Source organism: Delphinus delphis, chromosome 17 (genome assembly GCF_949987515.2).
Source record: "Delphinus delphis chromosome 17, mDelDel1.2, whole genome shotgun sequence".
NCBI lineage: Eukaryota > Metazoa > Chordata > Mammalia > Artiodactyla > Delphinidae > Delphinus > Delphinus delphis.
This window is the reverse complement of record NC_082699.1, coordinates 3,943,205-4,087,383: the sequence shown is the minus strand read 5'-3', so window position 1 is coordinate 4,087,383 and position 144,179 is coordinate 3,943,205. Positions and strand designations below refer to the sequence as shown.

Here is a 144,179-nt window from a genome sequence, read left to right as displayed (position 1 = left end):
TAAAATAACTGTCTAAAAGCCCTGGGAAACAACCAAAGTAGCCAGAAAAAGAGGGGATTTGACCTTGAAATCATGGCAAAAAAAAAGACCTTACCCTTGAAAGTGGGCAAAATCTAGATTAGCATGGCTTTTCCCCTGAAGTCATTTCCCAGTCTATAAGGCATAAAGAGGGTAGAACTCAAGGAGAAAGCCATAGAATAATCTGTTGAAGAGTGAGCAGATTGAATTTGGGACTGCCAGTGTAGCTGGAAATTGGGAGGGGAAGTCCTAGTAGGGTGGAAACAAAAAGGTGATTCCCAAATATGCATACAAATTCCAATCCAATTCTAGACCAAGCGCTGCACTATGCATGGCAGCTAAGACTCCAAGGAGCTTGGAGAGAAAACAACAGTCAGAAGCTGAAAGAAGAGTGGCAGTTGCAGCTGCTGCTGGCCACAGGGAGAGACTTTAGAGTCTGAGTCCCAGCAAGTGATAGGAGCCTGGTGAACACCTAGGGCTTTCCAGTGAATCCCTGAAAGTGCCATGCATTAGAAGTGAAGACGACATCTCTTTACTAGAGAGATTCTCCCGAGGCTAAGGATAAAACTGAGATATACCTGCCCAAACAAGGCACAAAAACAAACCTCTACAAGCTCAAGGTGATCCACCAGTAATTTAACAAAACTCACCATTCTTCAGAGGTATATAACACAATCCAGAGTCTCTACACTATTATCCTCAAGTTCTAGTATGCAATCAAAACTCAACAGACATGAAGAAACTGTAAAATGTGAGCCTAGTCAACAGAAAAATCAGTTAATAAAAACAGACCCACAAACAACCCAGAGGTTGAAATTAGGAGAAAAGAACTTTAAAACGGCTGTAATAAATGCACCAAAGAATCTACAGGAAAATGTAAACATAATGGGTAAAGAGATAGGAATTTTCAGGAGATAGCTGGAAATATGAAAAAAAAAAAAATGGAAATCTCAAGTCTAAAAAATGCAAATGAAATAAAAATTAATTGAATGGGATTAATAACGGTTTAGATACAAAAAAAGAATCAATAAAACTGAAGACAAATTAATAGAATTTATCCACACTGAAGTACACAATAGGAAAAAACTGAATAAAAACTTTTAACAAAGCCTCAGTCACCTGTGAGACACTATCAAGTAAAGTAGCATATATGTAACTGGAGTTCTGGAAGGAAAGGAGAGAGAATGGGACAGGGAAAATATTTAAAGAAATATTTATTAAAAATTTTCCAAATTTGATCAAAATCCCATAGATTCAGAAATCATAGTGCACCTCAAGCAAGATATACATAAAGAAGCAAATCATAGTCCAACTGATGAAAAGGAAAGAAAAATTCTTAAAAGCAGTTTAAAAAAAAGACTATATATAGGGCAAAAAAATAAGGGTGATGGCTAACTTCTCTTTAGAAATACAAAATACAATGGAACAATGTATTTAAATGTGTATAAATGGCTAAGTAAAATTAAAAGCTGTCAACCTAGAATTTTATATCTAGCAAAAATGAAGACATATGAATATATTTTCATTCAGACAAAAGCTAATAAGATTCATAGCCAGCCAATCTGTACTATAAGAAATGCAAAGGGAAATTCTCTGGGCTTAAGAGGAATGACATTAGATGAACATGTAAATTTACAGTAAGAAAGGAATAGCATGGAATTTGTAAATATGCAAAAAATATAAAAGATAATTTTTTCTATCTTATTAAATTTTATACAAATAAGTTGACTGTTTAAAGCAAATGTAACAATGTTTTGGGGGGTTTATAACATATATAGAAATAAGATATATGACAATAATTGTACAAAGAATGGAAGGGGCATAAATGAAATGGTACTTTTTTTTCTTCTTTTCTTTTCTTTTCTTCTTTTTTTTGGCTGCACCACATGGCTTGTGGGACCTTAGTTCCCTGACCAGGGATTGAACCTGTGCACTCGGCATGAAAGTGTGGAGTCCTAACCACTGGACCAGGAATCCCCTGGAATGGTACTTTTTAAAGCTTAGTATATGACATGTATATGTTAAGAACATATAATGCATACACAAACCATCAAAAAATAAAAAGAGGCAAGAGGCATAAGTAAAACACCAAAAGAGAAGATGAACTGAATAGTTAAAAATTTTGTTTAACTCCCAAAGAAGGTAGGAAAGAGGAATAAAGTAATACTTGCAAATCGTATATCTGACAAGATTGCAGTATCCAGAATATATTTAAAAATTGTTAAAATAACAATGAGGTGCAGCCACTGTGGAAAATTTGGCAGTTCCTCATGAATTTAAACAAACCATTACCATATGACTCAACACTCACTCATGATAAAAACTCTCAGAAAAATAGGAAGAGCATTTACAAAACAAAGAAACAAATCCTGCAGCTAATGCTATACTCAGTGGTAAAGACTGAACGCTTTTCCCCCAAGAAGGGAACACAGCAAGTGTTTTCTATGTTCTTCTACTATGTAGTGCCGAAAGTTCTAACCAGTGCAATAACTCAAGAAAAGGAAATAAAATGCATACAGATCCAAGCTCTTAGACGTGACTCAAACAATACAACCCATAAAAGAAAAAATGATAAGTTGGATTTCCTCAAAATTAAACATTTTGGCTCCGCAAAAACCCTTTTAAAAGATGAAATGGCAAGCTACAAACTGATGGAAAATATTTGCAAACCGCATATCTGACAGAGGACTCGTACCCACACACAATATTTAATGTTCAACCTTCAATACCCAGGACCTTAATGTCTTACAGAGTTGCCAATATCTATAAAGAATGACTGCAATAAGGAAATAAATGAGGACCTATAGATATAAACACATATATATATAAAACAAACTTCTCAAAACACATTAAAAAAACAAACACTTCAATTAGAAATGGGCAAATGATATGAAGAAACATTTTACCAAAGAGGATACATTAATGGCAAATAAGCACGTGAAAATATGTTTTGTATTAAGGAAATACAAATTAAGGACACAGTGAGATACCACTATACACTTACTAGGACAGCTAAAATAAAAATTAATGACAATACCAAATGCTTGCAAGGATGCAGAAAAACTGGATCTCATACATTTCATACGTTGCTGGTGGGAGTGTAAAATGGTAGTCAATCTAGAAAACAGTTTGGTACTTTCTTTAAAAAGCTAAACATACTGCCATACCACCTAGCAACTGCACCCCTGGCATTCACCCAGATGCATGAAAACTTATGTCCACACAAAGACCTGTACAAAATGGTCTAACATCTTTATTTATCAGAGTTCCAAACTGGTAACAACCAAAATGTCCCTCAATGAGTGAATATGGTATGTCCATACCACGGACCACAACTCAGCCATAAAAAGGAATAAACTATTACTACATGAAACCATTTGGATCGATCTCAGGGGCTTATAATAAATGAAAAAAAAAGCTAATCTCAAAATTCACATGCTGTATAATTCCAATGATGTAACATTCTCAAAACAACAAAATTATAGAGATTTAAAACAGAATAGTGTTGGCCGGGGATAGTGGTGGTGCATGAGTGGGCGTGGGGCTGTGACCCTGAATGGATAGCTCAAGGGCGATCTTTGGGGGGTGAAATAGCTCTATATCTTGTTTGAGGTGGTGGTTACATGAATCTATGCCCCTGATAGAATGACATGTAATGATACCTACCAATGTCAAAGTCTTGATTTGATACTGAACTGTAACTATGTTAAGATGAACCCATTGGAGGAAACTGGGTAGAGAGTATATCGGATCTCTACTATCTTTGCAACTTCCTGTGAATCTATAATTATTTAAAAATAAAAGTTTTTTTTTTTTTTAAACATGGACTTACCAGCATTTCGTTATGATCAGTAAGGCCATTGAGAGGTCTCATCTCCAAGGAGATGAGAGATTTTTGTTTGCATAGTTAGCTCTCATCTGGGCATCTAGCTAATTCACCATTTTAGAGCAGACTGTGACCCCCCCTTAAGTCGACTGTTAGGGGTGTCCAGGGCCAAGGCCATCCTTCTTTGCCTTGGTATAGCCTTGGTGTAATACCTACTTTTTCCTGGATTACTTAAATAACTCACAATTCTCTGTGTTTTTTTCTTTCCTTCCCACACACATAGAAATGACACCAGCCAAGCAGTAGGAAGGAAGCAGGACAGAGAGACAAGTCTCAGGCAGAGGACCAAGGGATCAATTTAGTGCTGAGTGCCACCCAGGTGACAGCACTGCGGTCACACTCTCTCACTCCTCCTGAGGGAAGCCCCACGCAGTGGGGAATGGTCCCAACTGACATCTGTTGTCTGGGCGTAATGATTAATGGAGCCCTTCTTCTCTCGCAAATGTGCCCTGGGTGGGATGGCCAATGTCACAGAGATCACTCTTGTATAGGTATCAGCCCCATTTCACAGACAAAGTAACTGACACTCAGAAAACCTGTGTCATCTGCCCCAGATTGAGACCAGGATTTGAGGCCAGACTCTGCTTCTCTGAGCTTCAGCTGTCTCCCTAATGAAAGGATCTGTCTCTCTCTGAAGCCCACATTTCCCCTTGAATACGGGTATTGGGATAAAGGCTAAGGCATTAAGGAAAGCTTGCTTGTTTTTTAAACTTATCTTAGCTCAGCCGTTCTCATCTAAAACTGGCTACAGGTTGTCAGTAAGCATTTTGGAAAGACACTTTCTCACTAAAGCCTGATAAGCACAAATATTTTGAAGCAGACACATTGTTACGATGGTACTTTCAAGATATTTGAATACATAATTAAAATAAGAAACAAAATACTCATATATTCAAGCTATCCATAAAGTAAATGTGTAGTTTTTAATTTTAATACATTTTCATCTATGGAGGATATAAACAATTTGCAAAATGTAGGAGAGATGGAAATTACTCATCATTTAAATTAAATTGCTAATGATTCATTTTTTCTAATTTCTTTCTTTTATATTCCAGGTAATAAAAACTATGCTATGCTGAAAGACATCAAAATTATCCAAAATCACGGTGGATAGGTTGAAAGATAAGATTTACACCATCGAATATTCTACTCTGTGGGTAATTTTTCCATTGCATTTTGCAGACTGTTTACATCTTTTATAGAAGTGAATTTATTAAAATTTCAAATGCACAGGGCTTTACAGGAATTCCATTTATTAACACTCCTTTATTTATTAAAATCAATAAATAATTAAACATATACTATTATATATACCCTTCTTTGTATTACAACTACATTTTGTACATTTCATATTCACTTTTCTCTTTTGAATGCAATTACCAATGCATGGCTTTTCACAGTCTCCACTTATTTCAATTAACTATTACGATTATCGTCATTATTACGAAGATAACACTTCCAGCTTAGCAAATGCAAACCCCTTTGAATTTCTCCTTCTGTGCTTCAGCACTGCCCTTGACATTTTTGAAGCTATTACTGATTCCGGACAACAACATGATATTCCAGACCAATTCTGTTTTTCCCACTGGGAGACATGGAATCAATTTCCCACCCAGGTATCCTGATTCTTTTTCGTGGTCTGCAACACTACGTACAAAACATGGGCACTAGGGACACATGAGAAGGGGGGGTGAAAGTGCTGCTGCTGTTGGGACAATTACTGGTGACAGATTGAAGAAATCTGCACCTTTTTAAGGTCATGAGTTTACACTAATTTTTCCAGTTTATCACATTAAGTTGCTTTCTCTACTTTTCGTAGTATATGAGAAGCCACCTATACTGATAGTCTGATGTTCACAACCAATATAAGGGATTATATTTGTACCTCTTTCTACAGATCAGAAGGCAGAGTTTTAGAAAGTACTGAATTGGCCATCATTGCCCAGAAAAGCAGAACATGGACTCAAACCCGTAAGTATGATAATTTCTTTCAGACAATATAAGCCCATTGAAATTGGTGTAAATGTGTTCATGTGAATTATTCATATGGTTTAGCAGGATCTTTTTTTTGTTTTTAACAAACACCTATTGGATTATCCTTAGCACTCCCAACAGCTGCCACTGTGTATCTGGACATGGGCCTCTTTCCACCAGCTGCGTGTAGAACTTGATGGGCCCTTTCGTTGATATGTGATAGTCTTTCTATAACTCTAGAAGTTGTGTTCCGCTCTATTTTTTATGGCTATCATTATAAATTTTTGTTTCTTTTTCCAAAACACCTTGATTTACTTTTTGTTCCCCACCCATGCCTTACTTTCTTTCTCTCTCTCTTTCTGTCCCGGGAGATCGTTTCTGGCATGTCCTACGTCGCTGATTCAATCTTGGCTCTGCTACTTCTCACTCCCAGACATAAGCATGAATTTCCATTCTGCTGTTGCCTTTTTGTTTCTGAGCCACTTCCAGCTTTACCCCTCGGCTTGCTACTTGTCTCAGGACACTCTCTCCTTATGGGTCCCCTTTACGGGGTCCTGGGGACCAAGGCTTCTTGCTCTCTGGTTAGGACACCGCTGCCCTAAGCTTGTCTGGGCCCCGCGGTGGTCTCACCTCTCCCCATCCTCACGCCCCCGCCCTGCCCCCTCTCTGTGATACACTGTAATAATATTGCTCCCCGAGTCCCTTCTGCCCCATCTCCAGGGCTTCGCTTATGAACACGCCACTTTACAAGTACACCCTGTCACCACCAGTTTCCTCCCACTTTGGGGTCCCTGGTATCTGAGATTGGAAGTATCTGCCTTGTTCTGAGATCCTGGCAGGAAGGGTCCTCCTGCTTGAAGAAAAAGCAGAGCAAATAGTAATCCGCCTCTCACAGTAGTTCCATGGGAAAAGGACAGGTGGCCGGCTTCTCCAGCAGGCGTGGGCCCGGAGGAGCTCAGAGGACCAGGCGGGGATGGTCCCAGCACACATCTCACCACCTTTCTTGAGGCAGGTGCCCTCCTTACATAAAGCTGAGCCCCACTTCCTGCCTCAGTGCCACTTAGATGTCCTTCTGCATCAAGACGGCTGTGGTTAGCCTTAGTTTTCCACGTTGAGATTTTCACCGTTACTCCATCTGCATGTGTTCATTGGGGGATCAATGCTGTTCTGAACAAAAAGTCTCAAGCTAAGCAAATCTGATGGATTTTTACAAAATAGCATTTCTTAGGGCTGGTGGAAGTTAGAGGACAGGAAATCTGTCAGGACAGGCCATCATTAGCATAAGGCTGATTTCAGACACAGTTTGCATCTTTGCAAATACACTGTTCATTGAATCCATCTCACAGTTGAGAAAAATGAGCTAAAGTAGCTAGTCCAAGGTTATATAGGAAGCACACAAACTCACAACACAGGCCTCCAGCACATTTGGTTCAAAACTGTCAGCCAAGTTTATTCTTAACCAAGGCAGCTGAAGACGACCTTGGTGTGAGCTCAGTGGTGTTGTTAACTTAGCCCATCTTTGCAGTGTTAAAAAGGATTGAGAGGTTTTTTTGTATGTTTTGGGGTTTTTCTTATTTTACAGACAAACTCTGGTTGTGAGCATTTAAGTTGGTCAAGTTTTTTTTTTTGTTTTTTGGGTTTTTTTGCGGTACGCGGGCCTCTCACTGTTGTGGCCTCTCCCGTTGCGGAGCACAGGCTACGGAGGCGCAGGCTCAGCGGCCATGGCTCACGGGCCCAGCCACTCCGCGGCACGTGGGATCTTCCCGGACCGGGGCACGAACCCGCGTCCCCTGCATCGGCAGGCGGACTCTCAACCACTGCGCCACCAGGGAAGCCCGGGTCAAGTTTTATAATAGGAAAAATAAGCTCTACTAGGAAATGTCACGTTTCCCCATTATGAAATGGCCTACATAGCTCTTTTCTGAAAATAAAATGAAATAGGCCATATATTAATTACGACTTTCTCTGTAAGTGGGATTTTGTAAAGCTACGAGCCAAGTCTAATAAATTAAAATGAAGAGCGCATATTATTTTTAAAGAAAAATGTTTTACTTTATGTCTGTGTGAACATCAGTAGAATTAACAGATAGAGTAATGAGGTGTTCTAGAGTCATTTAACAAAAATTATTTTGTGTATAAGTGAAGAAATTGTTTAGAAAATTAATTGTGACATAATTTCCTGTGTATTAAACATAGTTTTATTTTGCACACATAAAAACACACATTCTAGTCTCCACCAAGTCACCAAGCTGCTCTGTAGTTTTCAAATACCCCTGCCTTTACTCAGATCCCACTCTGTTCAGTCTCATTCTCTGCCATTCCCGCCACGCAAGCTCCTCACCAGCTCCCGAGGGCTGTGGGCCTTCCCCATTAATATCTTCCCTCCTACTAATCTCCCCACCCACAGTGTGTGCCCAGGCCTTTCCTCCACCTTTCCAGGCCCCAGACAAAGTTCCAGCCCAATTCCACCTCTTCCAAAACCATCCCCAAGACACCAACCCTAACCTGCATTGATGACCTTGGTCTTTGAATTCCCTCAGCTCTTAATTATTCATGCATTCTGTCACTCATGCAAAAACTTTTATTGAGAGCCATTAGATACCAGGCACCGTTCTAGGCACTGGGGAGAGATAGCAAGGAATCAGATAGACAGGGTACTTACTCTCCTGGCACATCCCTCCTAATGGGGTGAGAGAGAGAATAAACGAACATGGGAGAAAAGCAATGACGTGCTCAGTTCTCTACAGAGACTGAATGGGCTGTCATTCTACATGGGATGTCCAGGGAGGGCCTCTTGGAGGAGGTGACGTTTAGGCCGATGTCTGAATGACAAAAAGCTATTCAGCTGCTGGATATTAACGGAGAGAGCACTGCCAGCAGAGGGAACAGCTACCATAATCTTTGAAAAGCCCAAACATGGGAATGAGTTTGGTTGGTTCAAGTGTGCAGCAAAAAGAAGTTCCCTGGGCTGTTCGGCCAGGAGAAGCCAGAACGGGTGGAGGACAGCGAGGTGGACATGTAGCGTCCGTCAGGGATGGGATTGTAAGCAGGAGATAGCGTGACCTGGTTTATGTTTTTAAAAGATTCCCCTGACTGCTCTGCAAAAGAAGGATTGCAGGGCGGTAAAGTGAAAGCCGGGTGGGGGGACTAAAGAAGAGACTAGGGTGTGAATCCGCGTGACAGAACGTGGTGACCTTGACTCGGATGTTGGAAATGGACGCAGAGGGAAGAAGAAGGATTCCGCAGGTATTTGGAAGTACATCTACGCCACGTATTTTATCTGACTACACCCTCAATTTCTTGGGCTGAAATTCCACCTAATCTGCCTTATATTTCCAGGTTAGAAATTTTCCTCACTGAAGTCCTGTCAGAGTTCAGTAGTTCTACTTTTTCCCTGGCTTTCGTTCACATTCACCATTTCACATCCCTCATCCCTTCTTATTCGCTTTAAAGGACCACTAGCCTTTTCCACGTCTCCAGGTGCACAAAGCTTCACCTTACAGAGATCTTTTATGAAAGTTCCTGCTGTTTGTTTTTAATGTGGTCTTAATTTTGTCCCTATATGCATTTTAGAACATAGCTTTCAAAATTTTAGTTCATCAAAGAAATCTCTGTGTAATTACTTTATTATATAATTTCCCCCTTTCTCTTACTGGGATTGTTTATAATTAGAGAGTAAGGTTTTTATTTTCAAGAATCTACCTTTCCTTATAAGCCAAATCTCCCAAAGATTCACATTTACATCTGTGAAAGACAGAGTTGAGACCCAGTAGTCATGACAGAGCTGGCAGACAAGAGCTCTGTAACACCCAGATAGTGTTATGGTCACATTGGGATATATGAGTATGCTACAGGTTTATATTCAAGTTGTATTAAAATTCCTGAAGAAATAACATCACTAGAAGCAAAGGCAAAATGTTCACATCTAGACATAAGTTAATCCCCATTTTAAAAATTAGCTATAACTGAACCAAATATGAACTATCTTTCTGAAAATTATTAACATTTGCAAACAGAACTTCAAGGCAGGCATCTATTTTTAAAATTTACAATGTTAGACCTGGTCTTCTTCATTCTCTCTCTTTCTCTCTCTCTCTCTCTCTCTCTCTCTCTCTCTCTCTCACACACACACACACACACACACACACACAATTTTGTTGTCATAAAAGTGCTCCAAGAATTAAAGGGCTGAAAAGCAGTTTACAATGCTGTATAACCCATCTGTCTGAGCTACAAATGAACCACCCCAGACCATGAAGAAAATCCTAGACTTCCTTGGTAATCTACCTCAATATTCACATCGCATGTTAGGAATATTATTATCAAACTACATTGTCTGGAATATAGAAAATCAGTATTGGATGTACTCATAGGCTAGAATATTAAAACTGCACCTTTTCTTTGAGTTAGGGCAAATATTAACTAATGGTCACTATGTTATTACTTTATTTCATTTAATAAAAGTTCAAGAAGAGAGTTTCAAATTAATTTATTTTTAACAGCTTTAGTGAGATATAATTGATATGCAAAACTGTACATATTTAAGATACACAAGCTGATTAGCTACATATGCACATACCCATGAAACCACCACCAAAATCAAGGTAATAAACCTGTCACCTCCAAAATTTTCCTCACTCCCCTTTGAAGAAGAGAGGACTTTTAAAAATTTCTTTTATCGAATTATAGTTGGTTTACAATGTTGTGTTAGTTTCTGGTGTACAGCAAAGTGATTCAGTTATATATATATATATATATATATATATATATATATATATTCTTTTTCATATTCTTTTCCATTTTGGTTTATTACAGGATATTGAATATAGTCCCCTGTGCTATACAGTAGGACCTTGTTGTTTATCCATTATATATAATAGTTTGCATCTGCTAATCCCAAACTCCTAATTTATCCCTCCCCCACCTCCTTTCCCCTTTAGTAACATACATTTGTTTTTCTATGTCTGTAGGTCTATTTCTGTTTTGTAAATAAGTTCATTTATATCATATTTTTTAGATTCCACATATAAGTGATATCATATGATATTTGTCTTTCTCTGTCTGGCTTACTTAACTTAGTATGATAATCTCTAGGTCCATCCATGTTGCTGCAAATGGCACTACTTTGTTCTTTTTTATGGCTGAGTAATATTCCATTGTATACAATATACCACATCTTGAAGAAAGAATTTTAAAGCTTGGTTTTAACTGGAGAATTAGACAAGCATTCTAAGCCTTAAGAGTCATTCAACAAACATGTCACAAAGTATTTTGAAAGTAGTTCTTCCATAAACCACCTGCCTGACTTTTAAAAGAATAATTCAGTCACAAAGGATAGAAATCTGTGGTGGTGGAGCCAGAGGAGAGGAGAGCTGTGTGTGTCAGTCAGATCACCCAAACTGTGAAAGAAATGCTAGACCATATGCTGAGGCTCTTTTTAAGGCAGAATTTCTACTGTTTTCCATGGGCCCATGGGCGCTATCATTTTATGATCAATGGCCAACTTCTCCAAAAAGAGAGAGAAAAAAAATAGCTGAAGGACTTTTAGCAGCATCAAAAGTCAGCTTAACAAAGTCAAAATTCTACCAAACGAGAGAGTACTGAGTAACCAGCACACCTGAGAGAGAGCTCTGAAGACACAATAACCAGGACCCTTGCTACACGGGGCAAATTGGGAAACTAAACTCCATGTCTAGTGCCCTCCCACCGATATGCAGAGGCCCATTACAGGGCCTATCCACTGCAGAATTTGCTGGGTGAACTCTGAGAAAGTACACCAGGCTTTGTATGTTCTCATGATCACCGGTCACGCGCCTTGCTCTCGACGGTCAGAGAAACTACATCCACCCCGTCCGACCCAGTGCCTCATCTGAAACACCTCCAGGGACACAGCGGTGACTCTGAGAGACTTTGAGTTTTGCTTGTTTGGGTTCTGTTTAGTTTTCACTCTTGAGTCCTTCGTGGGCTCATTCCTTCCAGGCTGACGTCACTTTAAGGTTCTCTCCCTTCTTGTGCTCCGTGAGCATCTTGGAGGCTTTCGTAAGTCCATTCATTTTCAGAATTACAATAAGAATTTGGGGTTTTTCAGTCAGAACGAACCCAATCTCACAACAAAAACCAAGTCAAGATCCTAGATGTTTTTCTGGTGTCGTAACAACAGTGACGAGGCCAAGGCCTGAGGTTTGCTGAGAGAAGGAGAGTCGTGGCCAAACGCTTTCATGTTACTTCAAATCCTTGCAGCGACCCTGAGAGACACGTAATTCTCTCCATTTTGCAAAAGAGGAAAGGGAGCTTCAGAGAGGTTGTGTCATGTGCCCAAAGCCCCCTGGGCCCTAAGTTTCTGAGCAAGGACTTTAATTCAACATGACTGGATCCCATAGTGCAAGGCCTTTCCACCCCAGGGCACACAGAAACAGTCGTAAGATTTAACCCAGGAGGTGAACCCGGTCCGGTCCACGGAGGAAAACAAAACAAAACTGTAACGACAATCACAAATCGGTGTTTCACGCGTAAATCAAATAGTTTCTCCCTTCCCACCCCTTCCCGTCTACACAATCACCCTTGTGTAGACACAGCTGTGCTATCAAATGAATGTCATGTGTGAGTGTGTAGGCGTGACTGTACTGCGAGGACCAGCTCCCCAGTTTCGACAATATTCTCTAGGGAATTATGTAATATTTCGTTTGCAAGAGCAAACGCTTAAACAATATTAAGGCCGATTCAGTTAAAATGTCCTCTGCATCTGCTGAGTGGGGAAGGTTTCCATTTTGCTCTAAGTGTAAGCGGGCTGACAGCATCCGTCCACCATTCCCGGGCTCTGCGTGCAGAGGCCTGGCTTACGGGGCACCTCATTTCTATTCCCATTCGGGGCAAAGGTTAACCATTTCTGCAAATGCTGACACTACACTGAGGCACATTTAAATAGTAAAGCACAGGCATGACGACACACAGAACTGACTGAATTAGGGCAGCAGAAGCCTCCTGTCGGCTTGCTGGGGTGTTGAAGGCAGAGAAGGCTGCAGAGAAAAGGGTGCAGGGTACCACTGGGCGGATGCACCCCGGCGTGTCCGGGAGGGCTGTTCACGAAACTCAGACCCTCAAACAATGAGACAGCCCTCGGGTCTGGAGGTTGCTGTCAGTGAACGCAGTCTCTGAGTCTGGCTAAAGGAGAATGAAAAATATTTCACGGGAACCACGCAGATATTTGTTTGATGCCTCCTGTTAGTAGACTCGGGGCACTGCTAGAGACAATTTAGGAGTAACTAGAGTTCAGTGCCTAAGGCTTCGCTCTCATGCTTGAAACGTGACTCGCTTTCCTGGCCCGCAAGCCATCAAGTTGGACTGGGTTTCCCCTTAACACCCCCTCACCATTACCCACAAAATGATTCTCACAGAAAACAAGAGCTAAAACTACATTTTCACTGTGGCACAGAAGTGTTGACACCAATGAAATCTGGTGGCCAGATGGATTAGTAAGAATGAGTTACCACAGGCATTTAAGAAACTGAAATAACTATAGCTCGACTCTTTGGAGGATTATCGAGAATATCATCCCTACATCCCTTCCTTTCTAATTCAATAGAAAAATGCTAGATGGATGGATAGATAGATAGGTAGATATAAAAAAGAGAGGGAGGGAGGAAGAGAGAGAGAATTGGACTCATGTAAAAGAGTCTACAATCTACGTTTATGCTTGAGACAAAAATTAACACGTATTTATGAGACAAAGGAAAACACATGGAAGTGAAGACCTAATAACCTTATAGATGTTTCTAAGGTTGATTATTGAGAAGCCAGTCCCGAGGATGAGACTTTTTTTGTTTGCTTGTTTGTTTTCTAAATTTATTTATTTATTTATTTTTGGCTGCGTTGGGTCTTCATTGCTATGCGTGGGCTTCCTCTAGTTGTGGCGAGTGGGGGCTACTCTTCATTGCAGTGCGCAGGCTTCTCATTGCGGTGGCTTCTCTTGTTGCGGAGCTCAGGCTCTAGGCAAGTGGGCTTCAGTAGTTGCGGCACACGGGCTCAGTAGTTGTGGCACACGGGCTTAGTTGCTCCGAGGCCTGTGGGATCTTCCCAGACCAGGGCTCTAATCCGTGTCACCTGCATTGGCAGGCGGATTCTGCGCCACTAGGGAAGTCCTAATGAAATGTTTTGAACATTAATCTGTGTATTATCATATGATTGGAGCCAATATGTGCATTTTATAAGGGAACAAAAATCTTATAAATGTCCATATTTCTTGTGGTGTTGATGACTTCTGTAAGTTCCTCTCTTGGTCTCACTATCACACAGCTGTGCCACTCTGTAATTTACAGACCAGTTTTAGAGAACAGGATACAGACTGTTCCTAAAACTGACTCCACAAGTACTTTTTTCTATAAAATGCTTTGATTCGATTATGACTGAGCTCTGTTCCCAACCTCACTGGGTACCAGGAAGAGAGGAAGCACGTTGTCAGTGGGCAACCCATTTGGACTTATCTGTACAATCCTGGATTCCATGAAAACCATCAAGATCAAGCCCTAAACTGGAATCAGTTAAACCTGGAAACTTTAGGGTTCCCTACCACAACCTTTTTAATCTGTGGATTCCACCCATAAGGAATCTAAATTTTGAAATATGTGTTTATAAACTCACTAGCAGTCTCAGGTTTACCCACTTCACAGATATTTGAGGGCCTGTGTGTGGCAGGAGGTGATGCTGCGGGAAGGGCTGTGGAGAAACACAAAATGTTGACTTAAGTGCATCTAGGGTTCAAGGAATGTCATGTTTTATTATTAAAATTGCAAATAGCGCTGATGAGAATATGCTGAAGGTGGGTTTGGGGGTGATCCTGGCAGGGGGCCCTATAATAAGGACAAGTCTGGTTTAGGTGGAAGCAGCAACAATTACAAGGAAAGCTGCACAATGCATGTCACACACAACAAAATGGATGGACCCTCACATGACGTGCTTGTCAAAATGAGGGGCTTCTCCTGCTCTAAGCCTGGACTTACTTTGGCTCTTTCAAAATAAGCAAGGAGGAGGGCATCTCATGGTAGCAAGGGACCTAGAGACCATTCTGCAGGGTTTATTCTGCTATCTCTTCACCCTCTACACAAAACTACTTTTCACAGCATTCAAAGATGACCACTGTATGTCCCCTTAAATTCACATGTTGAAAACCTACCCCTCCAGTGTGATGGCACTGTGGGGACAGTGGGAAGTCATAAGGTCATGCGGGTGGAGGCCTCAGGAGTGGGATTAGTGCCCTTATAGGAGAGTCCCCAGAGAGTTCTCTTGTCCTCTTTGGGCCACGTGAAGATACAGTGGGAAGCTGGAAGCCAGCAACCTGGAAGAGGGCTCTCTCCAGAGCCCGGCCGTGCTGGCACCCTTGTCTCAGGCTTCAAGGCTTCAGAACCACGAGAAGTTAATTTCTATGGTTTATAAGCCACCCAGTCTGCGGAGCTTTGCTATAACAGCCCAAACGGACAAAGAGAACCACCCTGGATTTGGCTCTCCACATGTGTTCTGCATCCTTTTTTCCAATGCATTTGCACAGATTTGAACCTCTTATCATTGAGAGGGGCAGAAATAAAGATTTGGCCAGATAACAGGTCCTGCTTTAAAGCTGGGGAGGGGGTTGGTGCCACCTTCCACGCCCTTCTCTGTGGTGACACGCAGTGTGAATCTTCTATGTCATGTTGGGCGGGCCCTTCTTTCCTCTCCAGAAGCAACATAAAACAGTAACCAGGACAGCGTTTGAACAGGGATTCTCCACAGGAACTGTGCAAGCATTACATGGGTCATGTGTTGCAATAATGTGAAGTTTATCTCGCTGAGAAAGGAACACAGGGATCTTGGTGGGACTTACTTGGGAACAATAGTTAACAGTCAACTTATTTCCAACTGTTTTCCAACAGAAGGGAAAAAATAATTCAATATATGGTTAGTTTTAAGAGGCTCCATGCCTTTGAAGGGGATTTGAATATTCTCCGGGAACAACACTTGGACAATCAGATGTAATAATAATAATAATAAATAATGGCCAAAGGCAAAAGATAGAATCGCAGAGCTTTTAAAAATGTATTTAAAAAGTGATCAGCGACTAGCTGTAAGGGAACAATTGCCCCCAAACAGGACTAAGTATTTCAAATGTTCAGAAAACATCAAAAATCTTTATGCTGAGATCTAAATAATCACCTTAGTTTCCATCTCCTCTCACTGATTGCTTTATGGGAAGCAGAGCTCTCCAGCACGCAAGTGATTTTAAAATATTGCTTAGTATTTTTTATCCCAAGACAATTACCAGTTCATGCTGATGCCAAATATAAATTATGTTTATTTCTCTCCGAAAACCATGGCAGGGATTTTCATGGCATTCACTAGAGCATGTGATCAGACGCGTGCATTATTTTGAAAGGTTACTCATATATGAGCTCCAAACTCGCATGTACACTTTGTTGAGGATGGTGACAGTGTTCGCTGGTCTGAGCTTACATCAGTTTATTTCACTTTCAGATGAGCTCTTACATCGAACTCTCGGCAGTACTGACTTATTAAAATGCTAGCGTTTGCCAACTAGAACACTGTCAAGCGTGTTTCAGCACCCCCGTTCACGCTGCCATTCAGGGGAAAATGCTCTCACTCTCACACTGCATCACAAGTGACGGTCTTAATCCCACCTGAAGTAATAGAGCTGAAGTTGCTACTTAATTTCCAGCATCCCCCTAACGATGGCAAGTGTCCCTGCAAATGTCAGGCGTGCAGTTCTCAGTATCAAAGTAGATTTTGCACAGTTTGCTCTAGGAGAGAGTGCTGTTGTTTCTTCCCTTAGCAAAGTCACCAAACAAGATAGATTTTTATTTCTTTTACAGTACAATGGCTGTAAAAGAAACAGTCATCTTTATATACAGTCTGTCTTCCTGGCCTAAGGTTGAAATAAATACAGAGAATATGTTTGAATTTAAGGCTTTTCTGAACAACACAGTCACCAACTACTTACATACTGCATGAATCTGTCTTTTACATCTTTCAAATGCCAGCTGCAGACTGCATCTCTTCCCCTGAGTCCCTGTTGCTAATACTATCTGAGCAGGCTATTTTGATGTCCTGTGAGAATTAGGCTTCTTTTGGAAGCAGAAACATAACTCCCACTGGTCCTGATACAAGTTCTGCATGTTGCAGAATGAAGACAGACAAGGTATGAGAAAAATGAGCTGCTTACTTACGACGGCATAAGGTGTTAACCAGCTGTCCGTACTTCTAAACTTTAGAACTATCTCCAAGTTAATAAGAGCACATTCGATCTTGTATAGACCCACATTCTTTCCTGGGAAAGGCAGTGAAGGAAGCAAATGTCATTGCCCAGAGTTGAGAAATAAACACAGGAAGATGTGGGTAATGTCTTAAGTAACAAAGGTTGAAGGGCAGAGCGAAATCACTTGGATAAATTAAAAGCTATTCAAATATTTGCTAGAACTCAAGCTTTTAGCTTCCTGGAGAGCTCATATTCTTCATTAGCATTATAAAATGAGATTTATTCATTATTTATGCAATGGGACGGATCATATTGGCACAGAAAGAACTTGAAGCTTTGCTGGACTCTGTGAAGTTGATCTAGGTTGAATGGAGCGTGGCCATCAAGGGTCTCCTGGTAACACAACGACCAACTTTTCAGAGAGCTCAACAGATGTACGTCAACAACTGCGCACCAGACCCTTGTAAGAGTTTTAAGAAAGAAATGGTCAAAGAATGAATACAAATGAAAACTAAAGAATAGGAAAGAGAGCCTTGCTCCCAACTCCTCGATTCATTCAGAAGATTTATGGAAGCTGCAGGCATGATCTATAGTGACCAATCAGGTGTCTTAATCCGTGATATAATCAAGTGATCTCAGAAGATCAGGACTGTGACCCTCCCACAAGTTACGAACCTCAGTATTAAATCAAAGCCATCCAAAGCTTAGGCTGATGGCAAATCTGTGCAGGATGTGAGGGGATGCAGACATCTCCACCTTCACACTACTGACAGCCGAGGGACGCTGGACAAGACCTAGAAGCAAGGCCATCTCTGACCACTCACACCAGGCATCCTAAGACCACCTTGTGGACAGCTGTGCGGGGAGAGCAGCCTAGTTAATGGGATGGCGTAAACCTCCATGCACTTACTGAGGGATCGCCAAGTGGCAAACATTTCACTACTCCTGATTCTGGGACAAGAGAGAGCTTTATTGTACCTCAGTGAACTCTGCATCCCATAACCTCCTCTTCATTTGGTTGATGAGGAAATTTCATGGCTACGATGGTTATAACTGTTTTTAATTGAGGTATAACTGACACATAACATTATGAGTTTCAGGTGTACAACATTATGATTTGATATTTGTATATACTGCAAAATGATCAACACAATAAGTCTAGTTATTTGTCACCATACATAATTACAGATTTTTTCTTGTGTTGGAAAATTTTAAGATTTATTCCCTTAGCACCTTTGAAATATACAATACAGTATTATTAAGTAGAGTCTCCCTGCTGTACATCACATCCCTATGATTTAAAACATATCCAATACGTCATAATTTATACCCGTGCAGTCAAAGGAGTGAATGGATTAGTGATACGATGGCCCAGGCTGTGGCACATGTTAGAGAGGGAAGTCTCTAACCAGTAACTACTATGATTACTTCCGACTAAAAAGAGGAAAATATTATTCCCAGTTTAGAAGAGTTTTCTCTTTGAAGGATGAGTGATACCCCCTGCCCTGTTCTTTGAAATCTGTTAGAGTACCTCAGTCTCTAAACGTATGGACAACGTGACATAATGAAAGGCTGATATAGTTTGCATACCTCGACTCACAGAAGTCTGTGCCCGTTGCTCTTTTCAAGTGACCTGTTATTTTGTAGCCTGCATCCTAGCAGGTGGAGGACATTTAATTAAATGTCGCATGTAGAATACTCCACACAAACCTGGCCCTTTGCAGGTGGTCCATAAATATTAATTTTGATACTCTATCAGGCAAACAAGAATGAGACATCTCTACGATTGAGAACCTGCTTGTGTGGATTAGTTTTCTCTCAAAAGCCTCATTTTGTGGCAAATCAGACTTTAAAGACAAAGGTAACAAATTGATGTGTCCCAGTTTATTTTGGGTTCCACACAGCATTCGGTAACCTTAACAACAGTGTTGTCTGAGCACGAGAACTACTATCCATCTCCCCTTGAGATACTAAATGGTCTTCCTCATCCATTACTGGCAACAATTTTTTAAAAACAAGGAATGTTTTTAGTAGAAATACAGGAAAGGAAATGTAGGGGGAATACATGAGCCCTTCCTTAAGTATCTATGATGGCTCGTATTCCAACTACACCTTCAAAACTATTACCAAATGAAATGTAAGCCTGATTACATAAGTTATGAGCTCTTAGAGCACATATATTCACATACAGCAAGATGTAGAACTTTAGGAATTTTGTTCAGGAAACAAACATAGGGGTTAAAAAATGAGAACTGCGTTTGAAATTTTAAGCCTAAAAGCCAGAGCCGTACTGCTTGCCAAAGAGCAGTTATACTTCTTGGCTGGTACGTAACCAAGGAGATCTTGTAAAGAGAGATGGTTTTTAGTATTTTTTAATCAGCCAAACCTAAGGTAAATGTCTATGATTTTACATTGAGAAGATGTCCATCTTTAAGCTCCCCAGTTGATGCTATGTTAAGAAAAAAGAAACAAAACAAAGACAGTACATTCACTACCTTCTTCAACTTCTGTAGTAGATACAACCATTCTATACTAGAGCAGGGTGGTCTCCACTCAAAAGAATTAGTGTTTGCCTTTTAGCACTTAGCATATATCCTGGAGGCTGCCGGGAAACACGAGGTACCACAGGATCCATCATTCACAGTTTCAGGTACCCTATGTAATGGCTGGATTCTCTAACAGCCTAGAAATCATTGACCATGTTCATTTGCCTTCTGTGGCACCTGCAGACATGGAAAAAAATCTAGGAAAATGAAAGACATTTCCACTACACGAGCATGCACCTGGTGTCATTGCCAGAGAGGTCATAACTAATGTACTGACACAACACTGAGGGTCTGACCGGGTTTGACTGTATTTTCCAGTTGTATAAACTCAGCGGCTTTTTAAAACAAGTTCAATTAACTTGACACAGCTTCACACGGTATAACATACAATAGGTAAAGCCACTCAGCATAAGATGACTCAAGTCATGGGTATGAAAGAGGTCACTGGGGTTTTTTTTCTTGGTTTTCCTTTTTTCTTTGGACTTCATTTTTTCAGAGCAGTTTGAGGTTCACAGAAAATTGAGGGGGTGTACAGAGATTTTCCATATACCTGCTGCACCCACAAATGCAGAGCTTCCCCCATGATCAATACCTGCCACCAGATGGTACATTTATTGCAAATGGTGAACCTACGTTGGCTCATCACAGTCACCCGAAGTCCACCCTTTACCATTACGGCTCACGCTTCACGCTGCATATGCTGTGGGTCTGGACGAATGTATAACATTTATAATATAAATGTATAATATAAATGTAATATAAATGATACCATTATGGTATCACACAGAGGATTTTCACTGCCCTAAAATCCTTTGCCTATACAACCCTCCTCACCACCCAACCTCTGGCAACCACTGATTTCTTTTTTATTGTCTCCATAGTTTTGCCTTTTCTAGAATGTCATATAGGTGGAATGAAACAGAATCTGTAGGCTTTTCATATTTGCTTCTTTCACTCAGTGATATGCATTTAAGACTCTTCCATGTCTTTTCATGGCTTGAGAGCTCATTTCTTTTTAGTGCTGAATGATATTCCATTGTCTAGATGGACTGCCGTTTATTTATTCATTCACCTACTGAAGGGCATTTAGGTTGCTTCCAAGTTCTGGAAATTATGAATAGAGTTGCTATAAACATTTTTGTGCAAGTTTTTGTAGAAATATAAGTTTTCAACTCCTTTGGGTAAGTACCAAATAGTGAAAATTCTGGAGTGTACGGTAAGAGTACGTTTTGTTTTGTAAGAAACTGCCGGACCGTCTTCTAAAGTGGCTGCACCATTTCGTCTTCTCACCAGCAGTGAATAATTCCTGTTGCTCCACATCTTCACCAGCATTTGGTGTTGTCAGTGTTTCAAATTTGTCAAATTTGGGCCATTTTAGGGGCTTCCCTGGTGGCGCAGTGGTTGAGAGTCCGCCTGCTGAAGCAGGGGACACGGGTTCGTGCCCCGGTCCGGGAAGATCCCACATGCCGTGGAGCGGCTGGGCCCGTGAGCCATGGCCGCTGAGCCTGCGCGTCTGGAGCCTGTGCTCCGCAACGGGAGAGGCCACACCAGTGAGAGGCCCGTGTACCGCAAAAAAAAAAAAAAAAAAATTGGGGCCATTTTAATAGTGTAGTGGGATTTCATTATTTTAATTTGCATTTCTTTGATGACACATGATGAGGAGCATCTTTTCATATGCTTTTTTGTCATCTGTATGTCTTCTTTGGTGAAGTATCTGTGAAGGCCTTCTGCCTATTTTTAACCAGGTTGTTTGTCTTCCTATTTTTGAGTTTTAAGAGTTCTTTACATATTTTGAAGAAGAGTCCTCTATCAGATATGTTTCCTTTTGAAATATTTTCTCCCAGTCTTTGTCTTGTCTTCTCATTCTCTTGACAGTTTTCCACAGAGCACATGTTTTAAATTTTAATGAAGTCTAGTTGACCAATTATTTCTTTCACAGATTATGCCTCTGGTGTTGCATCTAAAAAAATCATCACCATACCCAAAGTCATCTAGGTTTTCTCCTATGTTATCTTCTAGGAGTTGTATATTTTTGTGTTTTACATTTAGAGCTATGATCTTTTTTTGAGTTCATTTTTGTGAAGGGTGTAAGGTGTGTGTCTGGATTCAATTTTTTGCATGTTGGATGTCAGCTGTTCCAGCACTATTTATTTAAAGTCTCTCTTTGCTCCACTGTATTTCCTTTGTCCAGGATCAGTTGACTGTACATTGTTCTATTTCTAGGCTTTCTATTCTGTTCCATTTGTCTATTTGTCTACTCTTCCACCATAGACATACCACATTGTCTTAATTACCATAGCTTTATAGTAAGTCTTGAAATCTGGTAGTGTTAGTTCTACAACTTTGTTCTTCTTTGATATTGTGTTGGCTATTCTGGGTTTTTTCCCCTCCCTATAAACTTTAGAATCAGTTTGTCAATACCTACAAAATAACTTTCTGGGATTTTTATTGGGATTGCACTGAACCTACAGATCGAGCTGGGAAGAACTGACATCTTGAAAATATTGAGTCTTTCTGTCCATGAACATGGAACATCTCTCCATTTATTTAGTTCTTTGATTTCATTCATCATTTTTGTAGTTTTCCTCATATAGTTCTTATACCTATTTTGTTAAATTTATATTTAAGTATTTCATTTGGGGGGTGCTAGTATAAATGGTGTTGTGTCAATTGACTTTGTATATTAAACTTGTTTCCTGTAACTTTGCTTTATCACTCATACATTAGTTCCAGGAGGTCTTTTTTTTTTTTTTTGGCTGATTATTACAAATTTTCTATATAAGCGATCATGTCATCTGTGAACAAAGACAGTTTTATTTCATCCTTTCCAATCAATATATCTTTTTTTCTTCTTGTTCTTGTTTTAATGCATTAGCTAGGACTTCTAGTATAATTTTGTAAAGCAGTGATGATAGGGGACATCCTTGTCTTGTACCTGATCTTAGTGGGAAAGTTTCAAGTTTCTCATCATTAAGTATGATGTCGGCTGTAGTTTTTGTAGCTATTCTTGATCAAGTTGAGGAGGTTCCCCTCTATTCCTAGTTCACTGAGAATTTTTATCATGAACACATGTTACATTTTGTGTGATGCTCTTTCTGGATCTGTTGCTATGGTCAAGTGACTTTTCCTTTTTAGTTTGTTGATGTGATGGGTCACATTCATTGGTTTTTGAATGTTGAACCAGCCTTGCATACCTGGGATAAATCTCACTTGGTTGTGGTGAATAATGATTTTATAGATTGTTAAATTCAATTGGCTAATATTTTGTTGAGGATTTTTTCATCTTTGTTCATCAGAGGTATTGATCTATAGTTTTCTTTTCTTGTGAAGTCCTTGCCTGGTTTTAGTATTAGGGTAGTGCTAGGAAATATTCCCTCTACTTCTATTCTTGAAAGAGATTGTGGAGAACTGGTATGTTTGATAGAATTCATCAGTGAACCTATCTGCACCTGGTGCTTTCTGTTTTGAAAAGGTATTAATTATTGATTAAATTTCTATAATAGATATAAGCAATTCAGATTGTCTATTTCTTTTTTGTGTTTGTGAGTTTTGGCAAATTGTGTCTTTCATTGAATTGGTCCATTTCATCTAGGTCCATCATTTAAAAAAAACTTTTGGGGCTTCCCTGGTGGCGCAGTGGCTGAGAGTCCGCCTGCCGATGCAGGGGACACGGGTTTGTGTCCCGGTCCGGGAAGATCCCACATGCCGCGGAGCGGCTGGGCCCGTGAGCCATGGCCGCTGAGTCTGCGCGTCGGAAGCCTGTGCTCCGCAAGGGGAGAGGCCACAACAGTGAGAGGCCCGCGTACCGCAAAAAAAAAAAAAAAAAAGGATAGATACCTAATCAAAGTGGTAGTCAGTTTCATACATGTTAATGGTTAAGAACTATGTAAGGACTACAATAGATGTTGCACTTTACCTTGAAAAAACATGAAATTTACTCGGGGAAGGTGTGTAGAAAGAAATGCAGCTTGTGAGTTATAGTCAAGCGGTGGAAGGAGTGTTATCAGAAATTGGAAGGAAATTTTTAACACCAGATATGGACAGATGTGACAGACAGTGAACTGAGATAGAGGTAGATGCCTGGGATGCGGGGGGGGTGGGGGGTGGGGGGGGTGGGGGGGGTGGTGGTGGTGGTGGTGGTGGTGTGTGTGTGTGTGTGTGTGTGTGTGTGTGTGTGTGTGTGTGTGTAGTTTCTATACTCCTTTGTGACCTGGTTCAGTTGGGTGGAGTTTTCTGTGTTTCTTGTGGATATCTTACACATAATTAGCACATGTGAAACTCTAGCTATGCTCAAATTGTTCCTTAATATATCAATCATGTTGGAACAAATTCACATTTTCAAAACAAGTGTTATAGCCTAACTAATTACACTTTATTTCCATCTTAACATTTGCCATTACATCTACTTCTTATCCTAATTTCTAGTCTCAATGCTTCTAACGAGGTGCCCTCCCCGTTTAGGAAACCTATTCTTCCAGCCCTGCTTTTGGTGGCAGTTAAATCAGTGGGTCGCTCTGTCCTTCAAGGGGTCTATAGCTCTAAGACTTGCAGCAGCTCTCTTCAGCAATTCGATGTAAAAAAATGTCTCTCCCCTGACACCTTGTCTTCCCACTGAAAAGCGGACAACCTCCTTTTTCTGTCAAAGTCCTACTCTGTACCCTGTCATGCCTCCGCCTAATCTCCTGATTCTCTTCAACTAATAAGCGTAAGGGGAAAGGCTCCACATCTATAGCCACCATCTCTCTTCACACCATGACAGACTCTTTACTTCCCTATCAGCTCTCTCGGTAATAGCCTCCTTGCTGGCAAATTCATCCTTTTTCTTTCCATTTTCATGCCCCATTCCTGTAAAGCACCTGGTTGCTGGTCACTGTTTTATTTTCCTGGGGCTGCCATAGCAAAGCACCACAGGCTGGGTGGCTAAAACAATAGAAATGTGTTCTCTCACCGTCGTGGAGGCTGGAAGTCTGAATCCAGTTGTCGGCAAGGCCGTGCTCCCTCTGAGACTCTGGACCGAGTCCTTCCTGCCTCTTTCTAGCTGCTGGTCATGGCCATCACCCTTGGCTCACGGCAGCCTTCTTCCAATCTCTGTCTCTGTCCTCACAGGCGTCTCCCTATGTGTCACTCTTCTCTCTTATTAGGACACCAGTTGTATTGGATCAAGGGCCTGCCTTATTTCCAGTATGACCTCTTGTTAATTTACATCTTAATCACATCTGCAAAGACCCTATTTCCAAATAAGGTCACATTCACAGATACCAAGTGTTAAGATGTCAACATCTTTTGGGCGGATACGCCCATAACAGTCACCTCTTCTTTCTTGAAACTCTCCTGTTCATTTGCTTTCCAAATGCAATAAAAATATTTTTAAATTTCTGAATGTTTACTCTGTGCCCCCGTCTGTGCTAAACATTTTACATCGGTTTTATATATTCCGCACAATCCTCACAACTCTTAGATAGGTGCAATTCTTTTTGCCCATTTTACAGAGGATAACATTTTAAATAGCTGCTCATAAATACAGAGCCGGTCAAGTGGCTCAAATGCGAATCTAGGAGATCTGATCCTGACACCCACACCTATCACAATCCTTTGACTAGCAACCCAGGATCACAACTACTGGGAAAATTAGTACTTCACTGCTGATCTTAGAAAACATGGCTGAACTAGAATGATGGGAGAAAATCCCAAACCGCAAAGATTTAGGAGAGAATGGGAAGAGAAAGAGACAAAGCAAGAAGGGTAGATTAGTATTTCAAAAGGTTTTGCAAAGAAGGGAAGGAGAACGGTCGGTCGTTTCAGAGCAGAACAAGGGTCATTTTGAGAACAGGGGAGCATAGCATGTTGGTAGAATGAAAGCAGAGGTTAACTAGAAGCATCCTGAAAAGGCAAGAAGAATAAGGTCGGCTGATGGAACACCATCCTGAAAGGCAGACGAGGATGTGATGAAGACCAGACATCGAGGTGCTGGTCATTGAAAAGGCACCATTTCACCAGGTCACCAGGGAGGGGTTAGAGAAAGACGTTTTTTTCTCTCGTGTCTCAGCTTTACCAAACATCTAACATCTATCTCAGAGCAGACTTCATTACACGCCCTTTTTCTCTTCTCCCCACAAAGGTTTTTGGCCTAATTAAGGAGAGGGTCGAGCCATTCTTTTTTGGCATTCCTCCAATAAATAAAACCTGATTACTATCTGCGGCCCATAATCTTTTTGTTTAATATGTAGCCATTAAATGAGAAAGTGTATTCCCTCTGAAAAGTGGTTACCTTCTTTTTGTAATTCATTCTGTGTTGGGATTTCGGTTTCTGAAGTTTTTTCTGCATTTAAGCAGAGCAACTCTACCAGCTTTTCTCGGTAACAGTTCACATGTGAAAATTTGGTGGTCGAGATGCAGATGTCATTCAAAAATACTTCAACTTCTGTGACTGAGGGAAAAACTCAAGGTAAATTGTCCCCAGGAGCTGACATCCACAGGAGAGTCAGTCGTGTCAGCGGGGCATTGCTTAGTGCTGCAATTCCTACGTGCCCGATGCAGTCAGTGCGAAAGGTCACCAAATTCCAAGTTTCAGGTCCACCAAAAGATAAATAAACAAACACATAAATAAATAGAAGGAGAAGAAGAAGACGAAGACGGAGGGGAAGAGGAAAGAACAGAAAAGAGAAATATACAGAAGAAAGCCACACGGAGCTTTGCCAAAATCAGAATGACATGCTGGCCCCCATTTAGCTAATGGCTAAGAATCTGTAGATCCTCATAGACGTCTAACCTGTAGACAATGAAGAGGTCCAAGAGAAACGCTCCTGCTCTTAATGTGCACACTCACTGCCTTTCTCCAGGCCACCAGCCTAGTCTGGGCTCCCTCTGCGCTTCCTCCTGCCTGTAGCCTCCACTCGTGTTTCTGCACAGACCCCCATCCCAGCAATAGCCACCCACCAGCCACCTGCCAAGCTGCCTTCCTGCCCTCATTCGTCTGAAAAATTATCTTAAATCCCACCCCATCAGGAAGACTACCCCAGTCTGTGGGCAGGATTTTAAGAATCAGCCTCAGGAATATAAAGACAAGAATGTTTTATGCTTTATATAAAGTGCTTTAATTGTGAGCTCTTTCGATCTGTCCAGTAGCATTATAAGGTATTATTGTACCCATTTTACAAGGGAGGAAATTAAAGCTTAGAAACATTAAGTGGTTTGTCCACATTTCCTAGACAGTAAAGGTCACAGCTGGAACTCAAATAGAGGTCTTCTAATTCCTGCTGGTATAAATTGTTCTTAAAAGGGCAAAAATGTATGATGCACTCTATTCTAGGAACATAAGCGATATTCAAATGATTGTGCAAGTGCCCTGTGAGCGCTTAATAAATATTAAACCTATTCATCTACAAAACTAATTGCCTTCATACAGTAGTAAACGAGAAGCAGGAAACTGCCTTCTAGGAGTGAAGGGCTTAGCCACTAACTTTGCCCAAGCAACAGAGAGAGAGTACTATTTAGTGTTTCAATTTGCAAAAATGCAATGAAAAGCTCAGCTGAATCTCTGGGCAGGTTTATAAGCAAATAATAACCATATAAGATACATGGGATTCCTTTATGATGCCCTCAAAGTGAGAAGGATCACAAGGGAAATTTAACAACGAGCGCCCCAAGAGCAATGAGCAAATATTCAACAGACTTCAGCCAAGTCACTGTCATTAAACTTTCCTGCTTTCAACGTGAATATGCAGGAGTGTCTCGTCTATGTCAGTCAACGGATAAGATTCAGGAGTTAGCAGCTGAGCGAGGCCCAGGCCCTGCAGTCTAGGAGCTCTTCTCTGCCTGCTGTCTTTGAACTTTCTGCTCTAATGGACTCTTGCTCTGATTTTGTCTTGGTCATTTTTCTAAAGATGTCTCATTTTTTTCCAGCCTGTCTCTCAGTGACATTTCAGGTGCTCCTCTAGGGTTGACTCTGTAGTCTACGGAGGGTAGCTGTCAAAACTGCTGCAAAGCCTGACATTATTTTGCAAGCCTTTTTTTGAAGGAAGAATCTTTCTCCACTCTCTATACCATCCTACAATCAAGGCTCCCTTCAAGACCTATGATTGGATCAGGAGAACATTACAGTTGCCCCACTGCCACATACAACATGAACCAGTTATACAAAAGGGAAATTTTCACTGTTCTGACAGTAATGAGGTAGTCAGTGTTTCAACACTACTTGGCTGGTAGCTCTTAAATTTCATGGATTTGGTCACATGACATATTATAGGCGCAAAGTCACATTTACATCGGGTCGGTTCTTATTCGTCTGCAGCGGATTACAGAAATCACAGCCGTAAATAGAAGATTTCATAGAGGAATAGAAGTTTAATAGAACAAAATATGATAAAGGGGAGAGCATGACTTCTGGAATGACATATTGAGTCCCTCCATGTATCCACTCCTCCAAAAATGCGATAGCAAAAATGATTGAAATCAAAATTTCAAGAACTCTGGAAATTAACCAAAGGCTCGCAATGATCTGAGGAGTACTTATTCAATGAAAACTCTAAACCTTGGTAAGAACAGAAGGGTTTGTGCACTGTAACTTGATCTACTTCCATTTTTCTCTCACCAGTTCCACAATATCCTTAAAATTCAGCCACCTTGCAACCCCAGTAGCTGTGAAAACCAACAGGAAGCCTGTGTACTTCCAGACACAACACAGACTACTGAAAACCAAAAATAAGGGGAGAACACCGGAAGCAGTAAGAGAAAACAACTCATCACATACAAGAGATCCTCAATAAAATTAACAGCTGACTTAGAAAACATCAGAGAGCAGTAGGATGACATCTTCAAAGGGACAAAAGAAAAACTGTCAACCAGGAATTCTACATGCTAATTAAGACATTCTGAGAATTCATCACTAGTGGAACAGCCTTACAATAGAAACTAAAGGGAATCCTTTAGGTTGAATTGAAAGGACACCAGAAGTAATTCAAACCCATACCATTGAGAAAGTTAAAAGACAACTCACAAAATGGGAAAAAACATTTATAAGTCACATATGTGATAAGAGACTCATATCCAGAATGTATAAAGAGCTCAAAGTCTTTAGCAAAAAGATAAATAATCCAATTTAAAATGAGCAAAGAATTTGAATAGACATTTCTCCAGTGAAGATATACAAATGTCCAACCAGCGCATGAAAAGATGCTCAGCATTACTAGCCATTAGGGAAACGCATCTCAAAACTACAATGAGACATCATGTCACACCTACCAGGACGACTAGGATCAAAGAACAGACAATCATACATTTCCGTGAGAAGGCAGAGAAATAACAGTCCGCAGACGTTGCTGGTGAGAATGTAAAAATGTTTCAGCCGCTTCGGAAAACAATTTGGCAGCTCCTCAAAATGTTAAACACAGAGTTACTACGTGATACAGTAATGCTACTGCTAGGTGTCTACCCAAGAGAAACGATGACACACACAAGCATGGATGTTCATAGCAGCATTATACCTAATATACCTATTATATTATAGGTATATAGGCATTATACCGAATATACCTATTCATAGCTGGAAAATAGAAACAACCCAAATGCCTATCAATTGATAAACAGCTGAATAAAATGTGGTCTATCCATACAATTAAATATTAACCATAAAATATGAAATACTCATACTTGTTACAACAGGGATTAACCTTAAAGCATTATGCTAAATTTTAGAAAGCTATACACAGAAGACTCCATGTTGTATGATTCCATTTATGTGAACTATCTAGAACAGGCCAATCTGTGGAGATAGAGAGTAAATTACCGATTTCCAAAGGCTGGAGAATAGGGGGTTGGAGAGTTACTGCTATTGCATATGGATTTTGGGGGGAGGGTTATGAAAATGTTCTCAAATTACAGCGTGGTGATGGCTGTACAACTTTGAGAATATATTAAACACCAAAAACTGTACACTTTAAACAAGTGAATGTTATGGTACGTGAACTCATCTTCACAAAGCTATTTTAACAAAATGGTAAGAAGTGAAGATAACTTACATAGATCCACAGTCACATACGGTAGCTTGCAACAAGGTGCTGAGAAATTTTAATTAAAAGATTCACAGACTTAGGAAGTGAACTTATGGTTATAGGGAGGAAGGGTGGGGGAGGGAGGGATAGTTAGGGAGTTTGGGATTGACGTGTACACACGGCTATATTTAAAATGGATAACCAACAAGGACATACTGTATAGCACAGGGAACTCTGCTCAATATTACGTAACAACCTAAATGGGAAAAGAATTTGGAAAAGAATAGATACATGTATATGTATAACTGAATCACTTTTCTGTACAACTGAAACTAACACAACATTGTAAATCAACTATAATCCAATATAAAATAAAAAGTTAAAAAGATTTTTTTAATATATCATCAGTTTTACTGCAGGGCAAAAAAAAAGAAAGATACTAAACACTACATATGGCAGAAATAAACACCATGATTTGGGGTGTGTAGTAATGATTTAATAACAATTAAAATTTACCAATTACTATGTCTTGCTGGGCACTGTGCTATAAATTAGACACTTTTACAAATTCCTTTGTCAGAATGGATCAAGAGAATCCCATTTCTCAGAAAGTGTCATAAGGAAAGAAGACAGCTTTGGTAAGAAAAAAGAAGAAACTAAGGTAAGAAATGTCTTTGTTACAGCATTATTTATACTAGCTAAAACGTAGAAGCCATTTAAATGTCCAACAATAGTGAAGTGCTCATCTACCTTTGGTAAATGCAGTGGTAAATTTCATATACATAATATTTAATCAATAAAAATTATAACTGGGAAGACTAGCTCCTTGTTTAAATAAAGGGCTACAAATTTGCTTATGTGCTACAATATTAATAGCAAACATGTATTGAGCATTTCAGATACTGCTCTAAACACTTTCCATGGATTAATTCATTTAATCCTCATGGTAACCCTTCGAGGTAAGTGATATTCAGGCACATAGCAGTTAAGTAACTTGCAGAGGTCAGCATGCTAGTAAGAGGTAGGGTCAGCATTTGAATCTTGGCCATCTGACCCCTCAGACCGTGTTTTAGCCTGGACCACCTTTGGTGGAGGCTGGACCACCTTTCCAGCATAGCATCGTACTCCATGGATACAGACAAGGACCAAAAAAGATACTCCAAATGGAAACATCTGACTTGATGGAAAGATTAGGAGTAAATGTTTTCACTCTAATTCTTTAACCTTCTAAAGTTCACATACTTTTTGGCTTTATACAAATAGAAAGCGAGGGAGAAACAAAAGTCTTATACTCCCATCATTATTCTTGTTTCCCAGCTCCCTCAGGATAAAAGATTCCATGTTTACCGAGAAAATGTAATGCAAACGCAATACCAAAGCAAACAAACAAAACTTTTCTCTATTCCATCTTGAGAATGTGTATTGTAATATGTCTTAGTAAGAAAGTTATATCAATTTTACCTTGAATATATCTGCATGGTTGGGGTTAAACAGCTGGTGTTTCCCAGATGCCAAAATAATAGGACCTGAACATCTCGTTTCCCCATAGACATAAAGGGATACTGTTGCCGCGGTGCCGGCATTCTCAAGATCCCCAGTGACAACAGTCACCTTCCAATCTCCTTCTGCAAAGGAGAAAGGAAATCAATATGAAATTGTGGAGGAAAACCACATTGATATTAGGAAATGAGGAATTCTGCGTAATCTTAGTTATGAAATGAATAATTTGTGAACTTAAGAAGTATGAAAATCATTGCTAATCATGGACTCCCTTTTGGAAGGCAGCATGTAGAAAAGTTTTGGCCATCTTATAGCATTTTAATTACGAAGCAAATAAGCAGTGGGCTTTTCGCGACAACAGATACTTGGGGGAATTTAGCACCAGGTGTTTGGCTGGCGGATTTAGGAGTCTATTTAGGCATCACTGGCAGATGTGCGGGTGGGAATGGGTGACAGACGTGTGACAGCCTAACATGAAGGCATTATCTGCACTAGGAGCCACCCTTTCAAGCCGGGGCTGGTGACACACTTTAGAGATCCGAGCAGAATCATGGAGACGATGCAGAAGACCTAAAAACAAAGCAAAAGGAGCTAAAAATTTTTTCAAGGAAAAATACTGGAGTCCCCTAAGGGTTGGAATGTTGTATGTAGGACCCAGCAAAGGAAGTTGGGTTTGGGAGACGGAGGATGAAGAAAAGAGGGATTTGAAATAAAGAAAGACAACATATCATGTAAGCAGAATGGATGGCTGAGCTCCCTGCCCTGGTGGTGCTGGGAACACAGGAAGGCTGAGTGAGCAGAGAATGACAGAAAACCTCTTTTTAAAAGATCTGCAGCTTGTTCTACGATTGTTTAGCTGGAAAGACAAACTGAGATGGTATTTATTTGATCATTTGGTGCACTTTGGAAACTGTACCATCAACCCCGCAGCAGTAAACCCTCTGACGCTGAGGGCGCACCAGGCAGTCAGGCAACAGAGGATGAGGTCCTGTCGGCTGGAAATCTATGCAGGGCACACAGTCTACTCATCATGGGTCATCCCTGGATTGCAGGGACAATTTAAAGATGTCTTTATAGTTATTTCCAAAGGCTCCATGAACACACACCACCTTGTGAGTATTTTTTACATTTTCAAAATGTGATTAAGACCCACCACCAACCCGGACACCTGAGTTCTCAGCAACGTCTCCAAGACGTTATCTTCCTTTCAATACATAATGCTATTCTCCCCTCCCCAATGTGTCCACAAAGATCATTCATATATCTGATCGCTTTAACACAACTTGTGTCAAGTAAATTTTGCGTAATGTTAGAGTTGATAATGAAGGCGGAGCTTAAGGCTTGGTGCCAAGATGGCCCAGGAGTACAGACCTGAGAAAGGACCCCTCCGCCCCTTCTACCCTGTGGCAAGTATGCTTTGAGGAACTGTTATTCACATAGGAAAATAGGAAACATGCAAATTTCAAACTATAATTCCACTGAGAACCCTATCACGATATCGATTCTTACAGAAAGCTTTCCACCTGGGCTTTGATGAATAATTCAAGAAGTTCAAGAATCTCTTTCCTTTTTCTAGATCTTTCCCATCTCATCCTCATCTCCTTCCCTGCCACCTGAGCCTGCCCTGGGACCTGGCATCATGCTTTCATGGGGAGAAGGTCAGGAATGAGTTTGCACATCAGCTTGGATGTCTTGTTTACTAAAACAGAGGCAAACAACATTGATCCATGGATTTATATGATACTCTTGTGTTCTTCCCTTTTGGAACTAGCATGTCACCAGGACATGAGCTTTAAAGATGGAGTTACTAATGAAATATCTAATGTGATGATTTTTGTTGATTTTCAAGTTTTCCTGGGCATAATTTTCTTTTCTACCACTGGATGAAAGTATTTTCCAATATTTCTATAGTATACTTTTAAAATATGATCGCTTAACTTCTCTAAGAATGTATCAGTATCTAAAATACAAAATAGGAACATTTGTAGGAAATAACATAGAGGAACACTCTGAGTCTATATTTAAAAGTTCTACCGTCCTGAGAAACAGTTGATTTTTATCAGAGTTAAAAATATGTTCATAATTTTTGTATTGCTTATAATATGTGTCACAGTTACAAGTTTTTTTCTGTAATTTGTGAAACTTTTTCACCAAAAAAATCAAAAGAACATGAGTTCAGATATTCTGTCTATACAAGTTTTTCTTTCTTTTTTCTTTCCTTGTAGCTGCTATCTATTCAACCAAGGAATCATACCCGAAAATACGGTCATCTGTTAACCCCTTTAGAAATCATTTCTATTAACTCAAAACTCCCAAAGGAAGAAACAGAATTTCATGTAATTGAAGTATTTCTTATGTTTACCAGGGTTTTGAAAGGCTTAAAAAAATGCCATTGTTGATAATCTACCTCAGACGGTCCCATTTTATTCTCTTTTTGTTGGCTTTTGACCTTAAATTGGGGAAGACACTAAATCCTGCTACAGAAAAAAGAAGAAATTTCTTGGACACTTCGTCCTAGTAGGCTTATTTTTCTTTTGTGTCAACAATACTTTTAAAGAAGTCTAGATATACTTTATGATCTCTAAATAGCCCATAGTAAGTTTGGATTTCTTGTCATAAGGAAGTAAGGTTTAACAGGAACTTCCACTTTAACAATGAAAAGTATAGGCTCTGTCGTTTGACATTCCTATGCACCTAAGGGCATTAAGTATATATACAATTGAACTAGAAAATCCTGAACTTCAGGATACAAAGCTATGCCAACAATGGGAATTCCATAATACTTGCTAACCAGCTGGTTTACGGATATTAAGTGTCCATATTACGTACAAGCCTTGTGATGGACATTCAAGAGGCTCTAAGGGACCACGTGAGTCAAATCAGGAAATCGGACTCAACGGAGGTTATAGATCTCACCTAATACCAAGCTTCCTGGTGATTCACTAGCAAACCACAAGCTAAGCGTTCTTCCTTTGGAAAGATCATAGACCAGGGTTGGCAAATTATGGCTCACTGGCCAAATCCAACCTGCCGCCTGTTTTTGTAATTAAAGTGTCACTGGAACCAGCACCCTCGTTTGTTTATGGATTGTCCGTGGGAGCTCTTGTGCTACCTGACAGGGTTGAGTAGCTGCCACAGAGACCACACGGCTTGCAAAGCCTAAGATGCACATTAATCAGCTCTTTATCATAAAAGTTCGCTAGCGCCTGCCCTAGATGACCAATACAACTCAAAAAGGTCCTCTCCAGCCTGCAGCGGAACATGTGCTGGTTCAGATTGAACATGTGGGATGTAAACAAGGCAATGCAGAGCCATCACGCCCCATCGATTTCCCAGCTCACGTAACAGTTTCCAAGCATGCCCCAATCCACAAACACCAGGTTTATTTACAACAGGCAGCCTGGACAAACCAGGCGTATCCTGCTGTGTCATGCTGCATGATTTAGAGAACTCCTCACTGATAACTCCCAACCCACTTGCTCTTCTGCAATGTGACCACCCTACTGCTCTGTGAAGAGGTGGAGTCTATTTTCCTCCCCGTGAGTCTGGGCTGCCCTTGGCCGATACAACACAGCAAAAGTGACATTCTGGGACTTGCGAGTCTAAGTCAGCCTGGGTCTGTCAGAACACTCTCTCGTGGCCCCCGGAGGCACACAGCGAAGCTTCAGGCAGGTAGGTAACTCCAGGTGAGCACCCGCGGCGGCAGAACCATGGGGCTGAAATCACAGGAGATTCACCTAGGCAAACCCACTTAGCTGAGCCACAATCTACTGAAAGATAACATAAATCACTGTTTCGAGCCACTAAGTTTTGGGGTGGTTTCTTGTGCAGGAAAAACTGGAGCAGCTGTTCAGACCAATTCACAGGCAGGAGCTCTCAATTATCTTTTTACTTACAGATACCGTTTGTGTTTTTTCCAGGAGGGCTGACTGTTAGCATGTACGCAAGGACTTTGACTGAGGCACCCCTTTCATTTCCCAGGTAAAGGGGAAAAAACAAAACAGATTGCAGGCCTGCTGTTAACTTTTTCCTCTCCAAGTTTTCTTACTAATTGGAGGTTTATCTTCAGGAAGGCATGAGCGAGTTACTTGGGTGAACAAAGTCCCTGTAGCTGGTGGAGTTCAAAGCCCTTTCTTAGATCTGAGCGCTTCATCTTCACCTTATTCTGTGCATTGTGTTACAGGGGTGCATGGACTTGACTTGGTGGCTCAGAAAACTGTCCCTGTGGTTGAATACAGAAACTTCTGTGTCTAGAAGCGGCTTCAGTTACTTGGCAACTCTCCACTGAGTGAATACTCAAGAAACGCAGGGAGGATGCATGGAAATTAAGCTCTTGCCATGCACTTGCTTGTTCACATACTGAGGGAAAGTCTTCAAGCTGCCTGCTGTTACACAAAGCACAGTAAACACTGTGGGACTGGCACACTTTGCTTGAAGACACACACACAGCAGCGCATGCCCCTGACACGTACCCAAGCATCACAGGGAGATGCAGCGAAGGTAACAAAACCCAGTGCACCTGTGCAGATGCACCTCCGCGGGCCTGGTTACGGGAAGGGAAGGTGGGGCCAGCCTATGAAGACAGGTACCACGCCGCCGCAGAGACGCTTGCGCAGCGCCTGCTAGGTGGAGGGGAGCCTCGGCGCAGGGGAGATGGAAGAGAAAGAGAACTGCAGGCCCTGAAGTTAAACAGATCCGCCTCCACCCCGAAGCCCCAGGGGAGGGTCCCCCAGACGCCACGTGGTGAATCCAAGAGTTCCTTCCACCCACCGTCCCTTGGCTCCTTGAGAGGGGCCTTTCCCCACCTTTACTTCCACGGCGGTGTTTTAACCTTACAGATCGGCAAGCCTGTGAAATGCTTAACTCAACTCTGCTGGTGATACTGACACCCGCCGAGCCACAGCACCCCCGAAAGCAGCCTCCGACCCCTGAGGCCCCCTCACAGGACAGCTTTGCTTTGCTCCACCCTCCAGCCATCCAGAGGGCCCCTTCCCACCTCCAGGCTCAGCCAGGATGTCCCTCACCTACCTCTCCTCCTCCCCCCCACCCCCCCCACCCCCGTGAACACCTTTGACCCCGGGCTCAGCTCAAGGTCACCCCCTCTAAGGAGCGTTTCCAGACGCCCTTCCCACTCACGAGAATGAAGCCTGTCCCTGCTCTCCTGGAACCGGGCACACTTCAGCCCTTAGACAAGTAAATTAACGTCACCTGTCCATGCCTCCCACCCCCTGAAGGGCACGTTTCTATCTTAAATGTCCCTGTGTCCCCAACGCCTAGCACAACACCAGCACACGGTAGCCTCTCAGACAAAGAATGAGTGGAAGATGCATACAACATTTGGGGATCTGTTAAGAAGTATTTTGAAAAGTAAAAACCTCATGGGTGAGGAAGGGCATTCAAGGTATTATTAGGAATGTTTCAGCACAATACAAAAATATTTCTCAATAACAAAGAACAAGTCTTTCTGATGATATGTCGTTAGTGTTATTTTTTTGTACGAAGGACAAGGACATTGTTATTTACCTCATAATTGGTCTTGTTATTAGCACAAAGATAATAGAAACAATATTGACCTCGTATGACCCAAATTTTGAAGGGTGAGTAAATACATTTCAATAAGATTGGCAAAGACATTGTAAATAAGACAAATTATTACTTTATTCTAATTTTGATAATTTTATCTCCAAACAATTCTATGTATATAAACTCACAAGTCCTTGAAAATACAACCTCATAAGAGGATCATGAGATTTTTTTTGAAATTTTTAAGTACTTTACAAATATTTTTATTCTTCCAAGAGACAAATATTATTAATCCTATTATACACGTAAAGCAATAGAGAAATTACATGCTGACTACCACACGAGTTGGGAAACATTTGATTCTGAATTAGAAACAGTTATGCTTCCTAGAATAAAATGCTTTCAAACAATGCTTAATATTCTCCACTTTAAGTCCAGAAAACAACCATAGAACACTATCAGCAATGAATCTATTATATATTTCATATTGATGTTGGATTAGGGGGAATCTCTTGTCGTCTCTCAGGTTCTGTTCAGTGTGTATTGCTGTGGTGAAGGACACCCCAGTTCTAAGTGGGGAAGCAGTGCCAGAGACCGTGGACAGCGGTGCAGCCTGCTCCCCTCTCCAGCCCAGATGCTGGTCCAGTGGGGCTGCTGTCAGATGCTCAAGACCCATGACACATCTCATCACCAGGGAAAGGAGATTAAAAATGAGCATCTACTGCGCACATGCGACGCACCAGGGTCTGTGTAAGCGCTTTACAGATATAATTTTACCTAATCTTCACAGCAGCCTGATCGTTTCTATTATTGTCTTCGTTTTAAAAGAAGGAACTGAGACACGGGGAAATACAGTGATTTACCCAAGCCATGCAGGGAGTAAGTGGTACCATCAAGATTTAGAATCCACGCTATTAACCAAGATGCTCAGTAGCCTCTCTGCACGCTGGAACCCGTTACTATATGTCACTATTCAGGTAGAATGACTGTTCTCTAGGGCAGTTTACCACGAATCCCCTGCCCCTCTGGGGGGTATATTCAGCTCCACTTCAAACCTTGACTCGGCAGGGAGGACGGCATCACAGTTAAACGGCAAGTTCCTGTCAGGTGCCCAGGTTCCCTGTGACCAGCCTCAGCCTGGATTCCAGCTTCTCATCAGAGGCGTCCTATCACAAAATCCCCCTCAGACTCACACTCGCTGCTAATTCTCCCCGTGCCGCTCCACCTCTGCTCACCACCACCTCACTCTGGCTGACCTAGAGGCCTCCCTGTGGGTATTTGCTAACAGTTCTCAAGTACTTTGTGTTCTGATCGCCGAGCGGTTTACTAGGTCCCAACCTACCTTCAGAAGCACATCGCTGTACACCAGTCACTAGAACAGCAACCCATGACCTTCATTTTACGTAGAAGTCAAGTCTTGACTGAGGTATGCACATCTCCGTGAGCTACCCTCTACCAGTTCTGCTGCTGTGGTCATCGACTGCCATGCAGCAAACCACCCTACGCTTGATGCCGTAAGACAGCAACAATTGCTGCTCTTGCCAATGTGTCTGCAGTTTGGGGCAGGCTCGGCAGCGAAGGCTCTCCCCTGCTCCACACAGTGTCAGCTGGGGTGGCTCCATTGCGGGCGGGGGGATCTGCTTCCAGGATGGCTCTTACATGACTGGAAGCTCCGCCAGGGCTCAGGGCAACAGCCTCTGTGTCTCCGCAAGCAGACCTCTCCATGTGGTCTAGGCCTCCCCGTAGCATGGGGGCTGGGTTCCAAACATCCCCAGAGAGAGAGGCAGGGCCAGGCAGAAGCGACATCGCCTTTCAGGACCTGCAGTGCACAGCAGAAATGTCACATAGCGTAACTTCTGCCCCACACGCTTAGCTGAGGGAGTCTTAAAAGTCTGCCCAGGTGACTCTACCCTCTGATGAGGAATTGGCAAGGTTCTGGAAGAGTGTATGGGACAGGAAATGCTATAACTGCAAACATTTGTGGCAGATGCAGTCTGCCCCCTTCTGACACCCCTCAGCCCCCTTTTCCAACAGAATCACGATTCTCTAGTTCAGTGGATCCCAACAGGGGGCTGATTTTGCTTCCAGGGGACATGTGGTGATGCCTGGAGACATTTTTTATGGTCACAACTGGGGCTGAACGTTATTAGCATGGAGTGGGTAGAGGCCACGGATGCTGCTAAACATCCTGTGATGTATTTGACAGTCTCTACAGCAAAGAATTATCCAGCCCCAAATGTCAGCAGTCTCAACGCTGAGAAACCTTGCCTCAGATAAAGTAAGAACCACTCGATTAATTTATTTCACCCCAAACCGTACTCTGCTATCTGTGAATTATCTCTGAACACAAACTGGTTGAAAGTAGGCTCTTTGTGGCAATGTGTCTGCATAGCTGTTGGATGTTCTGAAGATGCTGAGATCACAGTATTTCTGTGCTAATGTCAAATCCACTCCATTCAATTACTGTGTTGAATTACGGGTTTTTTGTCTCAGTCAGGGAAAGGCGTGGACCAATATTCTAGAATCAATGGCACACGAATGACTAGCCAAACACTGGCTATTTAATGGCAGGAGAAAATGAGGCGAAAGCCAAGCAGGGGCCTGGGAAGCCCTGTGTCCTCTTCCTGGCTGCTCACTTAGCTCTTCCTCAGACGCACGCCGAAGGTTCCGGGCACCGAACAGCAAGTCCCAGCAAACATCGGCCTCTGCTGCGGAAAGCGCGCTAGGCTCACCTTCCTCCTCGGGTTCCACACCTCTTCACACACGGCCCCTCCTGCCCATTAGTCCCTGGAGTCTGACGACCCGGTTGCAGGCTGTGTGTCAGGGCCGGTGAGGCAAAGCCCAGAGGCGGCTTTGCTGGCACGTGCGCTGCACACACCACGGGCACTTCTCTGCGACGCTGGCCCCTAACCACCCCCCCACCCCGTTCCCAGGCACCCCCGCTGTGTCCTCCTCTCCAGGAAGCCAGACTGACACGGGCAGAAGGTTCTGACACAGGAGTTCATTACTGTCCACACAGCCACTGAAAACTGTGCCGTAAGTGATGGGAGCAGGGGGCAATCCCAAGCCATCGACATTAAATTCGGGATGCAGGAAGATTTCATAGGATAGTTTATGTTCTTAATTATGTTTAGCTGAGGCTAATAATTAAATTTCAGTTTCTTCCCCAGAGCAGATGCCATGTGGGTTGTGAGGCCAGTGAGCATATATGGAAAATAGAATCACGAAGACAGGAAATATTTTAATCTATTTACCACAGATAATCCACCAAGTTGCTAATAATCAGGCTACAAAGAGCTGGCATTGCCTGTAAACAAATGAGCAAGTGCTCCAAGAATGTTACAGTCCCTCCAGTCAGAAGCCCTCGAGGGCGTGTAGGAAGCAGAGCCACTCCGAGCGCAGCAGTTTTGTGTAATGGTGAAGCACTGAGTTCTTTCTTTCACTAACTGCTTGATTTAAGACCAGTTTCTGATACTTCTGAGCCAGTTTCCTGGGATGAGATTTTTACCACCACCACCATCCCCTCACCCCCACCCCCCGCCCTGCACTATAACACCATTAGATTCCAAATAAATGGCAAAAACAAACACAAAAAAACCCTCAAAACCCCAAACTTTTTAGTTCATTATTTCATTCCCAAGGAAGTTAAGAAAAAATCCCCAGTGCCAAATAACAATAACGATAAAAGGGGCCATCGGCAGAAAACAAGGGGTGAGCACAGTTGAAATCAAGACGGCTAGGGACTTCCCTGGTGGCGCAGTGGGTAAGACTCCACGCTCCCAGTGCAGGGGGCCCGGGTTCAATTCCTGGTCAGGGAACTAGATCCCACAGGCATGCCGCGACTAAGAGTTCGCATGCCACTGCTAAGGAGGCTGCCGGCCGCAACTAAGGAGCCCACATGCCGCAACTAAGGAGCCGGCGCAACCAAATAAATAATAAAATAAATAAAATTTGAAAAAAGAAAGCCCGGCTGACCCGTTGTGGAGGTGCTGAGGCCCCGGGCTGGGCTCCCAAGCAGGTGGGAGCAGGCCGGCCTGGCAACTTTGGAAGTGAGCCCAAAGGGGCTGCAGCCTTGGTGAGAGGTGGGCCAGCAAATAAGTGTCAGCAAAGGGGGTTTACCAGAAACACAATTTGTCTCCACAAAGGTTCTAGGTGGAAAAGAGATTAATAAGGATAATAACAATAACGATGATAATCTCCCCTGACAGTTAAAAACATACTTTCACTTGGGCCCGGAATGAGGTTGAAAGCTAAAAATCCAAAAATATGGCCTAATAAGTTAGAAAAATAACACAACAAAGTAAATCCAAAGATATAGATGATATATACACACACATAAACACAGGCATTCTTAATGTCCGTGGGAAGTTAGAAGGCGTTCCTTTAAAGCAAGAACAGTACAGGCTATGGAGTCAAAACCATCTGGATTCGGATTCTAAATCTGCTATTTGCCACCTGTGTGACTTCAGGCAAGCTAAAAAAAATCAAACCAACAAAAAGCTTCTCTGTCCTTTAGTTTCATCACCTGTAAAATGGAGCAGCGATACTATCTACCTCATGGGTTATTGTGAGGATTACATAAATGAGTATATCTAAAACACTCAGCACCGACACAGCAAATCCTATATGTGTTCACTACTAATGTTCCCATTACTGCTTCTCCACATTGTACCAGGGACCTAGACAGCATCTTAGGACAAGAAAAGGGGCACGATCATTCACATGTGATACGGCTGTTTTTCCGGATCATTCAAAAGTATCTTGTGAAAATGTATTAGAATTAGAATTCATTTAAATGTCCTTATTATTATAGGATTAATATAAACATATTGGCATTAATAAGAGGGTTTAGTATAGTGGCTAGCTATAAGAGCGTTACACAGAAGGCACTGACAAGTTAGAAAATTCAATCCAGCAATGTACATTAAAAATATTATCTCATGACCAAGTCCAGTCTAACTCAGAAATGCAGTTTTACTAGGGCAATGATTTTACCTGTAGAATTATACTTACGTTTATAAGGTGTCAAGCTTTGGAAAATATGCCTTAGATAATTGTGGGAGTTCATTAAACATGGCACAGAGTTAGTGATGGTACCTAATTGTACTTACTATTAATCACCCCAAAATGAAATTAGCTGAGCTGATTCCTTGCTTTTCCTTTCCTTCTACCATTACACTGAAATAGCATATTTTATGCAGCAACATAAAAAGGGATGAATTATATAAATGTGCTTCATACACTTTCAAAATCTAAGACTCATGGTTGCTCCTCAGGACTGAACCACAAGGGAACCCCGCCTCATCAGGTTAGACTTCCTAACTTCTCAAGGTTCTTGCCACACCATAAGTTAGCTTATTCACCTAACTATAAGACTATCAATGTATTTCTAGAATCATATTGAAACGGAGCAGGGACCCCACTTTCGGTAACAATATCCCAAGACATATTAAAGATCATATTCTTCAGAATTTAAAAATGAAATAAAATAAAAGAGGACCATTCACAGACAAATGATAGTGTCTCACGAACTAAGGTCTGCGATTAATCCACGTTAGTACTGTAAAAACAAAGACAGACCTAGAGTCTGTCATACCGAGTGAAGTAAATCAGAAAGAGAAAAACAAATACCGTATGCTAACACATATATACGGAATCTAAAAAAAAAAAAAAGGTTCTGAAGAACCTAGGGGCAGGACAGGAATAAAGACGTAGATACAGAGTGGACTTGGGGACACGGGGAGGGGGAAGGGTAAGCTGGGACGAGGTGAGAGAGAGGCATGGACATATATACACTACCAAATGTAAAATAGATAGCTAGTGGGAAGCAGCCACATAGCACAGGGAGATCAGCTCGGTGCTTTGTGACCAGCTAGAGGGGTGGGATAGGGAGGGTGGGAGGGAGACGCAAAAGGGAGGAGATATGGGGATATATGTATACGTATAGCAGATTCACTTTGTTATAAAGCAGAAACTAACACACCATTGTAAAGCAATTATACTCCTATAAAGATGTTAAAAATAGAAGACATTTTAGTGAGGCCATAAGAAAAAACTAAAACCACAGAAATAATAACCAGAAAAACCACCTTATAATAGTTTATTTTAACCAAAATTACACTGATAAACTATATCTACCAAACTCCTAGGTAAACACTTCTGCTGTATAACGTAACTTCACTATATTCGGTAACACTTATATTGATTACATGGCTAATACTATTAACAAAGGAATTTCAACACTTCCATCCTTAATTAGAATCTTCAGTTTAAAACTATTAGCCTCTATTATTCATATATGCCCTGCCAAGTTCTGGAATTAATGGATAATTTTCCACTTAGAATGTCATTTCAAGCTCTATTACTTAAGGGCTTATTGTAAGACACAGACCTTTTGAGACCCCTTAAAGTTACTTACTAAGTGATTCCAGAACATTAATAAAATTCTGTCCACATTAACACATGCACAGCCTTTTCTCTATAAATAACTAAAAAACATAAAGTAAAATCTAAGCCGAAATGCAATTTCTAACATCAATAAATGCAAATGCTAATCATCAGCCTGGACAGGATGCTTGCATCTCAGCAACCATCCTAGTCGGTACGGGACTTTATGAATATAATAATGCTAGCATTAAACCTAGCCTGGTTTCAAATTCCCACACACAGTACAAACATTGTGGAAAACATAGATGTTTGTTGACTTGACATGCATATTAGGAAACCGTACTTACCTCACTCAGATCAGCTTTAAAGTGCAAACATATTAAAAACACAGTTGCAAGTTGATTTTAAGAGTATCTAATAGCAAAAGCTAATCTCAAAGGACTTAAAAATAAAACTGAGAAACCAATATGCAAAGTTAGTGGCTAACAAAAAGTATATTAATAGAAATTAATCCTTTGAAAAATAATTATTTCCCCTATACATTTAAGTTATTGAAGGGAAAAAGCTTTTGTGGCTAAAGTTACTTATGCTCGTTTCTTTATAAATCAAGCTATAATTTAATACCTGTTTCTAGATTCATTTTAAGTATTTTTAATCAATAGTTTAAACTCAATACGAATATATTAAAAATTGTACAAGGCAGGTAATCTTAAAACAGAAATAAATTATTTCAGATAATTAAAAAGACAAAGGGTGGCAATAACACTTACCATTTGCTTCCTCTTGTATTTTAGCTTGATGATTTATTTGCATTTCTGAAAAAATAAAAGCAAAGTGCAGTTAATGATAGATCTGTCTGATGACATTATAAGTGGGAGAAAAAAAAAGTGTGACTTTAACTCTTAAATGGGAGCAAATCCTTGGGTTGCTTTTTAACTTACAGGAGGGCATTTGCATTGCCAAGACACACTTTACACATGCTTCTATTTTCACCGTGAGGAACAGCTGGAAATCTGATGTGAAGGGTAAGCTACCTAAGGGGACATCCTGGGGGCACCTGGGGATGTCCCGGCTGTCAGTTGTACCAAAATCATGTTGTACTTTCTTCTACTGAAGCTGTCATTAATCCTCACCTTGTAGATAAAGTTCGATTTCTGAATGAATTATGCCCTGAGACATAAAGGGAAGCCGTCTGAGGAAAAGAAAAAAAAAGAGAGAGAGAGAAGAAAACAGGAAAGAAAATCAATTTTTGTTTTTCTCTATTTTTACAGTAAGTTTGATTCTGCATTAATTTTGAAAGTTAAAGGGTAATTATAGGAGTATCTTTTTAGAAAGTCAAACACAATCCAATCTACTGTGTACTCATCACTGTGGGAAAATGATACCGTAACTGTGGCTTGAAGAATGAAACGTCTGAACTGCTAGACCTGCGGACCAACCATCTGCCTCTCAGTCCTCACGCACTAACACTGATAAATCCAGCCGGGCCCCCAGCGGGTCGCTGTTCATGACGGGGCTGTGACGAGGCCAAGGGTGGGCCTGAGACTCTGAGCCTGACCCCGGGCTCGGGCGGAGAGTGGCCACCCCTTGGTCTCAAGGAATCTGGCACAGAAAGGTAGGTGACACCATTTTAGTACATCCTGAGTGGCGACTCTATCTTGCTCTCACATAGCTTCCTTTAGTAGCTTTTCCTTGGCATCTCCAAAAAGAATCACATTACCTTAAAATTCAGGGCAAATATTCCCACTTTGGGAAATGTGCTTTCGGGGAGTAACAGCACATCCTGGCAGCTTCCCTCTAAACAAACCAACTTCCACGTTAGAAGCAACTTGTGCAGAAGAAGGCTGAGCTCAGAAAACCCAGCTTCAGTACTTCCTGGCCTTGTAATGTTACCCTCTGGAAGCTCAGTCTCCTTGACTAGATTACCTGCCTCAGAGCTGTGATGAAGCTGAAAGGCACAGCCTTGTGGAAACACTGCCTGTCCTACTAAGTGGTACCTGAATGTTACCATTATCCCACGGTAACCACAGTTACGGTTATCCCACACGCCTTCCATCCATCCACCCAGGCAACAGACGTTCAGGAAGAGCCTTGTGTGTGCCAGGCCCTCTGCTAAGTGCTGAAGATGCAAGAACAAGAGACAAGCCCAGTATAAGAGGAGAGATGAACGTGCAAAGGTGTGGCTGTGCAGATCGTCGTACGTGATGTAAGAAATGCTTCCAGGTGTTATAGGAGCAGGAAAGGGGACTGGCCACCTCCGAATGCCCAGAGTGGGGAAGAGCAGGCACATTTCAACGAAGAGGTGCCGATGCAGCTGTAATCTGGACGGTGAACAGGTGCTTGACAGGAAGCCAGGGGTCAGGAGGGCGCGGCAGGGAGGGAGAGCACAGGTGAAGGCACGGAGAGCAGATGCTGCAGGGCCGCGGCACAGGAGGCTGCTGGCAAGACAAGGTGGGGGTGCAGTGGGGCAGTCGGGGGGCCACGGGGGTCACTGGAGGGGGGCGAGAACGCCAAGGAGTTCAGAGGCCGAGCTGTGGCACTAATTCAACCACACTGGCCTGGAAATCACTGGAGGATGCTAACAGGTGGGGTTGACAGGAGACCTGTGAGCTCACACATTCCACTAAGCTGTCAGGACCGCTCTTCCCTGTACCCTTCAAAGGCAAAGAGAGACCTCATTTCCTCTGACCGCTCAGCTCACAGTGTCCTTTCTCTCCCCCCTCTAGAATCTAATAACATAGCATTATTTTATGCATTGATTTAGCCCCTAATTATGCCATCTTGCTTTGTTTGGGTTTATGCACCCATCTTTGCAGCTAGACGACTGGCTGCATAGCTTCCTTCACAGGCCAGGACAAAGGAGGTCACCTTTTTGTGTGTAAGAACATAGGCTCGGGAATGGCGTGGAGTCAGACTGCCTGGCCCATGTTCTTAACTTCTCTAAGCCTCAAGTTTCCTCATTTGTAAAGTACAAGTAATAATCATACCTACAGCATAAGGATGCAGGATTAAACATACATATTTAAATTTCTCATCTGACACCTGCTATCTGACATGTGATAAATGGTCAAGAAATACCATTACTATTATATTCTCTCATTGCCAAACACAGTACCTTGTACATAGTTGGTGCCACAGCAAATGTAATTCAGGCGATGGTCATCCCCCATCCCCCATCCCCTTTTTAGATGTTCCAGAAAGAAGTAAGCCTTGGAGAGCAAGGTTTGTACCAGAGGACCTGCCTTCCATCCTAGCCAACTGGAGATTAGTTAATCAGATGTTCTCTCTTAATATTTTGACCTAAAAGATACAGCAACTGTGATCCGAGAATGCTGCCCAAGGAGGCTTCATGGTACTGGTACTGGTAAGGCCAGCTGGTACTCCGGAAACCGAGCCTGCTGCAAGCCAAAGAGATGGGTGAGAAGAACCTTCCAGAAGAAGCTGATCTCCAGAGAGAAGAATGGAGATTTTCAACGAAGAGACACTTTGAAAATTCAGAGAGTGACGGGCTGACTGGTGACTGTCTAGTTTACAAAGTTTTATTTCTTTTAATTTATTTAGTTATTTTTGGCTGTGTTGGGTCTTCGTTGCTGTGCATGGGCTTTCTCTAGTTGAGGCGAGCGGGGGCTACTCTTCACTGAGGTGCACGGGCTTCTCATTTCAGTGGCTTCTCTTGTTGCAGAGCACGGGCTCTAGAGCGCAGGCTCAGTAGTTGTGGTGCGCGGGCTTAGCTGCTCCACAGCATATGGGATCTTCCTGGGCGAGGGATTCAACCTGTGTCCCCTGCATTGGCAGGCAGGTTCTTAACCACTGTGCCACCAGGGAAACCCTGAGCTTTATTTCTTAAGGCTGGATTCCATGACAGTCACGTTCAAAATTGCCATTTCTAAAATTAGCTTTCATGAATTTCTCATCCTTGCAACCAAACCAGGGTTTATTGACTGACCAATTAACATTTAAAAAATCATACTCTAGTCTTGTCTTTTGTTCAGTCTACCTATGGAATGTCTCTTCTCTGATTTCTCTTCTTTCAGAAACTACCGGACTAAAGCAATGCTCTGGCCCTGAAAGCCACAGAGACCTCTGAGCACTAGATATCTACTAAAAATAACTCCCTCTAGATGGCTCCAGGATTAGATTCTTACACACTTGAAATCATCAAAACTGTTAACTCTTAATTCCCTTCAGTGGCCATCATTTCTATGGGATTTTTTAAAAAATTAGTTTTACATTGCCATCAGATGTTTCCTCATGGGCCATTTCTAATAGAACAGGAGAGATTTTAGCTACTTTCGATGAGAGTCATGTGTAGGGCACGCGTAGTTTCTTCTGCATGTGCCTCTATCTACCTGCCTATGCACGTGTCTGCGCCCATCCTTCAATTTCTACCCCATCATGTGCTGCAAAAGAAGCTGAGTGACCTAGCCAAGGCCAGTGGTCGAGGGCTGTGAACCACATTTTACATCAGGATGTGAACATCCCCCCAAAGCCAGTGAACAGGTGGGAGTATGAGAGCAGTGAGCCTGGAGGGAGGCGTGGTGATATTAAAGGAATGGAATCAAAACGCCAACAGCAGGAGCTCGCGTGCCCGAGAACGCCGTACACATTATGCAGCCACAGCAAAAGCTCACCTCAATACCCCCAGGTCACCAGGGAGTTCCCTTTCACTGGGACAGCTGGGAAACACAAACACAGAAATGAACAAAACTTCTCTAGTCTTTCATGATTAAAGTAGACAGCCATGGAATGTGTTTGTGTGATGTGGCCCTAAGACACGTGGGTTGTTTTCGGTGGAGAGGGGGTATAAGAAGGTGGTAGGGATTAGATTTTGTCTGAGATACGTTTCAGATATGGCAACCACTCACTCACCCTGCAAACAGCAGGAGAAACCTAAATGCTTGTAAGAAGGCTCTGTGTCTCCACCCCCATCCCCAAAATGAGCAAGACGCAGCCCTGCACCTCATTCTGTCAGCTTCCACCACCACCACTTGTCACTTTTGTACCAAGGAATGGCTCAAACTGACAAAGAAGAGCACAGAAGCCTGCAGCAGCACAAATAACATGCCCAGAATAGCGAGAAATGATTAAAGTGGCCTCTGTCAGGAGAAAAAATCAGTGAAGTTACATGACTGCTCGCTGTCTCATGATAATTTTTATTATTCTCTCTTCCCTATAAACATAGTGTTTTATATTTCTGTACTTTATCAAAATTTCAACATCCTTTCTTATCTATGTAATTTATCATTTCCCCCCCTTTCCCAGAAAGGGAAAATTTGTACATGGGTTGAAGTATTTTGAAAGTAAACAAATATATAAACTTCAGTTTTTCCAGACTGAGATATCTTGAAGTAGCTCTAACAACGTGTGTTTTGCCTAAATATCTATACCAGTGGCACAACAGACTTCTTAATTGCTGTGCTAATTCCAAGAGTCACTCTTTGGTACTGTATTAATACTTACAAATGAATATTCAGTGATAATTTTGTCTACACCTCTTAGTGAGATTAGGACGTATTTAAACCTTTTAGATTCCATGTTCTAATTTCCAATCCCTTCTTTCATGTGATTTCCCTTAGGGTTTAAGGTGTCTTCAAGAACACACGCCCTTCGGTTCCGTTGAACATGCAACTTTAACCTGTTCTATTCCAGGGAACGTGGTGGGGCTGTAAGTAAAAACGGGGAGCAACGGACCTGATCTTGAGGAAAGTCTTCCGCGAGTTGGAAGAGGCAGGCTAGACAGAAACACAGAAACAGGAATAGGAAGCACCGGGTTAGGGTTATGTGCTTTGGGAAAAGCTTACCGGGAAGCGGCACTTGGCCCAACCCGAGGCTGCAGGGAAGGCTCCAGGCAGAAGGGACATCCCTTTTGGTAATTCACAGTAAATTCACCGTGAGGGCGCGCTAGGCTCCGGGCACCGGGGCCGAGCAGCAGCGGGGCGAGCGCAGGTTGGGAGAAGGGCACTGGGACTGCCCGGGAGCACAGAGGAACCGAGTCTGCGGCCTCTTGGCCTGGCAGCGACCCCAGGGTGTGGCCGAGGCCGCCTCCAGGACAGAGAGGGATCCCGAGGGGGCCGGGAGGAGGCCGTCCTACCCGCCTCTGCTCGAACGCTTGCCTCGCCGGCCTGCGGCGAGGTGAGTCCTCTTATATGGCTAATGGCGCAACAGACGCTCTTGCCAACATTAGTAAGAAGGCACTGAGGGGGCGTGGCCTGGAGCGGGCGGGGCGGGGGGTGGTGGTGGTGGCATTCACCTTCGGAAAGCATCCAGGACTTGCTGGTGGTCTATGCCGTCCATAGAGGACACCTTCTTAAGTCTTCTTTCCTTCCATTTTTACACAAAGGAAATGATCTCAACCTTCCTCAACAACAACAAAAAAAAAGCCTCCTGACTAGCAGTGAGGCTAGAACACTTTCCAAGTGTTGGCTGCAACCTCAGCCCTGGGGACAACTGTGCAGCTGCCCGGCCTCCCTCCTTAGGGCAAAACGCCTTGGGGTCACCCCACGTATCTGACCATGAATCTGACCATGATTTGGTTTTGTGAAGACAAAGCTGGTCGTTCTGCTGTGCCCTGACAAGTCCAGCCAGGCAGCTGTTGTAGGTATCATTTACCTGTATTTAACTTTTCAGTTCCTTTATCCGTAAGTCTCCTCCCATTTAGAGCTGCCCACAGTAGGCCCTTATTTCAGATAACCTGCTCGCACCCACTCACGTCAATGCCGCTTCCCAGACCAGTCGGGAGGAATGGAAGGCGACGCTGGGAAGCTGCCTCGTCCTGAAGCTGAAGCTGAAGAACTTTGCTACTAACTGTGTGCGAATCTAGACTCTTCTAGGTCAAGTGGGTTAATGAATATATTCATAAATGAGACTGTTGCTATTTAAAGGTAGATACTAACTTCTTTTAAATGATTTCATTAAAGGTCTACACACACACACACACATACACAGGCACGAGTACACAATAGCACCAGTTTGATGACAAACAGAAAAGTCTAGAGATACCTAATTCAATGCTAATGAACTTGCAGTGGGTAATACACTGGGGGGTCCACTCAAACAGTGCACTGGCTTAAACAGTGCCCCCCAGATTCACGTGCGCTCAGAATCTCAGAACGCGGCCACATGTGGAAACGGCTCTTTGTAGATGTAACTGATTCAGATGAGATCAGACTGGAGCAGGGTCAGCCCTCAGCTCTGGGTCCTCCTCAGAATAGGAGGAGAGGCTGTGGCGACAGAGGCAGAGGCTGGAGCGAGGCAGCTGCAAGCCCAGGAGCACCAAGGACTGCGGGCCGCACCCAACCAGCAGCGGCGCTAGAAGGGAGCACCCCAGAGACTTCAGGGCCCGGCCTACCTGGATTTCAGCCTCCTGGCCTCCAGAACTGTCAGAGGACACAGTTCTGCTGCTTTAAGCCGCCAAGTGTATAGTGTTTTGTTACCGCATGCATAGCGACTAATACGAAGAGTAAATAAGAATATTTACTTCAGTTCATAGTCAGTTGAATGTCTGCCCCATGCAAATGCAAATTTTGCTTGCTCCAAACCTCAAATAGCTAAATCTTATGTGTAAATGGTAGAAATTCAGTGCCGTATACTCTAGTTTTGCAGAAAAGGCAGAAAAATAAAATCTTCAGGTACAGAAATAAAGCCATGGGGCGTGGTGTTCAGCTGAAGAGGAGATGCGAATCCTCGCAGGCGGCGTCTGCGGTGCGCAAGTGTCCTCGCCCGGTCGCCGGGCCTTGTATTTCAGCCAAGCCTCTTCCCCCCTTAAGTTAGGAAAGGAACGAAACGTTGGTGGGCTTTCTCTCTGCCTCAGTTCAGCTGTGCTGTACATTCTTGTCCGTGCGGAAGCTTCCGGGAGCACGACTGAGATTGCCTTTCCCTTCCCCCGCTGATGTGCGCCTCTGCTGCCAGCGCCCCAGATCTCATTCCCACAACGAGCGCACCCTGCAGCCCAGCTTGGCCCCTCCGCCCCCCGCCGCCCGAGGCGTGACAGGAGGCAGGTGGTCCAGGTCCCGCCCCAGCGCCCGTCTCCTCAGCCGTCGGCGCAGCCTTCTAGGCTGGCACCTGCCTCCGGGGAAGCTGTCCTGGACCTTTCTCGCGCAGAGCGAAGGCTCTGGGGGCACAGAGGCAACCGCGAGCGGGTCCGGGCAGTCCGCTGCTGTTGTAAAAGGGGTCGGCTCAGCCTGCGAGCTATCCCTGGTGCCGCTGCTCTTCTGCTTCTCTAAGCAAGTGGGACCTGCCTTGTCTCCGCGTCTGCAGGTGGGGGGGAAGGGGGGCTGCAGCTCACCCTCTTCATCAGGTGCTGTGAGTGGGCACCGGCTGCCGTCTCTCGGGACCTACCGCGAGGGCAGAACATCAGAGCAGCATTTGTTAGGCCAGGACAGTGCGTACCTGTTATATGACATTTGGTCGCTTAACGTATTTTATAATTAAAATTGTTTCAGCTACAACCCATTGAAACTAAGTTAAGCTAGTACTTCGGTGTCTTCCTTCTAGTCGAGGCCATGCTGGCACAGTACAGACACGCGCTGAGGGGATGCAGGAGGTGATGGGAGCGGGAGGGGCTGGCGGTGGTGCAGCACGGCAGTGTGATGAACCGATCCAAACTATCTCCGGGAGATTTCACGTTGGAAAGAAATCAGCTGTAACGTGGATGGACCTAGGGATTATCACGCGAAGTGAAGTAAACCAGAGAAAGACAAACAGCACATGGTATCGCTCACATGTGGAATCTAAAAAAGTGATACAGATGAACTTACACACAAAAGAGAAACAGACTCACAGACATAGAAAGCAAACTCATAGTTACCAAAGGGGAGAGGGGGGAGGAGGGATAAATTAGGGGTTTGGAATTAAATTATACACACTGCTATATATAAAATAGATAACCAATAAGGACCTACTGTATAGCACAGGGAACTCTACTCAATAAATTGTAATAATCTATAATGGAAGAGAATGTTAAAAAAGAATATATATATTTATATATATGTATAACTGAATCACTTTCTGTAAGCCTGAAACTAACACAACATTGTAAATCAACTGTATTTCAATAAAAAATAAAAACAAATATAAAACTAAATAAATCAGCTGAGTTAATGTGATAACGTTTGTCAGAACCTAAGAACCTGAAAAGAAAACCCTAGATGAATCACTCCCTAGCTCCTCTGCCGTGGGGAATAAATGCAGCTGCCCCCAGCCCCCAGGAGGCCCGGTGCTGGGGTGGGAGTGGGCGGGGCTGTGATGCTGAAGCCTCTTCCGCGCACTTGCCACTCAGCAGCCGGGGGCGTCTGCGCTGAGCTCTGAGTAAGCACGGGAGGAGAGAGACACTGTTGCTAATCGGGCCAATTCGCTCATGCGAGCGGGCGGACTCTGAGTGGGAACTAAAGGGTGGGCGGGGTCAGGACACTCAGAGCAGAGCAAGGAAGGGCGACCTGGGCGAAGAATAGCGCGCTCCGCGGGACAGAAGCAAAGAGGTGAAGTCAGGTGGTCTGACTTCACTGAGATCCTGCAAGAGGACAATTACAGCAACAGACTGGAGGGGAAAGCAATGGAGTCAGTTGGTATAAAGCCTTGAATGGAAAGATCATGAGGTTTGGTTTTGGTTTTGGTAGGCAACGGGGATTAATACAGATTTTTGAACAGGAGGATGATGTAATTAAAACACTGCTTTAGGAACAGGATCTCCCCCCCACGCTTTTTCTTGTAAAAATTTAGGGCAAAACTATACAATATAATGCTAGAGAATGAAAGTCATAATAGAGCAAAGGAAGAATGAAAGAGGAAAAGACAAGCTTGAGTCCGAATGAAGATCAGCAAGATAAGCACCAGAGTACAGTCGGCGTGGAGGCCGTCAGCGGGGTCGAGGGGCGCAGAAAGAGCCGGGACGATCAGAGGACGGCTCAGACCCAGGCTGAGACACAAGGACGCTGATTAGGGTGGAGGAAGTGGCAACGGAGGAAGCGGGATGAATTCAGCGGGAACTCTGAGAAAGCGACCGAACGCCGGCCAGGCGAGGAACAGGCGGGCGAGCCTGCCCTGGCCTGGTTCCCACTGCGCCATTCGCTGCTCCATTGACTGCAGCCCCGCCAATCACCTCTGTGTTTGTAGTTTTTGGTGGTATATGGTGAGTATTTTTAGTTGAACTGACTCATTGTTTTTTACCCGCTTTTTGCTTAGTAATTAAAGTCGTAGTGGCTTTGGCATCTCCAAATCTGCCCCCTTGAATTTTCCAGTGCCCCTGTCTGTGCCTCATTTCCTGGTTGATTATCTATTTGGAAAGATAATCTGTCTTTATCTGGAAAGATAAGGCTGTCCCCAACACTGAGGGTCCACAATTTCAGAACAGAGCTCCAGGATTCTCACTCCATGTCCACAGTAGATTGGGTTTTCATGGAGAAACCTGTCCTGTCTTGGGTCTGGGTCCCCTCCTGGCCCCGGCCAGCTGAAGCTGGGTTTTCTTGAGAAAGGAAGGGATCTAGAGAGCAAAGCTTAACCTCAAGGCTGTAGGGTCAGATCAGAAATGGAGGGAGGTGCTTGCGGTCTGTTCCTTATGAGGCCTGCGGGAAAGCCCGAGTTATCTAGGTTTCCATCTTTGTCTTTCTCATGTTCTGAGAGTTCCCTCTAAAAGTCTCCTTGCTTAATTCGATATGAAATTGTTAGAACGTTACCATTTTAGTAACGTAAAGGGACCAATATTTAAACAAATATTCTCACGTTGTAGGCAGTAATTTCCAGTGTGAAACTTTTGTCCTTTTGTGACTTAGAGCGAGTTGAAATAATAAGAAATTACAAGATAAGATTTCCTTACGATGCTTAGCAATAGATTATTTACTGAAACACTCGATGAGTGATGCGTGATGTGGAATACTGAGGAAACGACACAAATCCATGCACCTAAACACACAAACGCACTCACACACACTGCAGTTCCATCTTCTGAGGCGGCACGGGGACAGCACTACGTTTCACAGGAGAAGGTGGACGCGGACGCAGCCCTGGCTCCCTGGCCACCACCAACTTGCAGCACCAGCCCTGAGACTTGTCACTGGCCTCACAGCGCCACAGCGCCTTCTGCAGTTTTCCAGGCGACACTGCTTCCACTTGAAATGTATCCACCCGGTGCCGGAGGCAGAGAAAACCCCAGAGAGATAGCGTGAGTCCAGCACAAGACGAATGGGGGCAATAATAACAGCCCGAGGGGTGCCGGGAGCAGCACAATACTTCGGCGGAGATGCTACTACAGCTAGCATCCAACGGGGTAGTAAGGGAAGAAAAATAAGCCAACTACTTTTTTATCTATTAAAGATGTATTTCTAGCTATGCTTTTTTCTCTCCTGGAGTTTTATTTCCTCCACTGTGGTCGTGTCCAGTGTAACCAAGAAACAAACCCTAACACAAAGGCCTCCAGTTTGGCGCTCTTCCCTTGCTTAGATTCCTGCCCCCGGGACGCAGTTTGCTAGATGGTCAGGCTGGCGTGGGGGCCTGACAGCACACTTACTTTCCATGACTGCTGATTCTCCTTGAGGCACGGAGGAACAAATTCCTTTCTCTCCCTCCCTCCCCTCTTTCCTTCCTTTCTTCCTTCTCTCCCTCCTTTCTCTCCCCAATAAACCTTCTCGAACACCTTCTTCTGTAAATAATGTAAAGCACACCGCCGGGTTTGTTGTGAAAGAGCATCTTGGAACCTTCATTTTATCATGGCAAAAACTCACTGAGGTTTCCAGAGACGCAGGACCTAACGTAGGTGCTACGCTGGTCGGAAGAGAAAGAACTCACACGTCACTTCCTCACAGACTCCTGCTGAGAACAGACCACCTGAAGATCATCTGAGGAAAGGGTCAGGAATTTAATTAAGTCTGCGACGTTCCCAGAAGTGACAGCTGGATATTAACGACGGTCTCACTGCTTTGCGGTAGAAGTGCAAATCCGGCATCGCTTTTCTGCGGCACAGGCTGTCTAAGCAGCTGCCTGCACGGGCACTAGAGTACGCTTCAATTTCATATTTGAAGACACACTACCTGGCATCAGCTGTTGGTTCCGTGCTGTTGATGGAAATCTTCTCTTGTTTAGGCCAAACCCAAACCATCACTAGTCCTGTGATATTTTGGTCACCACATTGTGACTGTGTGTGTTCCTGGTGTCCCTGCACAGTCCCGCTGTCACTCTCCTGCACCCCCAGCGTGCTTCAAAAGGGACATTTCCTGATACACGTCACCTGCGGTGGTAGATACGCCTGGGCCCCAGCCTTGTCCTTGGGGCCATTTGTGGGGCCATAGTGCAGGCGTGCTGACAGCTCTCCATCTCACACCCTACAGCTCACGGCTTCTTCTCCTGAGGGTTTCGCCGGTGGGGCAGTGTTGAGGGGTGTCCACAGGGTTTCTCTGAAATTCTCTAGCAAGGAGTCCCAGTAGCCAAAGCTCAGTACTGTCTCTTCTTGGGCTTTTCTCCATTCTCTTCAGGTCACACTGAGATCCCCTCCCAGATCAACTACCCTGGTCTTCACGTTCTGCTTCGAAGCAAATCTGAATGAGGAAACCTCAAGGTCAAGAAAGGTTGCCTGAACCAGCTCTCCTGTTTCCTCTTTTTTCTTCAAGTATCTTTAGTTCTGAAGACAGAACTAAACTAGGTCTATTATGTGTGTGGCTGCCTGTTGACTACACAGCTGTACACTTTGCAGAGAAAACGACAACAACCAGCCCAAGGCCCTAAGGACATGGACGGAAAGGGCTACAGGGTCACCTCTGAGGGGCAAATAGGGAGGACATGAGCAGAGATAAACCCATGGAGAGACATTAGGACAGTGCTGGCCCTTCGGTTTAGAAAAATGAATAGCCTTTTCCTTATGTGTTCCGCCTGACGTCACAAATGATCAAAATGGGAAGGATGTGGCTAAGGATGTGAGCTGTGGTTCGTGTGGAATCTTCCTAGCAATTAACTACAAGATGGTTGCCATAGTTTCTTGCAGCAGAACTCTTGAAACCTTTTGGCATTTCCATTACATTCCATCCATTGAGAAAGATAATAGAGAACTCTAAAATGAACTAGGGAAGAAAAGCAGTTACATCTCTGACTCTAAACTATAGAACATGCCACTAAACCTACACTGTTTACTCTTTTTATACACTGGATTGTTTTCAATCTATAATACACCCCTCCCACTCTCTGGGAGGTGCTGTACACGATGATGAACTGAAGACGATTCACCATGCAGACGTTTCACTTGCAAAATCTTAGTTGGTAATCCCACACCATGCCGCGCAGGCCGAGCCACCAGCAGGCGGCCAGGAGAGACGGTGCCTTCACCAACCACCACCAAGTGGGAGGGTCAAAGCGCCTGGGAATGAAAGCCAGGATAGCTTCACTGATCACTTGGTGTAATATCAATAATAATATCATGGCATCTAAAACTTTGTTTCTGCTCAAAATTAATAATTCACTTGTAACAGCAAAAATGAGGCATAATTTTGTTGTTTTCCCTCACTGTGATGAAAGCTGTGTTACCTGCAGTGACAAATAAAAGCTGTAGGTGAGCTTTAAGAGCTCTGATGTTTCAAAATATTTCATAAACTACAAGTACACAACAGTTTGAAAAACAGCACTCTCAAACTGGTTCGGGAGTCTTCTTGCTTAAAAATGTACTCATGCTGTAGATATTCCCTATTCTTAATCTCAGACCCCAAATTGTACTTTTTTTTTCTATACACAACAAAATAACATTAAAAATTAACTGGGTTGATTATATACATCACTGCAACTCCTCAAGCATCAACTATATAGAAAGACTCATATGTGTATATAAAGGACAAAAGGGAATATGAAGGGCTTTAAGGTGTGAGAATAATGTATTTGGCTCCGTTCAAGATGTCTTAAAGAAAGGGTGCTGCATTATTCTGAGAAATATCCTATAATGGTCCTTCTATGACTTGACCTTTTAGAATAAGGCTTTGTACTTCCCAGTCCTGACAGGGTATGTTCACATATATTTTTCCCTGATATGATCTCATTTTTTTCTTTTACTTACACCCTCACTAATTTTTAATGTCTTTTTCTTTGTTCTATTATTCATTGCTAGTATAGTGTGTCCCATTTTTCTTTCAAGAAAAACTTCTAAAACAAAGCACATTAGGAAGTCGGGTCAGGAAAACTTGTGCTGAAGATGTTCTAAAACAAAAACTTGAAGGGTGTCAAGCCCTTGTCAACTTTCAAGCACGTATGGCCACCTCTGGAGAGATTGCTAAGAACACGGGAAGGTTATCTGTGCAGACACACCTGTCCTCTTTGAAGTTTTACTGGCATGCTGGATTTGTACAGCAGTCTTAGACCAGAGTCTTACCTCTGAGACACAGTGTCCCACAGAGACACAGGGATACTTCGGCCTCCGTTTCTGCTTCCTTCAGTTGCCCAGTACGGACGTCAGCAAGGTATCTCACTGCTGACAAAGCAAAGGGGAGAGAAAGAAGGAAATTAATCACCTGGGAGTTCATACAGACGGAACCCAGATCCATGGGCCACACTACGATAAAAATCATTGTATGAGAATTCCTCTAATCTGGACTTGCTGTATCTATGGAGAGATTTTTGATCTTTCAATCATTAATTTTAATTATAAATGGGCATTTTTACACCACGAGCAAATGCTCCGAAAAAGCAAATAGCTTTTTCAAAAAGACAAATGAAAGCTTTAAAAAAAAAAAAAAAAAAAAAAAGCTGTTCTTTTATGTATGACATAGGAGGATATTTCATGATCAGTATTTTATTGGCAAGGGTGACGTTATTACTGTAGGTGATGCTTAAAGTTTAAAATGATGTAAAGGCCTCCTCCCTGGCCCAGGCTCACATCTTCATTTCCTGCCTGTGAGGACTCGGACTAAATGCAGTTACTAACCAACAACAATTACCACCACCTATATTTCTATTCTACTTTGTTTTATGAAACACTCTTCACGGTATTATTTAATCCTAAATTCAATCTTATATTTTCTTGGAAGAGAAATGATATATAGTCAAAGTCAACAAACACATTCTTGAGGCTAGCTGTCTGCTGGACACTGGATATAAAATACAGAATGTATTTGGATGAGAAAAGCTGAGGAAAATACTTTGAGGAATCCTAGTCTGAAATATCACAAACCTTTGTTGTAAATATAAAACAAAAAAATACTTCTACTTCTATTATGTATTCAATTTGTCTGATGATTCTTAAAAAATATGAATAATAAAGGCAACTAGTCACCAACACATTTGTTGGGCACTTAAAGTGCTTATGCTGTTCTACAAGATCTGGTAATAGGGACGGAGGTGCAAGTACTAATGCCAGTATTGGTGCTTCCTTTCTGGAGTTGGAAAAATGAAAAGAGAGTAAGGCTTAAACATGTTCTCAGAGAACACTCCAAGCATTGTTACAAATCAGATACGAAGTCAAAGCCTGCTTCTAAGTCTCCTTATTTCTGCTCTGTTCCTTATGATAATACTCTATTTGTTACAAGGACTATACAAAGAGGATCAAGTATGGTAATTGCAACTGACTGAGGAACTATTAAATGCATGAATTTATCTTTGGTTCAAATGAACTGGCACAACTTTTAGAACGTTTCTATGACCTTCTGGAGTCTTTCGAGATTAAACACTTGACTGGAGATGTTGTGAGAAGAGGAAGCTGGTGCTGCCTGCTTTCACTGAACTAGAAAATCCTCAGAAACAAATATTTTTCTTACTGCATTTCAGAATGTGCTCTTTCTCTTTTGTGGTTCTTTCTAGAATCCTGAAGTGAAGAAGTAACTGAAAATGAAAAGGACCTGGAAATATTTACAAGATGCCTTAAAACTTCAAAAAATAAATAAATAAAGCAATCTCTTACCTAGTTTAGCTCATCTCAAGACTGCCTAGAGCTCACATCAAGTAGTACTAATTTTAAAATAATAACAAATACACGAAAACCTACATCTCATTTCAATTCAAAGGCTCAGAAGAATCAAGAAGTTTCCAGAGAGTTCCTATTCCAAGTGAGCCAATTTATCCAAGTCACATGTAGCACACGCTACAGAGACAGCCCAGACACTTGGAGAGAGTACCGGGCCAGGGGTCAGGAGGAGGGGCTCTGGCCTCGAAAGCTACTAACTCTGCGTGTCTCAGCCAAGCCTCCAAAGCTCTCCAGGCTTTGTCTCTTTCTCAGATTTCTTGCTTCATACCATTGTGGTTGGAAAAAAATGCTTGATATGATTTCATTCTTAAATTCATTGAGACTTGTTTTGTGGACTAACGTGTGATCTACCCTAGACAATGTCCCATGTGCACTTGAGAGGAATGTGTATGCTGCTGATTTGGGGTAGAATGTTCTGTACACATTTATAAAGTCTATCTGAACTAATGTGTCACTTAAGGCCGACTTTTCCTTCTTGATTTTCTGCCTGGATGATTTACCCATTGATGTACATGGAGTGTTAAAGTCCCCGACTATTACTGCACTGCTGTCAGTTTCTCCCTTCAGGTCTTAATATTTGCTTTATATATTTTGGTGCTCCTATTTTGGGTAGACATATATTTACAAGCGTTATATCTTCTCGGTGAATTGAACACTTTATTATTATATAATGCACTTCCTTGTCTTTTCTTACAATCTTCGTTTTAAAGTCTGTTTTGTCTGTTATGAATACAGGTACCTCAGCTTTCTTTTCATTTCTTTTGCGTGGACTATCTTTTTCCATCCCTTCACTTTCAGTCTGTGTGTGTCCTAATATCTGAAATGAATCTCTTGTATGCAGCATATAAATGAGTCTTGGTTTTTTACCTTTTCAGCCACTCTATGTCTTCTGATTAGAGAATTTAGTCCATTTACATTTAAAGTAATTATTGATAGGTATGTACTTATTGCCATTTTGTTAATTTTTTTCTGGCTATTTTTGTAGTTCCTCTTTGTTCCTTTCTTCTCTTTTTTGTCTTTCCTTATGGTTGGATGACTTTCTTTAGTATTATATTTAGATTCCTTTCTCATTTTCTTTTGTGTTTCTCCTATAGGTTTTTGCTTTGTGGTTACTGTGATGTTCACATATAACATCCTATGTATATAAGAGTCTATTTTAAGCTAGTTCGCAACTGAAATTTGAACTCACTTCAAAATTCTGCATTTTTACTCCCCCACTCGACATTTTATGTGACATTTTAATGTCACATTTTAATTTTATATACCCCTTAATTATTGTAGTTTTCGTTAATTTTACAACTTATGTCTTTCAACATTCATACTAGCTTTACCAGTGATTAACCCACTGTCTTTATTATATATTTACCTTTACCAGTGAGATTTTACTTTCATATGTTTTCTTGTTATTAACTAGTGTCATTTGTTTTCAGCTTAAAGATATCCCTTTAACATTTCTTATAAAGCCAGTTTAGTGGTGATGAACTCCTTTAGTTTTTGTGTCTGGAAAACTCTCTCTTTCTATTCTGAATAACTTTGCCAGATAGAGTATTCTTGGTTGGAAGTTTTTTTTCCTTTCAGCACTTTGAATATATCATGTCACTCCCTTCTGGCCCAAAAAACTTCTGCTGAAATATCTGCTGATAGCCTTATGGGATTTCCCTTGTGCATAACAAGTTGTTTTTCTCTCATTGCTTTTAAGATTTTCTCACTATCTTTAACTTTTGACATTTTAATTATAGTGTATCTTGGTGTGGATCTCTTTGGGTTCATCTTATTTGGAACTCTCGGTCTTCCCGGACCTGAATGTCTGTTTCCTTCCCCAGGTTAGAGTAGTTTTCAACCACTATTTCTTCAAATAAGTATTCTGTCCCTTTTTCCCTCTTCTTCTGGGACCCCTATAATGTTAATGCTATCCTGCTTGATGTTGTCCCATACATCCAGCTATCTTCACTTCTTAAAATTCTTTTTTCTTTTTGCCTCTCTGTTTGAGTGAGTTTCATTGCTTTGTCTGCCAACTCACTGATTCATTTTTTTACCTCATCCAACCTGCTGTTGAACCCCTTTAATGCATTTTTTTAGTTCAATTATTGTATCCTTAAGCGCTGTGACTTCTGTTCGATGCTTTATGTTTTCTGTTTCTTTATTGAAGTTCTCACCATGTTCATCAATTCTTTTTCCAAGGTCAGTGAGCATGTTTTTGACAATTACTTTGAATTTTTTATTAGGTAGGTTACTGATCTCCATTTCATTAAGGTCTTCTTCTGAGTTTTTATCTTGTTCTTTCATTTAGAACATATTCGTTTCCTCATTTTGCCTGATTCTCTGTGTTTCTGTCTATGTATTAGGTGAAAGAGCCACCTTTCCAGTCTTGAAGGAGTGGCCTTGTGTAGGTGATGGACCTTATTGTTCGAGCTTGCACTAGCTCTTGGTTGTCTCTCAAACCTGTGTGATTGTCTAAGTAGCCTGGTTTATTCATGGTCCCTGTTGTTGAGGGTATGCCAAGACGTGTCAGTGTTCCAGGTGGAGTGATCTCATTTAGCACCTAGTTTTAGGTGATTGGAAGCCAAACCCTGAGGCAGCAGCTTTTAAAGTATGCAAATATATTTAGTCCTATTGGGTCATAATCATAACTCCTGCTGGCCTCCAGACCAGGAGAGCATGAAGTATCCCGTGGCTGAGTGTACAAGCTCCTTTCTGGGAGGTTTTGTCACAGTGTAGTGAGGCCTAAGGACTTAGCAAGGATGGTGTCTCCCTGCTTATGCTCCCTGAGAGCACGTCTGCAGCCTCTGGATGTGCACAGACCTGAAGCCTGTCCCTCAGGCTGAAGCTCCTGAACCAGTAAACAGGCCTCTTTCACAGGAAGAGTTGGGGGGCTGTTTCAGTCTGCTGTCTGGGCAGTGCCCTGGGAGTGGAGCCTCCCAAGAACCGTCTTTCCAGTTGTTACAATCCTGTGGAGTGCAGGAATGCAACACCCTTGGCCGCCAGGGCCAGGTAATCGAGGGCTGTCCTCCATGTGGAATGCATGTACCTGCCAGCCCCAGCAAGGCAGCTGGAGAGCACGGGGGGAGGGATACACTCCTGGCTTCAGCAAGGCAGCAGGAAAATACCTAGTCTGTGGGTGCCCATCCACTTTAGCAAAGAATCAGGAGGATGCTGTGATGTGTGTGTGTGTGTGTGTGTGTGTGTGTTCACCAGCCCCAACCGCGAGTGGTAAGAGTGTCTGCCTGCTTCTTCGTGGCAGCAGGACAGTGCCATGGCCACTTGCCCCTGCAGGCCTCAGCAGGGCTCAGGAAGGTGCCATGTCTGCACTCTCCCGCCTATGCCAGCAGGGTAGAGGGAGAGTTCAAAAACCGTGTCCATCAGCACCATTGTCCCTGGAGAGTCCCAGTCGTCCCCTGCCCCTCCAGTAGATGCTTTAAGATTAGCAAATGAATCCCCCTCACATATAGGCTAGGTGCTTTTCAAACTGCTGCTTTTGTGCTGGGTCCTGGGCAAAAGAGATCACATGTAAGCCCTTTGAAAGGAGAACCAGCCCCGTTTGTTTCCTAAGCCAGATGTCTTGGGGGCTCATCTCTCCCGTGCAGGTCTAGGAGAAGGTCCTCTGGGAGAAGCTCCGGACTTGTGAGTCCATCCCTATCGAGGGATGCCACGCTGGGCGTAGGGTTGTTGGCTACCTGCATCTCTGCCTCTCCTATCCGGCCTGATGTGCCCTTTTATCCTTTGTTGTGGAGGAGCAGTTCAGCTAGTTTTCAGGGTTTTTTCAGAGGGGATTGTTCCTCTGAAATGCAGCTGGAGATGTGGTGTGTCTGTGAGAGGAGATGAGTTTAGGATCTTCCTGTGCCACCATCTTGGACTGCCCCTCTCCTTTGTTCAATATTCAAAGTTAATTACTATATGACAGTGTTCAGTTAGAGCCATTTTATTTGGGCTCCAAGCTATCGGTTACCTGGAATCAATTCAGTGACTTGGATTAATAATTTATATCAGTATTTTGGAAGCTAGCTAGCACAACTGTATTAATGTGTTATTACTGTGACTGAAATAGCAAGTCAGACCTCCAAAGAGGTACCTAAATTATGATCAAGGAAAACTCTCAAACTTTGAATGACATAAAAATCTACCACTAGACCCCACACTGCCAGAGCGTCACGAAATGGGGCAGGTATTCCCTCCTGAAAATCTAAATGCTAAGCAAAAGAGCATGTTTTCACCCATTTCAACTTGGGATACTAGGAATAATTCCAACGAACACGTGTTAGAAGCACTGGTTCCCCCAAACAGTAATGTCCGGTAAGTGTTCTCGTTGCTCATCACAAGAAACTGTTGGCTGTAAACAGTTCATCGTTATCAATGGGGGAAAAACCCTCACAGCACATATCCTAATAATGGCAGACTTTATAGATTTTCTGAGTCCACAAAAGGTAGCCTTTGATCTATATAGAACTCACCGTTCTGTTTTTGGAAACAGTATTTCCTTTTGGCTCTCAGACCACAGCATCCTCAGTATACTTCTCTACTGAAAAAACCAGAAGCCCTGACTGTTGCTTTAGCTCTGAGACAAAGTTGCCAGATGTGAGCATTACAAAAAGTCAGTATGGCTGAGAAAAAAAATACAGAGATAATAAGGTTCAAAGCCATCTTCTGTTGGGATGGGTGTGAGGAATAAAAGGGTGAGTTTCCAAAAGTATTTTTTCATGGAAACATACATTCATTTCCCCTTTAAGACAAACAACTAAATAAAATGCTTAAGGAAGAGCAGTGTCTTTATAATATGAAGTCTTCAGCATTTGTTTTAATTTTCTGAATGAATAGAAAGAATTTTAGGAATGGCTTCAGTAGAAACTAAAGTTCATCTGCTGAGCTCCCCCTGCTGATTTACAGCAGCAAAAATTAGTCGTTTTACAAGAAAATATTACCATAAAAACTCACTCCTGCTTTCTCAGAAACCTAAAATTCCTGGATTACTTTAAGAAATTTCAACCGAGTACATACATGTCCCAAAAATAGCTCACTGGAACAGCCACAAAGTACTACTTACAAGGCCTGAATTAACACATCAGAATTCAACACTGAGGTTATAACACCTCAGTCAGGTTACCCACCATTTCTGCTCAGAACTTGAGAGAATGGCAGAAATCAATTAGCTCCTTCAATAAATCTTCTGGAAGAAAGATGTAGTGAGATAGGCATTGCCTTGGATATATGACTATTAAAATTAAAACTCTGAGGAGAACTAAACCACAACCTGGTTTATAGTCGGATCAACTGTGGAATGAACTCATCGAAGACAAGAGCTGCGTCTTAGTCATGCTGGCACGCTTGAACTCCTGGCAGAACCCCTTCTACATCATGGGGGCTCCAGCACAACCTGTTGGAGTACCTGGAGTGTGAGTGCAATTATACACGCCTTTATGCGGCTGCGTTACTATTAACTTGAGCAACGAAGTCCAGAACAGAGAGATCTGTTGCCCTCTTCCTCCCACCCAGGCATATTGAAATATAAAAGGGAAATTATCTTGGTCCTGCTCTGTCCTAAAATGTAGAGCTAATTTAAGTAGGACTATGCTAGTCCTAGTTAAAAAAAAAAAAAAAGCCGCGGTGGGGGGGTGGTGTCCTGGAAGAAAAGGGAAATACTGATTAAGAAAAACATGTAGAAGATGTAAACATCACTGCATTGCTCCTCTGGGCAAGGCATAGAGATGACTAAAGCTTGCTATTGCACAGACATGAACTTCCCGTGCAGTTGTGAAATACTGAGAAAGGATATAATGGCTGGAGGGTAATTATCAACAGAAGATGTTGGTCACAGACAGATTCCTTTCTAGGAATGCAAGACGTGGTGATGGAAGGTCCTTAAGTCAATGCATTTATCCACTGACTCTACCTAAACAAGCTCAAGCAAATTGTGTCTGACAAACTCTAGGCTATTAAAGCACCGTTCAAACATGAGGAAACTACTTCAGCTTCACTTTCCCTCGTGGGGGGACAAGTCATTTTACGCTTGTAATTGTGTAATATTTCATGGTAACGCATGTGCAGCACTGATAACTGAAGCAGGCCGTCTCCGAGCAGCCTTCCTCTCCCCACGTCTCCCTGCTCTGCCCTTGTTCACACCTCCTTGTCCACAAACCTTCCCAGTTCCTCCAGGGTACACGGGTACCTCTTACTGGAAACCTACTGCGACTAGGGCCTGAACATACAATTCAGCATTTAACTGCCCCTACTCTGTGCATGCTTGCTACTGGATCTTCTTTCTCCATGCAGACTGAAAGCAGAAACCATGGTTGAATCTAATTTTTTTTCACTGCAATGGCTAAGCCAGACATGTGGTGAGTCCATCATTTTCTCTTGGATATACCATCGCAACCCAATAATTCACCGCGCTGTTTCCAGGTTAAAGATGGTCCCTTAGGATTATTTTGATCACCTCTCCTAGAGCTCTCCACAGGCCTGGAGAGCTCAAAAGAGTGGATTAGACATTAGCTAGTCATTTTCCAAATCATATAAATTATAAACCCCTACATATTATTAACTATGATTGGATTCACATAAACTTGTCACATTTCCCAGTGTGGAATTGTTATATAAATGAGTCAAAGGTAACCTCTGTATACTGGCCCATAGGTTGATTATTTCTTCACTGCAGACAGAGACCCATTAGCTCAAAAACCCACTGGCAGCAAACTCAACTTTTATAACTTCAAAACAGCCCAAATGATTTTCTCCACAATAAAAAAAAAAAAAAATAGCTCCAACAAGCAAATCTGTAGCAATTTACAGTCTGCCTGCTTTGCATACCCCACAAAAACCTCACCCAACAGCTCCTACCTTGAGAAAATAGGGCCTTGCAGTTATAAGGCCCCTATCTGCTGTCCTTTGGAGCTCGGGGACACAGAGACGCCCCACTGTGCTGCTGAGAGACGTCATCTAGACGTATAAACCCCCCTCCCCAGATCTTCCTCTCCCCGGGAGCTCCTGTGCCCTCTGCCCTTTCTGAGGAGGAACAGACTCCTGCTATGAGGGACACACCCATGTGCAAACCTGGCGAGGCCTCACACAAGAAGCTCGGGTGTGCTACTGCTGCTGTTCTTGTGGTCATGTGTTTTTCCTCGATTGGCCCCCAAATACCTCAAACCTCTATAGTAATGCATGATACTCTATATTCATTTCAAGGGATGTTAATAGATTCTACCTGCAAAATATGGTCTGATGGTGCATTTAGTTTGGAAATGCCGTGAGATTTTTTTTACTCCAGGGCATCTCAGAGCCTTAGCCATATCAACATGCATTGCAGATCTCCAAGAGAGGAATGAAAACTCAAGTGTTTCACCACGGAACTATTTACTGGGAGCCTCTTGTGCGTGCAGAGGCCTGGCCAGGGCTGGAGTCCTGCCTCCCCTCAGCGCCCCTGCCCCCTGCCCAGGGATGCTTTCCCCTCCAGCTGGAGGATCATTGCACAGTGATATTGCTGTAACCCTGAACACCCTTCTCATTCCAGGGCCCCAGAGAAAGCACAAGTCATGCTAGCAACTACAGGCCAACTTGACAAACGGGCAGGTCTTTTCTGAGATGTTCTGACTTGTCTTTCCCAGTAATTCACAAGTGCAGAATTGGTAATTTTGCTAAATTTTGCAGGTTCTACGGGTTTCGCATCTTCTTCTTCAAAGGTCACTTTTTGTCTCTGCTTTGAAACCATTCAAAGCTTCTGACTAGAAAAACGTTAAAGCCTCCATATGGTTTTCTCCCGTTCTCACCAGCACTTAGCACAACGCAAGTCATACATTAGGTGCTTGGAAAATACTTCTTGCCTAACCCACTGGAACATATTTACCTGCTCCTATATGGTAAGAATGCCAGTTTTCATTATAGTATTAGTTATGTGCTAAGAAATGCTACAATAAACATTTCAGCAAATTTAACATTTTCTCATTTACTTTCATTATATGACCAAACACACAAGGTTAAAAATCACAGATAAGGCCAAGAAACTTTTAAACGGAAAAATGATAAATTTTCTAGATTCTTTCAGTGGTTTTCAAAGTTTTAAACCTTAAAAAATTTTAAATAACATGTAACATTCCTGTAAAGGAATCAGTGACAGACTCGGCATTTAAAGCTAGAAAGCAGAGATGTTCTATGATTCAAACCATGTTATCTGACCCTACAATAATTACTGCTTCCATACAGAAATCTCATGGCTTCTCAGAATTTAACTGCTCTCTATTTCTGAAAACAAACTTGAGGCCCGTGATGGTGCTTAAGAGCTCAGTCCCCAGAGCCCAAAATACAGTAAAACCATTTTTAAGTGACTTTGGTTCAAATTACTTTATTTCAAATTATTTAACTTTATTGAGCCTCAGTTTTCTTATCTATAAAATAGGAATATCAATGGCACCTAAATCAAAGAGTAGCTGTTAGGCAACAGAAATATGATAGTATTTGTAAGGCAGCTGGTATATGCTAAGCACTCAGCAAACACTTATGATTATCGGTATTGCTATTACTGTTACTGTTGAGGTAGGATTCCAAAGTGCACACATAGCATGATTCCATTTCATAAAAGGGCAAGATATGTGTAAGTGTACATAGACAATATATGTTCTTCCATACATATAACATTTACATGTTTGGGGTGTGTGTGTGTGTGTGTGTGTGTGTGTGTGTGTGTCTGTGTGTTTAGGGGGACAGAGTTCGTGAGAGAGACTCATAGGAAAAGGATTTGAAGAAAAAGAACCACTCCAGTGGTCACCTGATGATCAATGAATAACTACTTACTTTCATTCTTATACTTCACTGTATTCTTCAGATCTCCCATGAACGCACATTGCCTTTGCAAATACAATTAAAATGCTACTTTTAAAAAACTCTCGAAGATGAACCATATGTATCTGAAGTGTAATATCTACAAAATTTTGTTCACATTTTGCACAACTAGAGTAATATGTTATCTTTCTCATTGCTTTAATAATCCTGCTTATTTCTTTTCATAATGGAATAACTATGAAGCACAAAAGAAAAAACATTACCCTCTGTAAGCTCCACTCGGTTCCATCATGTCCTATCCTTATATATCTTACCAACGCTTATTTCAACCTGAATGAAATGCAAAGAAAAAATGAGAAGACTGTTTTAAGTTAAGCACGTTAAAAAATTCTTTCTCTTCTTAACGAAATGCATTCTTTGTTCCTCGTAGCTGAATAGCTCTCAGGGACCCTTGCAGAGTCTACAGATTAAGCCCTCCCGAGAAGCTATCAGTGGGCACCACAGACACAGAATATGAGACAGAAATATCATGAGGCTTGACAAAAAAAATATGCAGAAGGAGTCAGCTGAAAGAACAGGATAAGAGCATGCATATGCTCAGTCCTCTGACTACCGCAGTCTCACTGGAAGCCAACGTCTTCTGAGCTCAGTTCCAATGACAGAAAGATGGGCTCTTATTTTAAGAAGAAAAAAAACCCAATTTTCATCAAAGTTAAATATAGCTATTTCTACAAGCTTAAGAAAAAGTACCAGTGAGTCTAGAACTTCCTTCTACTCTGAAAATCCTCTCAGTTAGACTCATAGGCTAAGACATAGATGTTTAAAGCTCAAGGAAGAGAAACAAACTTGCACACACAGCATGTGCACCTGCTTAGTGTCTGACATGACCCAAGACTATCTGTTATCCAGGTGGCATTGTGGAGAACTGGCTTTGGAATCACTTTGGGCTCCGTTGGTATCTTGGACGCTGTGATCTGGGTAAAATAGGTTGTTTTACATCTCTGGTCCTCAGTTTCTTTATGGGTTGAATGGACATAATGTCTGTTGCACACAATTTTCAGTTCAACTAAATTAATGTTTATTTAACATATAATGTAGGAAATGTGCAAGGCCACAGGTATACAAAGATGAAGGTGATGGCATAGTTCCTAACTCAGAGAAATTTCTAGTCTAGTGAGGGAGGGAGATTTATAAGCAGACATTTTCACTATAGTAAGATATGTCTAGGCCATTGGACTGTGAGGATTCAAAAGGGCAATACACCACGTTATTATTTAATAACTTAAATAAGTGAAATAAGTCATACAGAGAAAGACAAATACCATACAATATCACTTATATGTGGAATCTAAAACATAATACAAATGAATATATATGCAAGACAGGAGCAGACTCACAGACAGAAAACAAAGAAGTGGTTACCAAAGGGAGAGGGAAGGAGGAGGGACAGATTAGTGGTAAGGGATTAACAGATACACACTACCATATAGAAAGTACATAATCAACAGGGATATGTTGCATAGAACAGGGAATTATACCCATCATCTTATAATGACCTATAATGGAGTATAATCTGCAAAAATACTGAATTACTATACTGTACCCCTGAAACTAACACAATATTGTAAATCAACTATACTTCAATAAAAAATATTAAAAGAAAGTAAGGGATGCAGAAAACCATTAGTGTCTACACAGATTACCTGGGGATCCTGTTAAAATGCAGATTTTGATTCAGTCTGTCTGGTGTGGGACCCAAGAGCCTGGATGTCTCACAAGCTCCCAGGTGATGCCCATGCTGCTGGCCGAGGGTCCACAAGGCCCTAAACTCCTGGGGACTTTTGTACCCATCCCTAACCTCTGCAGTTGAGGTAGTAGCTTAGAGCTGGGTAAGTCCTGCTCTCACTTCACAGCCAATAGGAACATATGCTGGTGCCACTGGCCAGGAGAGAGTCCTCGGCAACTGTAATCGATACCCACCTCCCAGGGGCACTGCCCATCACACACATTCCCAGACAGTCTTCAAACCTCACGAGCCTTTTAAATAAGTAGAATTATTACCCACCTCCCCCTCTTTACTAGGAAGGAAATCCAAGACTAGTGAGAATAAGCAATCTGCTCAAGGTCACACAGAACTAATGAGTGTCCCATCTGGATTCGAAACTGGTCTCTATACCTCCAAGACCTCTGTTCTTAACCAATTTACTACATTCTCTATATGTCCATAGGATTTTTTTAATGTATATACATTGTCTCTTTTTGTCATCAGACTACCTTGGAATTTAGGGAAAAAACAGATTATCATTTCCTCCATTCTATATGTAAATATAATCCTGGCCTGGAGAAAATAAGGGACACATTCAAGGTCACACAGTGAATACACAGAAAGCTAGGGCTCTGATCCAGCTCACCTGATCTGCAGTCGAATGCTGCAACTGGGATTCTCAGCCTTGGCTGCACTTTACAGTCATTTGGGAAGCTTCTAAACACCTCAGCGCCCAGGCTGCACCCTAGAATTGGAATGTCTGGAGGTAAAACAAGGAGGCTTTGGTGGTTTTTAAAGCTCCCCAGGTGATTCCAATGTGTAATCAAGACTGAGAATCCACGCCATCCACTCCAAGACAGGACCCTGGGTGAACCTTCCCAGGAAAACCTTGACAGGATTTACCGACACATTAAATACATACACCACAAAGTATACTCTCGGTAATAGACTTTTGTGGGGTTGCCCAGGGATCTAGCCATAACACATGCATATTGAATTCTAAACAATCATCTGCAAATAATCTTTTGAAATGCACGTGTTGTATAAGGTATGACTGCCTGTGAACTGGTCCAAAGTGCTCCTTCATGACTGCAGTCTTGACTGAAAACCTAATGGTTGCAAAAGAAGAATGCCAGGTTCAGGTCTGAAAATCTATGAACTACGTAAGTATTAGTGATGGCCATGTACTACAGCCTAAGCAGCCTTGGCTTCCTGGTGACTTGAGTTGGCCCCAATCATTCCCTATTCTCTGTCTAGTCTTAGGACACAAAGGAACATTCCCCAGGGAGAAAACCTGCCCTTGAACAGTGCACCACAGACCTGTTTAGCTTTCACCCTGTGGGAGTGCGGTGAATCAGCGAAGTGGAATGTAACTGTCCAAAGCCCTGAGGAACTGGGGGAAGCACCCAGCGATTCTCAAAATTCTCAAAACAATGCAGCTCAGTGTTCTCTGATGCTAAGGAGAGAGATATTCAAACGAGCATTGGCAGAACCTCAAAAAATAGCCTCTGAAGATGTCAAGAAAATGATTTCACACCCACACAGGTCAGCAGAGCAACATCTAAGAGTATATGCAAGCATATAAAAGAAGGGTTTTCATCATCAGAACAATCTCTAAATGGCTAATAATCTGGCTAAAATTTAAGTTGAGGTTGATAGTTTATGGGGAGAGTTTCAAACCAATGGCTTAACATGAGCTGTTTTTAAAGAAAGCAATTTTCTTCTACAACTTGGCTAATATAAGATATGTAGGGGAAAAAATGCTTCCTTTGATAATTACAATAGGCATTAGCATCATTCACAGGGATTCTAATGGACTGGAGATTTACTTTATATAGGACACACACACAATCACACCCTCTGTGTTATAGAAATTCCTTTGAAATGTTCATAAAACCAACAGGATGGTCAATGCTGCCCACCTGAAACGTATCTTCCTGTCTGGGAAGGAACAGCTGCTCTGGGCTGTCCTTGCTGAGAGGGATTGGTCCAGCGACACCCCGGTCTCCATACACCCAGAGTGGGACACTGGCTCGAGTCCCTGTGTTTCCCGTCACACTAACACCTTCCATTCATCTTCCGACAGGGGAGTCTCACGGCTTTGGGAAGGTCTGATTTCTGCTATGGGGAAAAAGTAGTACATCAGATGCAACATCAGGCTGACAGTATCTTTTGTCACCTGGAGCCCAAGGACATCAATCCTGAGCGGGGAGGGCTGGGGTGGGACAGGGAGGCTCCAAGTTGCTACAACTCCCGGGCATTGATTTGTGCTTGTCTCCTCACAGCAGGGCTCTGGTCAGCTGAAGCTCAACTGCTTGAAGTAAATTAAATTAGAGCGTTAACCATCTGACGTGCCTAGCAATCTTTCACTTGTCCTCAACACAACACGGGTACATGCTGGAATTTGCAGTTTTTTCATGAATCTGCCCACCTGGCTTACAGTTTTAGACAGAACGACTACAATATAAATTAACAAAAGAAAAGTGCAATTAAAACACATTTTCAAATGAGATGTAAGAATGACAAATGAAAGAGACAGAAAAGTTTTTGAACTGTTTCTGGAAAAAAAAGTACCCTATCAGAGAGAACAGTGAAAGGTTTTGGAGCCGAAGGTAGGATTGTCACAAATGCAAACGGTTTCCGAGGTGCTTTGAGCAGGCCAGGCTGCAGTGGCGGGAGGAACAGGTCCTGCCCCGTAGCGGCCGCAGCCGCCGGCAGTCACCAAACAGCCACTCCTCATCCACACGAGATGCTTAGGAAGCGAGGCCCCAGTTACACCTGGGTTACAACTGCTGCCCTCTTTGCACTCACTTTAGCCTGTACGCGCATCTAAGGAGATCCTGGGTACCAAGCTACACCGCACTGGTGTCTGCATTGACCCAAGAACCTCACGTCAGCTCTTCACTGATACTTTCAGGTAGAAATATTGCAGACTTAGGAAATGAGACAGATTTCCTCAGGTCAAATGGCTAAAAGGAAGCCAAGACTCTTCCTTGAAACTACAGGCAACCCTAGGTAGCACCTACGGTCTCACCAGTACAGCACCAACAAGGATGACAACAAACCCAGCAAATAACTAGCTATTTCCTGCTCTGATGAAGAAATGTTAAAATAAAAACTACACACACACAAAAACTGTAAGTCCTAAGAAAGAACTGGCATTCATTTTTAATAGTTGCTCCTCCTTTACTATACTGGGTAATTTCTGTCATTATAACAGCTGGCATTTTTTTCCCTTCAATTATAATAATCACCATTTATCAAGCTCCTACTATATAGCAGGGTCTGTGATGAATACTTCATATTCATTTCTCACCCCATGAAGTCAGTCAAATTCTGATGTCCATTGTAAGATGAGAAAAAGAGGCAGAGGTTAACTAACATGCCCAAGTCATGCAATAAGGAAACGATGGGATGTCACACTCCGAAGCCTCAGTGCTTAAACAAGCCAGATGGGGCTGCTCCACTAGACATGGGTTCCCCGGGACACAAGGCCTTTCACCCTGTGCCGAGCACTGTCCTACACACTGAACGTGCAGCGTCACGTCAACCTTGCTCATCCCACACACTATCCTAAGAGGCACGGAGCCCTATTAAACAGGTGGACAGGTCAGAACTCAGAGGTTGAATCGTCTGCCCAGAGCTACACAGGCAGCAACAAAGAACTCAGTGTGAACCCTAGGCAGACAAGCGTGAGCCCCATGCCATCCTGGATGAAGTATCAAAGGTAGCTGCCCTGCGAAAGATCACAAAAAATCGGTCCAACGAAACTTGCTGACACAATCTAACCCTCAACACCCAAATGCTGGCTGACTCTTCTCGCTATTTCTAGTCAAGCACCATCAGGAACCTTGCAAACCCACTTGGAACTTCTCCAGACCCAAGACAAGAGCGCGGTCAGATCTCTAGTGAGGAAAACTCCACAGCACATTCGTGAGTGCCAGGGAGCAACCAGTGATCCAGGTCAGTAAGAGTTGCTGTAGGAGGCTAATCATTTAATCAGCATCTTAGTCATCAAAAAGGATTATTTTTACTGCATTCAAGAAAACTTTATGTAGTTCCTATTATTTTGCTGGGCACTGTGTGTGGTTCATGGCTCTCTAAATACTGACGACAGAGATTAAAATTTTGAAAAATAATGAAAATCTCAACCTGGAGATACACATTGCCTAGTGGGAAAGGCAGATGTATAGGTATTTGATTTCAAACAAGCAGACGCACTCATAGAAAACAAAAGAAATGCTATGAAGCTGAGATGTAGCAGAGAGCAGGGAGTGACTGACTGTGGAGGGGCAGGCAGGAGGGGCATCCCTGAGGGAATCACGTGCTGGATGTATGACGATGAATCAGAATTTTGCAGAAAGAAGGGAAGGGCATTCCAGGTGGAGGGACCAGCAGGCCCACACACACAAAGGCTTGAAGCAGCGGGCACGATGGGAGAACCACACGTGGTGACATGTGTTGACCATGACATCACACAGATGTCACGTGAGAAGAGGAGAGACAGTGAGGCGGCAGACGGCGCGGGTAGGTGGGGAGGGAGTCGGGACACAGTTGTGCGGGCACCATCTGCTAAAGTCTGGTGGTGAGGTGATTAGAGTATTAGAAACATCGGCCTGAAACGGGTAAGCTGTATGGAGCAGGGAGAGACCCGGGCAGGAAGGCCAGCGAACGAACGATGAACCGGGAACCGCAAACAGATGAACGAACGCTGGGGTGGGGTCCACAGACCGTGGTTACTTGGGTTTAGCTTTCCAGGTGTGCACACACAAGTGTGTGTGTCTGCATGTGTGTGTGTGCGTGTGTCTGAGCTCAGCTTGTTTGTGTGATTTAACCTGCAAACAAGTTGCTTGTCTCCAAAGCCTCTTCTTCCCGTTCTAGCATTTTCACAAACATAAGGCATTTGCATGAACATAGCGCATCTTCAGAGTGCACTCACCTTACAAAAATTGACGACTGAACGTGGTGTAGCCTGTAATACAGAACAATGTATCAAAGTCTGTGCTGTTGTCAATTAAATATGAATTCAATTCAATGCCCTGATCTTTTGGAAATGAACCAAAGTCCATTAGTCTCAGACCATAAATTTATCCGTTTGAGAAACATAAAAGCACTTGATTTTGTCGACTGGAGATTTAAAATATTCTAAGCTGGAAGAATATTTGATGGGGACTCTGGATTAACTGACAGACCCCTTCAGGGTGTTTCTGAATAAAATCTATAGTTCTAAACAAACAAGATTAGGCAGATATTGGTAATTTTTGAAACTGAGCAATGGATACCTGAGGATTCATTATTCCATTCTCTCTACTTTTATTTATGTTTGAAATTTTCCATAATTAAAAATTTCTTTTAAAAAACAAGATTTCTTCCTTGAGCTCTACTTTCCCTAACAGAACCAGCAACATAATCCAACCCATAGCCCTCAGGAGAGCACTGCAAATTCAAGCACTGCACCTCTATTTACAGCTATAAAAGCACCGTTTACTGTATATGCGGTACTATAAGTTCTAAATCTTTGTCTCCCTTTGATGTAGATGAGAACAGTCCCATTTTTATTTCTTACTAAATGAGCATTTTGAATACAGAGGACAGGTTTATTTTATCTACAATACCTAATTCCCTGAACAGTGAATGAACACCTTGCCCTACCCTGAAAGTACACTGACAAACATAATCTCATTCTGCAGGAGGTGACAGCTGTCTCTGATGTCTTTGAAAGTATGAAATACGTCTTCTGAAGTATTTTTCAACTAACATGATTTTAATATGAATGGCTAATGTAACCCAAATCTATCTAGCACAACAGCTAAATTGCAAACGCAAGAGGAAGGTATTCTTTTGAGAAACAAATTTTAACTATGGTTTGGTAGAGGTAGAAAGAAGACAACTGAAGAGAGTCATGATCTAATTAATCAGCAATGAATGAGAGTCTTCTAGGTAATGTTCATATGGGAAGAGGTGTTTTCTCCACTTAAGTCATGGATGCTTATAAAAATCATTTCTACTGCAACCAGAGAAGGCAAAGTTTAAACAAGTCATGGGCATTTCGTAGATGGCATTTGTATTAGGAGAGCTTTATCATCTGGATTTTCAGGATTTCATGTCCAAATCCAAAGTCTGTGCCATGTCAGCATTTAGAATAGCTTCATAGGGGCTTCCCTGGTGGTGCAGTGGTTAAGAATCTGCCTGCCAATACAGAGGACGCCAGTTAGAGCCCTGGTCCAGGAAGAGCTCACAAGCCTAGGAGCAACTAAGCCCATGCACCACAACTACTGAGCCTGCGCTCTAGAGCCCGTGAACCACAACTACTGAGCCCGCGTGCCACAACTACTGAAGCCCGCATGCCTAGAGCCTGCGCTCCGCAACAAGAGAAGCCCCCGCAATGAGAAGCCTGCACACCGCAACGAAGAGTAGCCCCTGCTCGCTGCAACTAGAGAAAGCCCACGCGCAGCAACTGAGACCCAACTCAACCAAAAAAAAAAAAAAAAAAAAGCTTCATAAATTACGCTCACTCTTCATTTCTACTGTATTGCCATCAACTATAATACAGAACTTATGTCTTTGCACAATGAATTAATGACAAATTTTATTTTGTGTCTAGCTTGCCTTAGATATTTTTCTTCATCTCATTTATCTATTTTTAACTGTGTATTTCTGTGTAAAGGTTCAATGCTTATCTGGATCACTAGACTGAACTTCTAGAGGTCAGATGTTGTACCCATCACTATATTGCCTTATATCTGACATTTAGTAGGCATGCAACACATATTTGATGATTTATTAAATGAAAGAATGATTTGTACAGGTCTATATTTATCATGAAGCCTAATTTTATCATTTTTGAAAATGATTTGGTCTGCCTTGCCTCAGTATAAAACTTACACTTTCCAATACTTGCAAATTTAACAATGGCATCACATAAGGGATTATTATCCAAAATATATAAAGAACAACTCAATAACAAAAAACAAATAATTCAATTTTTAAAAGGACAGGAACTAAAGTGACATTTTCCAAAGAAGACAACCAAAAGGCCCACAGGCACTTGAAAAGATGTTCAGCATCACTAATCAGCAGCAGATTGCAAAACAAAACCACAATGAGATGTCACCTCACACCTGTCAGAACGGCTGTTATCAAAAAGACAAGAGATAACAAGTGTTGGTGAGGATGTAGCGAAAAGGGAACACTTGAGGAGGGACCTTCAAGATGGCAGAGGAGTAAGACGTAGAGATCACCTTCCTCCCCACAAATACAACAGAGATACATCTACCTGTGGAACAACCCCTACAGAACACCTACTGAACACTGGCAGAAGACCTCACACCTCCCAAAAGGCAAGAACCTCCTTGCATACCTGGGAAGGGCAAAAGAAAAAACAGAGACAAAAATAGGGATGGGACCTGCCCCTCGGGAAAGGAGCTGTGAAGGGGGAAAGGTTTCCACACATTAGGAAGCCCCTTCACTGGAGGAGGTGGGGGTTGGGTGGGGGGAAGCTTCGGAGCCATGAAGGAGAGCACAGCCACAGGGGTGCGGAGGGCAAAGCGGGGAGATTCCCACACAGAGGATCAGTGCCGACCGGCACTCATCAGCCCGAGAAGCTTGTCTGCTCACCTGCCACGACAGGTGGGGGCTGGGAGCTGAGGCTCAGGCTTCGGAGGTCAGAACCCAGGGAGAGGACTGGGGTTGGCTGTGTGACCACAGCCTGAAGGGGGCTAGTGCACCACAGCTAGCCAGGAGGGAGTCCGGGAAAAGGTCTGGAGCTGCCGAAGAGGCAAGAGACCATTGTTTTGGGGTGCGTGAGGAGAGGAGATTCAGAGCACTGCATAAACGAGTTCCACAGACAGGCGCGAGCCACAGCTGTCAGCGCAGATGACAGACACGGGCATGAAATGCTAAGGCTGCTGCTGCAGCCACCAAGAAGCCTGTGTGCAAGCACAGGTCACTGTCCACACCTCCCCTCCCAGGAGCCTGTGCAGCCCGCCACTGCCAGGGTCCTGTGATCCAGGGACAACTTCCCTGGGAGAATACAGGGTGCGCCTCAGGCTGGTGAAACGTCACGCTGGCCTCTGCTGCTGCAGGCTCACCCCACATTCCGTACCCCTCCCTCCCCCTGGCCTGAGTGAGCCAGAGCCCCTGAATCAGCTGCTCCTTTAACCCCGTCCTGTCTGAGTGAAGAACAGATGCCCTCAGCAACCTACAGGCAGCAGCGGGGCCAAACCCAAAGCTGAACCCCAGGAGCTGTGCAAACAAAGAAGAGAAAGGGAAATCTCTCCCAGCAGCCTCAGGAGCAGCGGATTAAATCTCCACAGTCAACCTGATGTACCTGCATCCGTGGAATACCTGAATAGACAAACAAATCATCCCCAAACCGAGGCAGTGGACTTTGGGGGCAACTGTAGACTTGGGGTTTGCTTTCTGCATCTAATGTGTTTCTGGTTTTATGTTTACCTTAGTTTAGTAGTTACAGCTTCTTATCATTGGTAGATATGTGTACTGATTTGGTTGCTCTCTTCCTTTTTTTTCACATATACATTCTTTTACTTTTTCTATTTTTGTCAGTGTGTATGTGTATGTTTCTTTGTGTGATTTCGTCTGTATAGCTTTGCTTTTACCATTTGTCCTAGGGTTCTGTCTGTCCGTTTTGGGGTTTTTTTTTTTTTTTTAGTATAATTTTTAGCGATTGTTATCATTGGTGGATTTGTTTTCTGGTTTGGTCACTCTCATGTTTCTTTCTTTCTTTTTTTTATTACTTTCTTATTTTAATAACTTTATTTATTTATTTATTTATTTTTTGGTCTTTCTTTCTTTCATTTTTTTTCTCCCCTTTCTTCTGAGCCATGTGGCTGACAGGGTCTCAGTGCTCCAGCTGGGCGTCAGGCCTGAGCCTCTGAGGTGGGAGAGCCGAGTTTACGACATTGGTCCATCAGAGACCTCCCAGCTCCACGTAATATCAAACAGTGAAATCTCTCCCAGAGATCTCCATCTCAATGCTAAGACCCAGCTCCACTCAACGACCAACAAGCTACAGTGCTGGACACCCTATGCCAGACAACTAGCAAGACAGGAACACAACCCCAGCCATTAGCAGAGGGGCTGCCTAAAATCATAATAAGATCACAGACACCCCAAAACACATCACCGAATGGGGTCCAGCCCACCAGAAAAACAAGATCCAGGCTCATCCACCAGAACACAGGCACCAGTCCCCTCCATCAGGAAGCCTACAAAACCCACTGAACCAATCTTAGCCACTGGGGGTAGACACCAAAAAGAACAGGAACTACGAACCTGCAGCCTGCAAAAAGGAGACCCCAAACACAGTAAGTTAAGCAAAATGAGAAGACAGAGAAATATGCAGCAGATGAAGGAGCAAGGTGACAACCCACCAGACCAAACAAATGAAGAGGAAATAGGCAGGCTACCTGAAAAAGAATTCAGAATAATGATAGTAAAGATGATGCAAAATCTTGGAAAAAGAATGGAGAAAATATAAGAAAAGTTTAACAAGGACCTAGAAGAACTAAAGAGCAAACAAACAATGAGGAACAACACAATAAGTGAAATTAAAAATTCTCTAGAAGGAATTAATAGCAGAATAACTGAGGCCGAAGAACAGATAAGTGACCTGGAAGATAAAATAGTGGAAATAACTACCACAGAGCAGAATAAAGAAAAAAGAATGAAAAGAGTTGAGGACAGTCTCAGAGACCTCTGGGACAACACTAAATGCACCAACATTCGAATTATAGAGGTCGTAGAAGAAAAAGAGAAAAAGTAAGGGACTGAGAAAATATTTGAAGCGATTATAGTTGAAAACTTCCCTAATATGGGAAAGGAAATAGTCAATCAAGTCGAGGAAGGACAGAGAGTCCTATACAGGATCAATCCAAGGAGAAACAAACCAAGACACATAATAAATAAAATATAAAAAAAAAATACAAAGAAAAATATTAAAAGCAGCAAGGCAAAAGCAACAAATAACATACAAGGGAATCCCCATAAGGTTAACAGCTGATCATTCAGCAGAAACTCTGCAAGCCAGAAGGGAGCGGCAGGACATATTTAAAATGATGAAAGGGGAAAACCTACAACCAAGATTACTCTACCCAGTAAGATTCAATGGAGAAATTAAAACCTTTACAGACAAGCAAAAGCTAAGAGAATTCAGCACCACCAAAGCAGCTTTACAACAAATGCTAAAGGAACTTCTCTAGGCAGGAAACACAAGAGAATGAAAAGACTTCCAATAACAAACCCAAAACAATTAAGAAAATGGTAATAGGAACATACATATCAATAACTACCTTAAATGTAAATGGATTAAATGTTCCAACCAAAAGACACAGACTGGCTGAATGGATACAAAAACAAGACACGTATATATGCTGTGTACAAGAGACCCACTTCAGACCTAGGGGCACATACAGACTGAAAGTGAGGGGATGGAAAAAGATACTCCATGTAAATGGAAATCAAAAGAAAGGCTGAGTAGCAATTCTCATATCAAACAAAACAGACTTTAAAATAAAGACATTACAAGAGACAAAGAAGGACACTACATAATGATCAACGGATCTATCCAAGAAGAAGATATAACAATTGTAAATATTTATGCATCAACACAGGAGCACCTCAATACATAAGGCAAATGCTAACAGCCATAAAAGGGGAATACAACAGTAACACAATAATAGAAGGGAACTTTAACACCCTACTTTCACCAATGGACAGCTCATCCAAAATGAAAATAAATAAGGAAACACAAGCTTTAAAGCATACATTAAACAAATGGACTTAATTGATATTTATAGGACATTCCATCCAAAAACAACAGAATATACTTTCTTCTCAAGTGCTCATGGAACATTCTCCAGGATAGATCATATGCTGGGTCACCAATCAAGCCTTGGTAAATTTAAGAAAATTGAAATCGTATCAAGTATCTTTTCTGACCACAATGCTACGAGACTAGATATCAATTACAGGAGAAAAATCTGTAAAAAATACAGACACAGGGAGGCTAAACAATACACTACTAAATAACCAAGAGATCACTGAAGAAATCAAAAAGGAAATCAAAAAATACCTAGAAACAAATGATAATGAAAACACAACGACCCAAAACCTATGGGATGCAAAAAAAGCAGTTCTAAGAGGGAAGTTTATAGCAATACAATCCTACCTCAAGAAACAAGAAACATTACAAATAAACAACCTAACCTTACACCTAAAGCAAATAGAGAAAGAAGAACAAAACATACCCCAAAGTAAGCAGAAGGAAAGAAATCATAAAGATCAGATCAGAAGTAAATGAAAAAGAAATGAAGGAAACAACAGCCAAGATCAATAAAACTAAAAGCTGGTTCTTTGAGAAAATAAACAAAATTGATAAACCATTAGCCAGACTCATCAAGAAAAAAAGGGAGAAGACTCAAATCAATAAATTTAGAAATGAAAAAGACATAACAACTGACACTGCAGAAATACAAAGGATCATGAGAGATTGCTACCAGCAACTGTATGCCACTAAAATGGACAACCTGGAAGAAATGGACAAATTCTTAGAAAAGTGCAACCTTCTGAGACTGAACCAGGAAGAAACAGAAAATATAAACAGACCAATTAGAAGCACTGAAATTGAAGCTGTGATTAAAAACCTTCCAATAGGGCTTGGCTGGTGGCGCAGTGGTTGAGAGTCCGCCTGCCGATGCAGGGGACACGGGTTTGTGCCCCGGTCCGGGAAGATCCCACATGCCGCAGAGCGGCTAGGCCCGTGAGCCATGGCCGCTGAGCCTGTGCTCCACAACGGGAGAGGCCACAACAGTGAGAGGCCCACGTACCGCAAAAAAAAAAAAAAAAAAAAAAAAAAAAAACCTTCCAACAAACAAAAGCCCAGGACCAGATGGTTTCACAGGTGAATTCAAGCATTTAGAGAAGAGCTAACACCTATCCTTCTCAAACTCTTCCAAAATACAGCAGAGGGGGAACACTCCCAACTCATTTCATAAGGCCACCATCACCCTGATACCAAAACCAGACACAGATGTCATTGAAAAAGAAAACTACTGGACAATATCACTGATGAGCATAGATGCAAAAATTCTCAACAAAATACTAGCACACAGAATCCAACAGCATATTAAAAGGATCATACACCATGATCAAGTGGGGTTTATCCCAGGAATGCAAGGATTTTTCAATATACGCAAATCAATCAATATTAATTAATTAATAAACCATATTAACCAATTGAAGGAGAAAAAACATATGACCATCTCAATAGATGCAGAGAAAGCTTTTGACAAAATTCAACACACTTTTATGATAAAAAACCCTCCAGAAAGTGGGCATAGAGTGAACCTACCTCAACATAATAAAGGCCATATATGACAAACCCACAGCCACATCATTCTCAATGGTGAAAAACTGAAACCATTTCCACTAAGATCAGGAACAAGACAAGGTTGCCCAGTCTCACCACTATTATTCAACATAGTTTTGGAAGTTTTAGTCACAGCAATCAGAGAAGAAAAAGAAATAAAAGGAATCCTAATCGGAAAAGAAGAAGTAAAACTGTCACCGTTTACAGGTGACATGATACTATACATGATTCTGCCAGAAAACTACTAGAGCTAATCAATGAATTTGGAAAAGTAGAAGGATACAAAGTTAATGCACAGAAACCTCTTGCATTCCTATACACTAATGATGAAAAATCTGAAAGAGAAATTAAGGAAACACTCCCATTTACCACTGCAACAAAAAGAATAAAATACTTACCTAAGGAATAAACCTACCTAAGGAGACAAAAGACCTGTATGCAGAAAACTATAAGACTCTGATGAAATAAATTAAAGATAATACAAACAGATGGAGAGATATACCATGTTCCTGGATTGGAAGAATCAACATTGTGAAAATGACTATACTACCCAAAGCAATCTACAGATTCAATGCAATCCCTATCAAATTACCAATGGTATTTTTTACGGAACTAAAACAAATCATCTTAAAATTTGTATGGAGACACAAAAGACCCTGAATAGCTAAAGCAGTCTTGAGGGAAAAAAACGGAGCTGGAGGAATGAGACTCCTTGACTTCAGATTATACTACAAAGCTACAGTCATCAAGACAGTACAGTACTGGCACAAAAACAGAAATATAGATCAATGGAACAGGATAGAAAGCCCAGAGGTAAACCCATGCACATATGGTCACCTTATCTTTGATAAAGGAGGCAAGAATATACAATGGAGAAAAAACAGCCTCTTCAATAAGTGGTGCTGGGAAAACTGGACAGGTACATGTAAAAGAATGAAATTAGAATACGCCTTAACACCATACACAAAAATAAACTCAAAATTGATTAAAGACCTAAATATAAGGCCAGACACTATAAAACTCTTAGAGAAAAACATAGGCAGAACAGTCTATGACATAAACACAGCAAGATCCTTTTTGACCCACCTCCTAGAGAAATGGAAATAAAAACAAAAATAAAAAAATGGGATCTAATGAAACTTAAAAGCTTTTGCACAGCAAAGGAAACCATAAACAAGACCAAAAGACAACCCTCAGAAGGGGAGAACATATTTGCAAATGAAGCAACTGACAGAGGATTAATCTCCACAATATACAAGCAGCTCATGCAGCTCAATATCAAAAAAACAAACTACCCAATCCAAAAATGGGCAGATGACCTAAATAGACATTTCTCCAAAGAAGATACACAGATTGCCAACAAACACATGAAATGATGCTCAACATCACTAATCATTAGAGAAATGCAAATCAAAACTATAATGAGGTATCTCCTCACACCAGTCAGAATGGCCATTATCAAAAAATCTACAAACAATAAATGCTGGAGAGGGTGTGGAGAAAAGGAAACCCTCTTGCACTGTTGGTGGGAATGTAAATTGATACAGCCACTATGGAGAACAGTATGGAGGTTCCTTAAAAAACTAAAAATAGAACTACCATATGACCCAGCAATCCCACTACTGGGCATATACCCTGAGAAAACCATTATTCAAACAGAGTCATGTACCACAATGTTCACTGCAGCTCTATTACAATAACCAGGACATGGAAGCAACCTAAGTGTCCATTGACAGATGAATAGATAAAGAAGATATGGCTCATATATACAATGGAATATTTCTCAGCCATGAAAAGAAACGAAATTGAGTTATTTGTAGTGAGGTGGATGGACCTGGAGTCTGTCATACACAGTGAAGTAAGTCAGAAAGAGCAAAACAAATACTGTATGCTAACACATACATATGGAATCTAAAAAAAAAAAAAAAGGTTCTGAAGAACCTAGGGGCAGGAAAGGAATAAAGATGCATATGTAGAGAATGGACTTGAGGACATGGGGAGGGGGAAGGGTAAGCTGGGACGAAGTGAGAGAGTGGCATGGACGTATATACACTACCAAATGTAAAACAGATAGCTAGTGGGAAGCAGCCGCATAGCACAGGGAGACCAGCTTGGTGCTTTGTGACCACCTAGTGGGGTGGGATAGGGAAGGTGGGAGGGAGACGCAAGAGGGAGGGGATATGGTTATATATGTATACGTATAGCTGATTCACTTTTTTATACAGCAGAAGCTTTACACCATTGTAAAGCAATTATACTCCAATAAAGATGTTAAAAAAAAAAAGAAAAGGGAACACTTGTGCACTGTTGGTGGGAATGTAAATTGGTGCAGTAACTATAGAAAACACTATGGAGGTTTCTCAAGAAGTTAAAAATAGAACTGCCATGCAATCCAGCAATTCCCCTTCTGGTTATTTACCCAGTGGAAATGAAAACAGGACGTCACAGAGATATATGTACTCCCATGTTTACTGCAGCATTATTCAAAATACCCAAGATGTGGAAACAATCTAAGTGCCCCTAAACAGATGAACAGAGAGCAAAAACATATACAATACATAAATAATAATGTATATAAAATATTACTCAGCCACGAGCAAAAAGGAAGTCCTGCCATCTGCAGCAGCACGATGGACCTTGAGGACACTGCGCTGAGTGAGGTGAGTCAGACGGAGACACATAGGGTGGCGCTTACATGTGGAAGCTGAAAGAGCCGAGCCCGTGAAATCAGAAAGTAAAATGGTGGCCACCAAGGACAGGGGTTGGGAGGAGGGGGATAATAAGAGGAATATTTAAGGTACAAACTTGCAAATAAGACCTGGAGATCTCGTGTACATTATTGTGATTATAGACAAAGATATTTTATTATAAACATCAAATTTACTGAGAGACTAGATCTTAGTTATTCCCATCACAGAGAAGACGTAAATAAACGACACTGTAGAGGTGTTAGGTGATGCTACAATGGCAATCATATTGCAATGTATAAATGTATCAAATCAACATGTTGTACACCTTAAACTTAAAAAAAAATTTTAACAATGGTAACGTTTTTAAATGCTTCTGCCAGAAAAAATCTGCATAAAATATATAAAAGATTTTCTGTTAAGCATTTTGCTACTCATAAAAAAAATATTCCTAGAAATTTCAGTTAGCATGCTATTTTCAACCAAGGAAAATTATACTTAAGGTGGTTTTCCCAGATTTAGTTGCCCTTACTTCCTGACACAAGATTAAATTCTCCTTCTGTGAAAAATTTAACTAAGTACATGTTTCTTATGCAGTGTGATTTGTCACATTGCTCCATGGATTCATGCCACAATATAGAAATATAAAACTGGGCCTTGGGACTTCCCTGGTGGCGCAGTGGTTAAGAATCCACCTGCCAATGCAGGGGACACGGGTTCGAGCCCTGGTCCAGGAAGATCCCACATGCCGCGCAGCAACTAAGCCCATGTGCCACAACTACTGAGCCTGTGCTCTAGAGCCCGTGAGCCACAACTACTGAGCCCACGTGCCACAACTACTGAAGCCCGGCACGCCTGGAGCCCGTGCTCCACAACAAGACAAGCCACTGCAATGAGAAGCCCACGCACTGCAACAAAGAGTAGGCCCCGCTCACCACAGCTAGAGAAAGCCCTCGTGCAGCTATGAAGACCCAACGCAGCCAAAAATAAATAAGTAAATAAAACTGGGCCTAGTCCAATGCAACAAAAATCAAAAGGCTAACTTCCCTTCCCTCTGGTTGATGTGACCGTAACCCTGGTTGTCAGCAAGAGACATCTATTTTCTGTTACTATCTGAGAGAAAAGAGAGCACACCCAGTAACTAATTTTCAAAAAACACTTTTTTTAAAGATAACATTATATCTGTCTCTCAAGATAGGTTTAAAAAAAAAAATGGTTCAGAGACAGCGGTCACGATTTCATTTTGCCGAAAGATGACTAGACTCTGATGCACAGAACCTGTCAGATAGCATTCATTTTACTTCTCAGTCAGATGGAATTTAATACATTTAAGAGCAAGAAAAATAATCAAACATACTAAGAGACGGACTAAAGATTCAGACCTCTGCGGCCTAGAGTACTTTCTTCATGCCTCAGTTTCTATATCAGGGAAATGGAGGAGGTTATTTTTGTTATTGCTTAGATTTTGGTGAGAATTTGCTGTTATTCATAAAACATATTCATAAAATATTTTTAAGTGATAGTCCCATATGATGTTACAATTTAATACTACCTTCCTTTCAAGTATTGCTCTAGAGTGAACACTGAATTCAAGAGAAAGAAATAAGCACATTTTAAAATATACATATTCTTTGCAATATAAAACCAAAGCATGAAAAAGCAAGGCAACATCTTAAAAGCAAGTTCATGTGGTATAATGTCACCTATATTATTATAAAAATAATTCGGTGTTCTCCCTGAGGTGGCCACAAAAAAAGCAGTGCAGACAGACAAACAAGAAGAAGAAAAACAGCTGTTTCTCACTTGCAGCTGAAGAAAGAAAAGCTCCTCTGGCCTCAGGTTCTGGTGGCATTTCTTGCTGGTTTATCAACTCAAGGATCTTTTCCTCCTCTTGGCCGGGTGTTGCAGACATACCCGCTGGGTTTTCTCTGCCAACTGAAATTAAGATTTTCAAAGATTCTACCCTCTCAAAACCACTTGTTTCTTCTCAGAAAACTCACCATACGTTCAGCTCTGCAAGTTTAAGTTTGGCTATTGTTTCCACCTCAATGCATAGTCAAATCTCTTTACTCTGTATTACACAGTGACCAGAAAATGGTTTTTTATAGCAGCAGGTTGCACATGAGTGGTATTCCTATTCAATCTATTCACTGCTTTGTAAATCCAAGCAATAATTTAACGCCACAGTATGAATCAGATGACTTATTCAAGATGTTTTTCTTATAGGTTCTAAATTGGAATTCCTTTGATAATGTGCATTGCTTTCATCAAAAGGAAAAACTGACGAACACGTCATTCAAACAATACTTCATGTGACTCTACTGAAATGTCAGAATGAAAGAAGTATACATGTAAGTGAAGAAAGCATTAGCTATTTTCCTGCCTTTTATTTAGAAGCGAGCTGTTTCGGTGTCTTGTTCAAGAAAAGATGTCTCCAACCTAGCTGAATCACGAGTCCAGTTTCATAGTAGATGCTCACGAGCGCTATCTGTACTTAGGAGTTCAAAGTTCAAGCTGTCTGCGTTTCATTTTTAATGATCAGACATAGTACAGTCATTATTTAATGGTAATAATTCATACTATGATTGTCAGATTTTAGAGGCCTCATCAGTGACAAAAAACTATACAGATGTCTGATTGTACATAATAACAATAGCAGCCACTTCTTAATACCACAATGCAGTCAATAATTTAAGATGAGTCATAAAATATATGTTGGCGTGAAAAGGCATAACAGCCTCATAGGTATGGCTAATGGGAATTAGCAGCACTTAACCATGTAGAATGCTGGCAGAGACCATACAATACTAGTGTCTGAAGGACTGTGCATGACCATATTGTCATTTATATCCTGCAAGTACTATATCACTTCAGACAATAATAAGCTTTTAAACATCAAACCCTATAAAACAGAAGTTTTTCCATGTGGTTTATTTATAATGCAAGACATAGACACTGGAGATTAATGCTAATAAAGGAACTTTAAAGTATTACAAGGAAGATCAGAAATAACTAGAAATATGTCCACTTAGGGTAAACAAACACTTGGAGAGGAAAACAATCAAAAGAGATTCTAAATATAATTTAGGGTCCATTTTATTATTGTCCAATTAAGGAACCCATAATTAAGTGTCTATGTTATTTATAAATAATGTAGAAACCCAGGATTTACAAAGGCAAGATAAACTCTTGCAGTCACTGCCGTAAGCATAGGAATAAATCAACGCATAAGACATGGCTTTGACACTGATGGGGCTGCAGCCCAGAAGGAGAATACGTAAACAATGACCTCTGGTATCTACTGATGAGTGCTGTAACAGACACATGCACAGAGTCCCCAGGGAGGACAGAGAAAAAAACAATTAACGGGACCATCTAGAAATTAGAGGCGGGCACAGAAAGGGCTGCACAACAGGGTCAACCTAAGCAGACTGTGATATGGGATAAGCGTCTTTCCTCTCTCTACCACCCCCCACCACTGGCTGCTCAAGATTCTGCCTCACCCTCAAAAACAATGTCAGTATTTTATTATAAACACGATAGTTGCTTTAATAGAAGGAAATTCAGGGCTTAGAAGATCTTTTCTGGAAAGGTCTTTCAGGAGGTTCCTGTCCTCTGTAGAAGGCTGTATGCTCTGCCTTGGGGCCAGGTAGGTTACAGATGGAGGTCCAAAACCCAAGTACCAAATGGCCCTCCAGTGGATTCACAACCGACTCTGAATTGGAGTAACTCTTACCGCTATGCTCTTTGTCTCACTTTCACAGTTGATAAAGGAATGTGAAAATATATCCACTATAACATAAAATAAAACCTGTGATGAAGGTCAAAAAACCAGAATTGTCTAGCTGGAAATACTATCAAAATGTATGTACAGTATTACACATATAGCTGGAATTAAACGATTCATTTATCCACTTCTGCTAGTGTCTCATTATATGCAAAAGCTTAATAGTATCAAGATCCACCAGACAAAACGGCTGCAATTCTACAACGTGAACCAGTAAAAAAAAAAAAAAAAAAAAACTTTTATTTAATACCAGCTATTTAAAAATTAGAACAGCTAAAACTTACAAAACAGCAATGGGTCATGTTATTATGGCATATGTATTTTCAATCCAGGAAGTCTATTTTATTATCCAAAACATATCTTTCCATATTTTCCAAAATAAGAACAAAATATACATACTCAAGATCTGATGAATCAAGTATATAACAGTATTTCATTTAGATTTTGAAACATGAGTGATCTTAGAAGACTAGCATGAAGCAAAAATGAATTTTCCAAACATATTTCAATAAAAACTTCCGTAAGTCTTGAACCTGAAATTCCTCTTAGTGCAATAAAAAATGTAACATCTGAACCATATCTTTGGTGCTGCATTTTTTCATGTTACTAATACCCAGAGCCTCACAGTTTGTATACAGAGGATGCCTAATACCGTAAAACTGGGCTGGAATTGGAGCAAAAGGATTATTATGCATAATTACTGTGCATAATTTAAGGCTCTGTTATGATACCTATAAAACTCAGATATGTTCACTATTACCTAGATGTTCTAAAAAAGTAACAGGACATTGAAGTTAAGGAAAAGTCACAAGTTACGTCGATTAAACATTCTTTAAATGATACCTGGCACAGTGTGGTCTTATATGGAATTATAAGGATGGACTTATTATCTGGAACAGTAAGCATGAACAGAACTTTCAAATCATCCATATACCCAGATAATCCATTGAGAACCGTCTCCATGGGTGCAATAGTAAGCACATGAAGTCAGATCTCTTCACACTTTCTCCTATACATAAGGTTCATAGTACTGTAAAAGTAAATTTATGAAAGAGCAAATGAAGAAGTTTTGCTGCACCAGCTAAATAGTAGTGGAATAAATGGCTTTTATTATAAAGTCTCAATACACAATTAATTAATTAAACCAAATCCTAACCAAATTGGAGAGGAAGAAACCAAGTCACAGAGAAGTTAAGTAATTTGTCGAAAAAAGATTAAAAGAGGGAATGAGAGGTATCTCTTGTCTTCCGAGAACCTATAAAGTCTATTTAAGTTGTAAAAGACACACCCTAATGAAGTAGAGCAGAAACCAATGGAGACAGAACAGAAAGTCAACAGAGAAAATCAATGAAACCAAAAGCCGGCTCTTGGAAAAGATGAATCAAATCGATAAGCCTCTAGTCAGGCTAACTAAGAAAAAAGTGAAAAAACACAAATTGCTAACATCAGAAATGAAAGAGGGGGCATCACTATATATCCTATGGACATTAAAAGGATAATAAAGGAATACAATGAACAACTCTATACCCATAGATTTGATAACCTAGATGAAATGGAGCAATTCCTTGAAAAACACAATTCGTTGAAGTCCACACAAGAAGTAGACAATTTGAAGAGGCCTGTATCCGTTAAAGAAACTGAACCAATACTTGATAATCTTCTAAATCAGAAAGCATCAGGCCCAGATGGTTCGCTGAAGAATGCTATCAAACATTTAAGGAACAGATTATACCAATTCCAATTATCCAAAATTTCTTTCAGAGGATGAAAGCAGAGGGAATACTTCATACCCATCCTATGAGGCCAGCATTACCCTAATAACAAAACCAGACAAAGACATCACAAGAAAATAAAACTATAGACAAATACCTCTGATGAACACCAATGTAGAAATCCTCAACAAGACATTAGCAAATTGAATCCAACAATCTATAAAAATATTAATATACCAGTATCAAGTGGGATTTATCCCAGGTATGCAAGGCTGTTTCTATATTCAAAAGTCAATTAATGTGGGGATTCTTAGGTCAGTGAAAATATTCTGTAGATACCATAATGATTGATGCATGTCATTATACATTTGTCCAAACCCACAGAATGTACAACACCAAGAATGAACCGTAATGTTAACTATGGACTTTGAGTGATTATGATATGTCAATGTAGGTTCATCAGTTTGTAACAGATGTACCGTCTGATGGGGGATGTTGATGGGAAAGGCTATGCATTTGTGGGGCAGGAGGTACAAGGGAAATCTCTGTACCTTCCCCTTGATTTTGCTGAGAACCCAAAACTGTTCTAAAAAAATACAGGCATACTTCATTTTATTGCACTTTGCTTTACTGCACTTTGAAGATACTGCATTTTTTACAAATTGAAGGTTTGTGGCAACCCTGCATTGAGCAAGTCTATTGGTGGCATTTTTCCAAGAGCATTTGCTCACTTCATGTCTCTGTGAGACATTTTGGTAATTCTCACAATATTTTAAACGTTATCATTATCATTATATTTGTTATGGTGATCTGTGATCATTGATCTTTTTTTAATTTTAAATCAGCTTTATTGGGATAGAATTTACATATAATAATTTCAATGAGTTTTGTCAAATAGTACCATCATGTATTTGCATCTAATCTAAGGATAACCTGTAAGATCTAAGCATGATACCTAATAGTCCAAACTCAGCACAAGAGGAAGCTCTCTGTACAGCCAAGACAAACGAGAACCTTTAGGCAATTCGCCACAGGACTGACAACTAGTGCCAAAGCCCCACTTCTCATTGCTGACACTGCTAGTATCGCTATGGGACATTCAGATTTAAAAGGTCTATTGTATCTAAATTGAGCAAACAATTCCTCTTCTGGTAACTTACGCTAAGAAAAAATTTCAGTCTACTACAAAACTATGTATGTACGTGAATGATCTTCCCAATATTGTTTATAATAACAAAAAATTAAACAATAAAATATCCAACATCAGGGGATTGGTTAAATAATTTGTAATAAATGCATCAATGAAACTCATTTGAAAATATGGTATAAATCTATGTGTACTGATGAAAATCATTTTTAAAATAAAAAGGCAGATAAATTGTTTTACATATACAAGACTGTAGCCCAATTTTATATTTAAAAATATAAATACTGGGCTTCCCTTTATATATTTATATAAATATAAATATAAATATTTATATTTAAAAATATAAATACAGTGGCGCAGTGGTTGAGCGTCTGCCTGCCAATGCAGGGGACACGGGATCGTGCCCCGGTCCGGGAAGATCCCACATGCCGCGGAGCAGCTGGGCCCGTGAGCCACGGCCGCTGAGCCTGCGCATCCGGAGCCTGTGCTCCACAACGGGAGGGACCACAACAGTGAGAGGCCCGCGTACAGCAAAAAAAAAAAAAAAAAAAAATATATATATATATATATATATATATGAAGACTTTGAGTATATTTATAGAAAAAAGTTGATAACTTCATAGAAAAAAAAATCATGAAAAGATATACCTCAAAATGTAAATAGTTTTTATCTCTGGATAGATTTTTACATGAGCAAACTTTCAAAACTTCCCACAATTACATGTATTATTTGTATAATAAAAATAATAAGGGGAGAAAATCAATTATATAAACAGATTACAGATGTCTATCAACACAGCATCAAAAGAATCAGTCCCAGCTCTATCGGCTATAAGCTTTTAAAGTTAATTCACATCACTGAGATATTCAATTATTTTTTCAAAAACATTATCAAATAATAAGAGTGCAGTTTCAAAACACAATAAAAATAGTATACCTACTTTTCAAAGTGACATAAAAGGAGATAACCCATGCTTTGCAGCGTCTGCATTAAAATAACTGCCCACAAATGTTAGCTATTATCACCGAAACAAGAACTTTCATATACAGTTACATATACACCAGCTCTCCAGGGGAGAGAGGGAAGTTACTGCTGCTATCTGGGTTACACAGACACAGAAACCAAAGCTCTCCCATGTTAGCTGGCTTCACCAAGACAACACACCTGGTCTACAGAGAAGAAAACTCAAATCATCCATGCTCTAGTGAAAGAACTAAATTGTAGAGCCTATAAAAAAGAATGGCTTTGTTTCTATTTGTTCTGTTTGTACTGATACCCTAAATCGGCAAACACGGCCTTTTATGATCTCTCTCCTTTATTGACACCAATTATTTTTCTTCTACTCTTCTCCTTTTCTGAATTATTGCTGTCTCTTCTTCCTCATCTTGTCCCCACTGCCCCTTCCTCTGGGTCACTCCTCCTTCCCCCCGTGCTCTTCCAGCACGGTTGCTGTCCCCTGCTAGCTATTTCTCCCTGCTTTCTCGACTACTCCACCCTGGGTCTTTCTGCTGTCTCTCAAGAGCTCCAGAGACAGATGGCAAACCCATTTCGTTGAGTAGGAGTGCCACTCTGTGCCAGCCTGTGGGAAACGGAGAGTGGAGGGAGTGGGTGTGGGTGGCAGTCAGTTAAGGTGTACTAGCCCAACAATTTGCAAAATTTTAAATATGGCAACTAAAGGCTGAGAAGGAATTGATGCCGATAACAGAAAGAACAGGGCCAGATACACCATCATGTTAAATCAAGCTCATTATGTTCTTATTTTAAACTATCTTCTATAGGATATTGTATATATAAATATATACAATAATATATAAATAAAGATATAGGTATATTACCCTAAAGATACGTATTATATTTATATATCACCCATCTGATAGGATATATATTTTTAAAACTTACAGAATTTTATATGTCTCCCTATAAACTATAGGTAGACCTTGCTAAGAAAAGAAAAGTTAAATAAGAGTCAGACTGACTAAGAAAATCATCTAGATTTTGATTAAGCCAAAATCCATGGAACTAAATGAGGTAAAAATTAGATAGTAAACTGAGATTTGAGGTAATTTAAGAACACAACAGAGTTACCTCATTAAGCTTTGTTCACGCAAATACATTCTAAGCTTAAACTGTTTAATTCCTCAAATCCTTACTTCAATTTGCTAGATAATCTGAACTTAAATATGAGAGAAACCAGTTTCAAAATATTCACATTTCTGTCCTATCCTTGGACTTTTGTCCCAAATCCTATTTTTAATTCAAATCCCATTAGTGTTGATCTTTTTGTCTCCTTTTACCCAATGAATATTAAAAATTAATAGCAATGAAGTTGAGAATGTCTCCAACAGCCCCATCTCCTCTCAGTGTATATGGAGACATCCTTAAATAACAAAATACAAGTGCACACGCACACACACACCCAATTTAAAAAAATGCACACACCCAATTTCAAAAACTATAAAGGAGCTTAATGTAGCAAAAACTCTATACCTAACATTAACTATCTGAGAATTTGAGGCAAGGGTCTTCACTATGGTGTTTCTAGAATAACACTGTTTCTAGAATAACAAACAGGAAAATATGATGAGATTATCAGACACTGTACACAAACCATCGCAAAGCAAACAAAAATGGAAGTATTTCGGGGTAAACGTGCATTTCATGACTTGTGGATAGAAGAGAACATTCCCATTCTCGGTATACGCAACTGGTTTTGCCTGTCTATCTGCTTGAAGTCCAACAAACAACCCTGGGCTCTTCGCAGATTCCAGGCTTATACATGCATTTTCCAAGTTCTTCTTAATTTTAAAATGACAGTCAGTGTCTCCTGTACCCTACAATCAATAGAACATTATTTCATAGATATAAGCAAACACTGAAGGACAGAATTTAAAACCAGTCATTTCACAAGAATATAATTTTGCTTCATTTTCAAGTCCTCATGAGAAATCTAGAAGATGCTTCACCCTGTTCCATAAGATCCAGAAACAGGGACCACGTGATTAGCTGAGAAAGAGGACAAAGGGCCCTGAATCTCAGAGAAGCTTCATGTAAGCTGAGTGCAGTGTGTGCTGACTCCCTCCAGAGCTGCCCACCTCTGTAAGTGATTAGGGGATGCTGAAATGTGAGATTTCCCTTTTGGAAAACACTCTAAAATATTGATGAAAAAGAGGGCAATTCTTACAAGGCCGTTTACATTTAAACATAAACCAACTTTCACCAGTAAACACAGTTCACACAAATTACTCAAAGACTGTAGAGCAAAGCATTCAAGAATTAGATGATTATAAATTACAGGAGGGATCTATACACCCTTCAGATCACCAGAATCACCTCGCTTTCACGGCACTTATAATCTATATTAGAAAACATTTCACTTTTTTCACCTTTTGTTGCTTTAAGAAGTTTTCTTATAAGATTTAAGAGTTCTAGAAAATAAGTTTTGTGAGAATGAATTAAAATTTCCAATAACATCTATTATTTTATTTGTAAAAGATAACTGCATTCTGATCTCTGCCCTCCAATGTGAGTTTCTTGTAGGTAAGAACCAAATGCTGTTGTCCGTTTCTCTCTTATAATATAAATATAAATTAAGCAACTTCTACCTTTTGTTCTTGTTATGGATATAATAAAACTCTGGCTTTGATTTGTCCTTGGCCAAGTAGAGGCCACAACCCCATATACAAATAATAATATAATATGTAAGGCCAGCATGATAAAGGTGAATTCCTTGGGTTTGGGGAGAGAAAAGGCACTAAACTCAGGAGAATAAGGAAGAAACTCAATAAATGTTTTGTTAGCTCTAAAAAAAGTTCTCTGCTTTGCTAATTTCTAATCTCATAATTTCTTCATGTAATGTCTTTTCCTCTCCTTTTGATAATGAGAAATGGGATTATTCCCTGTAAAATTCACCATTCCAGGTGATCGGGTTTAGGACACGCTACCCGAAAATATGGCACGTTAGTGTATTGAATATTTCAAGCTGGCAGGTGCAGGAAGGGTTTCCTGACCTTCCCACGAAGCAGGTCATAAAACCTTTATGTGAGAGGCGTCCTCCCAGAGCGTCCTATCTCCAAAGGCAGAGGGACTTTGATGGACAGATCCTGCTCATTCCCCAGTTCACCACATTTAGCTCATACCCTTCTTTGTCCTCTCACTTCTTTCCTCCACTCTTTATCACACCCAGCGTAAGAACACTCAGGTTTAACCACTACTTCAGGGCTTCACTCTGTTCTTCTTAACAAGGACTGCCCATAGGAAAAACTAGTTACCCAGAGCCTAATCTTTTTAGGTTTTATCAGAGCCCAACTGAACTAGGGGAAGGGAATTATCCAGCTCCAGCCCCCTCTAGCCATCCCAGAACTAAGAAGCACTTGTGAAGTTCACAGTCCAGAGGTGATGAAATAAAAATTCACATTTTAAGGCAAGACAAGAAAAATTTAAACATAAAACTTTTTCTCTGCCCTTTGGCTTTCTCTCTGCCTTCTAGTGTGTGTTGTGCACCTTCATTATGCATGAACCAGACCTCCCCAATGGCAGAAATACCTGCTCAACCATAAAGATCGATTTTTCTCCTTCTGGAGCCAGCCTTGTAAGTCTTCAGAATATAACATTTCTTCCTCAATCCTATAAGGGGTCACAATGACCCTCCACTCACTTGTACGTGCAGACATCTTTGGTGAACTTTATGTAAAATGCCAATATACCATTTCCCTTCAAGAGAGCAATTAGTGCAGAACTGACCAGTCAGAGGACCTGGGGAGATCCTGGGCTGCACCTAAGTTCTTAGCTTAAATACTTACTTATGACCATATTAATGTTATTAGCTACATTACTTGCCTATTTTACGAGATTATTGGTTCTTGCATTACCAAATGTGTGACTAAGCCTCAGATAAAATTAATGATGACTAGGCAACTTGAAACAATCAACCAAATATATAGTTCTATAAGATCAATGATTGTAACCGTGTAACTCTAGCTATGGGAGGAAGCAATGAGAGGAAAGCATTTCCTGGACCATAACATATTAGTAGGACAGGCGGCCGAGAGGCTTTTGGTTACCGTTAACAGGGCCTAATCCAGGAACAGCACTGATTGGCTTATCGACGAAATCCTCACCTGACCTGGGAGTGAGCATTCCTAGCACCGTGGGACAAATTGATCACTAAATGCCTTCCAAACCTGGGTCAAAATTAAGACCAAAAGGGAGGGGATTGTAAAATAGAGAATGTTGCCCACCATCCGGTTCTACAAGAATCAAGTCATCGGCCACTGCAGACACTGACCTACAGCACATCCTGAAAGGAGTTCAGGGCGAAGGTCAGGATGAGGTGCTCTGTGCTCTGGGAAACTGCAGAACAGACCTTCAGATGGTTAGATATTTGCAGGAGAAATTTTTTACGAACCTGGATTTTTGCATCTTCCCATACTTCCAATAGCACTAAAACCATTAACTAAGATGCCTCTTCCTTGTGACTAGCAGCAAACTTCTGCTGGGATTCATGCTCGACTGCACGGTACCCCTCGTCCAAAATCACACACACACTGACCTCCCCCACTTACCTCTTTGGAACAGTTCTCAGAGCTCTCCGAGAGGCCGTCTCCCGGACTACAGTCCTCAGTTTGGCTCGGACTCTATTTTCTATTTCTTTCTTATATTGACTACTGATTAATTTTTTTCATTGACAGAGACATAGACCCACTAAAAACATGATTTATCATTATTTGCATGAAACTAAGTATGTCTTTCATTGAATTGTATACTTTTCAACCCACCGGTCTAGCACTGTGTATCTAGCCCATCTATATGCTTCATAAGCAAATTGGTCAAAATATGAATAGTCTTTAACTTTTTAGTTATTTGCATGTGTAGAAATATATTTTGAGTGAAGAGGCAAAATTAGATAAATCTGAGATGAGAGAATCCTTCCTAGTTTCTACAAACTAGACCCTCGCCCACAAACAAGGATCCTACCAGTATAGGGTGTATCTGCGTGTGCACTGTCTTTGGTATACTGGTCACTCTTCAGCTTGTCTTTCCTACAAATCCTACACCTTTTTTCCCTTTGTATTCATGTGTAGTGACAAGTTCCACCCATGTTGTTTTGAAGCTTTGCTTCTTTAAATTGACAGCCTTACAGTTGTTGCTAGTGATGGCATGCTGTTTGCATGCATGCTAACTTGAATCCCTACTCCACCCGAGTCTGTTAAAGTGACTTATTCCTACAGCATAACAATTCTATGGCAACAGAAATAGAAACGTTTGTTTGTTATCCGATCAGCATTGCTTGGTTAAACATAAATGTGTTTGCCTATGAGAAATATATAATGGCAGACACATTGGAAACATTAGTGCTTTTATGCAATTCAATTTATACAATCAGCATTTGTTGAGTTGCTACCAGGATGAGGCACTGTTAGGTATTTAAGTTATAGTAACATGGGCTGCATCTTAAATTCCTTTGGAGATAGTAAGCAAGCCTTATCACAGGCTCTGTGCAAATGAGGATAATTAAGATATTTGTTACCATTCTATTTTCAAAAGTAAAGTCATTCCAGCCCAGGGATTTCTGGTCAGATACAGTGAAAGTGAACAATAATATGCCTGTTGTTATGCATCTGTACTATATCCTAAGAGCAAAAAAGCACATGAATTTTGACTAAAAAGACCCACTACTGAGACAGGTTGGAACCTGGGACCCTTTGCTGCAGTGCTGAAATGCTTGCACCTGGACACACCTCTCCTCAAGGAACAAAAATACAAAGAAACTATATGGGACTAAAAATAACTGCGTGCATGCACAGTTGGGGCAAATTCTGGACAAAAGATACAAAAAGACCAAAAAAACCCCCAGCTGCTAAATCTGAGGAGCCAGGAGCAAAAGCAGGGTGTTGGGAGCAAAAGCAGGGTGCTGCGCATGCCCCCTGCACACAGCACCACATGAGCGGTGGGCAAGACACCTAAGCCACCCCTCCCCTCACCCCATGTAAGAAGCAAGCTTGCCCCCCCTCAGGGAGCGAGCAAGGGAACCTGTTACTTGTTCTCACTCCCTCCTGCGGCTGCAGGGGTCCCAGTAAAGCCTCGCCTGAACCTCTTGTCTGGCCGCTAGTCAATTTCTATTGATTACAGAGGCCAAGAACCCTGGTGCGCACCACTACCAAAATTCCAGGTGCAGAATTTTAGTCAGACAACCGTATCAATGGGTCACTAAACAAGTTATAATATAAAGAAAACAGTACGATGGAAGTGGCAGAAGGAAAATACATATAAGAGTTCCGTGCAGAACCTTCTCCACGAAAGTGCTGTTAAATAACAAAAAATCTACTGAGTAAATCTTGAAAGATCTCATTGGCTTTACTGAATGATTCATGAACCAGGCAGCCTCCCAGGTAGCAAGTAGAGGGGAGCCTCAGAGGGCTGCAGAGAGGGAGAGGGTTTTAAAGGTGAGACAAGGGAGTCATAAACAAACAAATAAAAAGATTATTTCAGATTACGTCATCTCCCTTTGGGGACAAAAGGGTCTTATTAGGTGGGTTACCTCATCTCCCTTTGGGGATGGAGAGGGCCCATGTGACAGATTACCTCATTGGAACTGAGGTAATTCCAGAAAAGACTACATTTCTGGAGGAGGGTAAAACTTCAGTTAGGTGAGGTATTAAGTCCCGGTTTGGCGACATGGTCTAGCATAAGTGACTCTGTTTTGGGCCTGTGGTCTTCTTTCTAATAATACCAACGTAAAGGTGAAACATCAATGTTGTTTAAAGGGGGGACGCCATTAGGAGGTGGCTACAGACAGTCCTCCAGCCATGACGCGAGTCCACGTGCACGAAACAGGCGGCCACACAGGACCCACAGGAGGAGCCCTCGCTGCCCTCGATGTCCCATGGCCACACCAAGGGGCCAACCTGGGCTGTGCCTGGTGGGTAAAAGCTTCAAGTTTAGACTAGAAATGCTTCAGTCCTGGCCAATCTGTTAATGACACCAAAGGAGTCCTTAGGTAATTCTGATGCGTCAGTTTTAGGTAAAGACACGCTACTATTGTTTGCTTGTCTGATTATTCAGGGGTTAAGGGTGTCGTACAAATACGAGAAAGCTAGCTCAGCCTTTTTTCCAGCCAACAGACACCCAAGCACAGGAGTCCACCTCCTCTCCTAGCTCTCCTTGCTGATCTTCTTACACAATCAGGAAATTCACCTTTGGCCAGAATTGTGGCACGTTTTCCTGTGATTTACAGAGCACTCTGGCTTCCTGGAAAGGCTCTTTAAAATTTCAGATCTTTTAGTGATAACTTTCCAATGCAATAATTTTTCTAAGCCCAGGCTTTGAACTTTTAACAGAAATACTGAAAGGCTAGAGACCTGTATAGAACGTTTGAGCCCCCGATTTTAGGAGGCAGATGGACAGAAGTAACTGACCTTTAAGTACGTCATAAGCCAGGGAGACCTCTGAAACCTTACTTTAAGCTGAAGATTTTTACCGATGTTTTAAAAACAAGAAGTGACAAGATTTCCAGTGCCGCCCTCAAGGACAGCAGCCACCTCCCCGTGTGTGGGCGCCCATAGCGAACTGCACACGTCAGGAGAGCCACTCGTTCTGTAAGTACTGAAACTCTTCCATTCTAGAGGGTCAGGAGCTGCAGTCTGATCCGCCACTTTGTCCTAGCGCTCAGGCTGCTCCGGCCTGCGAGAGCCCGGGGGGCCAGGGCCCACTCCTGGTGTTGTGGGGTGTGGGCTGGACCCCAGCAGGAGGAACCGCGTCCCGATAGATAACACGGGCATCAGCGCTACCCCCCCGCTCCCCGTGCTGATAGCCCCCGGGCTCCTCTACCTCTCAGCTGTACTCGCAGGAGCGGCGGCGGACTGAGCTCGCTGTTAAAGGCAGGCTTGTGACTCTCGCGGCCCTGTCCTTCCCGGTCTGCCCTTTGAAACAAGGGTTTTCTCCGTTCAGCTCCTGCTTCACGCACGGGTGCCCCCTCACGAGGCCTCAGAGGTAGGGCCTCAGCCTTTGGGACAAATCACAGGCAACTGAGACGTGGCATGCTCATTTCCAAAAGGCCTGGGGCGTCTCTGCACTGCGCTCTGCAATGGACTGAACGCCCTACTTTAATGCTCTAAATATCAAATTCCATGCATTCAAACCGTGATCAACAGATCTCACCGGGTTCTCCATTTTGGCTATCTCTGTCCCAAAGCAAACAGAACAGATGCCTCTGCTTTTTTCAAGTTATTAAAAATCTTTAAGAAGTGATACTTGAGTTTAAAACACCAACACATGGTTGCCGGCCTCAGTTCCAAAGTGCACAGGAAAGCCTGAACCTAGCTTCTCGGGCTGAGAAGCCCATCAGGGAAGGGGGTGGGGCTCCTCATGCTGGTTAAGGCACAGGACAGGCTGAGAGGACACGATTCCAGATCCAGTCCCTCACCCGGCAAGCTGCCCACAAGACTGGTTCTCGGAAAGTTGCTGAAGTAGAAAAGCTGTGGACTGGAGCTAAGGGAGCTGTCACCAGCTATTCTGAGACCCCATACCAGGTGAAATCTTGCATGCAAGAAGATGAACCTCATTATAAATAAGATGGAATCTCTCTCCAACCTAGTGGGATAGGGGCTTAGAGGTAGATTTAATTTGATTTTAGAAAAATAAAGTAACAGAACATTTTTTGAACTCTTCATTTAATTGGGTAGATTCCATACCCACTACACTCATATTTATTAAGCTCTGATTGACTAGGACCTTTACTAAGCAGAATGTGCTGTGAAATACAGTAGGGGGTAACTTTCTAAGTCCAGAGCAAAGAGAAGTTTTCATGAAGGAAATGTGACTGATTAACCACTTAGCCTTAATTTCAGCCTTACAAATTACATGGGTTTTCTTTTTCAATAATTATTATTATCCTTAAGTTACCAAACATGCATGAGTAAAAGAGCACGTGTAAATTACATAACATCACATGAGAGGCTGCAGAAGGAGAGCTGAAGTCAGGTGGCCTGGGCTCATCCTGCTGCCACACCTACTAGCTGTGAGGCCTTGGGCAGCACGCTTAGTCCTTCCACACCACAGGCTCTTCATCCGTTGGAAAGGGAAAACAACGCATTCTCCCAAAGGGCAGATACGAAGGCTGATGTTGTAACACACACTAAGCACTTAAAACAGTGCATGCTACCCTATGCCTTCTCATTTTTAAAAATAAATAATATGCATGTATTTTTAAGACATTTTTAAAAGCCTTATATATTAAAAGCTCCGTTTCAAACCTAGACTAACAAAGCATATTTAAGTGAAATTATTGGTTTTTTCCTTAATAACGTGGTCCCCCAAGGGGCCTTTGAGACGTCAGATTGTCTCTTTTAGGAGGTTCATTAGAATTTTGAATGTTATCAGAGACGTGGTCTACTTTTTTGTGTAGAAATTCTAATTGCTGAAATTTAGGACCATTTACGTATCAGTTTCTCAAAAATTAGTGAGGCAAAACAGAACAATGAAAAAAGTAAAAGTAAAAGCCAAAGGAAAATATAAACTGATAATCTTAAAAGAATGCCTTATGCAAAAATATATTATATACAATCGTATATACAATACGATTGACAAACAGCAAAAAGAAAAACTTCTACATACCATTCCAGTGACAGAGCCGTTGTCAAGAGCCAGAGGAAGAGCCTCATTTCATGACTGGAAAATGCATACATTTCCTTTGTGGAAAATAACATCAACGAGACCTAGAAAACGTTTTAAGTATTAGCAAGTAATTCTTGCTTTTAAAGCTTTTCTTCCTATTCAATTATACATTGAAACCTCCTAATAATACATTCTATAATATCTCTCAGCTAAATGTATTTAATTAGTCAAAAGGTAGAATGCCAGTAACCCTTAATAATCTACATGCTGCTTGGCATTTCCATGGAAAATCTCTAATGCCTTCTTCCCATGCTAGTCAGTAAGGCCCTGAGACCACCCCACCCCAACTAACACTCAACGGAACTGGTTCCAGAAAGATAGATTATCCTAGTGTAAAAACCCATTTCTGTTCTGTAAGTCTCAGAGACTTGAGGTAAAATAAATGGATACATTATAAAATTAAATATATATTATTTGGGCATTGGTGACTAGTTTGTATGATTATGATGATAAAGAGTATGTCATCATATATTTGATGGCTTTTAGCTTTCAGTATACCTTTACATGTCATTTTATCTTGAAATGTAAGCTTCTTGGGGGCATGAATTTTTGTCTACTCTGTGTACAGCTATATACCAGCACTCAGAACAATGCCCAGGACACAGTAGGCGCTCAGAAATACTCCTTAGATAAGATCACTAAATTAGATCCCCAAATACAAACACGAATACTGCCTGATCTCACTTACATGTTAAATCTAAAAAACAAAACAAAATAAAAAGACTCGTAGATACAGAGAACAAATGGGTGGCTGCCAGAGGGAGGGAGTAGAGGGGCAGGCAAAATAGGTGAAGGAAATTAAGTGGTACAAACCTCCAGTTATATAATAATTAAGTTACAAGGATGTAATATAATTATATCCTTGTCAGCCTTGTAATGTAGCATAAGGAGTATATGGTCAATAATATTGTAATAACTTTGTATGGGGACAGATCTTACTAGACTTCTCATGGTGATCATTTCATAATGTTTGCAAATGTCAAATCATTACCTAGTACACCTGAAACTAACATAACATTGTATGTCAACTATCTTTCAATTAAAAATAAAAAGGTAAGTGTTCAAAACTTGTTGAAAAATAAAAAAATTAGAAATCTCATTTAAATTATAGAGTTAAGGAGCTATTCACCATGAGTAAAGAGTTTAAGAATGGAAATATTATTTAGTTTTAAGAAAATGTATTTATTCAAGTAACATAACTCTAAACCCAACAGGAAAAAACGTATTGAATCCAGTAGATGCCAAAGAGAAATGTCTTCACATTCATTTTTCAATCATCTTAATAGGGTTCCTAGTAAAGTTAGAAATAGATGACTCTCTTACCGCTGTACAGGACAAGTATGGAAAGATCACGAGTAACGTAAGGGGGGCCTCCCCTCCCCATGCCCGTGCTCACGTTCCCTTCCACCAAGCCCAGAGAACAGGGCGCAGCCCTTGGGCTGGCGACTGAAAGGAGCTAAGTACTCCAGCTTTGCCCTTTCTACCCCGGGGAGCCGCCATCACGAAGGCCCTTTCTCTAGCGTTCTCTGTCACCCGCCAGCGCAGCCCCCTTAGGGGAGCCTGTGGTTGCCCAACACTGCCTACATTTGGGGAGGTAAGCTTGTCTCATTCTGGGGACGGTTAGCAAGTCCTATGGGCTCACAAACAGAGCCAGTACCCCGCCCTTGATTCCATCAGTAATAAAGCTGAGATTTTGATTTCTATTCATCTGTGTTCTGTATCTTATCTCAGTTGATTCTGCACACAGGAGCAGAAGAAAATGGTATTATTTATTGATGCCTTTTCTAATACCCAACTCTCAAAAAACAATAAAAACACCCCATTAAAATGAATCACAAAATGAGAATGCCAGTATTACCAACAGTATTTCACTTTCTTAAGGATGTTCTTGCCAGTGGAAAAGTGCTTAAAACCAAATCAATAGATAGGACTACTGGGAAGTAGGAGATAAATTTATTATATTTGTAAAACCTGAAAAAACTCTTTAAATTAATTAGAGTGGAGTAAAGTGGTGCGATTCAAGATAAATATAGATCTAGCCCAGTGCCTGACATATAATAGGCACTTAATAAATACTGAATGAACAAAACATATAAAAACTACAGATTTCCATATATTTGTATATATGTTAGCTTTATTACGGAAAAAGGGGTTATTCACAATAGCAACCAAAAGCCTTGGAACAACACTAATAAGACGATGTAGTACGTATGTGAAGAGAGAAAACATGAATGTATATACACACACACACACGTGGAGTCCTGAATTAATAGAGGACAAGCTCTTAAAGAAAAAGACTGAATCCTGTGAAAACATCAGTTCCTTCCAAGTTACTGTACAGATTTAACATAATTTTAGCAAAATTTCCTTCAGGATTTCTTGGGAACGATGAAATAAAGTCAGTTTGTAAGAAAAACTGTAACGTTAACTCTGATCAATGCTCTGTGCTGCAGTTTGAGTATTAGACTCTCACGTCACTGTCTGACATTTCAAAATGCCACTCGTCCTCCGCTCGCGTACAGCTGCTAGAAGCTCCTCGGAAGGGACAGGGCCTGGCCTGCCTTCCCTGTCCTGGTCTCCCAGTCTCCCTCACCTTCATCTACCAGGTGAGGTTGGGAGGTGATTCACCTGCTCACGTGAGTCACCATGGAGGCAGCACTGCAGGCCCCCCCCTTTGGTCGGTCACTGCCACTTCCCCATCCCGCAGTGCAGAGGTCACACAGTGAGCCATGAGTGCGTCCAGCAACTGCCTCCTGGCACTGCGGAGCCCTTTCAAGATGAGGCCTTTTGCACTGGACAGCCGCCTGGGGTGGCCGGATGGCGCCTGCTTGCATGTTCTAGCCGCGCTTGGTCTAAATCGCTGAAAACCCAAGGGTCCATGCCTCAGACTCAAGAGAAATTAGGGGCTCAGGTCAACCTCTGACGACTCCTACTTTGCTGTGCCTTCCTAGAGGCCTTCCCTACAATCTAGTGGCTCTAGGTCCACTCTTCTCTGCCATCCAACATCAGCTGGCCTGAGAGAAAACACCAGTGTATCACACGGACAAGCAGTCCCTACGCAGCGGTCAGCTGTGAAGTCAGGTGGCCACACTTCCGTAATTCAGTCAGGAAGGACACAGCAGGCCCAGGTGGAGTGAGAGAGGATTACACCCAGCGCAGCAGGCAGCAGGGGCTGCAGGTGCCTACCGGGCCCCCAACCCCCGAGTCCCATGGGGGCAATGCAGAGCAGGGCTGGGTAAATGGGGCACACGCAGTGTCACAGCTTACATCTTATCTGGGTGACTAGGTCTGGGTCTCTCGTGAGGCTGCACTCAAGGTGTTGGTTGGGGCTGTGGTCGTCTGAAGGCTTGACTAAGGCTGGAGGGTCCTCGTGCAAAAGGGCCCCTCACACGGCTGCTGGCAAGAGGCTTCTGTTCCTTGACTAGCTGGCCTCCCCACGGGGCTGCTTGATGGCCTTATGACATGGCAGTTGACTTCCTCCAGAGCGAGCGATCCCAGAGAGAGTGCCCAGAGAAATCTGCAACGCCTATCTCACCTGGGCTCGAGAATCACACGCAGTCACTTCCACTACATTCGGCTTGCTGGCAGAAAGTCACCTAGTGCAGCCGGGACACAGAGGGAGAGGAATATGCCCCACCTTCAGAAGAGGGCAGTGTCACGTAACTTGTGGACATATATTGCAAGCTCCACGCTGAAGAGTGCAGCCACCTCTCCCACATGCACTAGTCTGACACGACACCCAATAAACACTCAACCTGGTACAACTATTTACATAGCTCCATAGAGACAAAACAGAAAAATAAGAACACATTAGAAACTTCCAGTGATGTGCTACCTTGTACATTTTTAAATGCATTCTTAATCCTCTGAGGAATATGTCAAACGAATCTGAATTTAGATTATGATCTTTTTTTAAAAAAAAAAAGTACAACTATAAAGTGAGAAAACTATGTGAATCTGTATTTTATAGCAAATCTTCTGAAATTTGAGGGAATGGGACGTTTGTGGAACTGGCCCAGACACAGAGCAGCCATCAATGATTTAGAGTAAAAACTGATTTACTTTGCTTATCTGGTCCTTCCTTTCAGTTCTAGGATCCCACACCAGAGACAAGAAGACTTGTTTTTTTGTTTGTTTGTTTTTTGCAGTATGCGGGCCTCTCACTGTTGTGGCCTCTCCCGTTGCGGAGCACAGGCTCCGGACGCGCAGGCTCAGCGGCCATGGCCCACTGTCCCAGCCGCTCCGCGGCATGTGGGATCCTCCCGGACCGGGGTACGAACCCGCGTCTCCTGCATCGGCAGGCGGACTCTCAACCACTGCGCCACCAGGGAAGCCCAAGAAGACTTGTTTTTGATTGCCATTGTCAATGTTGGTACAGTGTTGTTTTTTATACTTAAGACCTTGTAATCATACAATGAAGCCCCCTGTGGTATTTCAAAGATCTCATGCTGAGTATCTGCTTGTAGGTCCACTATTGCCAAGAAATGGTTCAGTAGCTCTCAAAGAAATGAGCATTCTAACTCTCTGAGTATGGAAATACCTAAATTCACAACCAGCTTGATAACAAAATAGAGGATTGGTACATGGTGATAAAACAACGTTTTTTGTGGAGTGAAAATTTAAGCCAATATATCTGAGACATATTCTTAAAATGTTTTCTTGAAAAGATGTTCACGGGTCAGCATTGCTCATCACAATACTTTCCAGGCATGTGAAAACTGATTCATGAGTATGAATTTATGGGACACTGCGCGTAACATCAGGAAATAATGCTGCAAGTAATTATCACACATAAAAGACCTCCTGCTGCAAATGTCAGTTATGCTGAAGGAAATTACTCATCCTATCCTGCACCTGCCTTTTTTAGGACTGCTCATTCTGCTCTATGTACTACAGGACTACCATATTTAGATGCTGGGAACATTTAAGGGTAAAATTTCTCTATTTTCATCATCTATCGGTTAGTTTGTTCTACACAGAGACACACACCTGGCTGTCAGTGCTGGCTGCAAGACAGAAATCCAACTGGGGCTGTCAGAGTACCACTTCTTTCCCAGGGAGCCTCTCTGCCCAGCTCTCTGGGCTTATTCGTATGATGGGGGCTGGCTTCCATGAAGGACTAATCCAAGAAGTGCAGGTAGAAGATGCGGACCTTGGGAGTTACAGTGTGGGTTCATCTGCATTCTGTTAGTCAAAACCTGTGGAAAGGCCTGACCCAGCGAGGGATGAGGAAGTCGCTCCACTTCTTGATGTGGGACTGGTAGGTTCCCTTTATAAACCAGCTTGTTGGGATGAGTGTTAGAAGACAATTCTCCCTACATTTGTCATTTTCCTGCAAGGTCCAGTGCCTCTGAATAAAGGCATTTGCAAATATTTGTATACGGAAACATTCCAGCATAGTAAAGCTTAGGTATCTACTTCTCTCCCTCTCTCCCTCTCCCTCAACATTCCAGGGGAGTAAAGATAAAGACCTTTCCCTCCCTTCCCTGGAGAAGATTTGCTTACATTCCAGAAAAATGGTAGGTTCTCTCTGTCTCTTCTTTCTCTGTCTCTGTATCTCGCTTTGTTTCTCTTTCTCTAGAAGGAAGAATGGGCAACTCTGTATAAAATCAGAGTTTCCTAACTTGGGGATTTCTCCCCTTTAATGCACCCACCCACATATGGTCATAACATCAGGCCCTCACTTCGTGACACAGTGAGATGGGGGCTGGGGGAGCCAGTGTAAGATGCTGTTCTGGCTGCGGCATTTGCTCTGAGAAACGATGGCCTTGGTCTTTCACTCAGTGCTCTTGTGTTTTCTGCAAGTAGACTAAAACTTAGATCCTTCACAGCTTCTGATTTAACAACGGGAGACATTTTCGTGACCACATTTGGAAATACAGTCTACTACATTCAGTAAGGAAAAAGAGCGCCAGCCTTGGCCCCAGGGGCCCCAGGGAGCAGGATATGAAGGACCATTTTGACTGATCTAAGTAGATAAGTGATCCCAAATGGGAACCGATAGGTAAGAAAAATGTCTAAGAAATAGACTCCTTTTGAAAAGAGAAGCTACTAGGACATACTCTTAGATTCCCACATATTTTCATAGAAGAGAAAGCTGGATTATTCCCTGGGATCTCTAATATGAGGCGGAGGTTACATTTTGGGGAAATGCTGTAGGTTAATGTCTCCTGCACATCCTAGAGGCTATTTGAATGGCAGTTTCTAGCAAAGTACAGCAAGGTTACATCCGTAGATGCAGCAGGCAGATTTTGTTTAAACAGTGCAGGTGTAAATTTCAAGAGGAGCTGGAGGTTTGGGTTCATGGTGAACGTCTACCATTATCGGCTTTACTCCTTCTTCATTGATTTTTACGGTCACGGCTTCATGACACGCTGATATTAAACAACGAATCCAATTTCCCTTTGCCTACTTTTCCCTCTGTGCTTTCCTTATGACACTACAAACAGCCATTATTAGAACTGTTGTATGTGTTTGTCTCCTGTATCAGATTATGAGTCTCTGGAATTCCAAATAATGTCTTTGTCATTTCTGTGGCCCTCAAATTATTCAACATGGTGCTTTGACATAAAAGGTACTCGGTGTCTAGTAGAACCATTCAATTCAAGAGCCACAACTGCTGTTTTTTATGAACACTTTACGTTAGTTGCCTACATTTTATTCTTCATGTGAGTAATACATGTAAAATGTAAGTAAAATGTAAGTTTTTTCATGGTGCGCTGTCTGCATAATTGTATTGTCTGCCCAGGTTTGAAGTCTGTTGTCTATTGACCATTTGTATTAATGTAGATAGGGAATCATTTCAGTGGTCTAAGACTGGTATAAAGCTGTCTGAGGAATAAGAAGCAAACCTTAAGCTGGGAACCTGCTTTCCTCCAGCTCCCAAGATTGCCACAGCACCACGTTCTTCGCCCAGTGATTTTACCATATTTGCCTGTCTGCTCTCCAACTGCATCAGCTGGGCCATCTGGATACAGACATACGGCTGAAGAGTATTTCTTTTCATAAACTTCCAGCTTTCCACAGCCCACTAAATAGAAAATCAAAATAAACAAACAACACCAGTATGAGAAAACAGAAGAAATTGCTAGGAAACACCACTTACTAAACATTATATACTGTCTTAACACATCAAGTAGCTGTTCGAACACTGTTTTGTACCAAATAATTTAAGGCCGAAAGTAAAATCTTACTGTTTCTTTCCTCTTAACTTCTAGCTTCTGCCCTCAGGATACAAAGGAGAGAGAGGAGCATTAATTTCAGCAGAGCCATGCTTTCCTCAATCATCATGAAACAGAATTTTCCAGCACATGTCTGACACTCACTTGCAGAGATGATACTGTTATCCCTGGCATACAGTTCTCTGACAATTTTACCATCATTTTCCCCTTGATCCAGCCATCTGTGGAAAGAAAAATGTATCAAGTATATTCTGAATTTATATTTACACTAACCACTGGCAATTATCTAGCCGAGTCAGAAATAATGGATACAGGAGTTAGAAAAAGCCATAGATACCTAACTGGTGAAAGCAGACTAGAAATTGGAAAAAGAAACACTTTAAATGATTATGAGAGTTCAAGGGAGATAGGAGAAGCTGCTAACAGGTAAGGATGAAATATGTTTTTCCCTAACTCACAAGTGAATTACTCAACCAGTTAGCCTGCCAAAGTCATAGATTTTACATCCACTGGACAATTTATTTTATCCTGTTCTTTGGCCACCAACTACAGGTCAAACTATAGCCAGTTATTTAATGTACAACTATTATTGGTTGTAAGGAGAGTGTTGAAAAAAAGAGCAAACCTATCACTATTGTTGGGACAATAACCCCAAAATCAAGACTTAGTGACCATGGGTCAGCAATGCACGGTTGTATAAAAAGTCCCATACAACATTTATTTTGTACATTTATTATTTTTGAGCTATTTGAGACTCAGTCCAAAGGGAACAACTTTTCTTACCCGAGATTTTCATTCTCCTTACTGATGAAGAAAGAGAAATCATATTTTTAAAATCTATATTAGTTTACCAAAAAAGATTTAAATTTGTATCATCAGGAATGATAGTAAACATAATGGATATCTTTCTAAATAGAAGAAGCAGCCCTTAAAATTAATGTTCAAAAAAGTTACCCAACAAAGCATCGGTGACCAGGAATGATTGAATAAACTATCCATTTCTCCAAAATACATAAACTTGGAACTGACTAATATGAATTTGTTCAATGCAAAGCAGGCTTATGAACCTGTGGCAGAAAAAGGCATATTCGTGGCTCATTGTGGGATCCTTGATCACAACATCATCCAGAAACCAGCCGCTTCCTAAACACAAATTAAAGAAAGAAAAATGTGGTGTGTATATATATGAACCAGGTGTTACTGGAAGTTTTGAGAAAGAGGCCCTAGCTTCCAAATATATAAAGGTCTTGTTCACCTTTAAGCTTTAATGCTTCAAATAAAGCAAGATACAAGAGAGGTAAACTGTAAGAGGCATTTAAAAATACTTCTTAAACATGTAACAAAAGCACAGCATAGTTCAAGGCTTTGTGCTTTACAGCATCTACTTCAATATGATTTTCCAAACATCTGAAAAGAGAACAATTCTGCAATTGCTCTTCATTTCATAAACTGCATTTATAATCCTGGACCTAACATCATCCAAAAAATATGTATCTGATGAGTTAGCAATACCGTCGATGTCCAAAATGCATACACATAGAAAGTTATTAAAGTTCAAATCTGGACCAAGTCTACATTAATTAATTATATATGTATGTATGTATGTATGTATATATATATATATATATATATATATATATATATGCTAGAAAAAGAGCAGTCATTCAGAAACTCTGTCCAAGCACACAGAATGATACACATGAGCTGATACACATGAAGATAACAATCTCTTTTTACAGAGCAGAAATAAATGAAATAGAAACAAAGAAAACAATAGGAAAGATCAATAAAACTAAAAGCTGGTTCTTTGAGAAGATAAACAAATTGATAAACCATTAGCCAGACTCATCAAGAAAAAGAGGGAAAGGACTCAAATCAATAAAATTAGAAATGAAAAGGGAGAAGTTACAACAGACACCACAGAAATAGAGACTACTACAAGCAACTCTGTGCCAATAAAATGGACAACCTGGAAGAAATGGACAAATTCTTAGAAAGGTATAATTTTACAAGACTGAACCAGGAAGAAATAGAAAACATGACCAGACCAATCACAGGTGAGGGAATTGAAACTCTGATTTAAAATCTTCCAACAAACAAAAGTCCAGGACCACACAGCTTCACAGGTGAATTCTATCTAACATTTAGAGAAGAGCTAACACCCATCCTTCTCAAACTCTTCCCAAAAAATTGCAGAGGAAGGAACACTCCCAAACTCATTCTATGAGGCCACCATTAATACCAAAACCAGACAAAGATACTACAAAAAAAGAAAATTACAGACCAATATCACTGATGAATATTGCAAAAATCCTTAACAAAATACTAGCAAACAGAATCCAACGACACATTAAAAGGATCATACACCATGATCAAGTGGGATTTATCCCAGGGATGCAATGATTCTTTAATATACGCAAATCAATCAATGTGATACACCGTATTAACAAGTTGAAGGATAAAAACCATATGATCATCTCAATAGATGCAGAAAAGGCTTTGGACAAAACTGAACACTCATTTATGATAAAAACTCTCCAGAAAGGGCGCATAGAGGGAACCTACCTCGACATAATAAAGGCCATATACAGCAAAGCCACAGCAAACATCATTCTCAATTGTGAAAAACTGAAACCATTTCCTCTAAGATCAGGAACAAGGCAAGGACGTCCATTCTTGCCACTATTATTCAACATAGTTTTGGAAGTCCTAGCCATGGCAATCAGAGAAGAAAAAGAAATAAAAGGAATACAAATTGGAAAAGAAGAAGTAAAACTGTCACTGTTTGCAGATGACATGATACTATACATGGATAATCCTACAGATGCCACCAGAAAACTACTAGAGCTAATCAATGAATTTGGTAAAGTTGCAGAATACAAAATAATGCACAGAAATCTCTTGCATTCCTATATACTAACAACAAAAGATCAGAAAGAGAAATTAAGGAAACAATGCCATTCACCATTGCAACAAAAAGAATAAAATACCTAGGAATAAACCTACCTAAGGAGGTAAAAGACCTGTACTCAGGAAACTATAAGACACTGATGAAAGAAATCAAAGATGACAAAACAGATGGAGAGACATACCATGTTCTTGGATTGGAAGAATCAATATTGTGAAAATGACTCTACTACCCAAAGCAATCTACAGATTCAATGCAATCCCTGTCAAATTACCAATGGCATTTTTTACAGAACTAGAACAAAAAATCTTGAAGTTTGTAGGGAGACACAAAAGACCCCAAAGAGCCAAAGCAATCTTGAGGGGAAAAAACGCAGCTGGAGGAATCAGACTCCCTGACTTCAGACTATACTACAAAGCTACAGTAATCAAGACAACATGGTACTGGCACAAAAACAGAAATATAGATCAATGCAACAGGATAGAAAGCCTGGAGATAGACTCACGCACCTATGGTCAACTAATCTATGACAAAGGAGGCAAGGATATACAATGGAGAAGAGACAGTCTCTTCAATAGTGGTGCTGGGAAAACTGGACAGCTACATGTAAATGAATGAAATTAGAACACTCCCTAACACCATACAGAAAAATAAACTCAAAATGGATTGAAGACCTAAATATAAGAACAGACGCTATAAAACTCTTAGAGGAAAACATAGGAAGAACACACTTTGACATAAATCACAGCAAGATCTTTTTTGACCCACCTTCTAGAGTAATGGAAATAAAAACAAAAATAAACAAATGGGACCTAATGAAACTAAAAGTTTTTGCACAGCAAAGGAAACTATAAACAAAATGAAAAGACAACCCTCAGAATGGAAGAAAATATTTGCAAATGAATCAGTGGACAAAGGATTAATCGCCAAAATATATAAACAGCCCATACAGCTCAATATTAAAAAAACAAAAAGCCCAACCAAAAAATGGGCAGAAGACGTAAATAGACATTTCTCCAAAGAAGACATACAGATAGCCAAGAGGCACATGAAGAGATGCTCAACATCACCAATTATTAGAGAAATGCAATTCAAAACTACAGTGAGGTATCACTTCACACCAGTGAGAGTGGGCATCATCAGAAAATGTACAAACAACAAATGCTGGAGAGGCTGAGGAGAAAAGGGAACCCTCTTGCACTGTTGGTGGGAATGTAAATTGATACAGCCACTATGGAGAACAGTACGGAGGTTACTTAAAAGCTAAAACTAGAACTACCATATGACCCAGCAATCCCACTACTGGGCATATACCTAGAGAAAATCATAATTCAAAGACACATGCACCCCAATGTTCATTGCAGCGCTATTTACAATAGCCAGGTCGTGGAAGGAACCTAAGTGTCCATTGACAGATGAATGAATAAAGAAGATGTAGTACATATATATAATGGAATATTACTCAGCCGTAAAAAGGAATGAAATTGGGTTGTTTGTAGAGATGTGGATGGACCTAGAGTCTGTCATACAGAGTGAAGTAAGTCAGAAAGAGAAAAACAAATATCATATATTAACACATATATGTGGAATCTAGAAAAATGGTACGGATGAACCGGTTTGCAAGGCAGAAATAGAGCCACAGATGTAGAAAACAAACATATGGACACCAAGGAGGGAAAGCGAGGTGGGGGGGAGTTGGGGGGGATGGTGGTGGTGGGATGAATTGGGAGATTGGATTGACATGTATACACTAATATGTCTAAAATAGATAACTAATAAGAACCTGCTGTATAAAAATAAATAAAAATTTTAAATCTCTTTTTAAACATTTATTTTTATATTAATTTGCAGACTGGAGTTGGTTAAAATACAATTTATTTTTATTTATAGATAAGATGGAATATTTTAACCCTTCATCGTGGTTTTATCTATACAAAGAGCCAGTTCAAACTCTATCCTCCTTTATTGAAACTGCTTGTCTTGAGGAGGGAATACTCATCAGCTGTAAACTCTTACAAAGCACACATTCACAGCCTGGTCTCTGTTTACTCTTGGGCTTCATCACTCATCACACTCCCATTACTGAGCCAGGCCAAACTCGTCATCATTCCCTAGATCTGTGGTTCCCCAACTATAGTGAGCCTCAGAACCACCAGGAGGGGTGATGAAAACACAGATTGCTGGGCCGTACAGCAAGCTTCTGACACTGTGGGCCTGGGATAGGCAACCTAAGGTGACCAAATGCCCCAGTTTGCCCTGGACAGAGGGGTTTCCCAGGATGCAGGATTTTCAGCGCTAAAATCAAGATAGCCCCAAGCAAACCAGCATGGTTGGTCATCCTAGAAGAGACCCCAAGAATTAAATTTTTAACAAGATCCGAGGCAATGCTGATGATCCAGGAACCACATTTTGAAAACCACTGTCTGGATCTGGACAGTATTATGCTTCTGAAATAAGTGAGACAGAGAAAGACAAATACTACATGATGTCACTTATATGTGGAATCTAAAAAATAAAACAAACAAATGTGTATAGCAAAACAGAAACAGACTCAGAGATATAGAAAACAAACGAGTGGTTTCCAGTGAGGGAAACAGTGGGCGAGTGGCAAAATAGAGTTATGGGATTAAGAGATACAAGGTACTATGTGTAAAATAAATAAGTAACAAGGATATATTGTGCAGCACAAGGAATTATAGCCCTTACCTTGAAATAATTTATAATGGTGTATAATCTGTAAAAATGCTGAATCAGTATGTTGTACACCCAAAACTAATACGATATTGTAAATCAACTATACTTCAGTAAAAAAATGTAGCTTATAACTTTTTTAATTTTTAGTTTTTTGAATAATAAAAATTTATATGTGGCCACTTTGAATTGCTTTTTTAATATGCATTGCTCATTTGTATTAAATCCATTTAAAATCTGGTTCAGATCTGATTTATCGGTCTGCCTCTTATCATGACATTTACTAAACTATATTTAAAAACTGTCATCATTATACATTTTAAAGTGAGCATCGTCTGTGCTAGTGTTTTTCAAAATGTGATACTGTAGTCTATTATATCCTCTTAATTTTTCCAGATAAATAACAATAATTTTAACAGCTTTATCGAGAAATAATTTACATACTATAAAGCTCACCTATTTACATGGATTCAGTGGTTTGTAGTATATTTACAGAGTAGTGCAACCATCACCATAATCCAAACTTAGTACATTTTCATCACCCCCAAAACAAAGTCTGCACCTCTTCACTGTCACTCCCAAGTACCACCTGGCTCCCCTCTCCCAGACTTAGGCAACCGCTAATATACTTTCTGACTTTGAGGGATTTGCCTACTCTGGATATTTCATACAATGGAATCATGCAACATGTGGTCTTTTGTGACTAGCATATTTCACATACGGATAGAAAAAGGAAGTCAGCTATCTGTCTCAGGATTTACCTTTAGATTAATTGTATTGCCCTGTATTTCAGATTTTCTCTCCTCTAAGCCTGTGACAACTCTTGATCAAAATTAGCAGATATATCCATGCAGTACACCTCCACCTCCTTCCAATTCTCTGTCATCTCCTCACTTGTGATGCTCCACTTGATTGCGGAGTAACTGATAGTCTTCCTGTAAAGAAACCATTGCAGGAGATTCTCTCCATCATAGTCTGAGAGCTTATCTTATGTAAAAATAAATCTTGCAGCAGATTGTTTTTGCCCAAACAAATGGACACACCTGGGTGCAATTTGGCTAAACAAAATTCTGTAGTTTTATAACTGCCGATACACCACAGACACAGGCAGCTGGGGCCTAAACTATATATGTAAATATATGTAAGCACAAAACCTTCATCTCGCTCACCAAAACACAAAACAAATCAAAACAAAAAAACAGTGCTGTTGGAATACTGCAAGCAACGACTGGATCTACAGCTAGTTGAGATCATTGGTAAATAAATCGTTAAAGAACAAATAGGTTCACTTAATCTGAAAGAGGGACAGAATCTATAAACCACACTTTCTTGGCTAGAACTTCCTGTTACTTCTCAATATGACTTTCAGACAAAGCCAGTCTAATAATTCAGATGGGCATGTATTTCTTATTGTTGATGTTAATTATTATATATTATATATTTGTTTGCTGTTACTCTGAATAAGATCTTTTATATCTCATATTTTCAATGTAAGAAAAACAGCCTCCAGTTATTGTATATTGATTTAAATTCTAATCCCTTTATAAATTCTCTTCATCCATTTTTCAGTTGATCTTCCTTGCATTTTAATAGACATTTCTATCACCTGCAGGCAATAAATTCACATTCTTCTTTCCAAAATTATAACTTTAAAACTATATATATACAAATGCTTTCCAAAGAATGACTATCTCATAATGAGAAAAATCCTTATTGTATTTTAATGGATTTCATTATTAAGTGGTCATCTTGAGTTAAATAATTTTAAAGTATTTTTTCTGTTCCATATTTTCAAAGAATTTTTAATAATGGTATTATTTGACTGTTTATGAATAATTTTTCTGCTTCAACCTTCTGAGGTGATGTATTTTATTAATAGGTTTCCTAATGCTGAACTATCCTTCAATTTCCTGGCATGAGCCCTACTTAGTTGTTATACATTATTCCTTTATTATACTTCTTGATTCACTTTGTACACGTTTACCTTTGAATACCTGCACATGCACGTAGCAGTGCTGCTGGTCTACAGCTGTTCTTCTGGACAATGCAGACTCCATGGGATACTCACATTGTGCCACCAACAGTGAATATCCTCAGAAGTAACATAAGTTCAATTTTATTTGGATATTTGAGGTAGGGCAAAATGAGAAATTTACCTGTCAAATTAAAATATTGTCTTCATCTGCTTGGGCTGCTATAACAAAATACCACAGACTGGGTAGCTTATAAACAACAGAAAATTATTTCCATATTTACCATAGAAAATACTCAGTACAGCACCTGATACACAGCAGGTCCACCAAATATATTTACAGAATTGAATTAGTTGCCATATAAGTGTGAGTTGGGCATATTAACACATCCTTTTATTGTTGTACCAGAGCATTCACTGTCCTACAAGCCTGCCTGACTCCCTGCAGAAATGGAATATTACCTTAGTATTTACTGTGGATCGGAGCCCAAACTCTTTAAAATTAGTTGTCAACTGACAGAAAAATAAGATGCAAAAGACTTGGGTCTGGTCAAAATATAAATGAATTTTGCCCAAGAGAGAAAATAACCTCAAAGTTATGTTTTTATTATCTTAGGACATTAGCCATATCTTTAATTTATCAATCTTATTTATCATTCTTTTTGTTTTCACTGATTATAAGTATATATTTTTCAGTTTTGTGTAACGTCTTTTGAACGAGCTTTGTCAACTGGCTAATTTCCTCATTATTTAAACACATGTCCACTATATATTGGTATGAGAACTTTGTTCTTAACATTTTGCAAGTTATATGTTGACACTCTTAAGTAAAAGAGTTTATTGTCTTGTTTCATGTTTGGGGGGTTTTTTAATGCTTTTTGTGGTATGTGCACTTTTGTTAAAGGATTTTATTTATCTTATGGCAATCTTATACAATAGCAGAAAATGAAAATACTGGTCATTCACAGTCGGGAAAATTGAGATAGAAACATGAACAAACTGGCAGCAGAAAACACAGCAAGGCTGCCAGGACAGCCTCCTGAAGGTGTCACTGCTGGCACCATCATTACCACTTAATGGACTGTCACTGTCAGAGGACACTGCCGCTATGTCCACCAGCAGCATTCTGGAACACTGCCACGTGCCACAGCGTATAAATCCCAAATTCCCCGTTTTTATGCATCATTTTTTCTAGTTTCCTAGGCAGAGCATCTACTTGAAAAAGCCTACACAATTTTGAAAAACAATACATCCACTTAAAATTTAAAGAATATTTGGGACAATATTTTAATTTCAGATAGTCAATACTTAGAGATCAGTTCGTTACGAGTTTTCCACAATTATTTTCTAGATTTGTACAGGGCTTCACATGAACAGAGCAGAATCAGACCTTGAATATCTACCTATGGAAGACGCTTACCTGGTCCAAGCCCATCATGGCCTACGACAATCTTGTACAAATTCTCAAGGGTCATGGCTTCTAGGGAGAAGGTGTCAATCTGTAACAAATCAAAAAAGTATAGTTAGATCCAGACTATGAGTCTGATTTCTAATGAGTATAAATTAAGATACAGCAAAAATTCATTGTGAAAGGGATTAGGTTCATTCAGTAAATACACAAATCTGTCTAAATTAAGAAAGTAAAAGTTAAAACAATATTAATTTATAGAACATAATAACAAGTTTTCTTGCCCATTTTTCATTATAAAAGCATAAATTTGAGGACTCTCTACAAATATGTTTTCAAATAATGATAATATAAATGTAATAATTATAAAGTATACTAAATGTTTCCACTCATTTGAATTCAACAAACTCTTATCTGTCCTGAATGGAATTTTTTAGCAATGTTTATGGGTCATTTGCAAAAATAATGTTTCTAAAGTAATTTTAGAATATTGATGCAAAAACTACTGAAAATTTATAACATTTATCTGGAACAATGTCCCAGTGCACTGCTACAATCAAAACTGTTCATGTTTGTGCTCCAATAGTTTGTGTATTCAGAATATGGGTAAAAGTGAGGAGCCAGAGTTCTTTTGATAAAACCTACGACAATGATACAGATTAAAATGCAAGAAAATACATGATGTAGCATAGCAGTTGAAAAATAATTCAAAAACAAAAAATAAGCTTTGCATTTCAGTGTCTTATATGTTTTGAAATATTTTCACACATAGCGATATTTTATCCTTAAAACTCACTCAGTGAGAAAAAAACATATCCACTCTAGAGATAAAGAACAGTGAGGCACAGAACCAGTATTAGAGCTCAGTTCCTCTGATACGTAATAATACTACCTTCCTTTGCAATCACTCTGCCTCTGCATAAGTGGACTATAAAAAATATAAATAACAGACAAAGCCATTAGCATTTATTTACAAAGAATACAGTCAGTGCCTGATAAAGGTTAATGGATAACACTGCCATCTCTTTATCATGAAAGGGATCTGCTAGAAAAGGAGGACATCCTATGCAATAATAGAAAATACTAGCAAAGAAAATCATGAGTTACAATATTTACGATGATTGATGTAGAGAATGCTAAGAAAAAAAGAGGAAACATAATGAAAACATGCTGATATACTTAAAATTATTTGGATTATCACAGAAAGCTGAGATAACTAAAATACAATGGGCCCTCTATAATTTACTCAGTTAAAAAATTAAATATTACTTACATATTAATATTAGTAATAGTAAAAAAAAAATAACATATTCAGTTTCCAAATTTGACAATGAAAGTTGTTATACAGTCCACCCATGAACAACACAGGTTTAAACTTCACGGGTCCACTTATACATGAATTTTTTTCAATAACTATGCACTACAGCACTACACAATCAGCGCAGTTGGTTGGATCCTCGGATGCGGAACCATGGACGTGGAACCATGGATGTGGAGGGTCAACTGTAAAGTTATATGCAGATTTTCAACTGCATGGGGGTCAGTGCCCCTAACCTCCTATGTTGCTCAGGGTCAACTGTATATAGTAATCCTCATTTAACAATATAAAAGTAGGTGTAAAAATCAGACAATTGGGAATGACTTCAGCGAGATGGTGGACTAAGGAGAACCAAGCCCTCATTCCTCATGGAGACACCATTTTAAACACAGTGTATGGACTAGAATACTTCTGTGAAAATTCTGAACACCAGATAAGAAGCTGCAGCACCCAGTCCAATGCATAATGAAGAGGGGACTCCATCAAAATGGGAGGAAAAAGAAACAAAATGAAGAAAAGTGAAGAGAACCTAAGGGGCTTTTGGAATACCCTCAAACGGAATAGTATATGCACTGTAGGAGTCACAGGAGAAGAGAGAGAAAGGGGCAAAGAGCTTTTATGGACATACAAGTTCAAGATCAATGAACCTGAACTAAGATAAACCTAAAGAGACCTGAACCAAGACACATTATAATCAAATTGTCAAAAGTCAAAGACAAAGAGAGAATCTTGAAAGCAGCAAGAGAAAAGTGGCTCGTCATGTGCCAGTGAGCTTCTAGAAGTTTATGAGTGGATTCCTGAGCAGAAATCATGCAGGCTAGAAGGCAATGGGACAATATATTCAAACTGCTGGAAGAAAAACCTGCCAACTAAGAATTCTATATCAGATGAAACTGTCCTTCAAAACTGAAGGTGAAATTAAGACTTTCCCAGGTAAAACAAAAGCTGAGGGGGTTCATTTCCAGTAGACTGCCTTACAAGAAATGCCACAGGGAGTCCTTCAAGTTGAAAAAAAATAAAAAGAATAATAAATAGCAACACAAAGCTATATGAGTTGGAGAAAATATTTGCAAATCATATATGTGACAAGAGATTAACATCCAGAATATACAAAGAACTCCTTCAGCTCAACAACAAATAAATAACTTGATTTTAAAATAGCAAAAGACTTGAATAAACATTTCTACAAAGATGATATACAAATGACCAACAAGCATATGAAACGCTGTCAACCTAATTTAACATTAGAGAAATGCAAATCAAAACTACAGTGAGATATCACCTCACACCCATTAGGATAGTTACTGTCAAAAAACAGAAAATAACAAGTGTTGCCAAGGATGTGAAGAAACTTGAACCCTTGTGCATTGTTAGTGGGACTGTAAAATAGTGCAATCGCTATTGAAAACGGTATACTGTTTCCTTAAGAAAATTAAAAATAGAACTTCCATATGATCCAGCATTCCTGCTGCTAAGTGTATACCCAAAAGAATTGAACTGGGGATACCAATTCAATGGTATGCAGAGGACACCCACTGCATTATTCACAATAGTCCAAAGTTTGAGGGACTTCCCTGGCGGTCCAGTGGTTAGGACTCTGTGCTTCCACTGCTGGGGGTCCAGGTTTGATCCCTGGGCAGGGTAGTAAGATGGTGCAAGACGTGGTGTGGCCAAAAAAATTAAAAAGTAAAAAAACAAAAAAGTTTGAAATAACCCAAATGTCCATCAATGGATGAATGAATAAAGAAAAGGTGGTGTATACATACAATGGAATATTATTCAGACTTATAAAGGAAGGAAATCTTGTTAGATTCTACAACATGAATGAACCTTGAGGACATTATGCTCAGTGAAATAAGCTAGTTCACAAAAAGACAATCATTGTATGATTCCGATTATATACTCAAATTCAGAGAGACAGAAAGTAGAATCGTTGTTACTAAGGATGGGGGAAAGGGGAACGAGGAGCTGTTATTCGATGAGTATAGAGTTTCAGTTTTGCAAGGTGAAAAATTTCTGGAGATCTGTTGCACAGCAAGGTAAATATCCTTAGCACTACTGAACTGTGCACTTAAAAATACAGTTGACTGGGCTTCCCTGGTGGCGCAGTGGTTGAGAGTCCGCCTGCCAATGCAGGGGACACGGGTTCGTGCCCCGGTCCGGGAAGATCCCACATGCCACAGAGCGGCTGGGCCCGTGAGCCATGGCTGCTGAGCCTGCGCGCCCGGAGCCTGTGCTCTGCAACGGGAGAGGCCACAACAGGGAGAGGCCCGCATACCGCAAAAAAAAAAGAAAGAAAGAAAAAGAAATGAAACAGGGAGAACCACTACAGATCCCGTGGAAAATTTAAATAATAATAAAAGAATACCATGAAAGACTCTATGTCCACAAATTTGATAACCTAGATGAAGTGGACCAACCCCTTGGAAGACACACTGTGTCAAAGCTCACACAAGAAGAAACAGAATTTCAGCTTTGTGAGATCTGCTGCACAACAATGTGAATATATTTAAATGAAAGGTGCACTTCAAAATGTTTGACAGTAAATTTTATGTTATGTATTTGTTACCACAATTAAAAAAAAAATATATATATATATATACACCCAGGACATATTGTATAGAACAAGGAACTCTGCTCAATATTCTGTAATAACCTAAATGGGAAAAGAATTTGAAAAAGAATAGATACATGTAAATGTATAACTGAATCACTTTGCTGTATACCTGAAACTAACACAACATTGTTAATCAACTATATCCCAATATAAAATAATTTTTTTCTTTTAAAAAGGAGAGATGAAGAAGCAAAAGTGATCTCTGCATCATTACTAACAGTAGGTAGAACAGGGCACCTGGCAAACTCCTCCTACCAGGTGAATGGGTGGGCTGACAAGGAAGAGTGTTGAGAAAAATACTCATAAATGTTGAGGGAAATGCTTATGAATGATACAGTGCTCACACAAGCCTTCACTTTTCAGCAAATGGAACTATTCATATCTTTTCAAAAGTTAAAAATTTAACTTCAGAAACTTAACAAAGAGTTTATTACACCTTATTTAAAAACCACAAAGGAATCATCAGTCTCTGCAAATGTAGCAGCTCATGGTTCCTATTAAGTTATACAAGTTATTATATATCTAAACCTAATATTAGATTCTATGACATTATGGAGCTTTTCTTAATCTTTACATAGTATTTATCATTTATTTCTTTAGAAAACTAAGATATCACATTTTTAATGGAAAATGTTGTGAACTGGAGAAAAATCTGTTTTTATCAATTGCCCATATAATAATTCTCATATATCCTTTTCCTATTCTCTTCCAAAGTAGAAGCCAGCAGACACAAGAGCAAACAGCTCTTCTGGACAGAGTCACCCTGAATTCTTGTGGCCATTGAGCAGTGACTGACACGGAGCACAGCCTATTTCTCAGCCACATTTACACGAGTCTTAAACACACCTCTGCTTTTGGCCCAAAGCTTAGAAAGTCATTAGGCAGTTCTGTTTTCATTTCCTAATCAAATAGGTAAATTTTCAAAAATGAGGCTGAGCCTGATAAGGAAAGCATACACTGATTTTGCATTTTTTAACGCAGGAATAACTTCATTGGACATTCAATTTTCTCATGACCTTCTAAGAATTAATTTTCTTTTTTTGATTAGGAGGCATTTCAGCTGACATTCCTACAGGTTTAACTGTTGACAAGAACATATTCCTGAATGCCAGTACATGAAACAACTAAAAGATATTTAGATGCAGCTGTCACACCAGCAGAGGCAATTGGCGAGGAATAAGCAGTTCCTTAATCACTCATTCATTCAATTATTCATTTACTCAACACGTATTGAACTTCTCTGTCCTTCAGCATGTAGGCAAACAAGTTTTACTTGTGCTGCCTGGAGTGGACCTTCCCTACCTGGAAGGATGGACGACTGCCCTTTGTTTAAAACAGGAAATTCTCAACAGACTTCCCTGTCCTCTTGATCGCGTGCCGACCATCGTTGAACAGGTATATAAAACTGTCTTCCAGCATTCATGTCCCACAATTGTGTTTACAACAGCAACAATATTACTTATAAAAAATGTAAGAATACTTTATCAAAGAGTCAAATAAAAATTTTTATCCAAGCCTGACACTTAAGAAGGCCTTTTCCCTTTTTTTTAGTAGAAGTCGTTGAATACTTGACAAGAAAAGTGTTAATTTCTTCTTTTATTGCCATCTCAAGTACAATGGCATTTCTTTTCTCTACTTTGAAATTTTTCTATTTCTAATTTCTCCATATTGAAATGCTAGACATGTCAATCTCCTCCCAAATTTTCTGTCATCAATATTTTCCTATCTAGAAAGAGATATTTACAATTTTTAAAAATCTATTCCTTCCCTGTTCCAACCTCTTAGTAATGAATTTCTTTTTACTTTAAAGTGATTTTCTAGAATACTAGCATGAGCTTAGATTCCATGCACTACAGATTCAAATTAATATAGTTCCCTCCTTGGGTCCTTAGCAATTAATGAAATTCAAGCTATAATTATTTATTTGGGTTCCTATTATACCATATTATATCTAATCCATTCATCCTGGACTTAAACAAAGATGTTAATACATTCTGATAGGTTCAGATGAATGCCAAAAATCATCGAAAAGTAGAAATATGTTTTCTGATTCTAAAATCTAGCCTTTCATGAGAAGGGTACTATCATTCTTTTACAAACTTCTGTGAGGTATTGTTTTATCTGTTAAATTAATCTTACTGTCTTTAAAATGCCTTACATCGGAGATTTTCAACTTTAATGTGTTTAGAAAATCATGTTGTTATAAAGGCAGATTTTCAATCCTTAAACTTACTATCTCTGTGGGTCTTGGTAAGGCCCAGAAATTTACATTCATAAATTCACATCAAGTGTGATTCTGGAGCAATCACACTTTAGAAAGGCTCCCTGAGAGCCGCACAGAATTACCGTTGGTTTGCAAGGTTAACACTGCTGCCACCACTATTTGATTCAGTTTTTAGATTACAGTCCAAGGCAGATCATTTGAGAAATACAAAAAAATCACCATTCAAAATGTTTTATTTTGTAATCTTCCTTAACTAAACTTAAAGAATCAAGATTAAGTTCATAAAAGTAATGTGATTATTTTATGGATTGTGGAAATGTTGTATCATTATTGCTATAATAGACTCAGTGTTTTAAATCAAATCCCTTCAACTTATAGGCACAGGTTGGCTTACTTAAAATTTTAAATTTCAAACTTCTAAACTGTATTATAAAAATTCAACAGAAAATTCTAAACTCATTATTTAACATCTTAATTTTGCCAAATGGGTAGATTATATACAGGCGTTATATACTCAGAATAAGACTTTGGATCAAGAATATCTCCTCTTCACTGGTACTGAAGGACAGGTGAGGTAAACCTCAGGCAAACACGTGGCCTTGCAATGACAGAGTACTCGCCATAGAGAGAAAGACACCAAGAATTTTCAGCCTGATTTTTTTGTCTTTCCTCTTCAATATTATATAATTTCTTCAGATCACTTAACCACTGTCTCAGCATCCCAGCTTCATAATGAATATAATATTGCTTATTGGTTACTGATCAAATGAGATGAGTGTTAATTTTCATAAATTAGTTTAGCTTACTAGGAGAGAAAAAGTAAAAGATATTATTATCATATATGATCACTTACATATCAGTTTGAATACTATACTTCAAAAGCTCTATATATCAATAGCATAAAAGAGAAAATTATTTCATACAGAAGCCAGGTAGTAATTTTGAATTTTGAAATCTAACATCTACATTCTGTATTTCCATAAAGTGAGTTTCATTGATTCATTCTGCTTCAGGATCTCTTGTGACTTTAATGTAAAGAAGATGGCATTATTGACAACTGTATATTTCTGCTAATGAAAGAAAAAATAGGTTTTTAAGGGATTACTCATCTTCCATGAATTAATTAATTTTCTCATGTGTTATAAAACTGTAGAACAAGTTTGCCAAGAATATCAGGGGTCTGACTAGGTGTTCTTTGCATTTTGAGAACTTGTTTAAAGATTATTTATTCTGAAATGACAAAAGAGGGAAATATACCATACACAAAAATGGATTACAAGCTGCATGATATCCAGTGTTAAAGACATGCAACATTGGCAATCACAGTAATAAGTAAAATTTTAGATTCTGAACAATGTAGAAAATTGAAGCCTCTTTTTGCTCCTAAAAGCACTCAGGGACTTTATCTCACTTAGCATGAGTAGACTAAATTTGAGGGCTGGCATTCAAGTCTAGTAGAAAATTATTTCACCAACAAGAATGGGCTATTTTACTGCCCTTCTGGAGCAGGTAACAACCTCCTAGTCACGTTTTCATCATTATTGCAACCATATCAAGAAGCAATGTGAGTTTATCCAGATTCCCAAGTATTTTCTTTTCTTTGCAAAGAGGCAAAAGGCTTGCTTGGTTGAGGTGCTTCCCTCAACTAATTAGGGATTACAATTATTAATAAGGGCACATGATGCTGCTGCCTTGAGGAATACACTGACTAAAAAGTCCAGGCTTGACTCCATCCACTCACAATAGGTATGAAATGCCCCCTTGAGGTTTGATTCTCAAGCAGAATTTATGAGGATCTTGCAAAGGATGGAAGTATTGGTATGTATTTACCTCTTTACAGTGCCAGGAAGGGGAGATTCTGGAGTTCGTATGAACAATACGAATCTTAGAGAGTGTTCCAATGTCTCCAACTGTGATCTATAAAGGAACCAAGAGAACTTCTTTCAATGTAATTTCACAAAATCCATTTTTTTGGGGGCGGGTACGGGGGCCTCTCACTGTCGTGGCCTCTCCCGTTGCGGAGCACAGGCTCCGGACGCGCAGGCTCAGCGGCCATGGCTCATGGGCCCAGCCGCTCTGCGGCATGTGGGATCTTCCCAGACCAGGGCACGAACCCGTGTCCCCTGCATCGGCAGGGACAGGGAAGCCCACAAAATCCATTTTTTTTAAAACCTTATATTAGGACATTATATTTTGATAAAGTAATCAATCTATCAACAAGATTTTAGAATTATAAAAATTTATACACCTAATGACAGAGTGCCAAAATATATGAAGCAAAAATGGACAGAACTGAATGGAGAAATAGTCTACAATAATTGTTGGAGACTTTAACACCCCACTTTGAATAATGGAAAGAACAACTAAACAGAAGATCAATAAGGAAATAGAGGACTTGAAAAACATTATATACCAACTAGATCTAACAGACATTTATAGAAAGCTCCACTCAACAACAGCAAGAATACATAGTTTTTTCAAGTGCACATAGAACATTCTCCAGGATAGACTATATGTTATGTCAAAAAAGAGGTTTTGAAAATTGAGTAAGACTGAAATCATACAGAGTATCTTTTCTAACTACAATGAAATGAAACTAGAAATAAATACAAGAAAGACAACTGGAAAATCCACAAATACATATAAATTAACCTACATACTCTTAGGCAACAAATGAGTCAAAGAAATTGCAAGGGAAATTTAAAAATACCTTGAGATGAATGAAAAAACACACAAAAACATAGTGGATATTGCTGAAAGCAGAGGTCACAGGGAAATTTTAGCTGTAAACCATAAAATATGAACGTACTGAAAAGGAGGAAACCATTTCAGGTGAATGTCCATCAACTAGACTGGCAAGCTTGCTGTGAGAGAAAACTTCTTTGGAGATTTTGATCCAATAAATCCAGAGACTCTAAGGAGAGGGAGAAGGAGGAGGGGGAGGAGAAGGGAGGGAGAGAATGAAGGACGCAGAGGGTGCGGGTAGGAGGAAAGTGGGAAGAGGAGGAAGAGGAGGAAGAAAACGGAGGTTCTCAAATAAATAACCTATAACTTTACAACTTAAGGAACTAGAAGAAAGAGGAGTAAACTAAATGCAAAGCTAGCAGAAGAAAGGAAATAATAAATTAGAATGGAGATAAAACAGAGAACAGCGGAACAGCAGAATCAACAAACCAAAGGCTGATTCTTTGAAAAGAAAAACTTACAAACATTTAGCTAGCCTAAGGAAAAAAAAAGAAAACTCAAATTACTAAAATTATAAATGAAAATAGGGACATTACTCCTAAACTTACAGAAATAAAAAGGATTATAAAGGAACATCATGGACAATTTATGCCAGCAAATTAGATAAACTACATGAAATGGACAAACCTTTAGAATCACACAAACTATCAAAACGTTCTCGAACAAAACAAAAGAAAAAGAAAGTCTGAAGACGCCTGTAACAAGTTACTGAAGCAGCAATCAAAAACTTCCCAACAAAGAAAAATCTACGACAGTTGGCTTCACTGGTGAATTCTACCAAATACTTAAAGAAGAATTAATACCAACTCATCTCAAAATCTTCCAAAAAATAGAGGAGATGGGAACACTTCTTAACGCATTCTACAAGGTCAGTGTTACCCTGATACCAAAGCCAGACAAAGACATGACAAGAAAACTAGAGACAAAACCACTTGTAAATACAGAGGCAATAATGAAACTTAAAAGCTTTTGCACAGCAAAGGAAACCATAAACAAGAGGAAAAGACAACCTTCAGAATGGGAGAAAATACTGCAAATGAAGCAACTGACAAAGGATTAGTCTCCAAAATTTACAAGCAGCTCATGTATCTCAATATCAAAAAAACAAACAACCCAATCCAAAAAAGGGCAGAAGACCTAAATAGATATTTCTCCAAAGAAGATATACAGATTGCCAACAAACACATGAAAGAATGCTCAACATCATTAATCATTAGAGAAATGCAAATCAAAACTACAATGCGATATCATCTCACACCAGTCAGAATGGCCATCATCAAATAATCTACAAACAATAAATGCTGGAGAGGGTGTGGAGAAAAGGGAGCCCTCTTACACTGTTGGTGGGAATGTAAGTTGTACAGCCACTATGGAGAACAGTATGGAGATTCCTTAAAAAACTAAAAATAGAACTACCATACGACCCAGCAATCCCACTACTGGGCATATACCCTGAGAAAACCAAAATTCAAAAAGAGTAATGTACCACAATGTTCATTGCAGCTCTATTTACAATAGCCCGGAGATGGAAACAACCTAAGTGCCCATCATCGGATGAATGGATAAAGAAGATGTGGCACATATATACAATGGAATATTACTCAGCCATAAAAAGAAACGAAATTGAGCTATTTGTAATGAGGTGGATAGACCTAGAGTCTGTCATACAGAGTGAAGCAAGTCAGAAAGAGAAAGACAAATACCGCATGCTAACACATATATATGGAATTTAGGAAAAAAAATGTCATGAAGAACCTAGGGGTAAGACAGGAATAAAGACACAGACCTACTAGAGAACGGACTTGAGGATATGGGGAGGGGGAAGGGTGAGCTGTGACAAAGTGAGAGAGAGGCATGGACATATATACACTATTAAACGTAAGGTAGATAGCTAGTGGGAAGCAGCCGCATAGCACAGGGAGATCAGCTCGGTGCTTTGTGACCACCTAGAGGGGTGGAATAGGGAGGGTGGGAGGGAGACGCAAGAGGGAGGGGATATGGGAACATATGTATATGTATAACTGATTCACTTTGTTATAAAGCAGAAACTAACACACCATTGTAAAGCAATTATACCCCAATAAAGATGTTAAAAAGAAAATTAAAAATAAAATGCACTAATATAAAAAAAAAAGAAAAATATATAGAGGCAAAAATCTTCAACAAATACTAGCAAACTGAATCCAGAAGCATAATAAAATGATTATACACTCTGACCAACGGGATTATACATCCTGACCAAACCATCCTGATTTATCCCAGGAATGGAGAGTGGGTCAACAAACAAATATCAATGTAATACACCACATAAACAGAATGAAGAGGAAAAAAAAAAAAACTCATCTCAACTGATGCAAAAAAAAGCATTTGACAAAATCCAACACATTTTCATGATAAAAACACTCAACAAACTAGAAATAGAAGGGAACTTCCTGAACATAATAAAGGGCATCTATGAAAAACCAGCAAGTAATATCATACTTAATGATAAAAGACTGAAAGTTTCCTCCTAAATCAGGAACAAGATAAGAATGCCAGTTTTCATGACTTCCGGTCAACATTGTACTAGAAGTTGTAGGTATAGCAATTAGGCAAGAGAAAGAAATTTTAAAACATCCAAATTGGAAAGGAATAAAATGATCTCTATTCACAGACTATATGATCTGATATATAGAAAATCCTAAAGATTCCACACACACAAAAAAAAACTATTAGAGTTAAAAAATGAATTCAGCAAAGTTACACAATACTCACAACACACAAAACACAACACATAAAAATCTGTTGCATTTCTATAACTAGTAATGAGCAATATGAAAAAGAAATTAAGACAACAATTCTATTTACAATAGCATCAAAAAGTATAAAATTCTTAGGAATAAACTTAACCAAGGAGGTGCAAGACTTACACAAGAAAAACTGCAAAATATCACCGAAAGAAAGTAAATAAATGTAAACATATCATGTTCATGGATTGGAAGGCTTAATATTGAAAAGATATCAATACTACCAAAGTGATCTACAGATTCAGCATATAATCCCTATCAAAATCTCAATGGCCTGTTTTGCAGAAATGGAAAACCTGATCCTAAAATTCATATGGAATTGCAAAGGGCCAGAAATAGCCAAAGCAATCTTGAAAAAATAAGAACAAGGCTGGAGGACCCAAAATTTCTGATTTCAAAACTTACTACAAAGCTATGGTATTGAAAACTGTGGGGTACGGGCATAAAGATATATACATAGATCAATGGAATAGAACTGAAAAATAAACCCTATGCATCTATGGCCAGTTAATTTTTGACAAAGGCATAGGGTTATTCATGGGAGTAGGAATAGTCTCTTCAACAAACAAAGCGAGGACAACTAGGCATGTCCCTGTAAAAGAATGGAACTGGACTTTTACTTCATACCATATATAAACTGTAACTCAAAACAGATCAAAGAACTAACATAGAAGAAAACAAAGTGGTAAGTCTTCGTGACCTTGGATTCGGCAATGGTTTCTTAGATATGACACCAAAAACACAGGGAATAAAAAAAAATAGATGAATTGGACATCATCAAAATTAAAAATTCTTGTGCATCCAAAGATACTATCAAATGAATGAAAAGACAACTCACAGAATGGGAGAAAATCGTATTTCTGATAAGGGTCTAGTATTCAGAATACATAAAGAACTCTTACAACTCAACAGCAAAAAGAAAAAAAAAACAATTTAAAACTGGGTCAAGACAGGGAGATCAGCTTGGTGCTTTGTGACCATCTAGAGGGGTGGGATAGGGAGGGTGGGAGGGATGCAAGAGGGAGGGGATATGGGGATATATGTATAGCTGATTCACTTTGTTATAAAGCAGAAACTAACGCACCATTGTAAAGCAACTATACTCCAATAAAGATGTTAAAAAGAAAGAAAAAAATTAAAATGGGCCAAAGATTTGAATAAATACATATCCAAAGAAGATACACCAATGGCCAACAAACACATAAAAGATACTCAATATCATTAATCATTAGGGAAATGTAAATCAAAATGACAATGAGATCCCACTTCATACCCATGAGGATTGGCTAGAATTTTTTTTTCGAAAATTGACAAGTGTTGGTGAAGATGTGGAGAAACTGGAATCCTCATACATTGCCAGTGGAAATGTAAAATGGTACAGCCACTGTGGAAAAGAGTTTGGTGGTTCCTCAAAAAGTTAAACATAGAATTACCATATGACCCCAGAAATATATACTGGGGTATATTATATATATATATATATATATATATACACACACACACATATATATATACCCCAAGATATATACTCAAAAAAAAACCCCAAAAATAAGTGATTCAAGAAATATTACTTGCACACAAATGTTCATGTCAGCATTATTCACAATAACCAAAGGGTAGGAAAAAAACAAGTATCTATCCATAGATGAATGGAAAAACAAAATGTGGTGTTTCCCTACAATGAAATATTATTCAACCGTAAAAAGGAATGAAGTATTGACACTGCTACAACATGGACGAACCTTGAAAACATGCTAAGTGAAAGAAGCTAGACACAAAAGACCACATTTTATATGATTCCATTTATATAAAATATCCAGAATTGGCAAATCCTTAAAGACAGAGGGCAGATTAGAGGTTGCTAGGGATTGGGGAAAAGGGAATTGGGAGGGACGGCATAATGAGGTTTCCTTTTGGGGTGACTAAAATGTTCCGGAACTAGGTAGTGGTGATAATTGAACAATACTGTGAATGTACTACATGCCACTGGATTAACTTTAAAATGGTAAGTTTTGTTTTGTAGATTTTACCACAATAAAAAAGGAAAGAAAAGAGCTATACAAAGAAACTGTAAGGAAAAAGAAAAGGAAAGGGGAAAACAAAAACTTTCTTAAAAACCCTTAGAATAAAACAATTCATGAGAATAAATGAACACTATGATCAAAATCAGCAATAAATTACTAAAGTTAATGAAGCCATCACTTCTACAAACAAGACACACATGTAGCAATCCCAGGGTCAAGCAAGAGAGACCAAGACAACAGGAACAGCTGAAATGCAGGTAGCAGTGCTAAGAAAAACAGAAGCATCAAACTATGAAAATGGTTTCCTGTGGGAAAGGAAAAGGGAATGGGGATTATAGGCGCTCCTATCTTACTACAGAATTCACCTTAAATTTAATGATTAACCCTACACCATGTGAAGGTATAATTTGATTTAAAAGTAAATGTGAAACAATAAAATAGCAAAACAACAAAAACAGCCCAGACTCTTTTGGTACAATCACCTCTAAAACTATTTCTTACTCATGCAAATAACAACAACATCTTCGTTTTTTATTTTTACTCGTTAATGACCATTGACACAAGAAAGAGTTTATTCAAATATTGACTCATATAGAAAGTAGGGAAAGAACAGTTCAAATTAAACTATTAGTTTCATTTTAGATAGCTCAACCTCTTCTGTGACGTATGTGGGCTGAGTACACAGGTTGTAGTAAATCAAACACCCAGGACCACATGGAAGGGGTATTGTGTGAAGATCAAAGATACTCAAGGACCCTTTTTTCTGACTGTGACTTTATTCTCTGTCTCTACCCAGTTCTAGTCAATCCCTCTGTACCTCCAGTCCTTGGTTTCATGGACATCACTAAGCATCTGAAGTGCAAGGTGCTGGGCTCACATCAAGTCCTGCCTTTGATTGCGAGTCTTTGTCTCTAGTTTAACAATGTGACCCGGGTCCCCCCTGCTTCATCTTTGCTACCTCTGTTTCTCCCTAGATCTTGATCTCAATGTGTCCAGCCAAGACATAATAATGTGATGACAACTTCTTCGCCTTCCTTTACTTGATCATTTATTTTTCCCTTTTTGACCTTGACTTTCAGGCTCATCTGTTAGAGCCTCAGACAGAAAGGCACAGCCCTTGCTCCTGGCAGCCATAAGTATACAAACAGCAAATGCTGGTCATCCAGTACTTCTCTCTAGCTGTTGTCTCTTACTGTATTGCAGTTTTATTGGTGTTTTAACCCACTTGAGCAAAAACTGCCATGAATTACTTTTGATTGATCTTCTACAGGACACATTGCTATAACAGGAAGCACTCAATTCCATAGATTGCATTCATTCCAAACTACCTACTAGCTGTATCCCTTATATTACCAGGTTTTACTCAGTTTTATTACTTACAGTAAATATGTCTTCATGGCCATGAAATCGAGCTCCATCTGTTCCATAAAGATATATGGGGGCTGAACTTCTATGATGTCCATAAAATATAATATAAATCTGTGAGCTTGTCCCAGCATTTGGCAAGTCACTGGTGATTATGGAAACTTTCCATTTACCACCTATAAGAAGCACAAATAACACAGAGAATTACAACAACTTATAAAAATGGAAGACTCAGAAGAACAGGTCATCATAAAGCTGGGAGAGTTTAGGCTTCCCTGATGGCGCAGTGGTTAAGAATCCGCCTGCCAGTGCAGGGGACACGGGTTCGAGTCCACATGCCGTGGAGAAACTAAGCCCATGCACCACATCTACTGAAGCCTGCGTGCCTAGAGCCTGTGCTCCACAACAAGAGAAGCCACCGCAATGAGAAGCCCACGCACTGCAAGGAAGAGTAGCCCCCGCTCGCCACAACTAGAGAAAGCCCACACGCAGCAACGAAGATCCAACACAGCCAAAAATAAATAAAATTTAAAAATAAAATTAAATTTAAAAAAAAATTATAAAAAAATGAATATCCTTTCTAAAAATAAATAAATACTCAATAAAATGACTATGTCCTACAGTGTAACTGGGAGAATATTTCTAGAAGATCTTTAATAAAGTTGTCATAGTTGATCATGCCTGGACAACAAGAGAGTCACTATATAAGTTCTCTTAAGTTCCCAGCATTTTAACAAAATATCTCCAATAGTCTTAGCTCTGACATATAACACTGGGTTGGCCCGAAAGTTCATTCAGGTTTTTCTGTAACATCTTATGGAAAAACCCAAACAAACTTTTTGGCCAAACCAATCTGTGCATTCAGAAGTATACCTTTTAAGATCTTTTGAGTTTAGGTGTTTATTTTCCAAAATTAAAAATTATGTAATAATTTATATAAACATAAAAATTGGAATCAGATAAGTTAGGAATTCAAAAGTCATCTGGTATAATTTCTTCACTTATTGTTTTAAGTATTCCTAATTAATAGATAAATTAACCTGAGTTCCACAAATGTTAAATAAATTTTGTATCATCCAGCAACAAATAAAAACAGTGCTAGAAAATGTATGGTTCCTGGTGAACATAACTGAGATTAACTAAACATCATAACACATTGATAGTGGTATGATATTACTTCCTACAATTTTAATTTAATTTTGACAGGTTTCTTTGGAGTGAACATCAAGAGTTGATCAGTAAGAGAACTGAAGCAATGAGAAATTATGGTAATACACTCAAGCTGACATTAAAGAAGAAAGAATATGATGCATAAAATTCAGAACTATGGACTTAAATAACATTCTACTCTTTAGGCTGTGATTTTCTCTCTCCCATATTTGAACTGAAGTGTATTTTCCCATCTTGATCCTTCAAATAGCAATCAAATTCTAGATTTAAATTTTACTTATACGGTACAATAAATATATGTTAAATGAATGTCTATTTTTTAAAATCCACTTTAAAACAGGAAATTCTACTTTATTTTTCCAACACATAGTAAAAAGCCATGTTAGGCCACCAAATCATCTTGGTAGACGATCAGTTAGTAAATAAAAACATCATTTTAAAAAATTGAAAGAGATGAATAGGCTATCTTTAACAATAGCAGAAGCAGCTAAATTGCAATTACAAACTACAGAGCTGGGAAAATCCTAGCTGTTTTATGTAGAATAACTAGTATGTTAGTGCTTGTTTGAATAAAATGAAATAAAGCTCTTCAGCTTTTTCTCTCTTAGAAATGCAGCAAAAGAGTTCAGGGGAGAATCAATACTTGCTAAATGTACAAGGACCAAATCAATAGGGAAAGAAATTGCATTTTCCAACAACTAAGACAGAAAAGGATGAACTGTATAGGAATAGAAATAAAAATGAAAATAATTAAATATGATGTCTGTTTACCACATGTTTTTAAACCATTTACCTCTTTAAATCATTAAAACCTTAACCTTGGGAGGAAATGTAAAAACTGGAGCAGAATCTAAAGATCATGAACCGAGATTCATCTTTTTGTTCATATCTTCAGTCAATCGATAGCCAACAAGTCCTTGAGTCACTACTGGGTGTCCAGTGTCATGGGCAGTAGTTGGAAATCACAGAATGATGTCTTGGTCCTCCATTAGCCTATAATCTATATGAGGTAGGAAGGCCAACACACCAAAAAGGAAGAAATATCAGAACATTCTTAAGGTAGGATTTTGGTGAAGTGGGCCCAGGTCACAGAAAAGTTAGCAAAACTAATTTTTTTTAATTAAAAAAAAAAAATAACTGGCCAAAAAAAAAAAATCAATAGAAATTAAACAAAGAAGGTACAAAACCTTGTCCTATAATCTTTGTAAAACAGAAGAGAAGAGTGAGACACAATTTCAGGAATTTATAGGGCACCTCACACAGCTTCCTCAACAACATTATGGGAGAAAGAAGGTGAGTAGATAAAATTCTAAAAACCTTGTTAATATTCATACCCTATTAGGCTCCAATTTGAAAGAGTGGGTTGAAGGGGTGAGTAAATGGGCTGGAGAAAGACAGGATGCAGGGAGTGGATAAATAGCTTGATAAAAGATTCAAATTACCATAACATACGCAAAATAACTAGAAAATTTCAACAGCCCTTTATCTTTTAAAAAATAATTATTAAAATTTATAGTTAAGTCATTTTCACAAAGAACTACAGGCCCAGATGGTGAATTTTCTACCAAACCTTTAAGAAACAAATAATGCCAATCCTACACAAATCCTTTGGAAGAGTTCCCAACTCATCATGTGAGATGAGCATTACTCTGATACTAAAACCAAACAAAGGCATAAAAAGAAAACTACAGAGAAATAACCTTCATGAACATAAACGAAAATATTTTAACAAAAAATATTAGGAAATCAAGTCAACCACAACCTTCAGGTTTATCTCAGGAATGCAAAGCTTTTTAACATTTAAAAATCAATGTAATTCACTACATTAACAGAATAAGAGAACATGGATCTGATCACCTCAATAGATATCAAAAACAAAGCAGCTGGCAAAATGAAATACCCATTCATGATAGAAACTTATTACTGGAAATGATGAAAATGAGAAATACTCTTATTAGAAACTCAAGTAAAGGCAATTCTTGTTATAAAGTGACAGAGAACTTCACTGAATTATGCTCTATTATTCAGTGGGGGAAATAGTACTTATAGGTGATGAACTTACATGTTTACCTGAGATTTCCAGTCAAAATGTGGAAGGTGTGCCCTGGTTTCTCCTTGCTGCTTATGGTAAAAGTTCAAGAGGAAAGAGATAAATTGAGGAAGAAATTGTTAAGCAAAAAGGAACCAGCACTTGATGATCTGGAAAATTCTCAACCTATCCAGATATCCTGTTCTGGAAACAGAGCCAAGGGCCTGTGACTTAGGATCCACTCAGCCATCTCAGCAGAAGCCAGGAATACAGACGGAGTTTTCCAGGAAGAGATCCGTGGAGAACTCTTGTGTCTAATGATGTGAACACCCATGACATCCACTGAAGACCAGCAAGGTTTTCAAGAATTTCATTCCAGCAGATGAAAAGGGCAGAAATGGGATGAAATAAAGGAAGAATGACTCTGAGGGCAAAGACGGTGGAGTCACTGCCCTGGTGGGCTGAGGGGGCAGGGCTTCCACCCTGGGGGGCCATGAGGAGGGGGCTGCTGCCCCAGCAGGGCCCAGAGAACAAAGCCGTAAACCACAGGGGTTTATTCCAGGCCCTTAAATCTAATGGAATTTGCCCTGCTGGGTTTCAGACTTGCTTGTGACATGTGACTGCCTTTTTCCTTTTAATTTCTCCCATCTGGAATGGGAATATCTAGTCTATGCCTGTCCCGCCATTGTAATTGGGAAGCAGATAACTTGTTTCCTAGTTTCATAGGTCTGTGAATGGAGAGGAATTTGGGCCCGAGATAGATTACGCCCAGTGTCTCACCCATACCTGATTTAGATATCAGAAATGGGATTCCAAACTTTTTGAGATGATTATATATTATATGATAAGTGATATTTTGGATATAAGTTGATGCTGGCATGATTAAGACTTTGGGGAATGTTGGGATGTGATCAATGCATTTGGCATACGAGAAAGGCATGAATTTCCAGAACCAAAAGGAGAACTATTGTGAGTTAAACTGTGTCCCCAAAAAGATATGTTCAAGTTCTTATTCCTGGTACCTGTGAATGTGACCTTATTTGGAAACAGGATCGTTGCAGATGTAATTAGTTAAGGTGAAGTTACACTTGAGTATGGCAGGCTTAGTCTTTTAAAAAGAGAGAGGAGACACAGAGACAGAGAGAGCGAGAAGAATGCCAGCAGAGATTGCAAATACACAGCTGCAAGCTGAAGAATTCCAACTTCTAGCATCCAGAACTATGACAGAATAAATTCCTTTTTTGCAAGCCATTCTATGTTAATTGTTGCAGCAGTGTTCGGAAACTAATATAAAAAGTGACTATATATGCAAACTGTGTTACCTAAATGAATACAACTCAGCAATTAAAAGACATGAACTACTGATACATAGAAAGATTTGGATGAATATCAAGCTTTATGCTGATTAAAACCCTAGTCACAAGAGTATACACTTTACGATTGCCACAACAAGTTCTAGGAAAGCAACCTTATCTGCAGTAACAAAAAGCAAATAAGTAATTTCTTAGGGCCAGGGATGGTGGAATTTTCTGCAAAAAGCGTGAAGAAACAATTCGGAATCATAGAAGTATTCTACGTCTTGACTGAAGTGGTAGTTCTACAGGTGAACTTGGTTGTCAGCTCATCACACTGTAGACTTAAAATGTGTGCATTTTGTTTATATAAATTATACCTGAATACACTTGATTGTTTTAAACAGCAAATAAACAAACACTTGTAAAAGCCATAACTTAAACTGGTTAAGTTGGGGGTAAAAAAAACCTGCCACACAAATGAAAAAGGATTAATTTCTGTCATTTGCAAACACCTCATACAATCAATAAAGCAAAATTAAACGTGGATTTCACAACAGAAAAAATGGGCAAGAATACGAATAAGAAACTCATTAAAACACACACACAAGTAGCAAAGAAACTGAAAATATGCTTAACTTCGTTGTAACTAAAGAAAGGCGAATCAAAACAAAACATGGCTTTTCATCTATCAGATTGGCAAAATCTTTAGTTTTAGAATATCTAGTGCTGTGAGAGTGAGCCTTCTCACACACTGTTTGGCCTCATGTAGTTTCCTGTACCCTTTTAGAAGGGCAATTTGTCAATATCTATGAAAATCCACAATTCACATACCCTTTGATCTAACAGTCTTACTGCTGTGATCTACTGTACAAATATACTCACAAAGATACCAAACTATGTGTAATAAGAACATTTTTCAAAAGACTCCTTGGAAGAGTGAATATATCATATATCTTTTACCACAAAATGAGTCAAAGAAATAATGAAACAGCCACAGTGAAATGCTACACAATACAACAATGTTAAAACAATAACTAGAAGATGGCAGAGGAGTAAGACGTGATCACCTTCCTCCCCAAAATACATCAAAACTACATCTACATGTGGAACAACTCCTACAGAACACCTACTGAACGCTGACAGAAGACCTCAGACTTCCCAAAAGGCAAGAAACTCCCCACATACCTGGGTAGGGCAAAGGAAAAAAATTAAAAACAGAGACAAAAGAATAGGGACGGGACCTGCACCAGTGGGAGGTAGCTGTGAAGGAGGAAAGGTTTCCACACACTAGAAGCCCCTTCGCGGGCAGAGACTGCGGGCGGCGGAGGTGGGAAGCTTCGGGGCCGCGGAGGAGAGCGCAGCAACAGGGGTGCGGGGGGCAAAGCGGAGAGATCCCCGCACAGAGGATCGGTGCTGACCGGCACTCACCAGCCCGAGACGCTTGTCTGCTCACCCGCCGGGGCGGGCGGGGTCTGGGAGCTGAGGCTCGGGCTTCGGAGGTCGAATCCCAGGGAGAGGACTGGGGTTGGCTGCGTGAACACAGCCTGAAGGGGGCTAGTGCGCCACGGCTGGCCAGGAGGGAGTCCAGGAAAGAGTCTGGAACTGCCGAAGAGGCAAGAGACCATTGTTTCAGGGTACGCAAGGAGAGGGTATTCAGAGCACCGCCTAAACGAGCTCCAGAGACGGACACGAGCTGCGGCTATCAACACAGACACCAGAGACGGGCATGAGACGCTAAGGCTGCTGCTGCCGCCACCAAAAAGTCTGTGTGCGAGCACAGGTCACTCTCCACACCCCGCTTCCGGGGAGCCTGTGCAGCCCGCCACCGCCAGGGTCCCGTGATCCAGGGAAAACTTCCCCAGGAGAACACACAGCACACCTCAGGCTGGTGCAACGTCACGGCAGTCTCTGCCGCCGCAGTTCGCCCCGCATTCTGTAGCCCTCCCTCCCCACGGCCTGAGTGAGCCAGAGCCCCCTAATCAGCTACTCCTTTAAGCTTGTCCTGTCTGGGCGGGAACAGACGCCCTCAGGCGACCTACAGGCACAGCCGGGGCCAAATCCAAGGCTGAACCCCAGGAGCTGTGCGAACAAAGAAGAGAAAGGGAAATCTCTCCCAGCAGCCTCAGGAGCACCAGATCAAAACTCCACAGTCAACTTGATGTACCTGCATCTGTGGAATACATGAATAGACAACACATCATCCCAAAACTGAGGCAGTGAGCTCTGGGAACAACTGTAGACTTGGGTTTGCTTTCTGCATCTAATTTGCTTCTGGTTTTATGTTTACCTTATGTTAGTATTTAGAGCTTATTATCATTGGTAGATTTGTTTATTGATTTGGTGCCTCTCTTACTTTTTTTTTTTTTTTTTTGGCAGTACGTGGGCCTCTCACTGTTGTGGCCTTTCCCGTTATGGAGCACAGGCTCCGGACACGCAGGCTCAGCGGCCATGGCTCACGGGCCTAGCTGCTCCGCGGCATGTGGGATCTTCCCAGACCAGGGCACAAACCCGTGTCCTCTGCATTGGCAGGCGGACTCTCAACCACTGCACCACCAGGGAAGCCCCCTTTTTTTTTACATATATTCTTTTTTCCTTTTTCTCTTTTTGTGAGTGTGTATGTGTATGCTTCTTTGTGTGATTTTGTCTGTATAGCTTTGCTTTTGCCGTTTCTCCTAGGGTTCAGACTGTCCGTTTTATTTGTTTTTTTTGTTTTTCTGTTTTTCAGTATAGTTTTTAGTGCTTGTTATCATTGGTGGATTTGGTTTGGTTGCTCTCTTCTTTCTTTCTCTTTTTTAATTAATTTTTTATTTTAAATAATTTTTTCTATTTTAATAACTTTATTTTTATTTTATTTATTTATTTTTTCTTTCTTTCTTTTTTTTTCTCTCTTTTCTTCTGAGCTGTGTGGCTGACAGGGTCTTGGTGCTCTGGCCGGGTGTCAGGCCTGAGCCTCTGAGGTGGGAGAGCCAAGTTCAGGATATTGGACCACCAGAGACCTCCCAGCCCCACATAATATCAATTGGTAAGAGCTCTCCCAAAGATCTCCGTCTCAGCGCTAAGACCCAGCTCCACCCAATGGCCAGCAATCTCTAGTGCTCCATGCCAAACAACTAGCAAGAGAGGAACACAACCCCACCCATTAGCAGAGAGGCTGCCTAAATCATACTAAGTCACAGACACCCGAAAACACACCACCGGACACAGCCCTGCCCACCAGAAAGACATGATCCAGTCCCACCCACCAGAACACAGGCACCAGTCCTCTCCACCAGAAAGCCTACACAAGCCACTGAGCCAATGTCACCCACTGGGGGTAGACACCAAAATCAACAGGAACTATGAACCTGCAGCCTGCAAAAAGGAGACCCCAAACACAGTAAGTTAACCAAAATAAGACAGAGAAATACACAGCAGAAAAAGGAGCAAGGTAAAAACCCACCAGACCAAACAAATGAAGAGGAAATAGGCAGTCTACCTGAAAATGAGTTCAGAGTAATGATAGTAGAGATGATCCAAAATCTTGGAAATAGAATGGAGAAAATACAAGAAACATTTAACAAGGATTTAGAAGAACTAAAGAGCAAACAAACAATGATGAACAACACAAAAAATGAAATTAAAATTTCTCTAGAAGGACTCAATAGCAGAATAACTGAGGCAGAAGAACGGATAAGTGACCTGGAAGATAAAATAGTGGAAATGATTACCACAGAGCAGAATAAAGAAAAAAGAATGAAAAGAATTGAGGACAATCACAGAGACCTCTGGGACAACATTAAACCCACAAACATTCTAATTATAGGGGTCCCAGAAGAAGAAGAGAAATAAAAAAGGACTGAGAAAATATTAGATTACAGTTGAAAACTTCCCTAACATGGGTAAGGAAAAAGTCAATCAAGTCCAAGAAGTGCAGAGAGTCCCATACAGGATAAAACCAAGGAGAAACATGCCAAGACACATATTAATCAAACTATCAAAAATTAAATAGAAAGAAAAAATATTAAAAGCAGCAAGGGAAAAGCAACAACTAACATACAAGAGAATCCCCATAAGGTTAACAGCTGATCTTTCAGCAGAAACTCTGAAAGCCAGAAGGAACTGGCAGGACATATTTAAAGTGATGAAAGGGAAAAACCTACAACCAAGATTACTCTACGCAGCAAGGATCTCATTCAGACTCAATGGAGAAATTAAAACCTTTACAGACAAGCAGAAGTTAAGAGAATTCAGCACCACCAAACTACTTCTAAAACAAAGGGTAAAGGAATATTCTCTAGGCAGGAAACACAAGAGAAGGAAAAGACTTACAATAACAAACCTAAAACAATTAAGAAAATGGTAATAGGAACATACATAGCGATAACTGCCTTAAAGGTAAATGGATTAAATGCTCCAACCAAAAGACATAGATGAGCTGAATGGATACAAAAACAAGACCTGTATATATGCTGTCCTCAGGGGACCCATTTCAGACCTAGGGACACATACAGACTGAAAGTGAGGGGATGGAAAAAGATACTCCATGTAAATGGAAATCAAAAGAAAGCTGGACTAGCAATTCTCATATCAGACAAAATAGACTTAAAAATAAAGACTATTACAAGAGGCACAGAAGGACACTACATATAATTAAGGGATCAATACAAGAAGAAGATGTTACAATTGTAAATATTTATGCACCCAACAGAGGAGCACCTCAATACATAAGGCAAATGCTAACAGCCATAAAAGGGGACATTGACAGTAACATAATAATAGTGGGGGACTTTAACACCCCACTTTCACCAATGTGAAAGATCATCCAAAATGAAAATAAATAAGGAAACACAAGCTTTAAAGCATACATTAAACAAATGGACTTAAATGATATTTATAGGACATTCCATCCAAAAACAACAGAATACACTTTCTTCTCAAGAGCTCATGGAAAATTCTCCAGGATAGATCATATGCTGGGTCACCAATCAAGCCTTGGTAAATTTAAGAAAATTGAAATCGTATCAAGTATGTTTTCTGACAACAATGCTATGAGACTATATGTCAGTTATAGGAAAAAATCTGTAAAACATACAAACGTGGAGGCTAAACAATACACTGGGCTTCCCTGGTGGCGCAGTGGTTGAGAGTCCGCCTGCCGATGCAGGGGACACAGGTTCGTGCCCCGGTCCAGGAAGATCCCATATGCCGCGGAGTGGCTGGGCCCATGAGCCATGGCCGCTGAGCCTGAGTGTCCAGAGCCTGTGCTCTGCAACGAGAGAGGCCACAACAGTGAGAGGCCCGCGTACCACAAAAAAAAAAAAAAATACACTGCCAAATAACCAAGATTTCACTGAAGAAATCAAAGAGGAAATCAAAAAATACCTAGAAACAAATGACAGTGAAAACACGACGACCTAAAACCTATGGGATACAGCAAAAGCAGTTCTAACAGGGAAATTGATAGCAATACAATCTTACCACAAGAAACAAGAAACATCTCAAATAAAAAACCTAACCTTATACCTAAAGCAATTAGAGAAAAATACCCCAAAGTTAGCAGAAGGAAAGAGATCATAAAGAGCAGAACAGAAATAAATGAAAAAGAAATGAAGGAAATGATAGCAAAGATCAATAAAACTAAAAGCTGGTTCTTTGAGAAGACAAACAAAATTGATAGACCATTAGCCAGACTCATCAAGAAAAAAAGGAAGAAGACTCAAATCAATAGAATTAGAAATGGAAAAGAAGTAACAACTGACACTGCAGAAATACAAGGATCATGAGAGATTACTACAAGCAACTCTATGCCAATAAAATGGACAACCTGGAAGAAATGGACAAATTCTTAGAAAAGCACAACATTCTGAGACTGAACCAGAAAGAAATAGAAAATATAAACAGACCAATCACAAGCACTGAAATTGAAACTGTGATTAAAAATCTTCCAACAAACAAAAGCCCAGGACCAGATGGCTTCACAGGCAATTCTATCAAACATTTAGAGAAGAGCTAACACCCATCCTTCTCAAATTCTTCCAAAATAGAGCAGAGGGAGGACTACTCCCAATCTCATTCCACGAGGCCACCATCACCCTGATACCAAAACCAGACACAGATGCTGTAAAAAAAGAAAACCAGGGCTTCCCTGGGGGCACCGTGGTTGATAGTCTGCCTGCCGATGCAGAGGACACGGGTTCGTGCCCCAGTCCGGGAGGATCCCACGTGCTGCGGAGCAGCTGGGCCCGTGAGCCATGGCCGCTGAGCCTGCATGTCCGGAGCCTGTGCTCCGCACGGGAGAGGCTGCAGCAGTGAGAGGCCCGCGTACCGCAAAAAAAAAAAAAAGAAAAAAGAAAAAAAAGAAAACCACAGGCCAATATCAGTGATGAACATAGATGCAACAATCCTCAACAAAATACTAGCAAACAGAATCCAACAGCACATTAAAAGGATCATACAGCATGATCAAGTGGGATTTATCCCAGGAATGTAAGGATTCTTCAATATATGCAAATCAATCAATGTGATAAACCATATGATCATCTCAATAGATGCAGAAAAAGCT

The 144,179-nt window shown here is 40.6% G+C and overlaps 1 protein-coding gene and 2 pseudogenes across 1 annotated transcript; all 3 read right to left on the bottom strand.

The window, feature by feature from the left end:
• Window positions 1–44,571, bottom strand: part of LOC138413872 (lipoxygenase homology domain-containing protein 1-like) — a 72,247-nt pseudogene extending 27,676 nt beyond the window's left edge.
• A 6,410-nt stretch (window positions 44,572–50,981) lies between these two features.
• On the bottom strand, window positions 50,982–98,910 carry LOC138413871 (uncharacterized). The gene is given in 6 exon segments (XM_069540007.1): window positions 50,982–51,395; window positions 71,435–71,568; window positions 71,571–71,633; window positions 86,391–86,522; window positions 93,888–94,065; window positions 98,851–98,910. Coding segments are annotated over 6 exon segments (981 nt in total).
• Window positions 98,911–98,991: 81 nt separating this feature from the next.
• Window positions 98,992–133,823, bottom strand: LOC138413870 (uncharacterized; annotated as a pseudogene).
• Between the last annotated feature and the right edge of the window lie 10,356 nt (window positions 133,824–144,179).